The 121,451-nt window shown below is 61.8% G+C and overlaps 6 protein-coding genes across 11 annotated transcripts; 2 read left to right on the top strand and 4 right to left on the bottom strand.

Annotated features, from left to right (window-relative positions):
• Window positions 1–20,902: 20,902 nt before the first annotated feature.
• On the top strand, window positions 20,903–29,672 carry Cdt1 (chromatin licensing and DNA replication factor 1). Its single transcript, XM_090356981.1, has 12 exons — window positions 20,903–20,915; window positions 21,430–21,537; window positions 23,880–23,965; window positions 25,918–26,355; window positions 26,434–26,582; window positions 26,879–27,076; window positions 27,160–27,305; window positions 27,432–27,535; window positions 27,817–28,005; window positions 28,209–28,352; window positions 28,428–28,629; window positions 29,013–29,672. The coding sequence occupies exons 1-12, from the start codon at window positions 20,903–20,905 to the stop codon at window positions 29,174–29,176; spliced, it is 1,941 nt and encodes a 646-aa protein (XP_090213107.1). The 3' UTR covers window positions 29,177–29,672.
• Window positions 29,673–30,121: 449 nt separating this feature from the next.
• Aprt (adenine phosphoribosyltransferase) lies at window positions 30,122–32,254 on the bottom strand. The gene is made up of 5 exons (XM_090356991.1): window positions 32,116–32,254; window positions 31,921–32,027; window positions 30,895–31,028; window positions 30,647–30,725; window positions 30,122–30,485 (listed from the first exon to the last, which is right to left on the bottom strand). The coding sequence occupies exons 1-5, from the start codon at window positions 32,193–32,195 to the stop codon at window positions 30,343–30,345; spliced, it is 543 nt and encodes a 180-aa protein (XP_090213117.1). The 5' UTR covers window positions 32,196–32,254; the 3' UTR covers window positions 30,122–30,342.
• A 612-nt stretch (window positions 32,255–32,866) lies between these two features.
• Galns (galactosamine (N-acetyl)-6-sulfatase) lies at window positions 32,867–52,511 on the bottom strand. 3 transcript variants are annotated; one of them, XM_090357125.1, is made up of 15 exons: window positions 52,362–52,430; window positions 51,242–51,406; window positions 48,597–48,720; window positions 47,556–47,630; window positions 46,186–46,288; window positions 44,729–44,872; window positions 43,782–43,848; window positions 43,510–43,637; window positions 42,852–42,991; window positions 40,939–41,042; window positions 38,840–38,976; window positions 37,325–37,427; window positions 34,643–34,764; window positions 34,304–34,421; window positions 32,867–33,546 (listed from the first exon to the last, which is right to left on the bottom strand). In XM_090357125.1, the coding sequence occupies exons 3-15, from the start codon at window positions 48,718–48,720 to the stop codon at window positions 33,460–33,462; spliced, it is 1,452 nt and encodes a 483-aa protein (XP_090213251.1). In that variant the 5' UTR covers window positions 51,242–51,406; window positions 52,362–52,430; the 3' UTR covers window positions 32,867–33,459. The 3 variants fall into 3 exon arrangements, with proteins under 3 accessions (XP_090213251.1, XP_090213250.1, XP_090213252.1); XM_090357124.1 differs by lacking the exon at window positions 51,242–51,406 and having other exon boundaries at window positions 52,362–52,511; XM_090357126.1 differs by lacking the exons at window positions 32,867–33,546; window positions 34,304–34,421; window positions 34,643–34,764; window positions 51,242–51,406 and adding an exon at window positions 36,406–36,907 and having other exon boundaries at window positions 52,362–52,511.
• Window positions 52,512–53,079: 568 nt separating this feature from the next.
• On the top strand, window positions 53,080–56,132 carry Trappc2l (trafficking protein particle complex subunit 2L). Of its 3 annotated transcripts, none has more exons than XM_090357121.1 (5): window positions 53,087–53,226; window positions 54,084–54,256; window positions 54,980–55,067; window positions 55,211–55,290; window positions 55,967–56,132. In XM_090357121.1, exons 1-5 carry the CDS (start codon window positions 53,194–53,196, stop codon window positions 56,010–56,012), a joined length of 420 nt encoding a protein of 139 aa, XP_090213247.1. In that variant the 5' UTR covers window positions 53,087–53,193; the 3' UTR covers window positions 56,013–56,132. The 3 variants fall into 3 exon arrangements, with proteins under 3 accessions (XP_090213249.1, XP_090213247.1, XP_090213248.1); XM_090357122.1 differs by lacking the exon at window positions 53,087–53,226 and adding an exon at window positions 53,658–53,805; XM_090357123.1 differs by lacking the exon at window positions 54,980–55,067 and having other exon boundaries at window positions 53,080–53,226; window positions 54,084–54,254.
• A 30-nt stretch (window positions 56,133–56,162) lies between these two features.
• Window positions 56,163–62,008, bottom strand: Pabpn1l (PABPN1 like, cytoplasmic). Its single transcript, XM_090356980.1, has 9 exons — window positions 61,790–62,008; window positions 61,370–61,463; window positions 61,176–61,243; window positions 60,815–60,921; window positions 59,927–60,014; window positions 59,472–59,620; window positions 57,768–57,825; window positions 57,273–57,460; window positions 56,163–56,274 (listed from the first exon to the last, which is right to left on the bottom strand). Exons 1-9 carry the CDS (start codon window positions 62,006–62,008, stop codon window positions 56,163–56,165), a joined length of 1,083 nt encoding a protein of 360 aa, XP_090213106.1.
• Window positions 62,009–70,026: 8,018 nt separating this feature from the next.
• Window positions 70,027–109,094, bottom strand: Cbfa2t3 (CBFA2/RUNX1 partner transcriptional co-repressor 3). 2 transcript variants are annotated; one of them, XM_090357120.1, is made up of 12 exons: window positions 109,015–109,094; window positions 85,102–85,248; window positions 81,942–82,019; window positions 78,698–78,939; window positions 78,529–78,618; window positions 77,696–77,877; window positions 76,869–77,092; window positions 74,777–74,862; window positions 73,963–74,161; window positions 73,446–73,514; window positions 71,758–71,948; window positions 70,027–70,636 (listed from the first exon to the last, which is right to left on the bottom strand). In XM_090357120.1, exons 2-12 carry the CDS (start codon window positions 85,220–85,222, stop codon window positions 70,367–70,369), a joined length of 1,752 nt encoding a protein of 583 aa, XP_090213246.1. In that variant the 5' UTR covers window positions 85,223–85,248; window positions 109,015–109,094; the 3' UTR covers window positions 70,027–70,366. The 2 variants fall into 2 exon arrangements, with proteins under 2 accessions (XP_090213246.1, XP_090213245.1); XM_090357119.1 differs by lacking the exon at window positions 109,015–109,094 and adding an exon at window positions 93,790–93,862.
• Window positions 109,095–121,451: the final 12,357 nt, after the last annotated feature.

The raw sequence follows: 121,451 nt of genomic DNA, 5'->3' as shown, positions 1-121,451 counted from the left end.
CCCTTCCATTCCCTTCCCAGGGCGGAGGCCCTGGGATCCTGAGTGGCAGTGGCTCTGGGTATTGGAGCCCTTCAGCCTTGCCTGGGCACAGAGGCCCCTGCCCCTAGGGAAGCTGGAACAACTGCTATCCCTGGGAGTGGGGCACATTGACCCCAGCCTGACCTACACAGACCAGGGAGGAGTAGAGTGTCCCCGACACCTCAACCCAGCGGAGGCGAGGCCTGTGTCCCGAGGGCCCCACGCTGTGAGGGTTCCACTCTCCGGGAATGCTCAGGGACAGGAATGGGCTGCCCCAGGGCAGAGTGGCAGGGCTGGAGTGGGGAGGGGGCTCCCCAAACAAGTCCAGGACCAGAAAGAGACTGCAATGGCACCCACGCTGGCAGAAGACATGGTGCAGGGGGCCGGGAGTTTGGCCTAGTGGTTAAAGTGCTTGCCTAGCATGCATGAAGACCCGGGTTCGATTCCTCAGTACCACATACATCGAAAAAGAAGTGGTGCTGAGGCTCAAGAGGTAGAGCTCTAGCCTTGAGAAAGTCCAAGGACAGTGCTCAGGCCCTGAGCTCAAGCCCAGGACTGGCAAAAAAAAAAAAAAAAAGAAGACATGGTGCAGAAATGCCAGGCCATGGCTGGCACGCCTGGGGGAGGACCTGCATCCCATCCCAAGCTGCCCAGCAGAGGGCTCCACCCCGGAATCCCCTCCCTCAGGGCCCCCGGGCGCCTCGATCACAGGGGCTGCGGTGGGGCCTCCCAGGGCACCTCTGCCAGGGCGGCCACTTCCCTGGGCACGGTGGCCTCACCTCGGCCCGAGGGTCCCCCTGGAGTCAGGGTATCCTCTTTCCACTCCAATCATCTCGACTCCCTCAGATTTAGACTTTCCAATGGTTACCCGTTTTCATAAAGACCGGGACAGGCGCACACTTCCCAAGCTCCCATTTGTTTTCTAGAACTGCCCTTCCCCGCCGCTGGACTCTGCCCCTGCCAGCCCCAGCCCAGCCCTGGGCCAGCCACCCCGCCCTCCAACCAGGGAGCTCTCCAGCCAGAGAGCGCCTGCCCGTCTGCCCACCTACCCGGGGCCCCTCGGCTCTCTCCTGGAGGTGGGTGCGAGGCCTCGCCCCGATGAAGGACAGCACAGACGCTAGACAGACACACGGTGGGGGAGGGGCGTCCCACTCCAGCCACGGCCCACTGAGGCTGGGCAGGAGGCCGAGAGGGTGCAGGGAAGGAGTCCTGGGACTTAGTCATGGAAACTTAAAGTTCTAGAGACAGCGGAGACGACAGATGCTAAACAATATATGTTTAAGGCCGGCAAGCCGTGCGCTGAACACTGGGTTAGAACAGCAAATCTTACCATGTTCACTTCACCAAAATGCATAACCACTGCCTGGAAGCTGTGGAGGCTGGGGGGCTGGACCCCCCTGGTCACTGCCAACAGCAATGTGGAAGGTGGCGGGCCAGGCTGGGAGCTGGGGCTGAGACGGGGCCGGTCCACCCCCATGCACTCCAATTCCAGGCCAGCCAGCAGCTCCACCTGCCAGTGTAGACGAGGGAGGGGCTGCGCAGACCCTCCAGGAGCTGCCCTTGCACTAGGGTACCTCCCCTGCCCCCAGCCCCACGGGCCAGCCACAGGCACGCCGGGGCTCACAGCGATCCTCCCTCGTTCCTCCCTCCCTCCTCCCGCCTCCTCCCTCCCTCCTTCCCTTTTTTATTCCCTCCCTCTGTGTGGAGCTGCCCACGTGCAGAATTAGAGTTGGAAAACTCACATCTAGGGGTGGGCACTCTCCCCCAACACCGGTAGGAGAACGGAGGCTTAGAGGAACAGAGGACCCCGCCAAGGGCTGTAGCTTTCTAGGGTCTTGGACTCAGAACATAGGCCATACAGCCCCCCAGGGCATGCCTGCTCATGGGAGATGAGCTTTGAGACCGACATGCCCAGCTCAGCTGGCCTTACTGACTCTATCCTGGCAGTGATGCTTTCGTCCTTGAAGACTGGCTGCCAAGCTGCCCCCTGGAGGCACAGTGGGGACATGAAGGTGTTCTGAAGCCCACACTGATGAAACCCACTCACCACCCAGAGACCGGACGGTGAAGTCTGGACAACCAAGGCCCCAGGAAGGACGTAGTTCCTGCGTCCACCAGCCTGGCCCTGGCCTCAGGTGGAGCAAGGTTCTTGTTCTGAGCCTAAATCTCCTCTAGAAGGTGGGGTGAGCCAGGCAGGGCAGGCTGGATGGCCTGGCTCTTCTGCCTTCCACAGATGAGGACAGAGGGAGGGCCAGACGCCATCTACACTGTGGAATGTGCAATGGCTGCAGGCCTAGAACCCAAGCTCCAGACCCAAGGAGACAGCCTGCCACGCCTGCTGACCACCTGAAATGCCACGAGAAGAGCTGGTGGTTCCAGATCTGCCCAGGTAGCACTTGCCAGGGAGGACAGCTGCTGGGCTGGGGGCCTGGTCCCTGCCCAGCTGTCCTCAGCCCACTCCAACTCCCAGCTGCCTCTGCCTTATTTGGCTTGGGCCAGAAACCATAAACACTTCTGAGGAGCTTCTGCCAGAGGGTGGGGCCCGGCAGAGGAAGAGGAAGGGGCAGGGCATGGCACAGGGAGCTCTGGCAATGGCCGGCTCAGTCCAGCTCCTCAATGTCGCTGCCCTGCCAGGGTAGCCTAGGGCTCCATTCCCCAGCGCTCTCTGCCCCAGGAGCAGAGCACAGAGATCAAATCCTACTGTAGTTCAGGAGGACTGGAAGACTTGGCCAATCCACCTGTGAAGAAAAAGGCTGGGGCAGCGGGAGCATGGAGGCTGGCCACACGGCCTCCCAGCCTCTGCTCAGGGCCAGCCTGGGTCAGCCTGCGTGGCGTGGCCAGACGCCCACGGCTCCTGCACACGAGGGCTTCAGAGCAGTCAGATGGCGCTGGCAGGAAAGGGCCAGAAGTTCCTCTCTGGCCAGCCCTACCCAGACCCACATGTGCCCACCAGCTACTCACAGACCCACTCTGTTCCTTCCTGAAGAGCCAGCCCTTCGTCCACCTCTGAGGAGGCCGCTGTCTGCTCCTCACCCTAGGCTTCCTTCGTCTTCTGCCACCCCAGGTCCAACCTGGCCTCTGGGCCCTTGGTAAATCCCAAACTGACCACAGACGGTCATAGGCACAGATGGCGGCAAGACTCCACATGCCACTGCCTACCTGCACATGCCATAGACTGCCCGCACACGCCACTGCCTACCTGCACATGCCATAGACTGCCCGCACACGCCACTGCCTACCTGCACATGCTACAGCAGGGAGGCTCCGCTGCCAGCACCACCTTCCCAGCAAAGGAGCAGAGAAAGTCAAACCACTCAGCCCAAGAAAGAACGCTCACACGCGTGGAGGGATGGTTTCAGAACGCTCACACGCGTGGAGGGACGGTTTCAGAACGCTCACACGCGTGGAGGGACGGTTTCAGAACGCCACATGCGTGGAGGGATGGTTTCAGAACGCTCACACGCGTGGAGGGACGGTTTCAGAACGCTCACACGCGTGGAGGGACGGTTTCAGAACGCTCACACGCGTGGAGGGACGGTTTCAGAACGCTCACACGCGTGGAGGGACGGTTTCAGAACGCCACATGCGTGGAGGGATGGTTTCAGAACGCTCACACGCGTGGAGGGACGGTTTCAGAACGCTCACACGCGTGGAGGGACGGTTTCAGAACGCTCACACGCGTGGAGGGACGGTTTCAGAACGCCACATGCGTGGAGGGATGGTTTCAGAACGCTCACACGCGTGGAGGGACGGTTTCAGAACGCTCACACGCGTGGAGGGACGGTTTCAGAACGCCACATGCGTGGAGGGATGGTTTCAGAATGCCTCGTGGCTCATGGCGTACTGAGCCCCAGATATCACAGACTTCATCCCAGAGAAGGGAGACAAGACGCAGGGACTCGCGGGCCCCTGGGCCAGTGGGGGATCCTGGCAGATCTCCTGCCCCAGGGCCGGCCGGGGAGGGGCAGGGACTCTGTGCTGTCTGCCTGGAGCCAGGCCAGGCAGCCTGAGTGCCGAGCAGCTTCTGGAGCATTTAATTAGCACAATGTCAGAGTTTAATTAGTGCCGTGTCCGGGAAATGTGGTTTTATGGCTCATCTGACCTCCACGGGGCAGGTTGGTGGCTCAACAACCCGTACGATGGCTTTGCAAGGCTGTGGTGGCCTGACAGACACTCTGGAGGGGAGGGGACCTCCAAGAGGAACGGGAGCTGGGAGCCAGTACCGTCCTGCTCAATCCCACCACTCTGGCCCTCCTGGAACTCTGGGATCTGAGCCTCAGCAAGGGTCCAGCCAGGGGAGCCACCACTACGCTGCAATGGCAGACCACTGACAAAACAGCTCAGACCTAGGGACAGAGCCCCTGGGTCACAGCAGGGACCCAAGGCCTGGGACAGGCTCAGGGAGACAACCTGCTTACAGGTATGCACGCGCGCATGCACACGCACACACGCACACACCCCGAGAGCCTCCACAGACAGCCCTGTCTCCTGATCTCGCCTGGCCCATGAGGCACTACCCCCTCCCATTCCCAGCCGACCCCTGGTGGCAGAGGACCAAGCCAGCATAGGCAGGGGCTTGGTCCCTGCCGCCCATCTGCTCTAGCTGCCCAAGTGTGGCATCATGTGGTCAAAGGTCAAAACTGGGGTGAGCAGAGAGGTCCCCTGCTTCTCGGCTGTGACCCTCTGTCTCCTAGCTGGGCCCTTTCCATGGAGATGAGGAGCAAGGCAGGCCCAGTGTCAGGGCGGCGGGGGCAGAGGGGACAGGAGTTCAGAGCCCGTTCACTGGGGAGGTGCCAAGGCCCCATCCACTTCCTGGAAACTCCTGGAGGAATGTGGAGAGCAAGTTGTCCACCAAGACTCCTAACACATGGGGGGGGATACCTGGGTCCCAGCAGCCAGTGTCCCCCCCAGCTTTCTGGCTGACCCACAGAGTGGCCAGCACATTCCAGAGGGCTCTTGGCCCTCACTGACTCGCACAGAAGGGCTGGCGTACAGCTGTGGGTAAACAGCCTCACTCCTGACCTGGAGCCAGGCCACCGACGGGTGGAGGATTCCACAGCAGCAGCCCAGCCAGGGCACCCAGGCAGGGCAGCAAGGGGGGGTGAGGATCTGGAGGCAGCACCCAGGCCCTTCCGTGGGATAGACCTACATGCCCCAGGCCTGCTGAGCCAGGACCCAGCCTCTCGCCCGCCCAGGACTGACTGTCAGTTCCCCTGGCTGCTTGGGTCGGGGGTATGAAGGCTGCCACCCTCTCCCAGAGGGGGCGACGCTGCCCCTCCAGTCTGCCTCATGGATGACGACCACCTGGGACCCAGGCCACGAAGCTAGAGACACAACTGCCGGGCTCAGACCTCCATCCTCTGCCAGTCATGGGAGGAGCTCTTTCCACAGTGGGCAGAGCACCGAGCTATGGCAGAGAGGGGTCTAGATGGGCCGCACACCCCAAATAACAAGTCCACACCAGGTGTGGAGACAGATACACAATCCTCGCACCTGGGAGACAGAGGCGAGACCTTGAGTCCAGGGCTACCTAGGCAATAGACTGCCTGCCTCGAGGAATAACCACAGCCAGGTGCAGGGGACGCAGAGAAAGCGAGAATCATGGCTTGAGACCCACCGGGGCTTCAAAAAAAGGTTGGGGGATCCTCATCTCTACCAACAAAAGCGGAGAGTGGTGCTGCGTGCTTCGTGGTCCCGGCTACTTCGGAGGACACACGAAGAGCAGGACTGTGGTCTAGGCTGGTCTGGACAGAAATGGGACCCCCTGTCTGAAAAATAACTCAAGTGGCTAGAGATGCTGCTCACGGGGGAGAACATCAGCGCACAGCATGCGGAGTTCAAACTCCAGGGGCACGAAGAAAACCAACCCCCCCCCCGACACACACACACACACACACACACACGCACACACGCACGCACACACACACACACGCACACACACACACACGCGCGCACACACACACACACACACTGAAATTGCCCCTCGGCATCTGTAAGAGATTGGTCCTGGGGCCCCGCAGACACCACCATCCAGGAGGCTCTTCTGACACACAGCGTGGAGTTTGTGCAGAGCCCCACAGGCTGTGCGCCTGCCTGTCAGACGGGCAGTGGCTGTGTGCCAGCAGGGCACACGGTGGGCAAACACGACGCAGCAAGTGGCTTAGGGAACAACAACGAGCAGAGCAACAGAGTCGCAGCCGGCCGGGCCCAGCCAGCGTGCCAGCCAGGGAAGGGAGCGGCATGCGGGTGGGTGCCCAGGACACAGGGGGAGGGGGTCTGTGCGCGGGGCCGGGCAGGCCACACACAGCTCTCACTCACACAGCGTTTGGCTCACGGCTTTTTGAAAGCCTCCAGGGTTTCATGTAGATTCTTTCATCTTTTTTTCTTTCTTTTTGGCAGTACTCAGGTTTGATCTTAGGGACTCCAGCTTGCTAGGAGAGTGCTCTACAGCTTGAGCCCCACCTCCATCCCCGCTTTGTGCTAGTTATTTTGGAGACAGGGTCTAGCAAACTTTTCTGCCTGGGCTTGTCTCACCCTGAGATCCTCCAGCCTTCCAATTCCCTAGGATTACAAGTGTGAGCCACTGGCACTTGGCCACAACGCTTTTGACCTGTGGTTGATGCAGCCACAGATGCCGAAGCTGCACACACAGAGGGCTGGCCCGCCAGGTCAGAGGGCAACAGTGCCAGTGACACAGGGAAATCCAGGGCCCAGTTCCACCCTCAGGCGCCCAGGGTGGACAATGAGCCAGGATGCAAAGCCAACGAGCAGTGTCCGGTGACTGAGGTCCTCAAGGAGGCTGGGGTGAGGGGCAGGGAGAGACAGGCCCCGACACAAGGCAGGGAGAATTGGGCCTGGGGATTCGGCAGAGGGAGCCAGTGCAAAGGCCTTGGCACGGAAGGCTGAGCCCGTGCAACATGGGGTCTCAGTCGCAGGAGAGGGTGTCCCCTTGTGTCCAGATGAAGCACCTCTAAGCCGTAGAGCTGAGGGCTTGGGGTGGGAATGGTGGGTCCCACCCCAGCCTGGAGACCCCAGGTGCTTAGGGTCTCGGGCAGCCCAGGCCTGGGGCAGCTTGCAGGCAGGGTCCTGTGCCCCAGGCATCAGCGTCCAGGGATGGAGATACAGGTGGGAAGTTGCCATCACAATCTCCCTGCCGCACCCTGTGTGGGGAGCAGACGGCACAGCACTCCTGAATGGAGGCCTAGCAGCCTCTACGCAAGCCCTGTGCTGCCCCCAGGCCAGACGGCCCCAACGGCTCACCTCAGAGAGGTGACTGGCGCTGCGTCTGAGGGTCAGAACCTCCCGGCCAACGCCCCAGCGGGCAGAGCATCCGATCCAAAGCCTTGCTACCCAGGCAGCTCGTACCCCTTTCCTCATTCCTGCTGAAGGCAGCAGGCCATGCACTGACTCAGCCCCCCCGCCCGCCCCGTGACTCAGCCCTCTCAGCCGTCCAGTCTGGCTTGTGCAAGCTGACCAGAGCCTGGCCGCTCCAGGCCCTCCCCCGCACCTGGGAGGAATGCCGTCTGGTGACCTCCTACTAGTGCCAGGGGGAGCAGGCCGCTGGCTGGGGATGACGACAGGGTGGCACCCTTCAGTGCCTGCCCCAGCACCAAGGCAGGGCGACAGGGGCCAGGGGGCCTTGGTCACGTGTGTCCCCGTCATGTCTGTGTCATGTCTGGTTCTTGATCCCCCTGTGGTCAAACAGAGGGTTACTGTCCCGAAGGTGCCGGCACCAGCACCAGGCCAGGCCGGGGAGACTCGGACTGGCTGCCTGGCTGGGAAACCTTGTCCTCCTGCTATCTGTCTGTCGGGAACAAGGTGCTGGGGCTCTCGGTGGCTGAGGAGGGAGGCTGGAAACGAGCAGGCGCTGGTCTGGCGCTGGCCGTGGGCACCCTGGGCTGGCACAGGCCTCACTCCCCACGTCCACTGTGAAAGCCTGGGCTGTGGAGCCCAGAGGGTGACCAGGAACTGGGGGATTTTTAGGACACTGAAACAAGTTGGGTATGAGTAGGGCAGAGGAAGAGGGACCAGGCCTGAGTAGTGACTCAGTTTCTACTTGGGGCCACCATGCCAGTTTCAGACAGGCAGTCAGTCCCCGAAGGTCTAACACAACCATTTCTCTCAACAGAGGTAAGCAGGTATGAACAGGGAGGTAAAGATAGAGACCCAAATGGCTGTATGTAGATACCAAGCTAGGGCCAGGAATGTGGCCTAGCGGTAGAGTGCTTGCCTAGCATGCACAAAGACCCGGGTTCGATTCCTCAGTACCACATACAGATAAAAAAACCAGAAGTGGTGCTGTGGCTCAAGTGGTAGAGCTCTAGCCTTGAGAAAGTTCAAGGACAGTGCTCAGGCCCTGAGCTCAAGCCCACGGCTGGCCAAAAAAAAAAAAAAAAAAAGATATCAAGCTACAGGTAGATGGGTGTCAATACACAGACGCAGACAGAAGCAGGAACAGGTAAGAGGAATGCTGACAGAAACAGACAGGCGGACGGGACTGCTCTTCATGGCTGTGGGCAGGGAGGGCAGGGAGGACAAGGAGCCGAGGCCCCCCACACACTGTGGAATTTCAACAAGCTCATGAGGCAACCCAGCGCCAGCCCAACCCTAGCGCCACGTCCGTGGAGCACCCAGACCAGGCTCGGACCTCAGGCCTGGCATGAGCCCCAGGCTGGGAGCCCAGGCCGCAGTGGCTAGCCCTTCCTTCATGGAAAATCTGACCAGCTCCTGAGCCCTCACTCTCGTGTCGTCATCTTCCCAGCTCTAGGATGTGGAGCAGCGGAGCGGTGCCCGCTGCGCCCAGGGCCTGGCACACCTGCACGCTGCCTGCCTGCCCTTCATCAAACAGGCTCTCCACGGCCTCCCAGGCCTCCCCTTCCCCAGAAGACCCCTTCCAGGCTCAGTGTGGCTAAGCCCTGGCACGTCCCCCAGGTCTCATCACGGGCCTTCCAGGCCTGCTGGGAGCAGCTACAAAACACACAGACCTCCAGGGCCAGCCGAGTGTCCAGCCCAGCAGCCAGGCTGGGGACAGCGCCAGTCAGTCTCAGGGGAGGGAGTCGAGTTCCAGATGCTGCCCTGGCTCACTACCCTCCGTGTCCTGGGCAGCCCAGGCGTCCCCCGCCCCACCCTGGCCACTGCGATCTGTGGGGACACGGGGAGGCGGACACTGCTCCACTTCCTGGAAACCCTGCCCCGCAGGCGTCAGAATGCACAGCGGTGCCTCCAGTCCTCAACGGGCGCAGGCCCTGCCCTGGGAGGCAAGCCGGTCACTCAGCCCCCACTCTGCTGATGTCCCGGTCCCTGAACCACACGCCCAGGAGGGCAGCACCACAGAGAGGCCCAAGCCACCCAGTGGGCCCAGGCCTTCCCCCGCTCCACAGTCCCCCAGCGTTCAGAAGACCATGGCCCCCATCAGCTGTCCTTCACGGTCCCCAGTGCTGACAGGACAAGGCCCTCACACCCTCACACTCCTGCGCCCTCTGAGATCCATCCTGGTCCTTGGTATTGCCCCTCTCCTCGTGTGGCCAGGGATGCCCCCTGCCAGGTCCCCACCCACCTCTACTCTTGGCTCTGGGTCCCATCCTGCACTACTTGACCCCCAGAAGTGGAGGTAGAAGGAAGGACCAGGCACCCCTCCAGGCTTTGCTGGCAGGGGGGTGTCGTGGGAAGGGTTCCCCAGGCCCAGCGCCTGCCATCTGCTGGATATGGTGCGCAGCGCCTAGGCTGGTCAGCGCTGCCCAGAGGCTGAGAGCCCCCTCCCATTCCCCACCCATCCTGGGGCCTCCGTGGCTCCGCAGGCCGGAGAACTGGCGGATTAAGTAGCCACTTAAGAGCAGAGAGTGGGCAATGCTCCGCTCAGAGACACAGGGTGGGGCAGGGACAGTCCTGGGCAAAGGCTATATGTTTAATTCCTGGAAAAAGAGGAGTGAGAAAAATGACGGCCAGCAGGCCTTGCACCCACCACATCCTGTTTTTATGGAAAACTAATCTAATTCCTGATGGCGAGGCCAGCGCCAGCGTCCCAGGGGGTCCCCAGGGGCCGTGATGACAGCAGCCAGCCCACCCATCCTGTGTGGGGGCAGTGACCCTCCCGCCCCTCGATGGCAGAGCCCTCCCCCAAGCCACTTCCTTCTCCCGGAGGAAGGCCAACCGAGGGGCCCTTCCTGGTAACAGAGCTGGCTGAGTCTCATCCGCCACCCCAAATCTTGGCCAGAACCTGCCCGCTCAGCCTCAGCCACCCTGCAGGGGAGCGGCTGTTACCCCGGGGGCAGTGCCCGTGACAGGAGAGCAGCGAGCACCACCACCACGGGGGTCTGGACACAGCAGAAGCTGCCAAACACCAGCTCTGGGGCCAGAAAGGCCTCATCTGGAGGCCCTGCAGGACAGCTGGGCCTCGGTCTCCCCTCCGTCACCTCGCCACGAGGCGCAACTCTCTGACAGCTACTCACATGTTATCTGTTCTCCTCACAGCCTCAGCACTGCTTCTCTCACAGCAGGAAAATCAGACCTACAGGGCACCCACCAGGGCCCGACCCATGCCCTGGACAACGATAGTGACAACGCCAGGCCACTGAGCTCTGGGGCTGACCCCAACCCTGGCCTCCCTTTGGCCATGGCCACAGAGCTCCCCGCGAGCCGCCAGCAGTGACTCCTGAGGGTTGGGATGGAACGCGGCCTGGTGGCCTCCAGAGCTCTGGGACCAGCTGTCCCCCCACAGTGCGCTGGCACAGGTTCCGGGCTACCCAGGAACAGAATGCATGCTTCCGGAAGATGCCCACGTGGGAAAGAGTTGAGGACCAGGCCACCCAAGGAACAGGGGTGCTGGGACAGCCACAGCCAGGAGGAGGCTGGCTAGCCACGGGAGCTGATACGGGAGGAGGGTAGATAGAATATGGACTCATGGGGTTCCCGGGGCTCCCGCACCAGACAGCGGGGGCCTGTGAAGACTTGGGCTGTCCCATGGCCAGCTGCGCCCACTCCCCTAGCACCAGCCATGCCGCCCGAGGTCTGGCTCTGGCTTGCCGCTTCCCACTGTGGATGTGGGCACCGGCTCCACCTCTCGGGGGCTGTGCCTCTGGGGGGGCTGCGTCTGTGACTGTGACAAAGCTAAGCCAGTCGTCATGTGAGGCAGCTGCCAGGGTCCAGGGCAGCCCAGAGCAGTGCGCCATCTTGTGGGGTGAGTCCTCCTCTGGGAGGGTCTGCGGGGACCAGAGCTATGCACACACACGGGGCTGGCGGCCTCCCCTCCCAGGACGCAGCAGACCCCAGGGGCCCCGCGCGGAGGTGCCTGGCTCCATCATGCTCATTCCCTCATCCCGTGGCCCGGGCCCCGCTACCCACACCATACTGGCAAATCCTAGCCTCTGCCTCCCCTCGGGGCCACAACTGGGCCCAACACGGGGTGTTTTCCACTTGCAGCTGCTTTTGTCCCCACCACGTCCTCAGGATGACAGCGCGATCTACAGATGCAGATCCGCAGGTCGGCATCCACTTCCTCACACCTGGGTACCAGACGGCACACGTGCACACGCACACGCGCGCGCGCACACACAGAACATGGTGCTCTGAACATGCGCTTGCTCCTTGCCAGCCCCAGGACATGGTGACAGGAGCCTGGCAGGTGGAAGGAATCCCTGGCGGGGCACCAGGCCCACCCCAGTCAAGCTAGGTTTTGCACAGCACTTCTGCTCTTGTCCCCTGCTGTGTCTCCAGAAGCCACATTCCAGGAAGCCACAGGAGCTAAGCAGGGCAGCTGCTAACCTTACAACTGTCCCCCCCCCCCCCCCGCCAAAAAAAAGACGGGCAAGCAAGTCTCCATCAATGAAACAGGGCTGCCTTGCCAGGACCAACCCGGCGCTTGCACCCGGGGCCAGCCTTCCAGGCAGCAGGCTGCAGCGGCCCACACTTAAAGACGAAGGTAGGGCTCGGGACTCAGGAGGCCAGCGGCAGCGACGGGACGCAGAAGGGCAGAGCAGGACGGGGTGTGGTGAGGAGAGAGAACTGGGGCCTCCATCCCCTGCCCTGACGAGCAGCTGTGGAGCAGCCCATGACCTGGACGCACCCAGGCTGCCCCCAGGGTGGGCGGCTAACCTTTTGCGGCTTGGGACCGGCTCTGTAGGAAGCAACTCTCAGTCACAGTCTCTGGACAGCCAGCGTCCTGCGGGAGGGACACAGCCACGCTATGTCCACTCCACAAGGCCGGTGGACAGTCAGGTGGCTGGGGACATCCTGGGGTGGCACCTGTGTGAGTGAGTCTGCAGAGGACTGAAGGAGCCACAGCTCTGGCTCCAGCGTGCCTCGTGAGCTGCCGGCTTCCGGGGCACTGCCCTCCCCCACCGAGGGCTGCTGCATCTCCAATGCCTCCTCACCCGCACACAGGGCCCAGGCGCAGCTGCCAGCAACACCCACAGAACACAGATGAGACACGGGGCTCCCCCACCCCGCTGCCCCCCAGGGGGCCTGGAAGGGCCCATCCTCCTCTGGAATGTGACACAGCCTGTCAGCCCAGAAGCTCCAGAGCTCCCGGAGCTGGAAGCAGCCAACAGCCTTGCATTGCATGGCTCCTCCCCTGGCTCCAGGGCCAGGCGTCCCCTGCCACCTGGGTCTCCCCAGCCTTGTTAGTAACTCCTGGCTGGGTGCCTAGAGCTTGTTCACCAGGAGGAGCCGACCCTGCCTGTGAAGGGCTGCTGAGGGCCCCTGAGGGGGACCATGGGCGAGGGAGAGGTGGTCTGGCCCCCGGATGAGACCAGGACAAGCCAAAGAGGGAAAAACAGCAGAGTCTCCCTCAAAGGCGGGGCGGGGGCAAGGACCCTCAGGAAGCACCTTCTGCATGTGGGGTCCTGTGCAAGCCTGTGAAGCCTGGCCTGGTCTGGAGGGCTGGGAAGGCGGCAGCCCTGCCTGCGGGCCGCAGACACTGACGCCCCCTAGACTAGGGACCAAAGCCTAGGAGGGCTAGGCCACAGCAACTGCCGGCAGGACGGCGGGTGGGCGGGAAGGAGCGCCCCCCACCCCAGCATGGAAGGCAGGGTGATGGCCTGGAACACGCCAAGCCACCCCAGCTTTACCACTCAAGGAGTGGCCTGGACCCTGCTTGCCTACTGGCCGGGTTTGTTCTTGGGAAGAACTAAGATGAAGCTGGACCATTTGCACATTCGCCTGGAAGAGGAAACTGAGGCAGGAGGCTGTGTAAGGCAGAGCTGAGGCCTTCGTACCTGAGCGCCAGACCCACACCCCGCTGAGCTCCTTCGGTCACCACCGCCCATGACGGGGCCTCAGCCCCCTGCCCCAGATCACCAACAACTCCCTGCCGGTCCCCAGGTCCCACACTCCTGGCCCTCAAAGATTAGGGCCTGGACAGCCACCCTCACCCCTAACGGGGAATGTCTGCGCCCACTGATAAGGTTTGGATAGAAGCGGCCACCACGGCATGGCGCCATGGGTAAGCAGGGCAGGGCAGGCAGGACTCCCCACCCAGAGCGACGCCCACTGGAGGTCACCCAGCCAAGGACAAGGCCTGCGTTCACACACTACCACCACCAAAGAATAAAAATGAACCATCTAAGCGGGGCTCCAGTGGCTGCAATCACGGCTACTCAGAAGGCCGAGATCAGAGGATCGTGGTTCCACACCAGCTTAGGAAGGAAAGTCCATGAGACACTTAGCTCCAATTAACCAGCAAAACACCCAAAGTAGAGCTATGGCTCGAGGGGTAGAGTGCTACCCTTGAGCCAAAAAGCTAAAGGACAAGCCCGGCGAGCTCACCCCTATAATCCCAGCTACCCTGAGGATCAAGGTTCAAAAGCCAGCCTCAGCACAAAAGGACTTGAGACTCTTTATCTCCAATTAACCTCTAGAAAACTGTGGCTTGGCTCACAGGTACGGTGGTAGCCTTGAGCTGAAGACCTCAGGGCCAGTGCCCAGGCCCAGGGGTAGGGTGGTAGCTTAGAGCTGAAGAGCTCGGGCCGAGTTCAAGCCCCACAAACCCAAACAACAACAACAAAAAACCTTAAAGGACAATGCTCAGGCCTTCAATCCCCAGTACTAGCACACATGTGGAAACATACATGCATAGGCGTGCACACACAAGCACACGCTCCCATGCATGCTCTAAAGAACTGTCCGTGAAGAACCACCAAGCCCTGTGTCTCCGCTGGAATGCACTGGGGTCTTACAGTGCAGACGTTGTCAGAACTCCACACCCAAGGGCAGCCTGGCCCCGAGTGAGTTTTCCAGACTTATTTGTCCGATAAATGGCCATGTCAAGGATAGGGGTCCTGGTGTCGGGGAGGGAGAGGGGCCAGCAGAGATGGGGACAGGAATTCCCCAGGCCCTGGCAGGCGTGTGTGTGTGGCACTCAGGGACAAAGTGTCCAAGACACACTTAGGAGGGCACGGGGCCTAGGACGGGGGCTGGGAAGACACAAGGTCTGGGGCAGAGGTTAGAGGGACACGGGGTGGAGGCGGAGGTGGAAGGACCTGGGCTAGTGTCCAGGGAGATGAGAAACGCTGCAGCCACACAGGGGAGCAGGCAGGAAGGGCTCCGGACCCGCTCATCACCAGGCTGGGGGCTCAGACAGTGCTATTGGGCAGAACCCTGGCCCTGGGCAGGTCCTTCTCCAGGAAACAGGGCTGAACTGGCCAGAAGGAAGCCCCTCACTCAGGCCCTGCCCCTGCTGGCCTCTGGAGGGTGACCATGGGGCTAAGAAATTGGGGGCCCTGAACCCAACACAGCAGGGTCTTCACCGCTGGCCAGTCTGGTTAAGGGCTTTACTCAGAAGAAAGGGTGATGGGATGTGCTCAGAATGGCTGTGCAGCCGTGGGGCTGGTGGCAGGGAGAGAGCAGGCACTGGTCTCTGCCAGGCTGAGAGGTCCCGGGGAGGGGGTGAGGTCAAGCTAGAAGACACAGTGCAGGTCTGCATCCAAATGCCCGGCCACTGGATGGAGGCGCTGGGGACAGGAGGTCATAGCCCCTGAGCCAGGCAGTGTCCCACCCCTGGCTGTCCATGCTCAGTCCCCTGAGGCTGGAGCAGACCAGGCTGCCCTGCCTTGCCTTGTCCTGCCCTGCGGGGCCGCCTCAGACATGGCACTGCCAACCTTGCCCCTTCAGCCACCCAAGAGAACAGAGGCCCCGCGTCACAGCTCTACCAGGCACACAGCCACAAGCCATGGAGCCATGGGGTCACTTCTGCCTGGACAAGCTGAACAGGAAAAGGAAAACAAACGCCGCTGCTCCGCTCCACAGTTAGGAAGGGTGGAAGGGCTCTGCTGGGCTCCGCTGAGACTGGTGGGAGGGGGTGCATTTCCCTCTGGTGTTAGAATGACATGCTTTGTGAACCAGTGTTGAAACCATAAACAGATCTTGTAAGTGACGGGGAGACTGCAGGTGTGCCTGGCGCCACCCCAGACAGCTCAGCGGGAGCTGCGGACCAGGGGTCCAAGCAGCAGAGCCCAGGCCCGCAGGCCGCCAGGGTCTCCTCAGAAGACCCCTTGCCCGGGACCCGTGCTGGCCCTCCCTGCCGTGCCCTCTGCCAGCCCTGTGAACTTATCCCCACAGCACTGAGTTTTATTTACCCCCTGCAGATTCCTCAGAGAAGGCTGGGCAGGCAGCGTCCAGCCACAGGAAGGGAGGGGAGTGGGGGATGACCCCTGCCACCTCCTGCAGCACCCAGCAGACTGCCTATTCAATGGCAAAGAAACCACCGGAGACCAGGGCCGGCACCGTTCCTCGCAGCCTGAGCCAAGCCTGAGCCCCAGATATATATAGAGAGAAAAACAGTGTGCACCAGGAAATAGCATCCCAACCCCACCAGCCCGTTAGAAGGAACCAAAAATACTCCCTATAATTATGCTATTAAAACACACCAGAAAAATTGACCCACCCCACTTGGCAGAAGCCCCAAGACACGGCATAGAGTCAGGTGCTCACGGTGGAGGGAGGGTCCTGTGTCCTGAGAGGGGGGAGGCTGGCGGACAGCTGTCCAGAGCCCAGAGCCCGCCCTCCCCTCCCTGGACAACAGCTCCCCACGGGCCAAGTGAGAGGCCCCTAGGGCAAAGCCTAGGGCTGCACCCATGGGCCAGGGTGCCACCTTGGGATCTGCTGTCCCCATAGAGAAATGGCGGCTCCCCCCTCCAGTTCCCCGGCCTCGAGGTCTCCCCTATCCTCCTGAGCCACCGAGCTGTCAGAGCCCCGGCCACCCGCCCTGCTCTGAGGGTCAGCACTTGCTTTAGGGACCTCACACAGGACGGCATCACTGGGGAGCCTCGGGGGCACTGGGGAGCCCCTGCTTTGCTGGTCCTGCTAGCCGCAGCACAGTAGGAGGGCAGCAAGCACGCATGCCTCCCTCACCCGCCCCCACCCCGCCACTTCTGGCTTCAGATCCGAACTTAGCTCCTGGCTCCTCCCCAGGGCTGTGGCCACACAGTGCACTTGGAGGCCTGGGAAGGAGCCCGGTGGGTTCCTCGCGCTGGGGGGCACCTTGCTGGCCCCTCAGACCCTCCCTTCCTGAGCCCCTTCCACAAGGCTCCCCAGAGGTCTGACCTGGCTGCTGACCCCAACGCCTCAGCCCTCTGCACAGCACATCTGGGAAAGCGCTCTGGGGCTTCCAGGACTGCGGAGGCGTGTTGTGCTAAGCGCTGGCCTTTCCGAGGGAGGGCCGCGCTGCCCGCGCAGCCAGCCTGACGGGCCTGAGATGACAGACCTGGAGGCCCACGTGAAACTTTTACTGTCCCATTTACAGGGCAGGCGGCTGAGAGCAGAACGAAGGTGAGGACACGCCAGAGGCCGCTCTCGTCCCCCACAAACCCTCCCCAGCACCTCCGGTGTCCTCGCGGCGACCTTTCACCTGGGCCCACAGAAGAGATGGACTCACTTGCCCAGAGGAAAGCAGGACTTCACCCAGGTGTCCCTCCTCCGGCTGGTGAACTGACTTTCCACACCCCGGAGCCAGGCAGCGCAGCTGCAGTAAGGGCTCAGTGGTCAAGGGTGGAACAGAAGACAGAGGACAGAGTGGAGGGTGAGGGCCCCCCGCCCCCGTCACCCCACCTTCCGAGTCCAGGCTGCAGCCCAGGACAAGCAGGAGGTGGCCACTCCACAGGGACCCTGGCCAGGCCAGGCTCCCTGCTCACAACTGCTCACCTTAAGGAAAACACCAAAGGACCACACGGGCGGTTGTGCTGTCATAGTAACCGCTCAGATTAATACGCAGATGCCTCATTATGACTAAGTACAGAAGTACTTTAGGAACAAGAACAAGACATGTAAGGAAATGTGGATGTGTAATCCCGTACGTCTAAAATAGAGAACAAAGACCACTGCTGCTGGAATGGGAGAGGATGTGTGAGCCCACGAGGCTGCATCCCCCATCGCAGCTCACAGAGCAAATTCGTGCCGTGCCAGTCAGTACGGGGACCAGGGACCTGCGGCCTGCCGCCCTCTGAGGCTGGACGAAGACACTTCCTGCGGGGAGACCACTGTGACCCACCCTCAGTTCCAGGCGGTGCCTCCCTCACTAAGCTCATTCTTGTACACACACACAGTCCCCTGCCTTGCTAACTCTTCCACTCTCGAGCCTACCATGGAGGCTGTGGTCCCAGGGATCCCTGCCAGAGAAGAGGACCACCCACCCCCACTCCACAGCTGCCAAGGCTGGAGGTATGAGACCTAGCACAGCACCTGCCAAGACGAATTCCCTGGCCAGACCCCGGGCTGAGTGACTGCTAACGAGCACCGGCTGCTCTCAAAGCCAAGCCAAGCCGGAGCTGCCTTGCTGCCCGCCCACCCCACCCCATGGAGAGCAGAGAAAATGCCCTGAAGAGGAGAGTGGACACCACAAACCCAGGCGGGGGCATGCCCCAGGCCAGGCCATGGCAGAGCCCCATTGCCCCAACTCAGCGGCAACAGGCAGCAGGCGTGCAGGCGGGCGGCAGGTTCTCACCACCTGACATTCTGCGCCAATGTCTATGCCACTGGTTGGCCTTGGTGAGCCAAGGCCAGGGAGGTAGGTGCAGGGGAGGCCCGGACATGGCCACTGTGCCACGCAGGGCGGGGACAGAGCTGCCTGGCTCTTCAGGTCATGATGGTAGATGGGGCCAGCACCCGGGATGACTCAGGCTCTCCCACTGCACGAGGTGACTAACCCTCCACAGGATACTTCAAAGTACCAGAGCTCCACTGAGGAGGGCGCCTACATCAGGGCCCACCTCCCTGAGCCCTGAGCTCCCTCACCCCACAGCCCCACAGATGCCAGTCTCAGGTGTCACCAAACAGGGCTCTGGCCGGCTCTGCGTCCCCTCCCCCAGGGGCATAAGGAGGAACGAAGGCTAAGCCCCACACCCAGGCTCAGACTCAGTGGGGTGTGGCCTGGGCATCAGTATTTTCTTCATGAACAGATGTTATTCAGGGCAGTCTGGGCTTAGGGAAAGCACAGAGAGTTAGTCACTCTCCAGGTGACTAACATGGGGCCTGGGTGGAACCCTCAACTGGTGAAACCTCCACATCCTACCCCAGGTTTCCCCTCGCCACCCCACCCTCTCAGTACAGCGGGGCAAGGGTGGCTCAGAGCAGATGGGTCCTCAGGGGTCACAGACCGGCCACCCACTGGGTCTGGCTTCACCGCCTGTCTTGGTACTGCCCACTGCTAGGAATGTTTTTTGACATTTTTAATGGCTGGAAAAAATATCAAAAGAGCATTTGGCGATGTGAAAGTATTTACCATCTGTCAGGGCAGAGATGACTCTGCTGGCTTGGTTCAAGGCCAGTTACCCATCTAGGAAGAAATCCTCCCACGGAGGGAACACCGACAAGCTGTGCCTCCCAGCCTCCGGTCTGGAGCCTAAGGCCCTGAGGGTGCCGGGAGCAGGGGGTGCAGGGGAGCGGGCGTCTCTAAGTGTCTCATTTCTCTCCTGGCAATGGGAGGGGGGGTCTAAACCCCATCAGTACTGACCCACTGCCTGTTTTTGTCCTCTGTCTTTCCTCGGGCTGGTTGTGTGGCTCTCCGGACTCTCCTGAGTGGAGTCCAGACTTCTCCAGCCACACTGGCTGGCTACACACAGGACTGAGTCCCGAGGCCCTCCTCCTTCCTGAGCTCAATGGTTTTCATTGATTCCTGCCTTGAAAGAGTCCCCATGTCTCACCATCTTCCCATTTGTCTGGGGGCCACGGTGGGGTGGGGCCGATCCCTGTGTGTATGGGCAGCCGACCCCCACTTGCCCACCCTGAGGAGCTGTCAGGACGGGAAATTGGAACCCCACCTGGGGCCTCGGATTTCCTCACCAGACTGTCACAATGCAAGCTGCCAGCTGTTTCTCTGTGCCCGGCTGTGGATGGACACACACGCACACACTATACACACATGCACACATCACATACACTACACACATACCACACACTATACACACACACACACATACACCACGCTCACAGCACACACACTATACACACACACACCACACACAGCACACCCAGGGCCTCCTGTGGCGTCTGCCTTTAGACCCATTTGGACTGCGGCCAGGTAGGGATCAAAGGAAAAGGAACCCCAACCACTTTTCCAAAGCCAGGGAAGTGGGCCAGCCTCCCAGAGAGGACCCGGGAGGGGACTGGGAGGACTGGGAGGGGACCGGGAGAGGACGGGGAGGGGGATCGGGAGGGGACCGGGTGAGGACGGGGAGGGGGATCAGGAGGGGACCGGGAGGGGGATCGGGAGGGGGTCAGGAGAGGACCGGGCGAGGACCGGGCGCAGGGCAGGGTGAGGATCGGGAGGCGATCAGGAGAGGACGGAGAGGGGGATCAGGAGACGATCGGGAGGGGATCAGAAGAGGACCGGGAGGGGGTCAGGAGAGGACCGGGCGCGGGCTGGGAGGGGATCGGGAGGGGCCGGGCGCACGGGGAAGCAGCCCGGCAGGAAGCCGCCGCCCGCCGGCTCAGGAAGTCGAGGCCGAGTCTAAACTTTTTTTTTAAGAAGACAGAGAAAAGGAGATTCGCGCTCCGCACGCCGTCCAGCGTCCCCGCGCGGGCCTCGGCACAGCCCTGCCGGGGCGGGGGCCGGGACGGGGCCGGGACGGGGACGGGGACGGGGACGCGGGCGGCTCAGAACCCGCGCTGTGGGCGACCCGCCCCGCGCCCCGCCGCCCGCGCCCCGCTCTCCGCGCCCCGCCGCCCCGCGCCCCGCCGCCCGCGCCCCGCCGCCCCGCTCTCCGCGCCCCGCTCTCCGGCCTCCGGGCCGCGCGCCCCGGGAACCCCGCGCCCCGCCGCCGCGGCCCCACTCACCCGCCAGGAGCGCCGAGGGCAGCAGCAGCCAGTAGAGCCCCGCGCCGAGCACGTGCGGCTCCATCGCGGCCGCGCCCGCCGCCCGCCGCCGCGGCCCTACGGGGAGGCGCCGGGGCCCCCGGGCCGGGGCGCCATGGCGCACGAGGCGGCTCGGCGCACGAGCCGCGCGGCCTGGGCCCCGGGGGCCCGGCGGGGACGCGGGCGCCCGCCCTGCGCGGCCCACGACGACCGCAGCCCGCGCGCCCGCCGTCAGCGTCGCGGCGCCCGAGACTGAGCCGGCCGCACGGCGCCTCCGCGGCTCCGCCCGCCCGCCCGCCCGCGGGCCTTTATAAGCTCGGCCCCCGCCCTCCCGCCCCGACGGCCCTGCCTCCGCCCGCCCGCGGCCGCCCCGGGAGGCGCAGGGCTTCGTGCTGCCCGGGGGCGGGCGCCGGCTGCCCGGCGAGGACGGCGGGCCAGCGCCCCCGGCCGCCGCCCCCCTCCCGGGCCGTCCCCCCTCCCGAGCCGCCCCCCTCCCCGCCGCCCCCGGCCGCCCCCCTTCCCGGCCACCGCCCCCCTCCCGAGCCGTCCCCCCCCCCGGGCCGCCCCCCCCCGCTGCGCAGGGCCGCCAGCGCCCGCCGTGGCCATGGCGGGTCTAGGTGGGACCTGGAGAAGCCCGGTCTGGGATCAGCTGGGATCAGCGCATCCGTCCACACCGGGCAGGCTGGCAGCCTTCCTCTGCCCCAGACCCCTTGCAGCCCGCCACGAAGAGGGGGCGAGGGAGCCCCAGGGCCTGCCCAGCCCAGAAGACCCAGGCCACACCCGAAAAGAGTGGGGAGTGAAGAAGAGGGGGCGAGGGAGCCCCAGGGCCTGCCCAGCCCAGAAGACCCAGGCCACACCCGAAAAGAGTGGGGAGAAGAAGAGAGGCGAGGGAGCCCCAGGGCCTGCCCAGCCCAGAAGACCCAGGCCACACCCGAAAAGAGTGGGGAGTGAAGAAGAGGGGCGAGGGAGCCCCAGGGCCTGCCCAGCCCAGAAGACCCAGGCCCCCAAAAAGAGTGGGGAGAAGAAGAGGGGCGAGGGAGCCCCAGGGCCTGCCCCCACACCCTCCCCTCCCAGGGCTAGGGTCCCAGGCCTTCTCTCCCACCTGTGGCCCTGCTCCCTCCCTGCCTGCAGGCCCAGGGCATAGCTCTGCCCTGGCTCAGGGTGGACCAGGGTCAGTGGACAGGGGCTCAGCCTCTGCAGGTCTGAAAGCTGCCCTTGGCTTCACAGACGACCTGTCAGGTGAGGCGTTGGGCTCCCACTTTGAAATGTTATCAACAGGGCGTGTGATAAATGCTACCAGAAACTGGGAGGAAAAAAGATGGGGTAGAGAGGGCTCAATCCAGATGAGCCCAGCCTTAGAAGTTTGCCAGTGGTTTCACTCCCTTGTCTGTGCCCTCAGACTAGAGCTCACATAGATGCCATGACAAGGAGATAGGCCCCAAACCAACCAGAAGCAGACGGCACCCTTGAACAGCAGTGCCCACCTGAGCTGTAATGGCCCAGCCTGCAGTTGGCAGTGGTGGGTTGAGTACAGTGAGAGGGGCTGGGGGCTGGGCACAGAGGGCCAGGGCTGGCTGGCCTCTGCTCTGACCTCCTCCCTCCCCACACCCTGAGCCTCTCAGGAGCAGTCCTGGCTGATCTACCCTCCCTCAGAGGAGCCAGGTGGGCCCAGCCCTCGGTGCCTGTGATGGGTGAGAGGAGGAAGCCAAGCTACCCGCCCCACCCCTTGTCCTACTGTCCACTCTCCCCATCCCACCCCTGCCTGCCTGCCGCCTGCCTGGACTGCAGGGCAGGGCCTAGAGGACTCCGACTGAGCTGCCACGGCCCCCTTTTCCTGACCCCCTCTTTCTCTTTCCTCTTCTGCAGGGAGCCCAGCAGACTGCCAGGGGTGTCAGATGCCTGCTGCATACCCACCCTGAGCCCTCAGCTTTCTGGGTGCTGAGGGCACCCCGCTGTCTCCCAGCAATGACCCCTGGAGGCCCTGTACCCCTGAGGAGAGATCCCTGCCAGCTGCCAATTGACAGTGAGCAGGGCAGTCCCGGGGAAGCGTGCCCTGCCCTGCCCTGTGGGCTCAGGAGCAGAGCAGAGAGGGACGGGGGTAGGGGAGTCTGGAGACACCCCTGCATCCTCACAGACCCACAGGCCTCTGGTGCCTCTCCCTCAGCACCCCTCCCCCAGGGCTTTAGTCTGGTGGAATTTGTCTTGAATGATGGTGGACAGGTGTTAGCAGGGGAAACACCTGGCAATAAATAACACCCAGCAGACTGGCAGGGTGCCTCTTGCCACCTCCTCTCTGGGGCTCTAGGACCTCACCACAGGAGGGTGTAGCTCTCACCTGGAGAGTGTCCAGGTGAGCCGGAAGAACTGGCAGCACACAGGATCACCCTTCCCCAGGAGTGGGGAGGCTGGGCGCTCTGGCCGCCCTCTGGGAAGCTGCTCAGAGGAGGAGCGGGTTCAGTCTGGAGTCTCACCACCCCAGTGGGACTCATTCCACACCACTTCAGCCGGGACTGCAGAGGAGCCTCCCAGAGTCTCCGGCTGAGTTGGAAATGTTGCTCTCCTCACACTGCCCTTGGCCGGGCTGTGTTCCACCAGGGCCAAGCAGGAGGCCCGAGGGCCTTCCTCCTTTCCTGCCCGTGCCCCACTTCCTCAAGGAGGGTGGATGGGGATGAGGAGCAGTGGAGCTGCTCGCCCTGCAGCCCCGCATGCCAGCAGGGGCTTGCTCGTCCAGCCTCCTCTGGGCCTCCTGCTGCCCTGCCCGTCCCCCACACAATCCAGAGGCCCCCGTCCAGAGGGACCTGTGGTGACGGGCAGTTTCTCCCAGCAGCCTCCGGGGGAAGTTCAAAGCCCTTCATGGTTCTCAGAGTCGTTCCTGGTTTGGTGGCCACACTGTCAGGAGAGTCAGGGGGCCATCCCAGGATTCTGCCTCCCCCTCATCGCCTAGGACATGGGTCTAACCACACTTGGCTTCTAAACTCAAACCACCCTGGAAGGCCTCTTGTCTGTTCTTCCTTCTAGCTCAAAACCTCCGGGTTCTCACTGGTCACCAGGGCACATGACAGCTGGCACCCCTCCAGACCACTGCCAGCTCCTGCTTCTCCAGCACTGCCTGCCAGACAGGCACCCTGCAGGCCTGCCTGCAACCCTCACAACTCCCAGTGGATAAATACCGAGCAAGTGAGATCAGGCCACACATCCAGGGCCCTACACAACTGGGCATTTGACCTCATCTTTTGTGGGCTTGTTCTAGACGAGGTTTCTCCATGTAGTATAGGCTGGCCTAGAACTAGAGGTCCTCCTGCGTCAGCCCCTCGAGTGCTGGGATTACAGGTATACATGACAGAGCCTGGCTTGTCTGACCTCATCTTGAATATTGACCACTTTTGGTCCACAGGCCATGGGCTTTGTGCAGTAACTCTAGGAGCTGCTTTCTGTCTCTTGGATCCATTCAGGCTCTCCCCAGCTCTGGGGAGAGGACCACATTCTTCTGGAAAAGACTGCCTCCTGATGGCTGATTCCTGTGCATCCACAGGCCCAGCCCAGCTCCTCAGTCGACACTGCAGCCTGAGTTACTCTGCCAGTCTACCAGTGCCCGACATCAAGGCCACAGCAACTGAGGTCTGCACCTCCAGGTGCTGGCTCCCTCTGGTTTGGTTCAAGGAGCACGGTAAGAGCTATGTATCTGTGCCCATGGGACAGGAGACACCCATGCCTGGGATGGCATGGCTGAGACCTTGGCCTTCTTCCTAAACTCCACAATTTAGCCCGGAGCAGTGACTCATGCCTGTAATTCTAGCTACTCAGGAGGCTGAGATCTGAGGATTGAGATTCAAAGACAGCCCAGCACAAAAGATTATAAGACTTTATTTTTTTTGCCAGTCCTGGGCTTGAGGTCAGGGCCTGAGCACTGTCCTTGGGCTTTCTCAAGGCTAGAGCTCTACCACTTGAGCCTCAGCACCACTTCCGGCTTTTTTCTATGTATGTGGTGCCGAGGAATCGAACCCAGGTCTTTATGCATGCTAGGCAAGCACTTTAACCACTAGGCCAAGCTCCCGGCCCCGATTAGAAGACTCTTATCTCCAATTAATCACTAGAAAATGGGAAGTGGCGCTGTGGCTCAGGGGTAGAGTGGTAGCCTTGAGCTGAAGAGCTCAGGGGCAGCACCTAGGCCCAGAGTTCAAGCCCCATGATCCCCCCAAAAATAAAAATAATGCAAAGACCTCTTGGCAGGAAGAGGCTACATCTACGAAGCACTGGTGGGCAGTGGAGGGTGACAGGTACCAGATAAGAGATGGCCGGCACTTAGTTGGCCTCAAAACAGCACACACACCAAGAGCCCAAGGACCTGCCAGGGCAAGCACCTGCCAGGGGGGACCTTGGCCAGGGCATGACCCTTCTCCAGGGCATGACCTTTGCCATGCCATGGCATGACCCCTTGCCGGGCATGCCCCCTTGCCAGGGCATGACCTTTGCCATGGCCTGACCCCTTGCCGGGCATGACCCCTTGCCAGGACATGACCTTTGCCATGGCATGCCCCCTTGCCGGGCATGCCCCCTTGCCATGGCATGACCCCTTGCCAGGGCATGACCTTTGCCATGGCATGACCCCTTGCCGGGCATGACCCCTTGCCAGGGCATGACCCCTTGCCGGGCATGAACCCTTGCCAAGGCGGTCCAGCACTTCGAGGCAGCTCTGGGTGCTGCGGCCGGTCAGCCGGCTCCCTGCACAGGCAGTGGAGGCTCGGTGGCTCCCTGGGTGGCGCGGCGGGGCGAGGCGGCCCCCGGGCGGGGGTAGGAACAGGCCCGGGCAGCATGGGCGGCGCGAGCCCGGGGGTGGCCCTCCGCCCGCGCGGGGCCCGAGCGGCCTCTCCGGAGCCCCCGCAGGCCGACTTCGCCGACGCGCGGCGGACCCCGGTCCTCTCCGGGCCGACCCAGCCGGGGAGGGGCCCCGCACGCGGAAGCGGACGTCCCCGGCAGCCGCGCGGGGCAGGGGCGGCGGCCGCCCCGCCCGCCCCCACGCGCATGCGCCCCGGCCCCGCGGACAGCGGTTCAGCGCGCCTGCGCCGGCGGCCCGGCCCGCCCCGCCCCCGTGCGCGGTTCTCATTGGCGCGGCCCGGGCGGGAGGCGGAAGCCGCGCGAAAAGCGCGCCAAAGCCGCGCCGAAGCCGCGCGCTCTCCGCCATGGCTCAGCGGCGGCTCACCGACTTCTTCGCGCTCCGCCGTCCGGGGCCCCCCGCGCGGCGGGCCAAGGCGGCGTGCCGCACCCCGAGCCCGGCGGGGCCCGCGGCCCCCGCGCCCGCCCCGGGCGGCAGCCGCAAGCGCGCCCGGGCGCCCGCCGAGCCCGGGGACGACCGCCCCGCGCCGCCCGCGCGCCGGAGGCTGCGGCTGCTGCACGCGGTGAGGCGGGCGAGCGGGGCCGGGCTGACGGGCGGGCGGGCGAGCGGGGCCGGGGTCGGCGCGTCCGTGGAGCTCTGCCTCTGAACCGGCCCGCGCCGGGGCTGCCCGAGTGGGCTGGGCGGCCCGGCTTCCCTGCCGCCCCGGCCGGGCGGCTCAGAGGCAGCCACACCCATAGGCCTGGGCTCTGGGAGAAACTCACCAAGAGTGCTTTTCTCTTTGCCAGGATTCCTGTTCCGGCTCCCCTGCTACTCTCAGATCCTCCGATGTCCCCGGCCCCCCAGATGTCCCCTGCCCCACAGATGTCCCATGCACCTCCGATGTCCCCGGCCCCCCAGATGTCCCGTGCTCCTCCGATGTCCCCGGCCCCCCAGATGTCACGTGCTCCTCCGATGTCCCCTGCCCCCCAGATGTCCCGTGCTCCTCCGATGTCCCCGGCCCCCCAGATGTCCCGTGCTCCTCCGATGTCCCCGGCCCCCCAGATGTCCCGTGCTCCTCCGATGTCCCCGGCCCCCCAGATGTCCCGTGCTCCTCCGATGTCTCCAGCCCCCCAGATGTTCCACACTTCTCACATGTCCCCAGCTCCACCCACCTGTCCCTGGGCAAAAGGACCAGGAAAGCGGCAGCAGGCTCACAGCCTCACCCCAAGACCTGCCAGGCAGAGGTGAGGAGACTGGGCCTGGGCAGGTTGTGGGAGGTACCGTGGAGTGACTGCCTGTCCTAATGTCATCTGTGTCCCTAGGTCTCCTCTGAGGAGTCCATCTCTGAGCTCCGGTCCTGCCTGCAGCGTGCTCGTGCTGTGGGGGCTCGGGCCCAGGCTCTGAGGGTCAGAGCCCAGAAGAATGCCGAGGAGGCTCTTGGTTCAGAGGTGGAGCAGCCAGCAGAGCCATGGTGAGTCCAGTGGCTGTCATATGTCTGGGCTGCCCCTCTCAGGGAGACCCCAGATGCCTGCTGGCCAGCTGCACACACAGCCCCACACGAGGTGAGGGTAGACATTCCTGCTAGGCCCTGAGCACCTGAGTGTCAGCTGCTCTCAACCCGACCTGGGTCCGGCCACTAGGCAGGCAAGTGGGGACTGGTGTGGAGCAGGAATGGGGCTGATAGCCTCTTCCTTAGCACTAGCCTTGCAGGCGTTCGAGGGCTTTGTGCAGTCCTGGAACTCTCATGAGTCTGCCCCTCTCTGACAGTGGCGAGAAGGTCCCTGCCTACCAGCGCTTCCACGCCCTGGCCGAGCCTGGGCCTCCAGGCCTCGTGCTGCCCTACAAGTACCAGGTGCTGGCTCAGATGTTCCACAGCATGGACACCATCGTGGGCATGCTTTACAACCGCGCGGAGACGGTGACCTTTGCCAAAGTCAAGCAGGGTGTTCAGGACATGATGCGCAGGTGAGCAGCCCTGTGGCGGGTTCTGCCTGCCCTTGGTGTCCGACCCAGCCCACCAGTGCCCTCTGACCCAGTGTCTAACGCAGGCGCTTTGAGGAGCGCAACGTGGGCCAGATCAAAGCCGTGTACCCCGAGTCCTACTGCTTCCGTCAGGAGCGCAACATCCCCACCTTCAAGGATGGCGTCAAGAGGTCCGATTACCAGCTCACCATCGAGCCCCTGCTGGACCAGGGTGAGCACTGGGCCTGGCCGTGGCCCACGTGTTTAGAGGACGGCATGAGGTGGTGGCAGCTCGTGGGGTGCCTGGATCCTGGCTGTGGGCTGGGTGAGCCTGGGCTCACGTGGACTCTCTCCTCAGAGCCCAGTGGAGGAGCCGCCCCCCAGCTCACAGCCTCGCGCCTCCTGCGCCGGAGACGGATCTTCAGCCAGAACCTGGAGAAGCGGGTCAAGGAGCACCACAAGGTCAGTGTGCTGCTTGGCCGGGGAGGTGCCCTGTCAGCCGCTGCGGTGTTCCGGAAGGATCTCGGCCTCAGCAGGTGGAGAGGAGAAGGTTGTCATCTGCCGGTGGGAGCTGGAGCCCAGGCCGGGGGCCTCGGCTGTAACCGAAAGCTCTCGTGCGCTTAGTGCGTCCTGCGTGCAGGGCTGCAGACCCTCCTGCCTGGGCTCAGACAAGTGAAGTGGCTCCCCAGGGCCATGCCGCGGGAGGGAAGGAGCCCAGCAGCCTCCGGTCCACCCTCCTGCAGGTCTTCCTGGCCTCCTTGAGCCCTCCCGTGGTGGTGCCTGAGGACCAGCTGATGCGCTGGCACCCACGCTTCAATGTGGACCAAGCCCCTGACATTGAACCCGCGGAGCTGCCCCAGCCGCCCGCCACAGAGCAGCTCTGCACCGCCCAGGAGGTGCTGGCTCGTGCCCGCAGCTTCATGTCACCCAAGGTGAGGCTGGCCCGGCTCTGACCTGGCCTTCGTCCTGGGCGGGGGTGAGAGCTGGCAGCCCTGTCACCTACCCACATGGGGAAGAGTGGAGCGCAGACCACTGAGTGCTGGGGGCGTGGCAGGAATCCACGCAGCGCTGGGGTCTTCTCAGCCAGCCGAGACAACTGACTGCCTTGTGACTTGTGACCTTTACTCACCTGCAGATGGAGAAGGCCTTGAGTCAGCTGGCCCTGCGCTCGGCCGAGTCTGGCAGTCCTAGCTCTGCCCTGCCGGCCACCCCGCCAGCCACCCCCCCTGCTGCCTCCCCCAGCGCCCTGAAAGGCGTGTCCCTGGCCCTCTTGGAGCGGGTGCGTGCCGTGGTCAGTGGGGGGAGGGGCCGTGGTCACCCCCGGCTGCCGCTGATCGCTCCTCCTCCCCAGCAGATCCGGGCCAAGGAGGCCCAGAGGCAGCTAGCACAGATGACAAGGCCGCCAGAGCAGGAGCTGCGCTTGCAGCGGCTGGAGCGGCTGCCTGAGCTGGCCCGCGTGCTGCGCAGCGTCTTTGTGTCTGAGCGGAAGCCAGCACTCACCATGGAGGTGGCCTGTGCCAGGATGGTGGGCAGCTGCCGTGCCACCTTGAGCCCAGGTATGTGCTGGGGAGGCGGGCGGGCACACGTTCCTCCTGTTCCCCATCGCCCTGCTCCTGGACGTGTGCGATGTCCACTCCCCACGGGTGCCCCGGTGCCTGCTGTGAGTGCCCTCCTCGTGGTTGTCCCGTGGCCTCTTCCCTGCTCCTTCAGCTTCCCACGTGGCCAAGCTCCACACCCTGCTGCCCTCTGCCTCTGCACCATCCAGGACTCCGGACACCGCAGGGCACTAGCTGCCTCAGGCATTACATGTGCTCAGGCCTCAGCTGGAGTCTCAGGAAACCCAGACCTGGCTGCTGCTGGGTCCAGTTTATGTAGCAGCCATTCGACTGAAGGTCCTGGCTGGAGGGCTGCACGGAGGCTCAGACTCCTCTCTTTGTAGGTGAGATGGAGAAGCACCTGCTGCTTCTGTCTGAGCTGCTGCCGGACTGGCTTAGTCTGCACCGAATCCGCACTGACACCTACATCAAGCTGGACAAGGCTGCTGACCTGGCTGGCATCACTGCGAGACTGGCCCGCCAGGCCCGTGCAGAGGGGCTGAGCTGAAAGCTGCCACACGGGTTCTCCATGCTCACGCTTTGCTCTCTCCACCAGGGGGCGTCTCCGGGGCCTAGCTGGGCCTGGGCTCCATGTGTGCTACTGTGGCAGTGAGCAGGGAAGGGACAGGTACAGGTGCCCCTCGACCCGAGAGCCACTCCCAGAGCCTGAGCTGTTTAAGGTTCAGGTTTACTTGGATCTGCCTGAAGCGAAGGCGGAGGTCCAGGTGGAGCTGATAGCCAAGTTTCACCCAGAGCTGTGTCAGACGTGGAGAACCTGCAGACTTATGGCTGGGTTTGAGAGCCAGCTAACTAATGAGGGTCTACCACTGGCGAAGAAGTCTGCCCTCTGCATCTACAGGGACCCGCAGTTATCTGGCCTGAAGTTGCTTGTAGAAATTGAGCTCGCTCAGTTTTTTGTTTTGCTCTAAGTACTTTGGCAGGACCTGCAGTGTAGTGTGATCTGTTCATTTTGAAATAAACTTTCACATTTTCAATATCTAAAACCTCAGCAAGAAAATCTGATTTTTATATAAAAGCTTATCACCAGTAACCACTAAATTCCTTTAATTGCTGGTCACGCTGAAGCCGCAGCGCAGCTGTAAAGTGGTACAGAAGGGTGATGGAACACCATCTTGAAACCGATGTTGGCAGCTCATGCCCATAATTCAATCCTAGCTACTCAGGAAGCTGAGATCTGAGGAGTGCAGTTCAGAAAGTCCATGAAACTATTCAGAAACTTATGAAAAGCTGGAAGTGGTGCTGTGCCTCAGGTGGTAGAGTGCTAGCTTCGAGGCTTGGAGACTGACCGGGCCCTGTGACCGCCCCCCCCCCACAAAAAATAAAGGGCCCTCAAGGGTAGGTGATTGCCGTGGCCTCTGCCTGCTCACAGCGGGGTCTGGTCCACACCAGTCCCAGTTCTCCCAGCCCTGGAAGATAGGACATGACACACGGCTTGTGCAAAAGCTCTTTACTGTAATATTGCCCTTTTTGTGGACCTGGAGCAGAGACACCTGCTCCTCCAGGTACTCCTGGGGCCATCAGGAAGGCCCCTGGTGACCATGGCAACAGATAAATGTCACTGGCTGTCATCAGGGCCCCTAGAAGTCACTTAAGGCGAGGAGGCTGAGTCAGTCTTGTCTGGTGCTGGTGGAGATGAGTGCCGATGCCATCAGCTCACTCGTACTGCAGGAGGGAGAAGAAGGGCACAGGCCCCAGCTTCTCCCTGCCCTTGAGTGAGGTCAGCTCCACCAGGGTCACACACTCCAGCACCTTAGCACGCAGCTGATCCAGCAGCTCACAGGCTGCTCGCATGGTCCCTGTGGGTGCAGTGGGTCTCAGCTCTAACCTCCGGTGGCTATAGGAGAGGTGACAGCGTGGGCTGTAGCCAGGCTCCTAGCTGCCAGTAAGCTGCCAAATGCTGAACTGCCCTTGCGTGCACCCTGGTCTGGGGCCTGTGGCCTGCTCGGGGGAGTCTTACCACCAGTGGCCAGCAAATCGTCCACAACCACCACCTTCTGCCCAGGCTCCAGGGCATCTTTCTGGATCTCCAGCTCAGCCTGTGCACAGGAAAAGGAAAAGTAGCGCCTCAGAGCCCACAGGTGCCCAACCTGGCTTCCTGGCTATGTGAGCCTAGCCTGGTTTTATAGCCACAGGCTCCCAGGAGCTCAGGCCCAATGCTCCCAGGGGAACTGAGGGACACCGGGTGGTGACAGCCCCATGGCTCACCTTGCCGTACTCCAGCGCGTAAGAGACAGACACGGTGGGGCCTGGCAGCTTGCCACGCTTCCTGATGAGCACACAGCCCAGGCCCAGCTCCTGGGCCAGGGAGGGGCCAAACAGGAAGCCCCTGGAGTCTAGGCCTGTGGGTGGGTAGGGGTTGTGTAGCAGAGTGGCACCAGTGGGAAGAAGGGGAGCCAACCACAGGACCAGCCATTCAGGGCCATTCCTGGCCACTCCACCACTACAGCCACAGACCCACTTACTACTTATTGCTGGTTAGTTGCAGATAAAGACCAGGTAGAGTTGAGAACTGACTCCTTCTCATCCACCAGGCCAAGCAAAGCAGCCGTGCTCCCCTGCAGGCCATTCCCACTCTGGGCCTGACTGAGGACACTCTGGCCCCCAAGAGACCATAGCCAGCCCCTCGCACAACCTCCAGCCTCACAGGAAGATCTGTGCCACTTGCTGGCAATAAACTGTCCTTTTGCTTTCCATTTTCCTGACAGTCTCACTGACTTCTGAACTGTGATCTTCAGACTCCAGCCTCCCACTGGCCAGGCTGTCCCGTGGGGCTGCATCCCGGCCTTGGGACGCCACTTGTTTCTGTCATGCATTTGCACGCCATGTGGTGTCTCACTGGTCCCCAAAGAGGCAGGCGGGAGAGCCAGGCCATCTCGGGGTGGTCAGGGCCTCACTGCGGGAGAGGGGCAGCGGCACGGTGGCCTGCAGACAGGACCTGCCGGGATCCGTCAGGAGAGCCCTTGTCTTGGCCCCCTCTCCGGGGCAGGGGCGGGGAGCGGGCGCCCGGGGCGGCCCGGGGTGGAAGACCCGCGGGGCAGGGGCGGGGAGCGGGGGCCCGGGGCAGCCCGGGGCGGAGGACCCGCGGGGCAGGGACGGGGGGCGGGGGCCCGGGGCAGCCCGGGGCGGAGGACCCGCGGGGCAGGGGTGGGGGCCCGGGGCAGCCCGGGGCGGAGGACCCGCGGGGCAGGGGCAGGGGCGGGGGCCCGGGGCCCGGCCGCGCCCGCCACTCGCCTGCGATGTAGTCGATCTGGTCGCCGTGCGCGGCCCTCAGGTGAGTGGCCAGGAGCCGGATGGAGGCGCGGAAGGAGTCGGGGTCCTTCAGGAGCGGCGAGATGTCCCTGGCGGAGGACAGGCTGGTGAGCCGGGACCGAAGGACCCCCGCGCCGCCCGCGCGCCGCCCCCCGGCGCCACCGCGCGCGCCCGCACCTGAACAGCACGCCGGGGATGGGGAAGTCGGGGAAACTGCGGATGTGCCGGGCCACCAGCTGCAGATCGGCGTCCGCCATAGCCGCGCGAGCGAGCCGGGGAGGATGGGGGCCGGAGCGGGAGAGGGAAAAGGGGAAGGGGCGGGGCCTGTGCGGAAGGGGCGGGGCTGGAGTGAGGGCGTGGCGCAGCCGGGGGCGGGGCTCCGCGGCTGAGCGTGGCGTCGCCGGGGGGCGTGGAGCCGTCGGGGGCGGGGCCCCGTGGCTGGGCGCGGCGCCGTCGGGGGCGGGGCTCCACGGCTGGGCACGGCGTCGCCGGGGGCGGGCCTCCGCGGCTGAGCGTGGCGTCGCCGGGGGGCGTGGAGCCGTCGGGGGCGGGGCCCAGCGGCTGGGCGCGGCCCCGTCAGGGGCGGGGCTCCGCGGCTGGGCGCGGCACCGTCGGGGGCGGGGCTCCACGGCTGGGCGTGGCGTCGCCGGGGCGGGGCTCCGGACCCGGACTGGACCGAGGCACCCCCGCGGCAGGGGTCGGCGTCCCAGGCTGGGGGCCAGGACCCCGCCGTGGGCAGACCCCTCCCTCCACTCCGCAGAGCTGTGACCCTGGCCTCGAGGTCTCCCTGCCCCGCACAGGACCCAGCCTGGAGCAGCCAGCCGGGGGCACCGCCAAGCCCCCCCAACACCGAATGAAGACAACAGCCTGGAATGCCTCCGGGTCTTTTTTCCCCAGACTGGGTTAGAAGGACTCAGCGTGGCAGTTAGCCATTGTACACCTAGGACAAGCGCTCCTGGTAGCCCTCGGTGGCCGGCGCGCAGCACCGCCTCGGGGGAGGCGCCAGGGAGACCGAGGCGGCCGGGTGGGGGCCCTGGGCACTGTCCCCCTTGCATGCAGCAGTGGCATGCCATGCCCGGCCCGCCACGTCCGGGGCCATCTGCCTTCCCAGCCCGCGGGCGGTCGGGCCGGGTGGGGTCCTGTCGGCCCAGCGCTGAGGACTCAGTTTAGAATCAGCACCTCTGTCTTTGATGCCAAGGATGAAGCGGGCATGGAAAGAGTGAGGAAGTGCCCTCTGGCCTCCAGACCCTGGAGAGGGGCACGGATGGACCACCATGGTCAGAGCCCCTGTATGCCAGCCACCTGGCTAGGCCCAGGACTGGACAGCACCGGACTGGGGGCTCCAGGGACAGGTCTCCTTGGGCTTGGTGCAGTCTCAGGGCCTGCTGCTGGTGGCATGTGCCACCTAGTGGTGGGCAAGGCAGAGGGCAACTGGAACTCTTCCAACGTGGGAGTCCGGTGGCCAGAGCCTTCTTGCCCTCTGGCTGGAGATTCTGAGCCTGGCCTGGGTCCAAACAGATGCTAATGAGGCCAGAAGCACTTGGTGGGAGCCGACTCGGGAGGTATCAGGCACTTCCTCAGCTTTTCACAGCCCGGGGGTGCCCAGTTCTAGGAAAGAACATGCCGTTATTCTAGGCACCTCAGGTCCTAGCCTGTCCCTGAACTGGTCCTGCCCTCTCTGAACTGTGTCAATGGGCACTCAGGGACGTGAAGTCGTGTATCCCCTTGAAGCCTTGCTTTGCAGAGGAGTGGCTAGGCCGGTGGGGTGGGCCAGTGAGGTGGCCACTGGGCAGGAAGCCTCTCATAGTCAAATCCATGCAGCATTCGCAGTGGCAGGGGCTGGCAGAAGGGACAGACTAACGTGTGTCCTGTGTCTCAGCTGTGCTGGCTGGAGGACCCATCTCCACTTTCTGGAACCTAACAGTGGCCTGTGGGCTGAGACCGTTCCACTGGCATCCAGGAGAGGGCACTGTGACCAGCAGTGTGCTGCCCACGGCCCTCAAGTGGACAGTCACTGTGTGCAGCTGGAGGGACGCACAGGCCGCCGTGAGGCTGGAGCACTCACAACACGCCCTGCGGAGCTCCTTTGAAGAAAGGGCCCTGGCTGCCAGGGAGTCCTCTCCATGCTCTTCCTGGTCCCAGGCTCTCCAGCCCAGTGCCCGCTGACTCCTCAGCAGGGTACTACTCTTGGGCCCTGGACAAAGTCGTGCGTCTCTGCACTCATGGCTGCGAGTGTGCTCCTGTGTCCCTGGATGGAGGCCTTTCCCTGCCCTACGCTGCCCCGGTGCACGGCACAAAGCCCCCACGTGCTATGCAGCGTGGGAGTGGGAGCCGGGCCGCAGTGGGCCAGCACGCAGACACCTACCATGACAGCCTGGTCACATACATTGAGCTGCGGCTGGCCGGGGACCAAGGTCTCTCGATGCTGCTGGACAGCCCGGCTGGTTCTGTCCAGGGCATCCTGGTACTCGGGACTGGCAAAGCTGGAGGGAGAAGGACCTGGTCACAAGGCTGTGCTATGGAGACGGGTCAGACATTGCAGGCCGGGACCAGGCCTGCACACTAACGCCCCACACAGGCCGGGCTTCTGCCCGCCGGCCCAGGCAGCCTGCCCGTCCCCCGACTGGAGACCAGGGAGAGGGCCGAGGGCCACGCTCAAAGAGGCTGACCATGTCAGGAAGCACGGCTGGCGGTGCGGCCTCACCTGAGCGGGAACCTCTCCCCCGGGTCTCGGCCCAGGTGGATGATCAGTGGCAGCTTCGTGTGCTCCTCCTGGGTGTGGGTGGTGACTCCGGAGATGTTCTGCCCCGGGCAGAAGTCCACACCCTGTAGGGAGAGGCCGGGCGGTGAGGGGAGGGCGGGGCCTCGCGCGTGCCCTCCATGCCCTCTGCAGAGGCGAGTCTAGCTGATGTCCGTCCTGACTGCCCTGACATCATGTCCTGGAGAGGAGCCTCTCTTAACACCTTCAGAGTCGTCCCTGCCTCTCTGGGAGATGCTGAGAGTCAAGACAGAGCCGGGTGCGGACGGCTGATGCCTCTAATCCTAGCTGAGATCTAAGGATGTTCAAAGCCAGCCTGGGAAGACACATCAGGGACTCGAATCCCCAGTTAACCAGAAAAAAGCTGAACTGGAGGAGTGGCTCAACTGGTAGAGTACAAGACATGAACGAAAATCTAAACAAGAGTGCAAGGTCCTGAGTTCAAGTCCCACTACTTGCAAAAAACAAAACTAGGCAAGCAGGAGGGCCATGTGCCTGAAAGCCAGGAGAATGGACAAGACACGCGGGGCAGGGTGGGTAGGCAGGACTTCAGAATAACCCCAAGTAATGCTCAAGAGAAAGCGGACCTCCCGCGAAGATCCAGGGCTTCGCTCACAAATGCGGTCTCGGGGCCCTCTGTCCTCAGAGCACAGGGCACCTTCTCCTCCCCTGCTCCTCGGCAGCATCCCAGCCCGGGAGCAGGGACAGGAGGGCTGGACAGGAGGCATGGGAGCCAAGGGTGGACTTTGGCTCAAGCACAGTTCTCTCCAGATTGAACTCCAGTACTCTCTTCCCTTCCGCTCTCCCTCCCTTCCTTTCTCTTCCCCCCACCCTTTCTTTTCTTTTCTTTTCTTTCTTTCATTGGCCAGAGGGCTTGAACTTAGGGCCTAGGTGCTCTGAGCTCGGAGCTTTCCTCCCTCCCCCCAGTCCTGGGGCTTGAGCTCAGGGCCTGAGCACTGTCCTTGGGCTTTCTCAAGGCTAGTGCTCTACCACTTGAGCCACAGCACCACTTCCAGCTTTTTTGTGTGTATGTGGTACTAATGAATTGAGCCCAGGGCTTCATGCGTGCTAGGCAAGCACTCCACCACTAGGCCACACTCCCAGCCCCTCTGCCTGAGCTCCTATGCTCAAAGCAGGCCTGCTTGGCCGGCCGCAGGAGAAGCCGCAAGGCCCTGCCTGCCCCATAGCAGGAGGTGAGCCTGCACAGTACGCAGGTTTCTCCTGCGGCCTTGCCCTTTGTGCAACTATGTTCAAGTTAAGTCTCATGTGCAGGCCTCTGCCAGGCCCTTGGGGTGTAGAGTAGAACCTTCTAGATACTTGCAGGAGCTGACAGCACCTGCTCGGTGCCTCCCAGGTGCAGCTCCCATCCTCTCTGGACCCAAGGAACCAAGAGGACAGACCCTAGGCTCTTGAGCTGCAGGGCAGGGCTGAGGGCGAAGGCAGCATTCAGGACCAGAGGCTAAGATCGAAGGGCAGAGCAGGTGCCTGGCTAAGGCCACGAGGCAGGATGGGCAGCCTGCAAGGACCTTGGGCCCACCTGCCCCAGACATCCACTTGGTCCTGGATGTCAGTGCCTTGTCCTGTGTTGTCTGCTGGCCTTGCCACACACAGCCTGTTTCCCTGCACATCTGATGCCTGAGCCGCCAGAGTCTGTGATTTGTATCCAAGATGGTCTCATGTTCTAAAACCTGGCTTTTTCATTAACACACACTCTCTCCTTCCCTCTCTCTCTCTGCCATTACTGGGGCTTGAACTCAGGGCCTGGGCACTGTCCTTGGACACTTTGCTCAAGGTTAGCACTCTACCACTTGAGCCACAGTACCACTGCTGGCCTTTTCTGTGTATGTGATAAGGAGGAGTGGAACCCAGGACTTCATGCATGCCATGTAAGCCCTCTACCACTAGGCCACATTACTGGCCCTAGAATTCTTTTTTTTTTTTGTCAGTAGTGAGGCTTGAACTCTGGGCCTGGATGCTGTCCCTGAGCTCTTCAGCTCAAGGCTAGCTCCACTGATTTTATCTTGAGGCCAATTATTGGGGTTTCCATGTGTCTAAAGATCTTGACCAGCTGAAGGCTGGGAAGGGGAAAGGCAGCCGGCCCCAGGACCAGCCAGGCTGCAGCAGAGAAGGCAGTGGACGGTGTCAAGGCAGTGGAGAGCGAAGAGGAAGCCTGAAGCTTGTGTCCTGAGATGGAGACATTCACAGGCCAGCCTGGGAGGACAAAACGCACCAGGAGGGGTCTGTGGAGTGATGGGTGGGGCCTAGGAGGGGCCTCTGGGGTGGAGAATGGGCCCAAAAGGGGTCTGTTGGGTGGAGTGTGGGCGGGACCTGGGAGGGGTCTGTGGGGTGGAGGGTGGGTGGGACCTGGGAGGGGTCTGTGGGGTGAGAGTGGGCGGGGCCTGGGAGGGGTCTATGGGGTGAGAGTGGGCGGGGCCTGGGAGGGGTCTATGGGGTGAGAGTGGGCAGGGCCTGGGCGGGGCCTAGGTCCTGCTGAGTGCAGTGCCTCCTGCCTTTCCCCCTGAATGAACATGGTGATCCATGCTGAGGGCAGCCCACAGGGCAGCAGGGCTGTGAGCTTCCCGTTGTCTCACCCCGGGCTGCTCCAGGCCAGCCACCAGAGACCCATACCTGTTTGAATTCCTCCCAGGAGTTGGTCCACGTCCAGAAGTGGGCCTTGTACTGGCCTAGGGTGACGGCCATCAGTGTGTTTCCGCGGTAATAGAATATTGGCCTGTTGAGGAAGGATCAGGACCAAGTCTGGGCAGAGACGCTTGGCAGCGAAGCCAAGAGAGAGCTGGGGGTTCTCACACCTCCAAGTCAGAGTTCCCTGGATGTTACAGGGGTGGCTGTGCTGAGGTCAAACTGTGCAACCAAGTAAGAAGGGGGTGGCAGAAGTTAGTGGCAGAGTGCTTGTGCAGCATGCGTGAGGGCCGAGGCTCCCCCTTAGTCAGGGGCTCTACTCCGGCAGTGCCCCGCGGCTCATCCAGGGCCCCTGGCAAGACCAGGCTATGCCGTGGGGGTTGGGCAGCAGGACGGCTGTGAAGCTGGCAGAAGATAGGGACTCATTTTGGAGAAACCCACCGGTATTAGATCCTCTCCTTAGCAGCAGCACTCTTTGGCCAGGTTTCAAGAGGAAAAATTAATAGCATTAAAAATAAAAACAAAGAACCAGGAGTGTGGTTACCACCTACCATGCAGGAAGCCTTAGGTTTGATTCTTTGGTACCACATACATAGAAAAGGCCAGAAATGGTGCTGTGGCTCAAGTGGCAGAGCACTAGCCTTGAGTAAAAAGTGTCCAAAGACAATGCCCAGGCCCTGAGTTCAAGCCCCAGGAATGGAAAAAATAACTAAAGAAAAAGCTAAATGCCCTCCCCTACCTCCCCAGACCTGGGCCTGCAGTGGCTCCCAGCAGCCACCTTGCCCTCATCACAGCTGCCCAGTGCACACTCGACTTCTCAGGGTGCTAGGGAACGGTCCAGGGCACAGAGTGGGGCACAGAGCTGGGCGCAGGGTGAGTGTGGGGTGAGGGACCGAGCTCAGGGCAGCCACCCAGCCTGAAGCAGAGAGAGGAACGACTGGGACCACAAGACCACCAGAGCAGGTGACAATCAGAAGGCAGGTTGTGATGGAGATGGTAACAGTGACTGCCCACAGGCAGGGATAAGACCTCGTCCACCTGGCTTTTGGGCTACTTCCCCAAAGTCAGGGCCTCTCTGTGCCCTGAGGCTCCCAGGCTGTCCCGTGTACAGGTCCCCGCAGGCTGCCCTGTCCTGTGTACAGGTCCCCGCAGGCTGGCCTGTCCCATGGGCAGGTCCCCCCAGGCTGGCCTGTCCTGTGTACAGGTCCCCGCAGGCTGGCCTGTCCCATGGGCAGGTCCCCCCAGGCTGCCCTGTCCTGTGTACAGGTCCCCGCAGGCTGGCCTGTCCCATGGGCAGGTCCCCCCAGGCTGGCCTGTCCTGTGTACAGGTCCCCGCAGGCTGGCCTGTCCCATGGGCAGGTCCCAGGTCTCTCTGCAAGTTTCCCACTTCCCACACAGACTGGCAAATGGGTGAGAGCCTTCAGCCCGTTAGCAGTGCTGGATCTGGCCATAGGATGCCGTGGGTAGGCACTGAGGCCAAGGCCATGTCTGTCCCACACCCACCTGTCCATCAGCTGGCCCTGCAGGAGGGTAGGGAGGAGGTCCAGGCCGTCAATCACCCTGTCACTGGGCGGCTTCAGGCTGGCGAGGGACAGGCTCGTGGTGAAGAGGTCCATGACACTGCCCAGCTGGTGGCTCACCTGCAGTGACACAGCAGGTGCACTTGGCCAGGGGTCAGGGGCCAGGTCGCAGAGGACAAGCACCTGCTGCTCCATCAAGTCCACTAACTCCACCACAGGGCAGCGACAGGGACTGTGGGTGGCACATGCTCAGAGAGCCACACTTCCAGGAGAGGCAGGCACCTGTGTCGGCAGGGCCCTATGACAGCACGACGGCCCCTGCCCTTGCTCCGGCAGGTATCTGACCACAGTGACCGTGAATGCCGGTGCCTCTGCCTCCTTGGCTCTCTCACTGGCTCCCCAATTCATTTTTTTTGCCAGTTGTGGGGTTTGAACCCAGGGCCTGAGCACTGTCCTTGGACTTTCTCAAGGCTAGAGCTCCACCACTTGAGCCTCAGCACCACTTCTTGCCTCTTCTATGTAGGTGGCACTGAGGAATGGAACCGGGTCTTCCTGCATGCTGGGAAGCTCTCCACCACCAGGCCACACTGCCGGCCTGGCTCCCCAGTTCTTCCTGACTGCATGTACTGATGAGGGCAGGCCAGCGGGCAGCACAGTGGTCATAGGACAGAACAGGCAGTGGACCTGGGGCCCTGACACGGGGAGGAGGGGGCACCTCTCCTGGGAAAGCACATCCAGGGGTCCTGGTCCAGCTGAAGCTGGAGCTGTGGTTCCCGCCATGCCACCAGGACCTTGCCTATGTGAAGTGCCCACAATGAGCACCTGGCAGCGACTGTGGTCTGCAGTCTGCCCCATCAGGGCAGAGGAAACACCGAGGGCCCCATTTGTTTCAGAATAGGCCTTTGCAGGAAGGCCGGTGCCTCCAGCCATCCTGGCTGCCTCTGGGGGCTTTCCACCCTGCCCCCAGGGCTTTTTGTTGTTGGGAAGGGGGATTGCCCAAATACTCTCATTGTGGGAGAAATAAAGGCAAGGAATCATGGCAGGCTGGTGGCAGGGAGGGGTCTGGGCCTCTGGCGCAGGCAGCTGTGTGTGGAAAACACGTGGCTGTGGGCCATGGGAGAGCAGCTCATGCTGTAGACCCAAAGAACAGGCCACTAAGGCTGATGTGGGGCCTTGGGGATTTAACCCCATCAAAGGCTGAGCAGCAGGGGAAAGCTGGGATTGGGGGCTGAAGGGACAGAGGCCAGCCTTTTTTTTTTTTTGCCAGTCCTGGGCTTGAGCTCAGGGCTTGAGCACTGTCCTTGGACTTTCTCAAGGCTAGCACTCTACCACTTGAGCCTCAGCACCACTTCCGGCTTTTTGCTATGTATGTGGGGTACTGAGGAATCGAACCTGGGTCTTCATGCATGCTAGGCAAGCACTCTACTACTAGGCCAAACTCCTGGCCCCAAAGAGGCCAGCCTTTTAAAGGAACTATGCTGTAGTCACAGCACACTGCCTGACTCCCTGCCTAGTTCAGCTTGGTGTGTCCCCGGGGCAGCCAGGAGGGGACAGGCACACCTCTGGAGGACGCTGAATCCCCAGAGCCCATTGGATAAGCACCATGCACTGGGCCTCCTGCCCTCCCCAGCTGCCCCTGGGCCAGTCAGCTTCAGGCACCACTGGGATGAGACGAGGCCTCCCAGGAGAGCACTGAGGAAGAGGCCAATGGAGTAACAGCACAGCTCCTGGGCTCACAGATGGTGACTGCCTGCCCTCAAGAATGGACCCTCACTAAGGACCGGGTGTGAAGTAGACATGTGAAGTGTCTGCTGGGGTCCTCACCCTAAAGACGCCACAGGACACTGTGCAGTGAGCAAGCCCACAGAACTGTCCCGACAAGTCCAACGACCCTGGCCGGCCCGTGCCCAGGCCAGCGATCGCTACATCCCAGCACCGCATGGAGGAGCCTGTCCCCATGGCTGCCCCACGGACTGGGCTCTGGGGAGCCTGTCCCCCAGGGCTGCCCCACAGACTGGGCTTTGGGGAGCCTCCTCCCTGCTGGTGCCCACTCTTGAGGTTCTGCAGGAAATGTGAGCTTACCTGGCCTGCAGCGATGTGCCCTGGCCACCAAGCGATTGCTGGCTCCCTCATGCCACCTTCAAACGTGGTCTGCTTCCCACACAGGAAGGGGCCATTGCTGCCACCTGAGGACGAGAGTCAGCACCTGTCAGCCAAGTGAGCCCACAATGCCCCTGGCAGGCAGGCACCGGGAAGGCACCAGCCTATCCCAGCCAGTGTTGGGTCCCTGGGGCGGTCACAGAAACAAGAGTCAGGCCAAGGAGGCCAGAAAGCTCTTGAGATGGCCCCATCCAGGCTGTCTAAGATTTCCAGAGAATGGGACTATCCTGCCTCCCCCTGCACCCACCAGGAGCTGCCCCCACAGCCCTGGCCAGTGGATGGCTGGGCTCCAGAGGAAGCAGAACCCCAGACCACAGCTTCAGTAGTTGCACTGCAGTGGTGGGGATCGGTCCCGGTGGTCGCCGGGTGCAGCACAGACCTGCTGACTCAAGCTCCAGGGTTGGGATTGTAAGCCAGGGCTCCCAGGCTACTGGAGACAAAGCCTCAGGCTGGGAAATGGCAATGTATGCAGCTCTCAGGCATGAGGAGGAAAGGACACCAGGTCCTCAGGGACCCGTGGCACAGCCACAGTCCCCGCTGCCCTAGCCCACGCTGGAGGGAAGAGCACGGGAGCAGTGTTTCCCAGCAGTGGGAAGTGAACCACTGAACTCTCCTGGCCTGAGAGCGGCAGCCGCTCCGCTGCAGGACTCCAGGGCCCTGGTGCCACGCCCCATGCAGCAGCAGGCCAACTCCGGAACAGACCACCCTACTACCGAAGTACAAGCCTCAGAGCCAGGAGACACTGGCGGTGGACCTGGGCTGCATCTGCCCAGGAGGGGCTGGCAACCAGAAGCTGCTTCCATCCCTAAGGCGGGTGGAGGCCTGGGCTCCCGTGTGGATAGGCTTGTTCTTCAGTTATTTTCTCAGGTAGGATTTTGTGCTTTAGCTTGGGCTCACCCTTGGCGAGTGCCCCTCACCCAGGTCTCCTACACTGCTGGGATCAGAGATACAAGCCATGCTGAGCCTGTCAGATGAAGTCGGGGAGGGGGGCCTGCCCCATCCTCCCAGCCCTTTTCTCCCAGGCCCTTTTCTGGCCTACGTGTGCTGACATGCCCCCTGCTGGCTTCTGTTGTATGGACACTTTCATAATCACAGTTGAGGACTGCAGACATCCAAAGCCAGGGCCTCTGAGGCCCACGACTAGCCGTCAGACAGGGGCGCTCCCAGGGGTGGAGAAGTAGCCGTCTTCCTCTGGCCAGCACTCCCTTCTGGGAGGCAGCAATCAGCTCTCCCTGGGGTGCAGGGCAGCAGCCGGGCCCAGGCCCTTCATGGGGGAGGTAGGCCGGCTCTCTACCCTCCCTGGATCGCACTGTTGGACACAGGAAGCAAGCCCCCCATGGAGCTGGACTTGCAGGAGCCACACAGGCCAGCCTGTGAGTCGCCAACATGGTTCTTCAGGTTCGGCTAACTACTGGTTTGGTCACTTGAAACCAGGAAGCATACCCCCTCCCTGTGCTGCAGGACCCTGCACAGCCCAGAGGAGGTAGAGTCAGCCTGGACCGGTGGGTGAGGGCACGAGGAGGCACATGGGTACCCACGGGGCTGGGGGGTGAGTCTGGATGACTCACCCGGGCAGTTCCCGTGTCCCCATTGCCTCTCCCACTGCCCTGCAGCGGCCACACCTGCGCTTACAGGTGTACAGCCCCCTCTTGCAGGAAGCTGCTGTGCTCAGGGTGTGACCTCTTCCTGAGATGGGGCCTCGACCACCAGCTCCCTCCTCGCCTCTCAGGTCCGTCCCCTCCCCAGCCCTCCATCCAGGCTCCGTTCCTGCTCTGCACAAGGCTGCTCAAGGCCCCCGAGGACAAGCAGCTCCAGCCTCGCAGACAGGAACGTGCCTTGTTTGGGAGCAGAAATGAGGGCAGCGCCGTTATCGGATGTGAAGAAGACGAACGTGTCCTGCTCGATGCCCAGGTGCTTCAGAAGGCTCAGGATCTTCCCGACGCTGTCATCGATCTCCCGAACAGCATCGCCATACCTGTGGGGGACCCAAGGGCATCAGTGTGGCACAAAACACTCAGTAAAGCCGGCGCAGTGGCTCACACCCGTAATCCCAGCTACTCAGGAGGCTGAGATCTGAGGATTACGGTTCAAAGCCAGCCCAGGCACCAAAGTCCATGAGTTTCTTAACTCCAATCAACTACCAGAAAGCTGGAAGTGGTGCTGTGGTGCAGAGGTAGAATGCTAACCTTGAGCTGAAGAGCTCAGGGCCAGCACCCAGGCCCAGAGTTCAAGCCCTACAATCCACGAAAACAAAAACCAAAACAACTTGGTATCCCTGACTTGGGAGTTGGTCAGGGCAAGTCCAAGTTTGAGTCCTTACAGACAGGACCACTGTCAGGCTGTGGTCCCGCCTCCCAGGCCCAGGTTGGCAAGGCTGTGTAGAGACGAGAATGCTCTGGACTTCTTCTTAATGGTTCTGCGTGCTCACCCCCCACGGCAACCCAGGCTGCTGAAGCCCCCACTCGGAACCACTGTTCCCTCACTGGGACTCACCGCCCTCGCTCGCTCGTGCCCAAGAAAGGTCTTGATGCATAGACAGGGGCATGTGTGGCATCAATGGCCCAGTAGAGGAAGAATGGGTGTTGCTTTGCCTGCTGTGCTCGGATGAAGTCCAGGGCTTCCTGCAGGGAGATTCCTGTCCTTTGACCTGGGGTCAGTCTTCACCCCAACATCCGCCTGCCTGGCTCAGCGCCAACCTCCCCCACTTCCCAAGCACCAGCCCAGCTCTGTGCCACCCCACTCACCCCACCCTGCCCCACCCTTACCTGTAAGTAGATCTGAGTGAGATTGGCTTCCCCAGTCTTCAGATTAATTGGGAATTCTTCATAAAATCTGAAAATAAGTCAGACAGAATCCGGACTTCAGTCAGGAAGTAAAGGGACAGGCTGGGCAGGGCATGAGGCTTGTCATGCGCTCTGGACTGCACACTGCAAAGAAGATGTGATGCTGGCTACTGGAGTGGCTGAGGACAGGGACTCGAGGCCAGCTTGGGTAGACAAGTCTGTGAGACTCTTGTCTCCCAGACTTGAGCTGTAGCTCAAGTGGTAAAGTGCTAGCCTTGAGCAAAAAGAAGCTCAAGGACAGTGGCCAGGTCTTGTGCTCAAGCCCCAGGAATGGGAAGGGGGGCAGGGGAAGAATTCTGTCTACACAGGTTCTCCACACCCAGGACCCAGCCCATCTGGGAAACTTCCTTCTACTCAGACTCCCAAACAAGGTGTTTCTTCATCTGCCTCCCCCCTGTGCCGAGTGTTTAGGTGATAGCTGACAGCCGGCTCTGCACAGGCAGATGACAGCTCACCAACGGGTTGTGTGGGGTCCTGGGCCTTCAAGAGGGAGTGCAGGCTCTGTGAGTACATTCTCAGAAAGGCCTTTGACTTGTGATGGCCCCAAAGAAAGTGACCTGGGAAGGTCAGAAATGGCTCAGGCCTGAGTCTCACAGGCTCTGGGAAGAACTTTCCAGGCACCAACCCTCTGGTACACAGAACGCCAGCACTTGCCAACAAGTGGCTCAGGAACCACCTCTCCTACTAGAAGCATGGCTCCGGTGGTGGAATGCCTTCATAGCAAGCTCAACGGATCCCAAACAAGACCATCCATCCCGCTCCAGAGGCAGGACAGTGGCAGGGGCAGGAGTGCCAGGCACGGAGTCACCAGGGCATAGAAAGGGACCATCTCGGTACACAGGGCGAGGGGGGGCAGGAAGGGCTCTTACCTGCCGACCATCTCCCAGTCCCGGTACACAGGGATGTTGGGTTGGGCCTTGTTGTCATATGGCCCAAAGTGGCAGTTGGGGGAGCCAAACCACTCATCGAATCCATGCTTCAGGGGGTGGAACTGGGGCCTGTGACCCAAGTGCCTAGAAGGAGGAGCCAAGCAAAACACCTCAGGTAGCCGGCCAGGCTCTCCAGGCTCCAGCAGCATGCCCATCCTCTTCACTAACGCAAGCGTGCCTCCAGCACTCACTGTGTACTAAGGGAGCACCACGGCACCAAGAGCTCCCTGAGATGGGGCGCTGGGCCTAACCCAGGGTGCCGACGTGGTGGAGAGCCCCTGCCGTGGGTCCTGTAGGGTGCTGGGCAGAGCCTGGAGGATGGCACACAGTGGAAACTGGTCCTCCAGGCCCAGTGGCTTCGCCTGCCCTCCCTGTGCCACGCCTGTCCCCTCTGTCCTCCCTGTGCCACGGCTGTCTGCCCTGCCTTCCCTCTGCCACGGCTGTCTGCCCTGCCCTCTGTGACACTCTGTCCCCTCTGCCCTCCCTGTGCCACAGCTGTCCCCTCTACCCTCCCTGTGCCACAGCTGTCCCCTCTGCCCTCCCTGTGCCACAGCTGTCCCCTCTGCCCTCCCTGTGCCATGGCTGTCCCCTCTGTCCTCCCTGTGCCATGGCTGTCTGCCCTGCCCTCCCTGTGCCATGCTGTCCCCTCTGCCCTCCCTGTGCCACGCCTGTCTGCCCTGCCCTCCCTGTGCCATGGCTGTCCGCTCTGCCCTCGTGCCACGCTGTCCCCTCTGCTCTCCCTGTGCCACGGCTGTCCACTCTGCCTTCCCTCTGCCACGGCTGTCCCCTCTGCCCTCCCTGTGCCATGGCTGTCCGCTCTGCCCTCGTGCCACGCTGTCCCCTCTGCTCTCCCTGTGCCACGGCTGTCCACTCTGCCTTCCCTCTGCCATGGCTGTCTGCCCTGCCCTCCCACTCACCTTAGCTGGCATGGTGGCTTCCTCTTGCCTAAAGAGGAACCTGGTATTCGACAGGCAGCCTGTAGGCTACCTGGATTTTCTGAGAGCTATTTTCCTGGTCCTGGCAGATTCTGAACCCCTGTGACCGTCACAGGCAATGAGAAGCTTATAGAGAGCAGAGAGCAGGGGCAGCCTCCTGAGGTTGGAAGCGAAGCATTCTCTCACTAAGTGCCCCAGAATGCGGTGGGGTTGCAGAGACAGTGACAGCATGGTGTTCACTGTCTGATGCTTGAGGCCCCTTGTTTCCTGGCTGGTGTCCCAGCTTCCTGCTGGGCCTGATTCTGCCAGCAAGACCCAGGGAATGGCCCTGAAAAGTTCCCTGCAGAAATCTAAATGGTCCAGAATTCAGTTCTTGCTCCCCGAACAAGAAATCCCGACTTGGAAGAGACTGGGCATGGAGATGCAGAGCTGACCGCCCCAGAGGCGTGTTCTGGAACTCACCACTTGCCCACAATCTTGCTGGTGTAGCCAGCCTCCCTCAGGAGCTCAGGCAGCAGGCGCTCCGAGCGGGGGATGCCGCCCACTATCTCCTGGGGTGTGTACGCTGGAAGGAGAACAGGACCTGAGCACGCCGGCGGGACCTGCCAGTCCCACGGCGGCCGCCCAGAAGCCATCTCTACACTGGCATGCACAGATCTGCCACTGAGGGCAGGGCTTGGATGTGTCTCAGGATTTTCCCAGGTATTGTCAGCACCACTGCCAGCGGGATGGGTGTAAACAAAGTCCCTGGAAGCTGGGCTCCACTGGCTCACGCCTGTAACCCTAGCTACTCGAGGCTGAAATCTGAGGATCATGGTTCAAGGCCAGCTTGGGCAAAAGTCTGTGAGACTCTATCTCTAGTTTCTCTCCCTCTCCCTCTCCCCCCACCCCCCGCCTCCACACACACACACACACACACGTTGAATGCGGCAGTGTTAGGGTGCTAGTCATAATTGAAAAGGAACTCAGGGACAGTGCCTGAGTTCAAGCCCCTGACCACCACCACCAACAAGGCACCGTTTCCAGAACATTCCCTGATGTTCCCTTATACCACTGGGCCTTCCTGGAGGAGTACAAGCTCCTGAAGGGAGGGGCATGTTTTCTTTCCTTTCCTTTTTTGCCAGTTGTTTTTTGCCAGTCCTGGGCTTGAGCTCAGGGCATGAGCCCTGTCCTTGGGCTTTCTCAAGGGTAGAGCTCTACCACTTGAGCCTCAGCACCACTTCTGGCTTTTATTTATTTTTTTCTATGCATGTGGTACGAAGGAATCGAACCCGGGTCTTCATGCATGCTAGGCAAAGCACTCTACTAGGCCAAACTCCCGGCCCCCTTTCCTTTCTTACCTATTTATTTTTTTGGTGATACCATAGTTTGAACTCAGGGCCTTGTGCTTATTTGGCCTGCTACTTCAGCTGGCATCCTGCTACTTGGCCATGCTTCAATCCCACTTTTTGCTCGTGATTTTGGAGATGAAATCTCACAGACTTACCTGGTTTTGAACTTTATCCTCCAGCTATCACCCTCCTGAGTAGTTAGGATTGGATATGAGCCACTGGTGCCCCTGTGATGTGTTGGGCATGCTGCCAGCCCCTCCCCAGTGGCAGGGATGGGGGGTGCTGAGTGGAGTTCTGGGGTCCCCCAACCTCAGGCTCCTGTTGAGCCTGGGCTCTACCCTGGCGTCTCTACTCACCTAACTGTATTTTGGGGAAAGATCAGGAACCGGTTCAGAATACCAGAAGCCCCCAGCCCCACAGTCAGCACTGCTCCATCAGAGGAGCCCGCCCCATGCCCGCCCGCAGGCCCTGGCGAGGGCAGGACAGGGGTGGGGGACTCACCGTTCCTGGCGTGTGCATTGGTGGTGTAGAAGCCATTGCGGATGGGTAGCCGTCCTGTGAGCAGCGCCGCCCGGGCTGGGTAGAGATGAGAGAAGAGACACTGAGACCACGGCCAACAGGACCCGCAGCCAGCAGGACCCTCGGCCAGCTCCCTTGGGTCCCATGTGCACTGCTCCAGCAAAGTGTCTGCCACACACATTTCATGCTTTCGCTTTGGCCTCATCCGAGGTACAGGCCCACCATCCCGTGAGTGGATGGAGGCATGGACAGTGGGCCCTCAACTCAGCTTGTCCTGGAGGCCTGGCCTGGCTCTCTAGGCCCCTGGACTACCATCAGGCTAATGGCCACACGGCCTGTCCTCATGTGTGGAACGCTCCACTTGCCCACTGCTAACACTTCTTTTTTTTGGCCAGTCCTGGGCTAGAGCTTTACAATTGAGCCACAGCACCATTTCTGGCTTTTTCTATATATGTGATACCGAGGAATCGAACCCGGGTCTTTGTGCATGCTAGGCAAGCACTCAGTCACTAGGCCAAACTCCTGGCCCTTAGGCTAACACTTCTTTTTTTTTTTTTTTTGGCCAGTCCTGGGCTTGAGCTCAGGGCCTGAGCACTGTCCTTGGATTTTCTCAAGGCTGGAGCTCTACCACTTGAGCCTCAGCACCACTTCTGGCTTTTTCCTATGTATGTGGTACCGAGGAATCGAACCCGGGTCCTCATGCATGCTAGGCAAGCACCTTAACCACTAGGCCAAACTCCCGGCCCATAGGCTAACACTTCTACAGTGCCCTTTAAGCAGGGGTGAGTACCCATCGGAAGTGGGCATAAGCTCACTGCCCTCTACTATGCTAGGGGACCCGGAAGTGCCTCCCAGACAACTTCCTCAGTCTTGCCCCGGTAGCTGATGTGGCCACTTCCCGTCCGTCCTGGCCAGCAGTCCAGAAGCAGAAGACTGCACTACCTAGGCTGGGCTGCAGCGTGGGGGCTGTGCAGGACCTGGCTGGCTGGCCCCAGCCTGGGGCAGGGTCTAGCACTGACTTACATGGTGAACACAGAGGGTTGGCAGAATAGAAGTTGGTGAAAAGCATTCCTTCTGCAGCCATCCGGTCCAAATTTGGGGTCTCTCGGGAAGGCTCTCCATACACCCCAAGGTCACCCCACCCCATCTGCAGGGAAGAGTAGAGAGGAAGAGTGCCAATTCTGCAGCTGACACATCTGTGCTGGGGTGTGGTTTATATCCATCCCCTCATGCTCCAGTGAGCCACAAAGCTGACACCCAATCCCAGCAGAGCCTGCAGGTGCTCAGCAGAGCTGCTGCACCAACCAGCTGCTTCTAGAGCTTGCTCACTCTTCTTCTCCCAGGGCGGGGCTGGAGGGTGTCTGCATGTGGACCCTCCTCCCCAGCCCAATCTGGATCTGGAAACTGCACACTCATGCACCTATTTCAGCATAAGGAAGTGACACAAGTTTAACTTCCAAAGCAAGCAGCTAGGTTCCCTCCCCGAAGTTAAACGGGAGCCACCAGAGGACCTGCAAGTCCCTTGAGAATTGAAAATGCATACTGAGATCACCCACGATGCCCAGAGCAGCCCAATTCCCACTGCTGAGAACCCTCGCCTTTCCAGTGGCCACCTGATGATGAATGGACAAAATGGCCCACTGTAGTGGGGTGAAATGTCCCCCCGATTCACATCCACATAGGATTTCGGGATTAGGGCCAACCACAATCCTCTATGGCTGGTGTCATGAAGAAGGAGACAGACACCAGGCGAGGCTGCAGGGCAGGGCAGGAGCCAAGGCAACCAGGGCAGGGTCTCCCCTCTGGGCTTGTCCCACCTGGGCATACGCTGTCAGCCTCCAGGGGAGGGAGAGGGTGGAGACCACAGGCCTCAGCTTTGTGGTGACTCTTATTATGTCTCCTGGGACTGGTGTGCCCACCACAGCGTGGGACCCAGCCATAATAAGGAACCGTGTCACACTTTGCTGGACCCTGAAAACAAGGTGAACGAAGGAAGCCAGCTCCCTCATGTGAACGCTCTCCGCAGGCTGCCAGGGGCTGGCTGGCGGTCAGCGTGACTGTGGACGTGCAGATCTGGATGATGGAATGTTCTGGAGTACACAGGGATGCTAGTGCAGCAGGGTGGGTTCCGGTTACACCATACACCCGACGTCACAGGTGCACTCTATCACAATCACAGCCGTGAGGGTCAGCCACAAAGAGGCTGATGCAGTACAGCGGGGCCCTCCAATCACAATGCAAGTGTGACACCTATGTCCAACTTGCTCACATGGACTGTCCAGAAAAGGCAAAGGCACCAAGTTCCCTTGGAAATCATCGGAAGCAGCTGAAACAGCTTTTCCGTCTGATGACAATGACACCAGGGGCCAGCTTATGGGGAAGTAGGCAGAGACAGGAAGGCAGACAGCCCGGGAGGGAGGCGGTGGCTGAAGCAGCTGCCCGAGTAGGGACGTGAGCCACCTGTCACGTCTGGGGCTGAGCAAGTCTGTCTGCGTTGGGGTGGCACTGTCAGGATGTGTCTTACCCTCCCCACCCATGGCTGCTCCCCGGAGGCTGGCTCCAGGTTCCTTCCAGTTCTGTCTCCTGACACGCTGCTCTGTCCTCAAGACACAGCAGTGGCTGCACCTCTGAGGGTCCATATTCTAAATGGGAGGGGCAGAGAGGCAGGGCATGTGTGCAGGGCCAGATCTAGGTCTGCAGGAAGACTTTACAGGAGATTCTCATTGCTGGCCAGGAAGCAGTGTAGGAGGAGGCAGTGTAGGAGGGGGCAGTGTAGGAGGGGGCAGTGCAGGAGGGGGCAGTGCAGGAGGGGGCAGTGCAGGAGGGGGCAGTGCAGGAGGGGGCAGTGCAGGAGGGGGCAGTGCAGGAGGGGGCAGTGCAGGAGGGGGCAGTGCAGGAGGGGGCAGTGTAGGACCCCGAGTGTGTGCAACCAGCACCAGCTGTGCTCTCTAAAGTGAAAGACACAAGGCAAAGCCAGCCCCGAGGCCCTGCCCCAGGGCTGGAGGGTGTAGTCTGAGGGACCAGACAGCTCCTAGCGTGCTGTGCCATGGATCTACAGTGTGAAATGGTCCCTCAAAACTCCAGATAAACTCAATGGAGCCAGGCCTGTGACCGGGTCAGACAGACTCACATAACCACCAGTTTACAGGTGCAGACATGAGGAAGCTGGGAGAGGCAACAGTCTACAAGGCAGGGAGAATGTGCCACTGAAGGACGCCTGGGCTGTAGAGGAGAGGTGGCCTGGTGAGGCCTTCTGATACTCAGGCACCTCGAGGGCCTTTTGTGGTCTGAGGCTGAACCTTGTTAGCTCTCACTCTACCCCTGCCACATGGATGTACACCTCAGGGCTTCCCTGAGAGCTCGCCTTCTCATCTGCCAGCACACTGCCTTGTGTGCCCACAGACAAGCCCGGCTGGACAAGTCAGCAGGTTGTGCTCGGCTCAGGGGTGTGACCCCAGCCAGGCAGAGCCATGAGACCCATGGGCAAACTAGGTCTGCTGACTGCAAGAATTAGTGAGTCTGAGGTTTCCTGGGGCCACCACCAGACTGCCTGAGGCTGGGGCAGGCTAGACACCCTAGTTAGAAGCCAGGGAATTCCTGTTTTTGCTTAAAGTCTGTGAGTTCCTTTTCTGCTATTTGATTAATCTATGTTTTTGACTGGGACTGACGTTCTCTAGGTGTCAATCCTCAGGGCCTTCAGGACTGCTTGGCACAGCACAGTGCTCCACCTGGCTCTTCTGTCCCCTGGGCAGCCCCAGAATGCTCAGGAAGGTGGCTGGCGCTGGTTGTTCTCCACTCTAAAACAGTGCTGTCCTGTGGATGAGTTTTATTTTCTAGGAGGCAGTTAGAAAATGAGTAGGTGAAAGCCGACACCGTATTTACCTAACCTGAGATATCACAATTGATCCCTTCAAGGAGTCTGCAATTTAAAAGGTTTTAACACACTGCCAGGAGAAGTGTCTGCTTCCCACACTGGGGCATTTGGAAAGGAGAAATGGGATGGAAAGTGGAGAGACCTCTGCACTCTGCTGCTCCCAAACCAGTGGTGTGAATGGGCAGCAAGAGGGGTGTCAACACCCCCACGTGAGATCACCCCTTCATTCCTGAAACAAGGACGGCTCCATCCTGACGCCAGGCCAGTGCAGCCTGACCTAGAGGCAGGAGGAGGGGACTGGACATACTCCCCCTACTGCACTCAGTCCTCAGTGTCCCGTCCACTCCTCCCGGTGTCCACACACCCTCCGTGTCCTGTCCGCTCCTCCCCCTGTCCACACACCCTCCGTGTCCCGTCCGCTCCTCCCCTGTCCACACGCCCTCCGTGTCCCATCCTCTCCTCCCCTGTCCACACGCCCTCGGGTCCCGTCCGCTCCTCCCCTGTCCTCCCCTGTCCACATGCCCTCCGTGTCCTGTCCTCTCCTCCCCTGTCCTCCCCTGTCCACACGCCCTCCGTGTCCCGTCCTCTCCTCCCCTGTCCACACGCCCTCGGGTCCCTTCCTCTCCTCCCCTGTCCACGCGCCCTCCGTGTCCTGTCCTCTCCTCCCCTGTCCTCCCCTGTCCACACGCCCTCCGTGTCCCGTCCGCTCCTCCCCTGTCCTCCCCTGTCCACGCGCCCTCCGTGTCCTGTCCTCTCCTCCCCTGTCCTCCCCTGTCCACACGCCCTCCGTGTCCCGTCCTCTCCTCCCCTGTCCTCCCCTGTCCACACGCCCTCGGGTCCCTTCCTCTCCTCCCCTGTCCTCCCCTGTCCACACGCCCTCCGTGTCCCGTCCGCTCCGCCCGCCCCGCACTCACGTCGTCCATGAGCAGCAGCACGATGTTGGGGGGCCGCGGGGCCCCGGGACTCCCCAGCCCCGTGGTACTCAGCAGCAGCAGCGGCAGCAGCGGCAGCGTCCGGCCTCCCGGCGTGGCCGGCGGCGCCGCCATGGCGTCGGGGCGGCGGGGGGAGCGGGGTCGAGAGGAGCCGAGAGGCCGGGGGCGCGGGCGGAGCGGGGCCGAGAGGCCTGCGGTGCGGGCGGAGCGGAGCTGAGAGGCCGGGGGCGCGGGCGGAGCGGGGCCGAGAGGCCTGCGGTGCGGGGCGGTGCGGGGCGGAGCGGGGCCGAGAGGCCGGGGGCGCGGGGGGAGCGGAGCTGAGAGGCCGGCGGTGCGAGCGGAGCGGGGCCGAGAGGCCGGCGGTGCGGGGCGGAGCGGGGCCGAGAGGCCGGGGGCGCGGGGGGAGCGGAGCTGAGAGGCCGGGGGTGTGGGGGGAGCGGAGCTGAGAGGCCGGCGGGGCGGGGCGGAGCGGAGCTGAGAGGCCGGCGGTGCGGGCGGAGCGGAGCGGGGCTGAGAGGCCGGCGGCGCGGGGCGGGGAGGGGCGGGTTTGCCGCTGATTGACAGGCGGGGCAGGGCGGAGGAGCCGGAACCTCAGCCGGTGACTGACAGGCCGGGAGGGGTCGGGCCCGCAGGAAAAGGCGGGACTGGGCGGGGCTACAGCGGGAAGGGGCGGGGACCACTTCCGGATGGGCGGGGCCTCGGCGGCCGGCGCTCGGGAAGGTCCGGCGCGTCACGGAGGCGGCGCCCGCTCCGCTGCTCGACGGCCGCGCAGAGGCGGCGGCGGCTCACGTGACGCGACGCGCGGCCGGCCAAGATGGCGGTGTGCATCGCGGTGATCGCTAAGGAGGTGCGGGCGGGCGGGCGGCGGCCCCTCTGCCCTCGCGGCTCCCGGTCCTCCGGCTCCCGGCCGCCCGGCCTCGGCGCGGGGTCCGCCGCGGCCCGTCCTGGCCCGGCCCCGCGCTCCCCGCGGGCGGCCCCGCTGCCTTCCGCCGCCCCCCCGCCCGCCCGCCCTGGGGTGCGGAGGCCCCGGCCCTGCCGCCTGCGCCCGTGGGCGCCGGGGGCCCGGTGGACCGTTGTGACCCGGCGCGGGGTCCTCCCGCCGCCCCTCCTGCGCGCGTGCCGCCCCGACAGCGAGGCGAGGCCCCAGGCCCACCCCACGCCAGAACCGCGTTCGTCGGGGCCGTCCTGCGTGGACCCTCCCGGGTCTGGGGCCGTCTGCGGCGGGCCCGTTCTCCGGGCATCTCGCAGCTCCAGCAGGGGGAGATGGAGCCCCAGAGAAAAGCTGTGCCTTCCAGGGTTAGGGCCCTGAGAACTGGAGACGCCGGGGCTGGAGATGACCCTCTAGGGGCTCCCTGTCCTGGGTGGTGTGAAGTAGGAAGCAGTGTAATGGCGCCGTGGCAGAGGGGCCTCCACAGTGAGAGGCAGAGTAAGTGACCCACCAGGCGACAGGTTTGTTGTCAGGCTGTGCCCAAAGCCACTTTCCTCAGTTGTCTTCATGCCTCTGCAAGTATCACATTAGCCTGCTTGGGTCTGGAAGGCAGTTCTTACTGCAGCGTGGAAAATCAGGCTGTGGATTTTGGAGGGGCTGCATTCTCCAGTGGTGGTTGGCAGGCCACACACACCTCAGGAAGCACTTTTCGGAGCTGGCACCTGCAGGCAGGCTGATTCCCGTCCTTACAGCTGTCACCATTTTTTTTCTTGCAGAATTATCCTCTCTACATCCGCAGCACCCCCATGGAAAATGAGCTGAAGTTCCATTACATGGTGCATACGTCCCTGGATGTGATAGAGGAGAAGATCTCTGCCATGGGAAAGGCATTAGTGGATCAGAGGGAGCTCTACCTGGGCCTGCTGTACCCGACAGAGGACTACAAGGTGTATCCTTCCTGGAAGGAAAGTTGGGAGGGTGTTCAGATGGATGGGCAGTTGGGGTGGCCTAAGCGAATGAAGGCCTCTAACTTGTTAATTGGAAGACTGGTTTGGGGGGGGGGGGGAGCAGGAAAAAAGCAAAGCTTTGCTTCCTGAGTTTGTATCTGTAAGATGTCTCCTGTGCTTCCAGGCCATCTCCTTTGGACAATAGTGGTGGTTTCATTTATGCCATTATACATGATTTGTACTTTACTATCCATATGCATACACACAAAGAATGCATTTATTTATTCCCTTGTTAGGCCTAGTCACATATGGCACTCGGCAAATCCCTTGGGGAAAATTCAGGCCACAGAGTTCAAGGACATGGTTGTAGGGACTAATGTAGCTGTCCTTGCTGACATAGGCCCTGAAGCAACCCTCTGGAGGGGGTTCGTCTTGTTTGTGAAAACTGACTGTGTTAACCCGCGCCCAGTATTAATTTAGGAAGAGGCTGAGGTATCCCTGTGTGCAGTCAGTCAATTCACAGGGCCTCCTCTGCTCCAACAAACACTGATCAGTGCTCCAAGAAATGTCCTGTCCTGGGCCTTTCCCGAAAGTGGATATCATCAGGGTTCTCCAGAGTGCTTCACTGAGGCCCTCAGAGGCCCCTCGGCTCCTGGCAGGGATGCCGTGTCTTTGATTGTCACAGAGTCCTTGTGTCAAAGCAGGCTCCTTAACCAGCCATGCAGATATGGGTATGTGACCAACTCCAAGGTGAAGCTTGTCATGGTGGTGGATTCCTCCAACACAGCCCTTCGTGACAACGAGATCCGTAGTGTATGCCTGGGATGCGAGCCCACGCCTGGCTGGGTGGCTGGGCTTCATAGCCCTTTCTTTCTTGTGTTAGGATGCTGAGAAGCCAGAATTCTGGCACTGGTCTTTTGCAGGCTCATTTTAGCTGTTGTTGGGTCTTGTTTCAGATGTTCCGTAAGCTGCACAACTCCTACACAGATGTGATGTGCAACCCCTTCTACAACCCCGGAGACCGCATCCAGTCCAGGTGGGCCTGCTCTGACCTGCTTTGCTGCAGTGCTCGCACTTGGAAAGCAGGGGAGCGGGAGCACCTGTCGCCGAGCTCCCAGTTTAATATCAATTTCAAGTCCTTGCTGATGCAGATGCCCTCCTGCACAGCAGTCATGGAGTGCAGTGGAGGGGTAAGGTTTCTCAGGAATGTCCTGTGTGTACCTGAGGACCTACTGAGAATTCACAAGGATTCAGTCTATGAGCAGCAGCCTTTAGGCAGAGAGACCATTGTCTGTCTTCCCTTTTATGGTGAACAGATGCTTGACGACAGGTGTCTCACAGCCTCTAGATAGACTTGACGTTGGTCGCAGTCAAGCCTGTGACTCATGGGGAGTGTGGGTCTGAGTGTGTCCGGGAATTCCCAAGGGGCTCCTTCCTTATGTGCCTTGGGTCAGTCCTTCCTTCTATGTGAGAGCAGGCAGGTGTCCTTGAACTGTGGCCTTGGTCTGGGACACCCCCCAGGGAAGATGGTGGAACTGACACCACTGCAGAGGTGGTGTCTGTGTGCTCATGGTGGCGGGTTCTAGTCCAGTCTGTCTGTGGAGTTTACTTCCTTGCAGCCGTGGGGCTGGGGGTTGTGCCCAGTGCCTGGCTGCCCCTGGAGGGTGGAGGCGGGGAGCCTGTCCCCCTGAGCCAGTGGTTTCTCTTTGCAGAGCCTTTGATAACACGGTGACGTCGATGATGGTCCAGGTCTGCTGAAGACAGACGTGTGCACACTTGCCGAGAGACAGCCATTTCTTCCTTCCTCTAGCTAAGTGTGACGCGTGCACAGGGCAGTGGGCCTTGTGCTCAGTGCTCTCCACTAAAGGCCTTTGCTGAGATCTGCTGTGTCCCATGTTAGCAGAGGACTCATAATTTTCCAGGGACCAGAGACTGCAGAACCCCGTCCCCAGTGGAATGGCAGTGGGGTGGGGGTTGGGAGCAGACAGGTTGCCTGAAGCGGAGCAGCAGCTGGGACACACTGGAGAGGGAGGGCACCCAGGAGAGAATGTGGCCCCTGTTGCTGAGCAAGTCTGTGTGCTGCTTTCTCATTGGCTGAGCAGGTCTGTCGCAGTCAGGAGAGCTCAGAATCCTGTGGAGGTGATTCGGTGCACTTACCTTGCCGCGCTGCGTTCTGATTAGTGTGAAATCAAAAAAGCCTCATGGACACACGTGTAGCCAGGTGCAGCACTTTCCACACACCTGGTGAGGAGGGCAGGCCCTTTCCTGGCCTCCAGGGCCCAGGGAGGTTAGGAAGTGGCCTGCTGCCTTGGGGCCCTGGGCCCCCGTGGACAGGCCAGCTCTCCGGTCAGTCAGCACCCCAGTCCCGTGCAGCCGGCAGCCAGAGAATAGCTGGTGATGGTGACTGTGGGAGCAGCTGCTTCATGGCTTCTGTGGCTGGCTCCCCCGAGTCACCTGATGCTGTGGCCAGGCTCATTGTCACCCATGCTCCACGTTGCCTTCTGAGCCACCAGCTTGACTTGCCAGCCTTCCTGGCAGCTTCTCAGGGCAAGTGAGCAGCATTGCTGGCACAGAGGCTCTTGGCACGGGGCGGCAGCCTGCCAGCAAGGGGTTAGGGCAGGGTCTGGGTGGAGCTGTCCGGAGGGTCACCCTGCCCGTGAGCTGGTCCATATGGCTCCCAACCTCTGCTCGTGTTCTCTTCCCCAGCCTGCTGGGTGTGAGGCGGGAAGGCCCTGTGGACGGGCCTCGGCTGGGGGCGGGGGGGCCTTTACCTCTGCTTTCCCGCCTGCCACTCGACTGGGACCTGACGTGCACACAGCCTTCTTGAGAGCGGGATGCACACTGAGGATGGAGCAGAAAGCAGGAAGCCTGGACTGGTGATGCGAAGCCTCTCCTCTGCGGGAAAATAAAATACGCCCTGCCTTGACCCAGCCGCGCCATGTGGATTTTCTGCTAGCTGCAGCCCGTGCCTCCTGCTCAGAGTCCCCTGTGCTTCACGCTTCAGAAAGCAAGCCTTGCCGTCGGCTGGCCTTGGTTCCACCTGCATAGCGCCCGGTGGTCGTCATCAGTATGACCACCCTGCCGGAGGCCAGCGGGCCCTGGTCAGCCTCCTGGCTGGCCTCGCCCTGAAGCCTGACTCGTTGCTGCGTGCGGCAGCCCTGGCCAGCTGTGGCTCTTACTCCAGGAGACCTGTGATGTGCTTCTGCCTGATGTGGACCAGGGCAGGGTGCCTGCTGCCTCCTGCCCATCCACCCATGGCTTTCTGTGCCCATGGTGGAGCCACAGCGGGGGCCTTCCCACTTGGTGTGCTCACTTGAGCCTGAGTCAGGGAGAGCAGAGCTGCCAGGCCCCTCCCAAGAGCAACTCTGGGTCAGATGACCAAGGGCTGCCCAGCTGAGGACAGTGGCAGCTGTGCAGGACAAGCCAGGTGCTCGGGGGACGCCCTGCTGGAACACAGCTCGGACTGCAGTCAGCCCCACTGCAGCCCATCTGCTCTGCGTGGGCAGACCCCACCTGAGGCACCGCCTCAGAGGACAGCCAGACCACTCCAGTTCCCCAGGACAGACATTTCCTGGGAGGTCAGGAGACAGGCTGGGGACAGTCAGGCTGAGTTTTCTTGGAGTCCTCCCTGTACTGCCACAGTGCAGCTCAGAGCAGCAGTGCCCACAGCTTTAGGGCTGGGCAGCCAGCTCTGTAGGCTTTGCAGAAAGTCCCCCGCCACCTCCGCCAGCCATGTGCCCTCTCTGGGCTCCCAGCAAAGAGCTTTTATTCCAAATGGGGTCATCTTCAGATTCTGGAGAGGCAGCTAGGCTTTGAGGTGTATCATTCACCACACTAGAGGCAATGTCCCCAAAAGGTCAAGGGACAAGTGGCCCTGGGGTGTGGGATGGACTAGTTTGCATGGGGCCCTGGGGCAGGTGCCTGCCTCCAGGTCTCAGTGCTGGAGAGCAGCTCTGGTAAGTCAGGGCCTGAGAGCACACAGCAGCTCTGCCAGGCTTATGGAGTAGAGTGAGCGCAGGAGATGAGGACTGGCCTTCAGAGCTGTGAGCAGCTGTTGGTGATTTCGTGGACTTGAAATGTGACCTGAGGACCCGGGCCTGTCCTAGCCCCCATCTGCAGTCAGTGCAGGATGGCCCCATCCTGGGAAAAGCCAAGTGTCCCCACTTTCACTGGGGGCACGCACCGTGTGCCCACTGTTGAGTGGAAGAGCCTCCACTCTAATTCCTGAACTGATGCAGCCAGCTACCACCAAAGAGCACAGGGCTGCAGGCCCTGGGGCTCCAGCCTGCTGACAGTGGCTCATGGGGTGCAGCTGGTCCTCTGGGACCCGTCTCCTGTCTGTGGAGAACCCCAGAGAAAAGATGAAATGAATCGGGAGAAAGGTCTATCATCACATAGTCTTTAAAACACTCAACAGTTTATTACTAACACATTTCTGTTTTTCTTTAAAACCAGTTAGCTGAGGATCCCAGGATGCCAGTCTTGGCTGACCCTGCCTCCCCTCCCACCCCTTCCTACCCAGAGTTCTCAGGCCCCGGACAGGTGCCATGCTGTGTGGCCATGGGGGTGCAGGCTACCCCAAAGGGCCCTCATGGGCCACCTTGCATACATGCATCCTGAAATGAGTGTTCCCCGAGGAGCACAGCTGGTGACTCCAGACCTCTGAGTCTGACGGCCTTTCAGTGTGACCTGAACCACAAGGAGAATCTTCCTCGGGCCCTGCACAGGAGAGAGCAAAGGCAGGGGAGAGGCTTTCAGGAGGAAGGTGCCCTGGCGAGGAAGCTGATCAGACAGCTTTGGCGCGATGGGGTGGGGGGTTCGCCTTGGTTCCTGGTGCTCAGACGGGGAGGAGACTTGGGGCACGAGGGCATGCCGTCATGAGCTCAGCCACTGCGCTGGTCAGACGCGGTCGCCTGCCAGGCCTCAGGAGCCTGCTGCAAAGCCCTCTTGCGAAGGGATGCCCAGCCCTGCAAAGCCTCCGGGGGCCAGGAAGGAGCAGCCCGCTAGGCAGGAGTGCACAGGCGTGTCTGGGCTGGGAGCCCCTGGGGTACTGACTCAGACCCTGCCCCTGTGCCTGGTGGTGCTGTGGCTCTGGCTCCCGAGAGCTGACGGCTGCCCTCATCCGTGTGGGATGCGGCCCTGAAGGCCATCAGGGCCAGGCTTGCATTTCCTCCCGCCCTGTCCTCTGGGTCCCAGGCCCCTCACAGCCCCACTTACTGGCCCTGCCTGCACCCCCAGGGGGCTCTGGGTCGAGGCCTTCCCAGGGGGATCTGAGGGCAGGGCCTGGCCCTGGCGCCTGAGTATGCCTGCGGTCCCCCGCGGTCTGTGGAGCTGATCCCCGGGAAGTTGGTCCTTTTGGGCAGCACCTGGAAAAAGACCCTGCTGGTCCCCAAACCCCGTCCACGAGCCCCTCTGCTGCCTCTCTGGAGCCACCTGAAGCCTGGGGCAGAGGCTCACATTGTCCCTCACCATTGCCCACACCCTGCCCAGCTGTGCCATGCGAGGCCCAGCTCATGTGCCCAGGAACAGAGGCAGGGACCGGGCTGGGCAGCTGTGTGTCCTGAGGCAGGTGGCCGAGCCTCTCTGTGCCTGTGACTTTCAGTCACGGAAGGGGTCAGCTCCCTGGATGGCCCGCAAGTTCCCGTGAGCCTGAGGACACAGCCTCGACACACCTTGATGACACGGCCTCGGAAGCTCCTCTCGTGCAGCAACAGTGCACTCTGGGCAGAGCTCTGGGAAGCAAATTCTATGTAGGCATAGCTGGGGGCAGTAGGAACCAGGTTGAGAGCCCGGTCCACGCTGGGCCCTGGGCTCTGTCCACCCCGCCCCCTGGGCTCTGTCCACCCCACGTCCTGGGCTCTGTCCACGCTGGGCCCTGGACTCTGTCCACCCCGTCCCCTGGGCTCTGCCCACCCCCCCCTGGGCTCTGTCCACGCTGGGCCCTGGGCTCTGTCCACCCCATCCCCTGGGCTCTGCCCACCCCCCCCTGGGCTCTGTCCACGCTGGGCCCTGGGCTCTGCCCACCCCGCCCCCTGGGCTCTGTCCACGCTGGGCCCTGGGCTCTGCCCACCCCGCCCCCTGGGCTCTGTCCACGCTGGGCCCTGGGCTCTGCCCACCCCACCCCCTGGGCTCTGCCCACCCCATGTCCTGGGCTCTGTCCACGCTGGGCCCTGGGCTCTGCCCACCCCGCCCCCTGGGCTCTGTCCACGCTGGGCCCTGGGCTCTGCCCACCCCGCCCCCTGGGCTCTGTCCACGCTGGGCCCTGGGCTCTGCCCACCCCGCCCCCTGGGCTCTGCCCACCCCATGTCCTGGGCTCTGTCCACGCTGGGCCCTGGGCTCTGCCCACCCCGCCCCCTGGGCTCTGTCCACGCTGGGCCCTGGGCTCTGCCTACCCCACCCCCTGGGCTCTGCCCACCCCATGTCCTGGGCTCTGTCCTCGCTGGGCCCTGGGCTCTGTCCACCCCGTCCCCTGGGCTCTTCCCACCCCCCCCCCGGGCTCTGTCCACGCTGGGCCCTGGGCTCTGCCCACCCCGCCCCCTCTCCTGGAGGCTCAAGCTCACCCCTTCGGGTGCCCGGAGAACTTGTCGCACAGGATGGTGACGCGGTAAATCTCCCCGCAGTGGCTGAAGTAGTTCTCTAACTCCTTGGCTGTGCTCCCATAGTCCACCTGTTCACACCCCGGGGCTTTTCAGGAGCCTGTGTTCTTGTAGGAATGCCTTGGCATAGTGGGGAGGGAAGGAGGGAGGGAGGGAGGGAGGGAGGGAGGACCTAAGGATGAGACTCTGGCTGGGGACAGACTGGGGCATCTGCCTTCTTTCTGCACCGTGTGCCCAGGCAGAGGGCCTAGTGTCTCTGGCCTGCCGGGCCCTGGGCAGCTGGAGCCTGTGGAAGGATGGAATCGCCCCCCTCTCCACCACTCACGTTGCCCACAAAGATGGACCTGTGGTCCGCCTCCACCGTCTCCTCGGGGGGCTCCAGGAAGGGGCAGCCTGCAGGGCGGGAGGGCCTCCCTGTCAGGGCCCCCCAGGGAGGCTCGCTCCTCATCCCGCCACGGCTCTTCAGGGAGGCTGTGGGCCTCAGCTGCGAGGGGGGGAATGGAGGCGCCAGGCTCCCACCTGTGGTTTCGGGGTTTAACATCCACCTGGCTCTGAGGCCCTTTTCCGCTCTGGCCTCTGTCTGAGAGCTGAGTGGCGCTGGCTCCTCAGCCTGCTGTATGGATCACGGCGTTAGCTTGAGCACTTCCGCCCCCCCAACCCTGGTGTGCCCCGTCGTGAACCTGGCCCCCTCCAGGAGGAGGGCCGGCGTGCCTGGCCAGCCGCACAGGCCATCTCGGCCTCCAGGGCCCTATCTTTGCTCTGGACTGGGCACCGTTTCCTCCTGCAGACGCCCATCGCTCCCTCCCAGCAACCTCATCTGGCCCATGGCCTGCCTCAATGGCGCCACGGCTTCTCTCCCAGGCCACAGGAAGAGGCTGCCAGCAATCTTCACTGGGCCCTGGCCCCCACCCACCTCCACGCTCCACACCCCACAGCTACCCGGTCAGGCACAGAGAGGGTCTCCAGCTCCAGAAGGGGCAGGGAGAAGCCTTCGTCGTCGTCTTCCTCAGCTCTCTCACCCCCTTGCCTCGGGCCAGGAGGGGTCTTTCTAAGTTCACCCCAGGCCCCCCAGCCCTGCGCCTCGGGATCCGAGGACACAGTCTGAAGCCAGGCTTCCGTGGGAGGTGAGAAGAGAGAGGAGTTCAGGAAAGGCCACATGGGTGGACGGGATGGGGAGACCAGGCCAGGCTGCACACGTGCACGGCCCAGGCCCGCCTCCTGTTTTAAGCCCTCCCCCGGGCCAGGTGCCCCCACTGCAGCCCTCAGGGAGGCCCTCCCGGCCCCTCCCGGCCCCTCCCGGCTCGGCTGCTTCTGCCTAATCTGGCTCTCCCAGGCTGCTAACCCTCTTCCCCGGCAGGCAGCCCCAGGATACAGGCGGGGATGGTGGGAGGGCCTGGCCTCCCCACACCACCTGAACTTGCCCTACTTCCCACCTGACCCTCAGGCAGGCCCAACGCCCATGGCTGCGGGGGGTGGGGCACAAACCCAGGGCCCTGGGGGCTGAGAGATGGGTTGCTGACTGGCCTAGTGGGAGTCACTTAAATTGGGCCAGCGTTCTTGCCCTGGTGGCAGCATGGAAGGTTCTGTAAATGAGGCCATGGATACGGGGTGGGGGCCTCCAGACACTATAGGGGTTCCCTTAGGGTCCCTAGAGCCCAGCCATGCTTCCTTGTCTAGACCTGGGGGGACGTGGCATGGATATGGGGGCCTCCAGGCACTATAGGGGTTCCCTCAGGGTCTCTAGAGCCCAGCCATGCTTCCTTGTCTAGACCTGGGGGGACGTGGCAGGCCTGCATCCCTTACTCCCTGGCATGCATCCTCACGCCCCCCCTTCACAGTAACCCCCACCTGTCGTCCTCCATAGCCCCTCTCCCCCTCCGCAGCACCCTCCCCCTCCACAGTGCCCCTCCCCCTCCACAGTGGCCCACTTGGACATGGGTGCCTGGCTCTCCCCGATCTAACTCTGGCTGTACCACTGACTCCCCATCAGGTGCCAGGGTCCGAGGAGCACACTCCTCCCCTCCTCCACCGACCTCCCAGCATACCCGCTCCGTCCTGATCTGCGGGACTCTGGCCTCCCACTGCCCGGTGGGATCTAGGCTAGGATGGAGGAGCTGCGCTGTGTGGGCAGAGGGGAGAGGGACCTGTGCCTGCAGCCACCCGGGAAGCCCAGCCTGGCCCCAGCCTGGCTGCTGTGTTCTAGCTCTACGGAGGCCGGTGGTCCAGTGTGGAAGGGCTTCTGGGTGGTCCTGGGGTCTGACCAGAGCCTGCCCCAGCCCCATGCAGCTTCTCGCTCTCCTGTGTGAGGAGCCCGGGGCTCTGGGCTCTGGGCGCCAGCTTCCAGGGCGCCTCCACCGCTGACCCCCCACTGACTGGCCGTTGGGTCTGGGCCCCTCTGTCACTGGGGAGGGCCGTCCGTGCTGAGGATAGGCAGGCTGGACCCGGCTGCACCAGTGCTGCTGCTGCGAGGCTGGGGTGTGGGAGAGGATTTGTGGGGAGAGCCCCCTCCAGGGGGGCAGCACGTCAGGGACTGCGCGAGAGCCCAGCCCCTGGCCACCTCTCCGGAGCCCAGCATCTGCAGTGGAATCATCGCGTCACCCCATGCTCTCCCAGGGTGCTGAGACGGGCCCAGCCCAGGGCCTGCTCAGCCTGCTCAGCCTGGCTTTCTCAGCCCTCAGAACGACAGCCCCGCCGCAGCACCGGGGCCAGGCTCCTCACTCTGGATAGGCCTTCCCTCCCAGCCAGGACATGGATGGAGCTGGAGCCCATTTGCTGCATCCCTCTGGCCTTCGGGGGCCCCCGGGGCCCCCGTGTCCACCTCAGGTCCCCTCAGGTGGGATGCCTTGCAAGACAGAGCCACAGGACTGTGCTTCCCTAACCAGAGGAGGCTGGCCCTGGAGGTTTAGAACCCCCTGGATGGGTCTCTCAAGAGCCATGGTCCCTCCCTCCCATGTCCCAGCCCCGCCTCCTTCCCCTAGGACATCCACCCTTGCTCTGATGTGCACTGAGGAGCCCAAGGAGAGGCCGGGCTCTGTGGTAGCAAACGCTCCTTTATTACACAACGCGGTTGACCGAGTCTCACAGCGCCATGGCCACAGGTATGGGACAGTAGGGGCATGGGTGGGGGTGGCATGCTACAGCACCCACAGAGAACTGGGACTGCGGGGCGCAGCTTCTTATGAAGACAGCAACCCAACGCTCCCAGTCCAACTCCCTGGAAATGAGAAACGAGGGAGAGGAAGCGAGCCATGAGTCTGCTCCCAGCAGGCTGTGCCTGCTGCCCCCTGGGCCTGCCTGGCGCGGGCCACCGTGGATGTGGCTGGTGTGCCGGAGGCCGACGGGCCTCCATCCAGGCGGGAGCTGGAGCCTCCTTTGCAGTCATGCAGAGCCGGCGGCACTGCTGGTCTGGTGCTGAGGACCCTGTTTTCTAGGTCTCTGGGTCGCCGAGTTGGAACAGAAAACCCACGGGGGATCGTTTTCTGGAGACTGCTGACCCCAGCACCGGCTGCCCAGGCCTGCTCTGAGAGCTGTCTATAGGAGCAGACAGGTCCTTCAAGGCCAGCTGGCCCCAATTCCCTTCCCTGCCTTATCTTCCTCACTTGCCAGCAAAGACCCATGTGGTGCACAGGGCAGGGCCTGCAGGGCAGGGCAGGCCAGGCCTGGGGAGAGCTGGGCAGAGGAATACTCACCGTGGTCAGTAGGTCAGAACTGACTGAGCCATCGGGACCCCAGAAGAGACTGGAGAAGCACTCACCGCTTGGGCTCTTTGGAGTAGGCCCTGAGACTGCCAGGCGGAAGGGGGGCCATCCCCGGCTTTGCCCTCTTCTCTTGGAGCGGACACCTCCTCCACCCGTGGGTGTGCTCACCTCGCAGAGCCCCCGAGCAGTGTGCAGACAACCTCCCACCACACTCCGGCACCCTGCTCTTCCTGCCAGGCAGCTCCAGATAGGCCAGACATGCCCCACCTACAGGAGCTCCTGTCCTGCACATGCGCATGGGGGCCTCTGCCTCCTGCAAGGGTCCCTGAGGACAGCCCTGGTCAGCCCACGGGAGGACTTGAGGCCTCAGCTTTGGTATACTGAGGAAAGCGGTGATGCCACTCAGTGTGCAGTGGGTGGACAGGCGGCCTGGGGACCGATCCACGGGTGACCCTGCAGGCAGCCAGACACGAGTGGACAGGCGGCCTGGGGACCGATCCACGGGTGACCCTGCGGGCAGCCAGACACGAGTGGGCAGGCGGCCTGGGGACCGATCCAAGGGTGACCCTGCGGGCAGCCAGACACGAGGGGACAGGCGGCCTGGGGACCGATCCACGGGTGACCCTGCGGGCAGCCAGACACGAGGGGACAGGCGGCCTGGGGACCGATCCACGGGTGACCCTGCGGGCAGCCAGACACGAGTGGGCAGGTGGCCTGGGGACCGATCCAAGGGTGACCCTGCGGGCAGCCAGACACGAGTGGACAGGCGGCCTGGGGACCGATCCAAGGGTGACCCTGCGGGCAGCCAGACACGAGTGGACAGGCGGCCTGGGGACCGATCCACGGGTGACCCTGCGGGCAGCCAGACACAAGGGGACAGGCGGCCTGGGGACCGATCCACGGGTGACCCTGCGGGCAGCCAGACACGAGGGGACAGGCGGCCTGGGGACCGATCCACGGGTGACCCTGCGGGCAGCCAGACACGAGGGGACAGGCGGCCTGGGGACCGATCCACGGGTGACCCTGCGGGCAGCCAGACACGAGTGGGCAGGCGGCCTGGGGACCGATCCACGGGTGACCCTGCGGGCAGCCAGACACGAGTGGACAGGCGGCCTGGGGACCGATCCACGGGTGACCCTGCGGGCAGCCAGACACGAGGGGACAGGCGGCCTGGGGACCGATCCACGGGTGACCCTGCGGGCAGCCAGACACGAGTGGGCAGGCGGCCTGGGGACCGATCCAAGGGTGACCCTGCGGGCAGCCAGACACGAGTGGACAGGCGGCCTGGGGACCGATCCAAGGGTGACCCTGCGGGCAGCCAGACACGAGTGGACAGGCGGCCTGGGGACCGATCCACGGGTGACCCTGCGGGCAGCCAGACACGAGGGGACAGGCGGCCTGGGGACCGATCCACGGGTGACCCTGCGGGCAGCCAGACACGAGGGGACAGGCGGCCTGGGGACCGATCCACGGGTGACCCTGCGGGCAGCCAGACACGAGGGGACAGGCGGCCTGGGGACCGATCCACGGGTGACCCTGCGGGCAGCCAGACACGAGGGGACAGGCGGCCTGGGGACCGATCCACGGGTGACCCTGCGGGCAGCCAGACATGAGTGGGCAGGCGGCCTGGGGACCGATCCACGGGTGACCCTGCGGGCAGCCAGACACGAGTGGACAGGCGGCCTGGGGACCGATCCACGGGTGACCCTGTGGGCAGCCAGACACGAGTGGCGCGTGCTGAGGGATGAGGAGGGTCGGGTGGGAGTAATGAGGGGGTGGATGGAGAGTGGAGGGGCAGGGGTACAGATGGGACTGGGTGGAGAGATGGAGGCCCGGCAGATGCAAGGTGCATGGATGAAGGTGTGTAGTCAAGTGGAGAGGCTGACGGCAGACGGGTGAGCGGGCTGAACTCATGGAGTCGGTCCGCTGTTGAAGCTAGGGGTCAAGGTGAAGCTTTGGTGCAAGCTTGGTCTATTTGGAGCAGTTGGGGTCATGGCCCGATCCCTATCCATATAGCTTTGGAAAGAGCCCGTTTTCCCAGCCCCCCGGGCCTGCCCCATCCCCCCTGACCCCTCTCAGTCCCTGCTGGCTGGCTCTTGCCCAGGCTCCAGCAGGCAGTGGGGCTGGGGCAGGGGCTGCAGCCGGTGTAGCCTCGCCAGTGCCTGCTGTCACCTATGGAGCAGGCTCTGGTCTCTGCCTCGGTGTGGGTCAGAGGCCTGGCCTGGAAGGTGTCCTCCAGGTGGGTGGCCCCCAGGACACCTCCAGGGGATACGAGCCCCTCTTCTTCAGGGCCACCCAGGGAAGGGAGAGGCAGTGAGGTGAGAGGAAGGGTGCAGGTAGGTACTGGAGGGCAGGGCCTGGCGCCAGCATGTCAGCCATCTGCTCTGTATGTACTCTCTGGGCCGGGCCCTGGGGCCAGGACACTGTCTGCTGCCTGCCTGCTCTGCTGTGGCCTTCAGAGCCAGGGGTAAAGCTGCTGTATGGTTTGGGATTTAGGGGAGTGAGGCCCTGAGAGCTGCGTCTGTGTTGAGCAGAGCCTGGCACTTAATGCCTGAGCCAATGGTTTGGGGGTCGGTAGAGGTGGTGGGAGAGCTCTGGGCAGGAGGCAGGGACAGGCTGCCAGCTTCCCAGGGCTCTTTGTAGAAGAGCCGCGCTGCCCTCTCGAGGAAGCCAGGCGCCTCCACATCCACACTGCATGCTGGCACCTTAGGAGCAGGGCAGCCATGGCTGTCCATGGGACGGCTCTCACCCCCCCCCCAGCCCTGCTCCTCCCCAGCTAACCCAGACCATCCTCCTGCAGCAGCCTCCTCCACGCCTGCCTGCTCTTCTCTGGTGACCCAGCCCACACCTGCCCTCCGGTAGTCCCCTCCTGCATCGGCTGCCGCCCCAGCCCCAGTGTCCACTACCCACTGGCTGAGACGCCTCGTGTGCAGGTCTCAGGGGAGCCCCCTTCCCGGCAGCTGGGGTGGAGGGGCCTGCCCCACCTGCAGCTCCATGGCCTGGCTCCTCACCAAAGAGATGCCACGAGCAAAGGGACGAGAGCAGGCCGTGGAAGAAGGGCAGTTCGCTTTGCACACAGAGGCCTGGCTGCCCCGCCCAGGAGCATGCCCCTGCAGGGCTGGAATACGGGTCTCCAGGGGAGCTGTCTAGGGCTCCCCCTGGCCAGGGGTCACCAGAGAGCATGCGCACCAGCACACACAGCCTCTGAGGGCCTGGTTTTATTTTCCTCCACAGACACGGTGCTGTGCCACCCGGGGCCATTCTAGTCACAGCCATTTTCCTCGCCCATCCAGAAGGACCCAGCGGGCTGCAGCGGGGCGATGCGGCGGCGGCGGCGGGGCAGAGGCGTGCAGTCCAGGCTGGTGCGGGAGCAGGCCTTTTCTCTCCAGGGACAGGACCGTGGCGACTCCGGACCCTGGCAGGCTCTGTACTTTGGAAAGTCGGCCCACCGGAAGGAACGGGCTAGACGGGCTTCCACATCGAATCTCAAGCCCAAATCCCACACCAGTCTTGTCTGAAACTCACAAAAGTAAGCTTCTGCCGGCTGGCGCGGCCTTGGCTCTGGAGGGTGAGAGATGTAACTCGGCCTTCAGAAGAATGAGGCTGCGGCCATCAGGCTCAGGCTGGCACGGGCTTGGTGGCATCTGATGGGACCCTTTCTTACAGTATCCGAAGAATGGGTATCACAGCGGTGAAGAAATGCCAGCCGCCATGCAAGTGGGACCACAGGTCAGATTTCTCTGAAAATCTATTTCTTAAACTTCATATGCTCGTGTAGTTTCTCTTAGTTTTTTGTTTGGCAAACGTCTCTTCTGGATCATCACCACGGATACTGTCTTTTGGACCTCTGCAGGGACTATTTACATTCACATTATGACTCCTGGCTCTGGCGGGGCCGCTGGACCCAGGTCAGTAGCTGGCACCCTTATTGCACTGTTGTCATGGAGCCTTCTAGAGAACGCACACAAGGGCAGACCACAGGCTGGGTCTGGGCTTTGCTGCCCCATGTGGTACAGGCGTGACGCTCCTTCCTTCAGTTCTTTCTGGAAACCTGGAGGGAGTCAAGTGCCTGGCGGGCAAGGTGGACAAGAAATGCAGTGTGGGTGGGGAAAACGGCTAACCAAAAAATCTGACAGAAAATAGCGCCCATCGCCCTGAGCTGGGAGCAACAGCACAGAGGACTCGCACACAGCACAGGTGTTCAGGGAGCGGTCTGGGCCAGCGCGTCTGTGCGTTGTCTTCTGTGGTTGTGTTTCTGCAAAGCTTGGAAGGCAGGAGTAGCATCAGCGAGACAGTTGGGTGGTGACAAGGCCGACACAGAGGTAGGGTGGGGCGTGGTGAGCAGAGGTAGAGGAGGAGACACCGAGCAGTGGACTCGCAGGGGTGGTGGCTGTCTCCTCGTGCTTTGAAAACGGTCAAGATTCAACCCAAAAGATTGTCACAGTCTTGTTCAGAATCACGCTCTCTGGGGAGAGCACGTTAGCACTTTTTGTTTTCCCACAAGTGGAAACGTGAATTACAAAAAGTCACAGAGGGCCTTGGGACGGACGGACGGACGGATGGAGTTAAGTCCCCACAGAGCCCCGGTGCACAGGGCAGCTGGGCCCATGGCGACTTGAGGGAGAGCTCAGGACTCAGGCAGCCACCTGACGACCCAGCTCGCACTGCCGGGATGCTGAACAAAACCAAAGGCCCTGACTCCTCGAGCCATGCCCTCCAAGCCCCAATTATCCCAACATCCCCAAACAAAATCGAAGCCCAAGTCAGAAAGACCAACATCCAAACAAACCAAGATGGAGTAAAATAGCGAAAAAAATACTTTGGCAGTGAGAAAAACCTTTTGGATTTTGATTTCTTGTGTTGCTTTTTGGATTCCCTTTGGAGAGGAGGTGAGTTGGCCTCCTTGGTGGGGCTAGCTAGCAAGGTAGTTTACAGGTAGGTTTCCTTTGCTTTTTTTTTTTTTTTTTTTTAACTTTTTGGATTTTTACTTAAAGCCAAAGAGTCTGACATTAAAGGAAAAAAAATTGAAACAAAAAATGTTTCTCAAGTCTGCAACTGAAGTCCTCACCCAGCTCTGCTGCATCTGCAGAGCCCGTGGGTGGCCGCGGAGAGCAGGGCAGGGCTGGCCATGAAATCACAGCTTCTCTCCCCTTTTAGCAGGAAGGGGAGAACTCTTCAGTCTTCTTTGAGCATTTCAAAGTTGCGCTTAAGCCAATAAAACAAGACCCACCCCCCAAAGTTCTTTGTTGAAAATGTAAGCCAGCATTTAGATTTTTTTCATTATAGAGAAAGCATGTAGGAGTCAAAAGATAGAAAAAATGAGAAAGAGTGGCAGAGAAAGAAACAGAGAGACAGAGAACAAGAGAGAGAGAGACAGAGAGAGAGAGAGAGAGAGAGAGAGACAGACAGACAGAGAGAGAGAGAGAGAGAGAGAGAGAGAGAGAGAGAGAGAGAGAGAGAGAGACAGACAGACAGAGAGAGAGACAGAGAGAGAGACAGAGAGAGACAGAGAGCGGTGGGAGGAAGGCAGAGGAAGACAGAGGGAAGGTAGAGACAGAGGACACGGGCAGAGCTGGCCACACTGCCATCGGAAGCTGGCGGCCACCCCGAGGCAGTCTCGAGGATGCGAGGAACGAGGTCATGGAGTGTGACGTGAACCGTCCGTTAGCTGAGGCGGCTGCATGGATGCAGTTCTGTTGGTTCCGTTTTCTTTTGGAGAGAAGCAGTAGCAGCAACGTCAGCCATGGCTCCTCGGGGCCAGGCGGGCAGCGGGGCTGAGGCTCGTGGGCCAGCAGGACACGGCCTCCACGGCTGGGGGTCAGCGGGGCACAGCTGTGTCCAGGGGGCCAGGCAGGCCAGGGGAACAGGGGCGGGAGAGCCCCGCAGACCCGGCCTCGCTGGGGCTGGCGGTGGCGTCGGGCTGTGAGGGCAGGGGGTCAGCCACTGCCGCCGCAGGGCCCTGCAGGCTCTGGCCACACACGTGGTGGTGCTTCTCCCAGTCCTTGTGCTGGCAGAAGGACCCGCAGTACCGAGCCGCATTGCAGCCGCTGCACGTCTCGCTGGCCTTCCGCCCGCAGTTCCAGCAGCTCTGGATGTGGAAGGGGCAGAGGGACAGTCAGGGGGGGCAGACCCCAAATGCCCAGATGCCCGGCCGGCTGTGAAACCGGAGGTGTGACTCCACCTCCAGACACTGCGGCAGCCACGGAGAGGTCCCGCTCCACTGTCCCGAGGCAGCCGAGGGCCTTGTCTTGGGCACCTACGTCTTGGGGACAGGTGGTCGGCAGAGTAGGATGCCCTCCCCTACCTGTGAGCTTCTTCTTGGGGCTGTGGGACAGAGAGGCCAAACTTGTCCGGAGAGTTCAAGCCCTGCCTCCACTTGGCCTCCAAAGCCTCTGGCCGACTGCAGCCGGCGTCCCTGCCTCACGCTGACCTGCCTGGCCCTCTGGCAGCCGCATGGCCCCAGCCCCCTCCTCAGGTCCGCTCAGCAGCCACCTGCCAGGGAGATCTACCCCGACCCCTCCGCCTCCCCCGGGCCAGCGCTGCCCTTCCTTCTGGGAAGGCCGCCGTTCTCGTGCTTCCTTGCCTCTCCCGCTAGCTCTAGCCTCTTCTCCACAGCTGTGTCCACTCTGCAGCAGAGTGGAAGGAGCAGACGGGCTCGCTCTCCTGACCCAGAGCCTGGGGCCAGCCCAGGCGAGGCCATGCAGGGGCTTGGAGTCCTGCCCTGCCCTGAAGATGGCCAGGGACTGCCCCAGGAAGGCCTCTCCTTCCTCCTGGACAGGACGGATGAGCAATCTTCCCACACCTGCCCCGCTGGCCGAGTCTAGCCCCCGGATGCCTCCTGCCCTGGACTTCAGCTCTTACCCACGTGCACAGTGAGAAAGATATGGAAGACAAGACCCTGGGTCCCCAGAGCTCCTCAAACCCTCTGCTTTCACCAGGGAAGGAGCCCCAGCAGCCTGTGCCCAGGGCAGGCGTCAGACTCGCTGCCTGCGCTCTGGAGCCTCGGGGTCCCACGTGTACAGCCCTGGAGGCCTACAGGATCCTTGCCAGATCGCGGGGTCTGCCCTGATACGCAGTGCAGCAGAGGTGGTGTGAGGGGCATGTCCTGTGGCACAGGGTGCCCACAGGTGGGGACAGCTTGGGCCCCAAGGTCACACAGATGCTGGGCTCTGGCCATGGTGGGCCTGGAGGCGTGGCAAGCAGTCCTACCTCGCTGGAGTCCTCCTGCTGGTTGATGACGGTCAGGGCGTCCTCTGAGGCCTGCCGCTTGGCCTCTGCCAGTGCGCGCTCCATCTTGGCGCGCTCGGTGGTGATGAGCTCGTGGGCTTTGCGCTCTGCATCAGACACGGCTTTCTGCAGCTCCGACATGGCCTGCCGCTTCACCTCGTTCACAGCCTCTTCTGCAAAGCACGTGGCGCGTTGGTGGTCAAGCAGGCCCCCACCTTGGGGCTCAGGCTCCCCATGTCCCCGGCCAGAGCAGGAGCCCCCACGCACGGCTGGCCACCACGGACACGGGCACGTGGTGTGTCCTGAGCATGTGCTGAGGGCTCACAGGAATGTCAGCAAGTGCCCCAAAGCTCGCTCGTGCCCATCACTGAGCTGGTTCTCACTGTGTCCACTCCGTGGGCACCCGCCCTGGAACCTGTCCCAGCCGCCCGGGAGTCTGCACTCCATCAGGCTCAGGCAGCCCACAGCAGTGTGGAAGCTGCTCTGAGAAGCACTGCTGTAGCTCCGGCTTCATCTCAGCCATGCAGGGGCAGCCAGGGGCAGTTCTTGTCAGAACTGCCCTCTTTCTCCCCCACCCCCAGTCCTGGGCTTGAGCTCAGGGCCTGAGCACTGTCCTTGGACTTTCTCAAGGCTAGAGCTCCACCACGTGAGCCTCAGCACCACTTCCAGCTTTTTTTCTACGTATGTGGTACCAAGGAATCGAGCCCGGGTCTTCGTGCATGCTAGGCAAGCACTCTACTGCTAGGCTAAACTCTGGGCCCCAAGCTGCCTTCTTTTTACCTCACCTCTGTGTCAATGATTTTGATTCTAGCTCCTGGCCAAGGCAGAGCCAGGACAGGACAGCCCAGCCCAGCCTAGCCAAGCCCACAGTTGCACCACAACTACTGCCCAGAGAAGCCAAATGCTACCTCAGCTGAGGGCTCTGCTCTCCACCACTGGCCCTGCCTGGAGACTGGAGGGTCAGGCCAAGGCCTAGGTCTGAAAGCATCCAAACAGACCGGCCTGGGCCTTGCTGAACTGCTCCCACGGCCTCTCTATCAGGCAGCGTGGAGAGTGGCTATTGAGGACTGGCCACAGTGGGTGTCTGAGGCACCCCGAGAGAATCTGCCCACCGGGGGTGTTGGAGCAGCTAGCAGGGCCCAGTGGGCCCCAGCCTGACGGACAGCAGCACAGTCACCGGGCAGCTCCATGCCAGGGCCAGCAAAGGCCCCCGAGGCCCCTCCCAGGCTAAATAAGGGGAGGGACACAGGTGTGTGTGCACAGCTCGTTCTCCCACGAAGTCCAAGCCTGGCTTCTGCCCCTCAGCCCCCCACTGTCTGCAGCCCTCACCCCGACATCAGACTCCCTCTCCTCACGCTTCACACTGAATCCTCTGGAGTTCAGAATCCACTTTCCTTAGCTCCTCTGTGTGCAGCCCCAGGCTCAGGCTGGTGTGATCTTCCCCTCACCCTCAGGGCTGTGACCTCACAGCCCTCCTCCCATCAGCACTGTGCCCAGCCTGGCCCGTGCCCGTGTGCTGTCTGTGCCCTTGCACAGCGGCTTCCTGTGTGTACAGATGCGCTTTGCTCTATGAGAAGCCAAGGGCAGTGCCAGGTACACATGGGTGCTTCTCATTCCCAGCTAGAGGGGCCCTGCCCTCTGTCCCCCGGCCCACCTCCTGCCCCACTCACCAGCCTTCCTCCATATCTCCTCAGGCACATAGCCTGAAAGGGTCCTGGGCACAAACTCCCGGTGGATGTCTGAAACAGGGAAGGTGGGCGTCACATACAGGCAGGGGGCATCTCTACCTTCTCCCAGTGCGGTTCCTGCCCATCCAGGCCAGACTCTGATGGCAGGGAGTGTTTTCCTGGGGACCAAGTGCCAAGAAGCCTATGGCGGGGGTGGGGAGGAGGTCCCTCCAACAGGGGCAGAGAGGGTCAGCTGCTAGACGTAGATACCCACTGTGGCGGGTGAACAGGGACCCCTGGAGGCCTCTCCTGAGCTCCGGCCTCTGCCCACCAGGCCCTGGAGTTCTGAGCTTCCTAGAAGACTGGGTGTATCTTGGTGCTAAGTGGGGAGGGCACCTCCTTTTAAGGGCAGCCCTCTCGGTGTGGGTTTTATTATAGTGCCCGTGCCACGGCCAGCTCTTCTGGGCATTCATGGCACACCCTGTGACCCCTGTCACCCTCCCCCTTCCTCAGAGCACACCTAGCTGAGAGCCCTCTGAGCCACTGGCGCCGCCGAGGGGCCGGGCCGGGGTGGGTGCGGGGCCCTTCTTTCCATCCTCAGCGTCGCTGTAGCGCCGCATCCAGTGGTTGAGCTCCTCTCGGTCAGCTTCCTGGCACCGGCGCAGCACTGCGAGCGAGCGCTTTGTCTTCTCCACCATGTCCATGATGCAGTTCAGGAGCTGAGTGGACAGGCCCTTCAGTGCTTCAGAAGGCCCAGCCCGGCCAGGGAGGATGGGGAGCCCAGCGAGCGGGCCTCCAGAGGGTGGGCCCGGGCTCAGCCAAGGCTGCAGGTGTGTGGATGCCGGGGTGGGGGGGCTCTTCAGCCCTGAGACAACCTGCCCCGGGGACACTTCCTTCCCAAGAAGAAAGGAGGTGCAGAGGTGGACCCAAGGGGCCCTCTTGGGTGCAGACAGCTGCCAAGAGGCCCATGAGGGCGCCAAAAAGACACCACGGACAGGATATTTGCTTTCCCCAGATGTCCTGCGGGGAGTGCCATCGAGCAGGAAGCCAGGAGGAAGGCTGGCCGGCCTGCGGGGCCTGGGGCCTTTTCCTTCTTCAGTGCCCAGACAGGCCCCTGGTGGACAGTGGGACTCACAGATTTTCAGGTGGCCGCAAGGGCCCTGGGCGGGCTCAGACATGGAGTAGTGAGCGGGGGGGGGGGGGGAGCCCACACCCCACGTTGCTGCCCTGGCAGTCTTGGGAGCCAGGATTGGCGGGGACCTCGGGGGAGGCCGGGAGCCATGGTCAGCGGAGACCCGGGGAGGGACAGGACCACGGATGTGGCCGTAACTCACATTGTTGAGGTGCTTCCATTCCTCTGCCCACTCTCGCTCGGTCAGCTTGTGGTCAATCACTTCCTCCTGCCGTGACCCAGGTACCACTGCAGGAGGGGTTCAAAACCCACCCAACTCTCAGACCCCGTGCCCCCGGCACAGTGCTCTCAAAGCCACACCTCCACCCCAGCCCTCCCACCCCCTGCCCTCAGCCCAGCTCAGCCCTTGCATCCAGACACCAACTTGGGCTGTGTGCATGTTGGGGAGACGGCGTGGGGTGAGGGACCACGCACATGGACCCTCTGCACGGTGCCTGGGCCCCGTCCCTGGGCGGATGTGGCCACCCCTTTCCAGCAAGCCTCTCCTCTTCTTGCTGCTTCCGTCCCCGTCTCCTGCCCACAGCTGCCTGGCTCCCGGGAGTGCTTCTGACTTCCAGTCAGCCAGCTGCAGTCCATGCAGCCTCCCAGACCCTGGTGCCTCGCGGCCTTTTAAGCGCAAGTGCTTCCTCAGCTATCCAGGTCCTCCCAGGGGTGGGTGCTGGCTCCCCAGGGCAGGACGCCAGGTCTCCGGGCTGGACGGCCACACACAGCATCAGGCCAGCTCTGCAGACCTTCAGCAGGGCCAGAGTCAGGATGCTCATTTCTCATGGAACCTGGGCTGCCGCCTCCCTCTAAGGGTCTCCGTTTGCCTTCCCTGCCTCCTGGGGGTAGGAGGAGTGGGAGGGTCCCATTGCAACCCAAGGAAGCAAACCAGGAGGAGGTGCAGGAGTGAGTTCACCCCCCGCCACCCCCCCAGAGGGCAGCAGGAGCCGAGTTTGCCCAGTTATCACACAGGGAGGGGCCTGCAGCCAGCCACACTGGCACTCTGCCTCACTAGCCGTGAGATCCAGGGATGGAAAGGAGGGGCTCTGGGATGGGTGCTGAGACCTGAGAGACCATGTCTGGCCTTGCATAGAGGTCTTCCTGAAATGCAGGGCTCCCGGTTCCTGCTCCCCCTCACCCCGTGACCCAGCATTCACGGTGCTTTTTTGGGCAAAGGCTTTAATTCTAAGCTGTCCTTGGTCCCTAGAGATCGCCAAGACCCGGAGTCTGCCCTCAAGGTGTGGCAGTGTGGGGCGGTGGTGGCTGCAGCAGCTGTCCTCATCTCCCCGGACGGCCGCAGGGCAGCCCGCACCAACGCCCCAACCAAAATAGCGCAGCGCTGTGCCCGACAGCTGCCGTTTATTTTTGCATTAGCAGAAGCGGGTGGGAATTAGCACCTGCCTGACCCGGCGTGGGAGCCAGATGCCCACACCTGCTGCAGAGCCCAGGCTGGCTCTGGAAGCCGCTGCAGCGCAGGGGCGGGGAGGTGGCCCTGCCCAGGCCAGGCGGCCTCTGATGACTCTGGGAGAGCCAGCGTGGGACCCCAGCTTCCTGGCCCCCTTCCCAATGCACCCTCCCTGCATGCTGGTGGCGGATCTTAGAGGGCAGTTGTGCTGGCCATCTGCTCCAGCACAGAGGAGGGTCTGGGCAGGTGGGCCATGCAGTGTCCCTTGTCTCCTCCTCTGTGTGTGGGTAAGGATGAAGGAGAGGACGCCACCTCTGGGCCTGCTCCACAACAGCAGCTGCACCTCGGGCCTAACTCCCAGCAGGGCCTTGTGTGAACACCCCAGGCCTCGCAAGGCTCTGGCCTCATCCCCTGGCAGAGGAGGGAAGGGGACCCACCATGCGGCTAAGAGCACACTGAGGACTGCTGTGCAGGATGAAGAGTGGACGGCCTTGCTCAGGGGTGGCCCAGCCCAGGGGACAACTGTGGGCCCTGGGCCCAGACAGGCTGCCCCCGAGGGAGGAAAATCTGCTGCCCCTGAGGGCTCAAGGCAGGGGGTGGGGTCTGAGGAAGTTAGTGCCTGCAGGGGCAGCCCGCAGCCCGCAGCCCTCTGCCCTCCACGGTTTTCCTGGTGCACAGAGGAGGTCTAGGGGAGCAGCAGCGTTCAGGCGCCTTCCGCTACCAGAGCCACCTGGCAGGAGCACATGCAGGCTGCACACTGGCAGCCTGGCCGGCCGGTGGAGCCCACGCAGGCGCACTTGCTCTGGGTAGCACACGCATCCACCACCCGCCCTGGCCCACCGCGTACCGAGCTGCCGATGGCGCTCCCGCAGCTCCCGGGGGTCGGGGTGGCGGTAGGGGTCTCGGAAGTGGTGGGCGGTGGCCATGTCCTCCAGGCGGTAGTGTGGGGGTGGGGTGGGGTGGGGCAGCCCATTGCTGGGGCTGCAGCGCTGGGCAGGGCTCAGGGTGCAGGCCCGCTTGCTGAGGTGGTCAGGGTGCAGCGGGTCTCCTTCTGACCCGTTCTCTTTGGTCCTGGCAGAGAGAACAGGCCGGAGACGGTGGCCAAAGACCATCAACCACGGGAAGAGGCTCGGGCAGTGGGGTGGGGCTAGGGAAGCGGGAATGGAACTGGACCAGCCCTAATGGGGCATGACCCAGAAACTGCTCCCCCTCAGAGTGTCCACCGCCCACTCTGTCCCTGGTGGTGGTGATGGCGTGATACTTCCGGGGACCCCAAGTCCAGAGGCTTGGCCATCCGGGCAGGAGGGGAGGGAGACTGCATCAGGTGGGGCTCCCCTCACTCCCCACAGGGGCCTTGGATTCGGGGGTCACTTGAGACCTGTGGTCCAGCTTAGGAGAACCACTAGTAAGTGTTTTCCTGAGAGTGGACCCCCCCCTGGGTCTTCTGTCCCGGGGCTCCTGGGGCCATCTGAGCCTGCAGCCTGACAAGGCAGCTAACCCTGGGGCCTTGGGGGAGAAGCTGAGGCCATCAGTCCACTAGTCCACAGGCTTGCTCCTTGCAGTGCTAAGCCAGCTTTGCTACAGATGGGCCAGGCTGCCCTGTGGAGCTGTGGCAGGCCACTGAGTGTGAGGGGCGCCACCCCTGCCCAGGCGTGGGCAGGCCCTGGGGGGTACCTGTCAGGCGACCTCCTCTTGCCGTTTTCATTAACTTCCAGCAGAAGCTCAGAGGAGTCCACGGGGGAGGCGGCGCTGGCGTCCAGAAGGAGCTGCTCGTGCTGGGCCAGGTACTGGGCGGGCGTCTGCTTGGCCAGGCGAGCGCAGTGCAGGAGCTCCCGCTGCAGCAGGGGCAGGTTGGCCTGGGGTGAGAAGGGGCGGGCACAGGTCTATCCAACCTCCTCTGGCCATCAGAGGTCTGTCGCTTCTCACTGTGCTATGGGTGGGAAGAGAGCAGGCCAGGCCAGTCCAGTCCTCCTGCCCCCAACTCCCCACCTCCCTCCACCCTGTCCAGTGTGGTGAACTGCTGGCCTGACACCACATGGACCATGAGTGTGGGTCCAATGGCTCTGGATGGGGCAGCCATGCTCTGCCAAGGGGTCCGACGCATCTACTTTTTATCTTTCTGTCATACAGCTTGTCATCGCTTGGCTGTCCAGCCAGGCATGTCCGTCCGTCCATCCATCCATCCATCTATTCACAGCCTGCCTGCTCTTTCCACGTCTTGCTTGTTATTCTTCCTTTTTCCCAAGGCCTCTGCACAGGTTGTTGCTGCTCCCTCCCCATCCCGGGCCTCTCCCTCAGCTTCCTCTCCTCCTCAGGAGGCCCCCTCTCCTGACTGGGCCCTCGACCAGGGTTCTGCCTGCCAGCCTTCCTGGCCTCTGAGCCTCCCACGGCACCTGTCCACAGGCCCGAGCTCAGGAGGACGTGGAGAAGTGGACACTGTCGCACGCTGAGAAAGAGGCACGGCGGGGATGGTTTGGATGGTGCTGGCACCCGGCAGCTGGGGTTACCTTGAGGAAGGGGATTACAAACGGCCGCAGCGGGAAGTTGGTGGCCTCTTGGAGCTTGGAATGAAACTCTTCGATGGTCAGAGTCGAGTTCTGAGGGGAGAAACCACAGGTGAGCCCTGCGCGGCGGGTGGCCTGACGGCTGGGCATCAAGAAGGAGCCGGGGACTCACCACCAGCCCCAGCACCAGCGTGTGCACACGCTCTCCAATCTCGGGGGAGATGTCGCTGCCAAACTGCTGCAGGGTGGTGAGGAAGCGCTTGAGCTTGCTCAGCTGCCGCGCCCCGCAGGCTGGGGGCAGGTGCTGTGTGGACAGCGAGGCCGTGGACGAGGTGGCCGGCCCATTGCTGAAGCCGTTGGGCGTGGAGGGGGCGCCGTGGATGGCCGTGGGGGAGTGGCTGCTGCCGTTCATCACTGCGGAGAGGAGGCGAGGCTGGGCACGGCAAGGACAGCAGGCGGAGGCCGGCGCGATGGCAGGGGGGGCTGCGGACACGGCCTCGGGAGCCACGGGTCCCGCAGCGAGCCCGGCACTCAGGCGGAAGTGGCTCCAGAGGGACGGCCATCTGAGTGTGGTCTGCGTGGCCCTCGGGCCTCAGTGTGGGCAGAGGTCAGTCCAGGCAGGGCTTCTGAGTCCCCACAGCCCACAGACGCCTAACCCCTAGCCCAGCTCCGGTTCCCACTGCACGTGGGAGCAAGGCGTGTGGCAGTGCGTTCACGTCCAGGCTCTCCTCTGCTAGCGTCTCCATCCTTACCTCGCAGGGCCACCCTTCTGGGACAGAAGGACTGGGGAAAGGGGACGCCACTCATCACCCCAGGAAAGCCTAGTCGCTGCACCTCTGCCCAAGCCCCAAGCCGCACCCCCTTTTGGGCACCTTCCCGCCCCACCAGGAACCCCCGAAGCACCAGCAGCACTTTACCCACATGGTGCCCACCCAGTGCCTGAGGTCTGGCCGAGAGCCTAGGGCGCCCGGGATGTGTGGGGGGGAACCCGCCTGGTGTTTCTGTCCACGGCGGAAGCGTGCACACGAGCCCTGGGCTGGTGTGTGTTGAGGACAAGCAGGTGACTGAGGCGACAGCTGAGAATGTGGCAAGGCCAGCACTGTGGGTCACTGAGATGTGATTGCCTGGCTGGCCCCAACACCAGGTCAGTGTCCCGCGGCCCTAGCCAAGGCCCAGAAGGGGGTAAGTCCTCACCCCTCAGCCTGGGTCGGGAGAGGCCAAGGTAGCCCCGTGCCTGCACCTGTGCTGCAGGCCACACAGGCTCAGCCGTGGCCCCTGGGGTCTGCAGACAGGTCCGAGGTCACAGTATGACCCCCATGTCTGCACACAGTCTGTGCCCTGCTCTCCTTCGGCTGTACCTCCTGAGATCTGTGCCCTGCCTGCCCCTATACCCACTCTGCTCCTGCCTCTGCGGCTTCCTGCGTGGAGGTTTGTCCTGGTGCATGTGAGGATTGGGGTCTGGGAGTGGGGTAGCTGGGGACACCCTCCCCTGAGGCCCCCTGTAGGGAGGGCTGTGCTTTCTGAGAGGGGCTGGGGGCGGGGGAGAACTTCTCCAGGATGAGGTTCTGCTGGCTGTGGATGATAGAGGCCACAGTGTCCCCCCTAAACTGCACTGGTCCTGCCCACCCAACTGAGGCCTGGGATATGATCTCTGTTGGCCATCTTGGCCTGGCCAGCCTAGCAGAGGGTGTGTGTGTGTGAGAGAGAGAGAAGAGGAGGAGAGGAGAGGGGGACAGACGGAGGTGGGTTTGCATCCCAGCTCCTTCCTGGATCTCATCTACCCTACATCTGTGGCTCCAGTGGGTCTGGGAACCTCTCTGCCTGGGCCTACCTGCTCAGGCAGCTCCCAGCACGTCCCATCCCTGGCTCACGGGGCCTGCGTGGCCTCCCTGCTAATGGAGAAGCACTGGGTGTCACGTGAAGCTGCCTCTTGGGCAGCAGAAGCTTGAGGAGATGGTGTGCTGAAGCGAGGGGCTCAGGACAGGAGTTGAGAGGTCGCATGCCGCAGCGAGGGACCCTGGCGCAGGGCTGGGGGCCTTCACAGCCCCCCCCTTAGCCGGGGAGGCGTGTGACTGCAAAGCCCTCCTGGACTGACCTCAGGGGCTCCCTCAAGGCGGAGCCACGGCCCTGCTGTGGCCCAGCTGCCACGCCATCATCCAGTGGCGCTGGGATGGTCAGAAAGTGACCCCACGCACGCCGGCAGCCCTGCTCCTCTTCTCTAGACACTACCCAGGGGGCCCCGCTGACACGCAGGGACAGGGCCCCATCCAGACTGCTGACAGCCACTCTGGTCACCTCAGCCAGCCCGGGGGGTGACCACAGGGGACCGCCTGTAACTGGGAGCTAGCATCTTGAGGCACAGCCTCCTGCCTGGAGAGCGCTGCACCTTCCAGCAGCTTCTACGACACACCAGTGCCATGTTGCCTGCGCCCCATCCCCAGGCCTGGCCAGCCCAGACCTGCCCTCCCCAGGCCCGCTTACCAGCTCTGCCCCAGGCGCCCAGGTCCCCAGCGGCCCGCTTGCCTCTGCCTGTCCGGCCTCCCTCCCTCGGCTGCCGGGCGGTCTCAACAGCTTGCTAAAGAGATGCCTAAAATAGCGCCCAGCACAAGTGCTTGCACTCCACAACAGGTGTGTTACTAAGTTAGACCGCACACGTGTCCCCGGCTGAGGTCTGGGGCACATGCCTGCCCCCCGGCTCACAGCTTCAGGCTGGGGAGGGAACCCAACAGGCAGCCCTTCGGTCGAACCTCTCCCTGCTAAGTGGCTCTGGACAGCTCCCAGGGGCTGGACCACCACTGCCACTGCAGCGAGCCACCATTCAGAATAATGGCAGCAAAGGGGACAACACACATGACACCATTATCATGCTATCGGGCTGCGGCGTCTCCTCACTCCTAGAGCCCCGGGGTCTTGAGAGCCGCACCTGGGCTGTGCAGCCACCTGGCTCTGTTCAGAAACCAGAACGTGGTGGCATTTGTTCAAGGGAGCCTTGGTCTCTGTCACATGGGGTGACGGCCACCTCGGGGCTATCACTGGGGTGGTATTACCCACTAGTGGCTGAGGCCCGTGAGACCCTGCACCACGTGTCGCAGCCATGGCCCTCTCAGCCCATCTGACCCAGCATCCTTAGCATTGATACAGTGACCTCGTCCCTTGTAGGCAGGGAAACGGAGGCCCCGGCAGCTGTGCCTATCCAGTGCCACGCGGGCAGGGTTAGGAGCTGGGGCCTGCCCTTCGATGGGCCCCTCTGTCCTCACAGCTCTGGGACGGCCCCTGGGGGAGACGGTCCACCCGTGGGCAGCCAGTGTCGGGCAGCTCAGGCCCTCTCGTTTCTAAGAGGGCCGGGAGCCCAGGGATAGAGCTGAGGCAGTGAACTGCGGCCATGGCCTCCCTGCGGTGTTTGTTATTTTACTTACAGAGACAGACCATGGACCACTTTAAGCAGCCATGAACACGGCCATGGGGCAGAGAGGTCGCCGGCCCGTCCTCACCATCTGTAAGCAAAATAAGAAGAACACGCCGTCAGGAAGGCACGGTGCTGCGCACCCAGGCCGAGACTCAGACAACATGTGGCTAGTCCACTTCTATGCCAGCCCGGGGCTGCCTTGCTCTCAAAAGGCCTCACCTCTGAGGGACCAGGGGCCCAAGCTCCAGTGGAGCCTGGCCACCTGAGGGCTCCCCCTGGGTAACGGAGCACGGGTAGGGTCCCGACTGCTCGCAGTGTTCCAGGTCTCGGCCTGCAGCCTCCTGACCGGCTCTCCAGTCAGTGGCGGTTTCAACTCCAAGCCTGATTTGTGGCCTAGGGCGGCCATGGGGCAGGAAAACCACAGTCCTGGAGTTGAGGGTCAAGGTCAGTGTCTCGGCTTGGCTGATGGCTCTGGCAGGAATCTGCAGTCGGCAGCAGAGGCCTGGGCCAGGCCGCTGCCAGGCCTAGGGCGCCGAGAGCCAGCAGCTCTCAGGATCCTGGGTCAGGGTCAGCTCTGAGGACATCTCGGGGAAGGCAGAGCTCGCGGGATGCGTCCCCAGCCCTGTGTAATGGCAAGAGGAGGTTCACTGCTGGCTCTGGGCTTCCTGCTCTGAAAGTGGGGCTGGAACTCCTCGTGGAAATGTGGCCCTCAGGTCCTGGGGGGGTGAAGGACTGGGCCCCTGAGCTGCAACTACACCAGCACCCTCCCATGTCCGTGGCCTTGAGAGTGCAAAGCCTGGAGGGTCCCTGCAGACCCCAGCACACCCACCAGGGGCAGCCATTCTCCAGACCAGGGCTTCCAGCATGTGGGTGCTGGCTAAGGGAACAGCAGGCTGGAGGAGGTGGGCCTCCAGCCGTCCTTCTCAGAGTTCATGACCAGCCCGGCAGCTGCTCTGACGTCCGCTTGGAGCTTTGAACATCTGATTCCATGGTTTCAGGCAGTGCCCCAAAACAACCTGCCTGCCCTCCTCTGGCACCCCAGATGGGCAGCTACTGCCTCCTCTGGCCCGGGTTGTGGGATTTACTGCTATCAGCATAGGTCAGTGGAGTGCCCCTCTCATCAGCCAGAGGACCAGGCGGTGGCTGTCCGCTGCTCATGCCCAGGTGAGGACCATCCTGGCAGAGGGAAGGGTGATCCTGGCCACCCAGTTACCGTTGAGGATAAAGAGGGGGAGAAGGCACGGTCACCACCAGCCTAGAAGGACTGGCCATGCCCAGACCGGGGACCCATGTTGGAAGACCTCTGCCCTCATGTACTCACAGGCCACTAAGGACAGAGTTGTGCTTGTTGGAGGTGTGGCCAGGGGTTCACATTTCAGCTTTGGTCATGCACCTGACTCATGCGAATCTCATAGGAACATGCAACTTCTGTCATACACCTGCCATGCCCCAGAATCCCCTGCCACACACCTGCCATGCCCCAGAGTCCCCTGCCACACACCTGCCATGCCCCAGAGTCCCCTGCCACACACCTGCCATGCCCCAGAGTCCCCTGCCACACACCTGCCATGCCCCAGAGTCCCCTGCCACACACCTGCCATGCCCCAGAGTCCCCTGCCACACACCTGCCATGCCCCAGAGTCCCCTGCCACACACCTGCCATGCCCCAGAGTCCCCTGCCACACACCTGCCATGCCCCAGAGTCCCCTGCCACACACCTGCCATGCCCCAGAGTCCCCTGCCACACACCTGCCATGCCCCAGAGTCCCCTGCCACACACCTGCCATGCCCCAGAGTCCCCTGCCACACACCTGCCATGCCCCAGCAGCCCCTGCCACACACCTGCCATGCCCCAGAGTCCCCTGCCACACACCTGCCATGCCCCAGCAGCCCCTGCCACACACCTGCCATGCCCCAGAGTCCCCTGCCACACACCTGCCATGCCCCAGCGTCTCCTTCCATGCCCCAGCGTCCCCTTCCATGCCCCAGCAGCCCCTGCCATATACCAGGTCTGCCCCAGTGGCCCTTCCACACACTAGGTGTGCCTCCTGCCAGGCCAAGTGGCCCCTGTCATTCACTAGCCATGGCCCCTGCTAAGAAGTGGGTATGCTCCAGCAGCCTGGCTCCAGGTGCCTGGAGTACCTGGCACAGGTGGTGTCACTTCTATCAAGGATTGGGACAGTGGCCTACAGATGGCACCCTGCAGACAGCAATGCGGTGTTTCTGGGCCTGATCTGCTCCCTGCCCCACAGCCAGGCCTGACTCCAGCAAGGGATACCCCACCCCCAGGAGGCCACGGCCAGCCTGGGCAGGGGCAGAAGCCCCTTCCACACCCAGGAAAAAGGGACTGAGGAAGCACCGAGTCCTGTGAGACAGAGACCGCAAGACTCTTCTGGGAGCGGCCCTTGATTTAGGTTAGATGATGGGGAAGGTCCTCAGACATGCAGTTCTGAATGCTGGCTCAGGTTCCCCCATGTGTCTGGGGGAATGCAGCACACTCAGTCCACACCAGCCCAATCCTGGCGTCTCTTCCTAGCCACTTGGGATCCCAGAGTTCCAAAGAAAAGGAGCCCTGAGGGTGCTGCTGCCCTGCTCAGTCCCCCCAGAATCCCAAGCACTGTGCATGCCCACCTCTGCCTAGGGCTGAGGGGGTAGTGGGGGCACCTACACGCGAGCCTCCTCCTGCCAAGCCTGCCTGGACACACTGGCGGCAGCTGCTTCGTGTTCGGTTCTGCACCGACCCTCACGGCTCCCCACCCACCCTCACTGTCCCCCCATCAGCACAGCTCCCCAGCAACCTTCACAGTCCGCCGAGGCCTGGCTGTGGGGTCCTAGGCTGAACCTTCCCAGTCTGAGTTGCCACTGGGCTGCTCTGCTCTGACCTTGGGGACCTCTGTCCCTCTCAGCTCATGCTCCTTCTGCACTAGTTCTGTCCTGGGCACGAGGAGGCCATCCCTGTACCTCCAAAGGGTGGCAAGTGTCACAGTGTCATGGCGTGACTCCCTGGGTGCTGAGGTTAGAGCATCTGTTCCCTTCCAATGACTGTGCGGCAGGAACCATGACCAGCTCCCCTTCCCAGGAGGACCCCAGGCCACAGAGGGGAAGGAGCGCCCCACAACCGCAGCTCGAGCAGGTCCCCTGCCTTGGCTGCCGGGGCCAGAGCCACTCACGTGTGTGGGGTGTGAAGGAGGGTGGGCGGGTGGCTCCCTGGGCCGTGGCAGGCGGCGGGGGTGGCATGTTGGGGGGTGTGGATCGGGGCTGCGTCTTCACCTCAGCTGGGGAGTCGGGCATCGCGGCAGCTTTCTCCTTCCTGTCCTCTGTGAAGAGAGTCAGAGAGGCAGCTGGAGGCAGAGCGGGCCAGGTCACACCTGGTTCCCGTCAGCCCACTGCAGGTTTGGGGCCAAGGCTTCTGAGGTCCAAGTGGGCTCTGGCCCCAGCACCTCCCTGTCCCGTGGAAGCCCCAGGCCCCGCGCCAGGAGCTGATTTCCACGGCAGGTGGTGCCGGTCAGAGCTGAGCTGTCAGGTGGGATCAGGTGGCCCTGGCCCAGCTGGCTTTCTGTAGAACCAGGAGCAGCTGGGCACCCTTGAGGCCCTCGGGCCCAGGACAGGAGAAGCTGCATCTCCACGGTCAGTGCTGGGCACTGTCAGGGCAGGAGGGGGTCCTGGGCAGTGGGTCCTCCATGTTGGGCAACACTGGGGTTTAAGCTCCAGGCCCTGAGTTTTCTAGGCAGGCAGTCTGCCACCTGGGCCACAACCCAGAGAACCTGTCTTCTGACCACTTGGATTAGAACCTGCCCAACTCCAGGGCGGGGTGGGGATTTTAGGGGTCCTGGGCCTGGCCCCTAAAGTGTGGCCACAGTGACAGTTAAGCCAGGCCCTCAAGTCTGAGAAGCTCTGCTCCAGGTTAGGTAAGTGGACAGACGGCAAGGAGATGACCACAGCCAGGTAGAGCAAGGACTGGGTGAACCAGAGCTTGCCCAGGGCCGTTCCAGGGCCGCAGGCCTGTTCCAGAGCTTGCCCAGGGCCGTTCCAGGGCCGCAGGCCTGCTCCAGAGCTTGCCCAGGACATTCCTTGCAGGGGAGGTGCTGTGAGCCCCGGGGCGCCCCCTTTTGTCCTGCGTTAGGGTCAGGCTCAGGCAGCACGGAGCTGGGCGCGTCCCATGGCCCAGCTCTTAGGTGTTAACCACAGGGCTCAGCGTGGCATGGCCCACGTCCTCCCGCTGGTGGGGGAACAAAGGAGATGGACTCAAAGTTTCTGCCTGGGGGCCATTGCCGTGTAACTGTGGGTTACACGGTAACTTCCCATTCTCCCTATCCCTCTCCACTCCTGGAGCACACCGTCAACACAACGCAGACACCACCTGACCCCACTCACTGGTTCCAGAGAGAGGGAAGCTCAGAGACATGGAGGGTGCGTCCAGTGTCTCACCCCAGTGCAGAGCCAGTCCCTGCCCTATTGTGCCCACTGGAAGGGGCTGAGTTGGGAGCAGCCAGTGTCCAGAAGCCACCCAGGCTGTGGCACCTGCTGTCCCCAGCAGAAGCTCCCCCCACCCTCCACCCCCCAGTCTGCCACACCCGGGCTCTCCCCTCCCTCGCCTGTCCTAAAGCTGATGGCCAAGCACACGTGTGGCTGCAGCTGTGAGGACCTGTCAGCGCCAGGCCTGTCTGCAGGGATGGCGGCCAGTCACTGGGGACAACCAAAGAAGGCAAGCGTGGCTGTCTGCCCCTGTGGGGAGCAGGCGGGCCTTGGCAGCCCTTCACTTGTCCAGGCTGCCCTTGGGCCAGGGGCAGGAGGGACAGGCCTGGGAAGGTGTGGGCATCTTAAAGGCTAGGCAGGCCGAGGTTACAGGCCCGGGGCACGGGGCACTCTACTCTGGAACCCTTCCACGGCAGGCTTATCTTGGCCCTGAGAACTGAACAAAACAAGCAAATGAAGACACATCCCAGAGTGGGCGTGAGGTGAGAGACACATGGCTAGGCCAGCGGCCGGCACTGGCCACCGTCAGGCTGGTTCAATGGCCAGGCCACTGGCAGGCTAACCAATGCTGTAACTGGTGTACCACCCCCCCAGGCAATGCTTCTGGGGTGTCACGCCACGTGCACCTCACTCCAGTCCAGACACAGACGCGAGGGAGCTACTCTCCGCTGTGCTGCGTGAGTGGTGGGCGCTGCCTACTGCACCATGTTTATCTTGAGGGCACACACACACACAACCAGGGCTTGAACATCGGGCCCGGGCTCTGTCCCTGAGCTTTTTACACCGAGGGCTGGTGTTCTACCATTTGAGCCACAGTTCCACTCTGCCTTTTTTTTCTGATTAATTTGGACATAGGAGTTTCATGGATCTTCTTGCCTGGGCTGGCTTCAAATCACAGGCCTCAGCTCTCAGCCTCCTGAGCAGGTAGGATGAGCCCGAGCCCCTGGTGCCAGGACACATGAGGTGCAGCTCATTCAGCCCTCGTGGACGGCTGTGACGCTGACGGCACGGTCAATGCATTGCAGGGATGGTCAGGCATGGAGGGTGGCACAGGGGCAGGTGGGCGGCGACGGGGTGAAGTCCTTACCCACGCAGGGCACTGGACCCACCGAGGAAGCGGAGCAGGGCTTGGGCCCCCTCAGAGGGCAGGGTGTGGGCTGGGCTGGGCTGGGGGATGCACTTCTGGTTTGGGAGGCCGCGGGGGGCTGGGAGACGTGTTGGGGGGCACGGGGGTGGGCTCCATGAGTAGACAGCTAGAGCCACCGAGGGCTCTGCCCAGCTGCCCAGCCACACTTGGCAGCCCAGCTCTGCCCCCACTCCCAGCTGCCCCAGCCAGCCAGGGCTCAGGACTTGCAAGGTGGCTCGCAGCCCTCCCCAGCTTGGAGTGACATTATGGTCCCTGCCTGGACACTTCGGGGGTGCCGGCCACCCCCAGGCTTGTGAGGTCAGGAAGCCCTTATTAATGTGGGAAAGAGCATTGTCCTGGCAGGCCCAGGCCACCGCCCCCAGCCCCCTGAGGCAGAGATGGCCTTGCCTCTTGTCCATCTCGTAGCCAGGCCGCGTCCCCCACTGGCCCCTGGGACCTCCTGCAGCTGGCCTGCCTGGGAGTCTGAGGGGTGGGTGCTGCCCCTAGTTCTGTCCCCTCGTGAGGTGTCTGGCAAGCATCCACCTGGCTGTTCCCTCACTGTGCTGTCCCTCAGGGCTGACAGTAGGCCCTGCCTACCCTGCCTCAGGACCAGACCCACGCTCTCCTACCCTTGACCTCAGGAGCCGTGTGCGGTGCTGGAGTGGGATCCCTGAAGTTGCCCCCCCCCCCACATGCTGGTGAGCATCTCAGGGACCAAGGCGCAGCTCCAGGTCTGCCACTGTCGTCCTGGCCCCTTCCCAGGACTCAGGGCCCTTCCCAGACCCTGGGGACCCACACTCTCCAGACACGGTCCAGCTCCCAGCCAAGGGCCAGGCCAGCCACAGGGGTCGCTGCTCTCCAAGGCCGGAGGAGCTGGTGGGAAAGGACACAGACTCTGGGACAGGCCACACCATCCATGCCTGTCCCTGTCCTCTGTGGCCCCAGGCCCTCTCCAGCTGGGAACTGGCCACAGGTCAGCGGCCAAGAGTGAGCCCTGGGTGTACCCTAACCCTGCGGCAGTGCCAGGCCCACAGCAGGCGCTCAGCAAGTAGTGGGCGGGAGCACGAGAACCCAGAGACGCTTCCCCACAGAGGACCGCCCCGACCTGTGCCCTGCCCGAGCTACCACTTTCTTTAAGGACTGGGGAGGGGCAGGACCCGCCTGGTGTCCTGCGACCTCGCTCAGTACCCTCGCCCTCAGCCACCAACCCAGTAGACCATTCAGCACGTGCTATGGTGGCCAGAAAGGACACAGGGCATTCTCCAAGGCTGCCCTGTGGGGCATCCCCGTCCCTCAGCTGCTACGATCTCACTGCCTCCCCCACCATCTGCTGAGGAAGATCTCTCCTACTTTACAGATGAAGAAACTGAGGCCCAGACAGGCATCACTACCCAAGTGCTGTGTTGGCCCCTCTTCTTCCCTCCGCCTCAAGGTCCAAGTCCACCATGTCCCCTCTTTCTTTTGCAATCATTCCAATCCCCCCCTTGTGGCACTCTGGGCTTGGCATACCTGCCAAGCCGTCAGCATAGCCTGTTAGCATGTACCCACCAGTGCAACCCCTACCTCCTCCAGCCCACCAACCATCAGCTCCAGCATGGCCCCACACCTACCCACCAGTGCAACCCCTACCTCCTCCAGCCCACCAACCATCAGCTCCAGCATGGCCCCACACCTACCCACCAGTGCAACCCCTACCTCCTCCAGCCCACCAACCATAGCTCCAGCATGGCCCCACACCTACCCACCAGTGTAACCCCTTCCTCCTCCAGCCCACCAACCATCAGCTCCAGCATGGCCCCACACCTACCCACCACTGCAACCCCTACCTCCTCCAGCCCATCAACCATCAGCTCCAGCATGGCCCCACACCTACCCACCAGTACAACCCCTACCTCCTCCAGCCCACCAACCATCAGCTCCAGCATGGCCCCACACCTACCCACCACTGCAACCCCTACCTCCTCCAGCCCATCAACCATCAGCTTCAGCATGGCCCCACACCTACCCACCAGTGCAACCCCTTCCTCCTCTAGCCCACCAACCATCAGCTCCAGCATGGCCCCACACCTACCCACCACTGCAACCCCTACCTCCTCCAGCCCACCAACCATCAGCTCCAGCATGGCCCCACACCTACCCACCAGTGCAACCCCTTCCTCCTCCAGCCACCAACCATCAGCTCCAGCATGGCCCCACACCTACCCACCAGTGCAACCCCTTCCTCCTCCAGCCCATCAACCATCAGCTCCAGCATGGCCCCACACCTACCCACCAGTGTAACCCCTTCCTCCTCCAGCCCATCAACCATCAGCTCCAGCATGGCCCCACACCTACCCACCAGTGTAACCCCTACCTCCTCCAGCCCACCAACCATCAGCTCCAGCATGGCCCCACACCTACCCACCACTGCAACCCCTACCTACTCCAGCCCATCAAACATCAGCTCCAGCATGGCCCCACACCTACCCACCAGTACAACCCCTACCTCCTCCAGCCCACCAACCATCAGCTCCAGCATGGCCCCACACCTACCCACCAGTGCAACCCCTACCTCCTCCAGCCCACCAACCATCAGCTCCAGCATGGCCCCACACCTACCCACCAGTGTAACCCCTTCTTCCTCCAGCCCATCAACCATCAGCTTCAGCATGGCCCCACACCTACCCACCAGTGCAACCCCTACCTACTCCAGCCCATCAAACATCAGCTCCAGCATGGCCCCACACCTACCCACCAGTGCAACCCCTACCTCCTCCAGCCCACCAACCATCAGCTCCAGCATGGCCCCACACCTACCCACCAGTGCAACCCCTACCTACTCCAGCCCATCAAACATCAGCTCCAGCATGGCCCCACACCTACCCACCAGTGCAACCCCTACCTCCTCCAGCCCACCAACCATCAGCTCCAGCATGGCCCCACACCTACCCACCAGTGTAACCCCTTCCTCCTCCAGCCCATCAACCATCAGCTTCAGCATGGCCCCACACCTACCCACCAGTGCAACCCCTACCTCCTCCAGCCCACCAACCATCAGCTCCAGCATGGCCCCACACCTACCCACCACTGCAACCCCTACCTCCTCCAGCCCACCAACCATCAGCTCCAGCATGGCCCCACACCTACCCACCACTGCAACCCCTACCTACTCCAGCCCATCAAACATCAGCTCCAGCATGGCCCCACACCTACCCACCAGTGCAACCCCTACCTCCTCCAGCCCACCAACCATCAGCTCCAGCATGGCCCCACACCTACCCACCAGTGTAACCCCTTCCTCCTCCAGCCCATCAACCATCAGCTTCAGCATGGCCCCACACCTACCCACCAGTGCAACCCCTACCTCCTCCAGCCCACCAACCATCAGCTCCAGCATGGCCCCACACCTACCCACCACTGCAACCCCTACCTCCTCCAGCCCACCAACCATCAGCTCCAGCATGGCCCCACACCTACCCACCAGTGCAACCCCTACCTACTCCAGCCACCAACCATCAGCTCCAGCATGGCCCCACACCTACCCACCAGTGCAACCCCTACCTCCTCCAGCCCACCAACCATCAGCTCCAGCATGGCCCCACACCTACCCACCAGTGCAACCCCTACCTCCTCCAGCCCACCAACCATCAGCTCCAGCATGGCCCCACACCTACCCACCACTGCAACCCCTACCTCCTCCAGCCCACCAACCATAGCTCCAGCATGGCCCCACACCTACCCACCAGTGCAACCCCTACCTCCTCCAGCCCACCAACCATCAGCTCCAGCATGGCCCCACACCTACCCACCAGTGCAACCCCTTCCTCCTCTAGCCCACCAACCATCAGCTCTAGCCTGGCCCTGTGGCTGTGCTTCGCCCCAGCACTGCAGGAAAGGAGAGGCACAGAAACCGAAGAGAACATAGCTCCCCAGGACTGCTTGGCATCAGTGTTCTGACGCTCCGTAGCCACCAAGGTATCCCTGCTATTATTTATGAACTCATTCATCCATCCATCCATCCATCCATCCATCCATCCATCCATCCATCTATGCAGCCCTCATGCACCCAAATACCCATCCTATCAATCCATCCATCCATTTACGTCATCTACATACTCACCCACTTGTCCTCGAACCCTACCAGACCCAAAGTCTAACCCCTAACCCCCTCACAAGCTGCAGGCCAAATGCAAACAAATGTTCCCTTCCACAACGTAAGCAAAGCACAACTTGGGTGAGCATAGGTGAAAAAGGTGTCACACAAAGCAGTGCAAGCAAAGTCACATAGGCTTCAGGGAGTCCTGCAGGACTCTCTGGACACGATGGGGACATTGTCCTCTGGATAGCCACTGCTTCCTGACCGGTGGGGACCCCTCCTTCAACACGGGACCCGCAAGCCTTGCAGGGGACACACAGCCTGGATGCCGGGACCTTGTTGGGCTTTCTGGCTTTCTAGCCCTAAGATGAGACCTTGATGCTGCAAGATGGGCGCTGGCTGCTGTGCGGCACAGGGAAGTGCTCTGGGGATGGGTGTGGCCAGCCCCATGGCGGACACATGCACAGGGCTTGCAGAGCTTCCTGCATGGGTCCTCCCTGCCAAACAGCTGTGGGGCCTGTCCCAGGGCTTGGCTCTGGGGAGATTCCTCTTCTGGACTCCATGGTCCAGCCACAATTTCTGGAGTCCTGGGGGTGGGGATGGTTTGTGGAGTCTGGACCCATTTTTTCCAAGCCAGACAGACTTCAGGGCACCATATCCGTGGAGCCCTCCTTCTGTGCAGGAGGCCTAAATCAGAGGGAACAGGCCAGGACCTCCAGCCAGGAGTCACTTCTCAGAAGACTTAGGCTGGGGTCCTCTCTGGGGTCCCGGCCACATGAGGAGCCCCAAGGCTCCCTCTGGTGGCCTGGTCTGATGGGGCCGTGCCCCTCTCACTCTGCCCCAGGGAGGCCGGGACTGGGTGCAGCCCTAACAAGCCCCAGGTGCCTGCAGCAGTGGCTTCCACATCTGGTTTCCATCTGGCCTCCACCGAGATGAACAAGGAATGATACAAAACTAACGGAGCAGTATTTCCTCCACACTGGTCAGGCGGCGTCCCTGCCTGCCTCCCGTGGACTCGGAGCCGAGGCCAGATTCCGCCCGCCCAGCCCGTCCCTGTCCTCGGAGGCCTGGCCTAGAGCAGGCCACTCCCGTGCCCGTTAACTCGAAATCTACCCCTGCCCCTGGCGCAGGACCACCTGGGAGGGTTCAGAATCCCGGGGCCTGTGGACAGGGACGATGACAAGCACTTGTTTCCATGGCAACAGCGCACGCCTTTCCCACAGTGTGACTGTGGATGATTCTGGACACTCTGAGGTGTTAGGAGTTGAGCCAGTGACCACAAAGGGCTTAGTATTCTCAGCACCGCTGCGAGAGGCCAGGGCTGTCCTCACTCTCCGGTGTGGGCCCGGCATGAAGGCCCCTCACACAGACCCAACCTCTCCTCCTCATCCAGACCAGAGGAAATGCATCTGACCGCTCCACCCTAGAGCAAAGCCAAGCTCATCCAAGAAAGAACCAGGGGACAACAGCATTTGAGGGTGGACCTGAGGCTTCCCTCCATGCCTTCTGGCTCTGGCTAGGCCAGCCACACCGGCTGCCGTTCAGTTCTCCTCAGCGTTGTCCTGACTTCCCCGGGGCCTCTGTGCCTGCAGGGACACTCACACCTATCTCTGCGTGGCGTCTCCTCATCATTCAGGGCTCCTCCCCAGTCCTCCCCAGAGACATCTCCAGCCCTCCACTTCTTTCCATACTGCACTCTCATCTTCTTCAGGGACCTCTCAGCAGCCAAGTCGCCATCCTCGCTGGTCACCCTGTCAATGGCCTCTCCTCTAAGGCACAGCCCTGACCCTCAGAGAAGGCTCACCAACCAGCCCAGCCGGCGGTTTCGTCTGAGTGCAGTAGGGGACAGAAGGCTCCTCGCTCTTGTCCTGTGGCAAGGGCTCCGTGCACGCTGGGCTTGGCTACGTCCTATGGAAGCCTAGCATCACCTTTGCGGATCTACACACCCAAGGCCTCTGGCACCACTGTCGAGGGAGAGGCAGAGCTGGGAGATGTACCCGGCATGGCTGGAGAAGAGAGCCATGGTGCACACAGATGCTCGCCAGAAAGGATGCTCAGCACAGCACTGCTTACGAGAGGGTCAGGGGAGACCTCCCCAGGGTCTGGGCCTTAACCTGACACTGTGCGTAGAGTCCCACTGGAAGCCCACCCTGGTTGGCACGGGCTGGCCTGGACACTCACCCAGAGCAGTGACGTTCTCCACAGAGAACTTCTGTGGCTCTGTTCCTCCAGATCAGACAATGAGAATATCCACGAGACACTAGCCTAGAAACTACCGGGACAGCCAGGCGCGGTGGCTCACGCCTGTCATCCTAGCTTCTCAGGAGGCTGAGATCTGAGGATCGCAGTTCAGAGCCGGCCCAGGCACTGAAGTCTGTGAGACTCTTATCTCCAATTAATCACCAGAAAATCAGAAGACTGCTGGGGCTCAAGGGGTGGGGCAGGAGCCCTGAGCTGAAGAGCTCAGGGACAGAGTCCAGGTCCACAGTTCAAGTCCCACGACTGACAAAAAGTAAAACTACCGGGATCTACCGGGAGGCCCAAAGGGCTGGAAGAACAGGTGAAGTATGGCATATCCACACAGGGAATCTTACAGCAGTGACAACAACCAGGAACAGCATGGGACCTCTTCACACTCACGCCCCAGAGTCTGCTTGCTGTGACACACATGCTCTCATGGAGGGTGGTCTTGGGGGGCCTGGGGTCCAGCCAGGTGGTGTCTGTTGAGCTGCTTCCTTTGGGAGCTGTGTGGCTTGCACTGCAGTTGTCCCTTTACTCAGGAATACATCACAGAGTACCGTGTGCCAGTAGGGAAAGGGAGCCAGAGCAGAAGTCCCGTGGGCACCGAGTGTGTGGCTTCCTGAGGACGTGACGTGGTGGGAAGGGGCACCCGGCAACTGCCGCGTGCCCCCAGCCAGGCGGCAGTCACCACTGCTCCTCTCCTGCCTGCCTTTCCGAGTAAGATTCATGCTTTGGCTTGGCTGCAGAGCTCGAAGCGACAACTCCAGATGTTCTGGCCTCAGGCCCGGGAGGGCAGAGCTCCCAGGACCCGGGGCTGGCCAGAGTGAAAATGCAAGGGCGGGCAGGAAGCTCGGAGTGGCTCGAATGAAAACCTTCCACGCTCTGCAAATGGAATCCAGATGTCCAGGGTCTGTTCCCCTGTCGCTGGCGCTCAAAGGAAGCACATGCCTCCCAGCTGCTGGGGCTGTGCAGCCCAAAACCCCCCTGAGAGCCAAGGGGGAAGGGCCGAGAGGAGGATCCAGCAGACACTGGGCCCAGCCCTCTAGAAGCTGTGGGGCATCACACAGGACCCCGGGAAGCCACTGCCTGCAGACTGGCACAAGTTGCTGAGCATGAACAGCGGAGATGACAAAGGGCTAGGAATACCCGGGTAGGGGGACAGCGGGTATGGGCTGGTGAGGAGGCAGGGAAGGGGCAGGGTGATGGATGGGAGGTGGAGGGATGGAGGATGGGGGTAGATGGAGGTGGAGGGATGGAGGATGGGGGGTAGATGGGAGGTGGAGGGGTGGAGGATGGGGGGTAGATGGGAGGTGGAGGGATGGAGGATGGGAGGTGGAGGGGTGGAGGATGGGGGGTAGATGGGAGGTGGAGGGATGGAGGATGGGAGGTGGAGGGGTGGAGGATGGGGGGTAGATGGGAGGTGGAGGGATGGAGGATGGAGGTAGATGGAGGTGGAGGGGTGGAGGATGGGGGGTAGATGGGAGGTGGAGGGTGGAGGATGGGGGGTAGATGGGGTCGTGTGCGCTGACCCCCGTGCTCTGTGTGGATGTACTGAGGACAGGCGTGTGTAGAGGAGTGCACGTGTGTGTGTACAGGTGATGCACTCATCACCGTGAATGTTCGTGTGTGTGACTGCATGTGTTCATGCTCCCGTGTACTGCACGTGCACACACACACGTGTGAGTCCACATGTATACGCGTTCACACATGAACCTTAATGTGTGCTTGCACTCATCATGTCCACACATGTCCACACGTGAGGTATGCACACATGTGCAGGAGTGCACCATGTTGATTGTGGAGTGCATGCAGGCATGATTTAACATGGGCATGGTGTGTGCTGTCCTTATGTGTCTCCTCTAGCTGCGTGCGTGTGTGGCCCTGGCCCTGGGGGGTATGTGTGGACAGCTTCAGGGGACCACAAGACACAGGGTTTCCTGGCTGCTGTGGAGAAGCTAACTCAGAGAGGCTCCTGGTGGGCCCAGGGCGCCTTCCCTCTGCCCCCTCTCCTGGTGGGCCCAGGGGCGCCTTCCCTCTGCCCCCTCTCCTGGTGGGCCCAGGGCGCCTTCCCTCTGCCCCCTCTCCTGGTGGGCCCAGGGGCGCCTTCCCTCTGCCCCCTCTCCTGGTGGGCCCAGGGGCGCCTTCCCTCTGCCCCCTCTCCTGGTGGGCCCAGGGCGCCTTCCCTCTGCCCCCTCTCCTGGTGGGCCCAGGGCGCCTTCCCTCAGAGCTTGCCCTGCTCAGGCAGTAGGCAGATGTCCAGACAGTTAACAAATGGTCCCATGCTCAGTAAACAGAATCATTATTGCTATTTTTTTTTAAAGAGAGTGGGAACAGCTGGAAGGAACCCCGGGCACTGCTGCTCCACTGCCACTGTCCTGAGAAAGGCCTGGATATGAATCCTTGGTGCCATATGAGCAGAGGACAAGCCTGGCATGAGGCGGATACAGCCCTTTACGGCTCCAGCGGGCCTGGCAGCAGGACTGTCCTCTGCCGGCAGCGAGGCACGGCCGACGGCTCCACCAAGCTCCGTGCTTTTAATTGTTTACAAAGCGCACATTGCTGCACATCACCTTGAGGCCCCCGGGGGACGATGCCAAAAATTAAAACAACACAACATGGCGCCACCTCCATGGATGCTAAGTAAGAGCCAGGGACTCCATCAACACTGAGAGTGCTTGAGAGAATTCCTGCCATGTCAGCAACACAGAGAACACACACATGGCACACGAGTGCACCCGTCCTTGGAGGCTGGGGGGCTGGCCATGTGCCCTGGGAGCTCCCTGTCCTCCAGGGGTCGCTCAGCTTGCGCTGACTTGTCCTCCAAGTCTCGCAGGCACTTCCCCGGCTGGAAGGTCCCTCCCTACCTTCCAAGCCTGTGGCTGTCGTTGACCTTCAACGTTAGCCCTGGATTCTGGAGAGGCCTGAAGGAGGGAGGCTTCGCCCGCCCGTGAAGGGAGGGCCGCACTCTCCACTCTGGAGTCCCAGCCTCGGGGCTGGGGTGGAGATGCCATCCTGAGCTAGGGTCGTCCAGGATGGGTTCCGGACCATTCCATCCTCTCCTCAGGGAACTGCCCCATTTGTAGGCCAAGGCCAGGCTCTCCCAGGCAGACTTGACAAAAGCCCCGGGGTCCCCAGGTCCCCAGCAGTGGGGCAAAGACCATTTCAAACATGTCACTCGCAGAGCCCTTTACTGACCCGCTCTGCAGGCGCGGTAGCTGAGGTGGGGGAGCCAGGCAGCCTGGCCCTGGGCCCGGTCCCCGCCGGGCAAGCCTTAAACACTCCAAAGGGAAAGGCACAGGGCACAGTGGCCCAACCCGTGCGGGCTAGGTGCTTCTGTGTGGATAAAATCCCGTTCACCTCTACTCTTCTGACAAAAACGCAGAAGCGCCTGGGTGTCACGCTGCCGCACGGCGCTGTCTGTCCATCCAGGACAGGGATGGAGGGATTTCCCAGCAGACCTGGCGCTCAGTAGAGCACTGCAGGCCCAGGCTGGGCGTGAGGGTGAGCAGGGGCTGCGTGTGGGAGACCTGCACCGTAAGTTGCACTTCACTTTGATTTCGGCCTCCACACGGGGTCTGTGGGTGGCCCCGAGACTCCCGGAAGCCTCCACACGGCGGTGGGAGGGAAGGGAGGCCTGCCTGCTGGCCTGGATCGCGGCTTGGCCCAGGCTGGGTGCTGCCCCTCCCTCTGGCTGCTCCCAGCCTGGCCCCTGGCCTCGCAGCCTCTGTCCCTGGGAAAGGGGTCATGTGGGGAGGTGTCATCCTAAGCAGGGGCCTGGGAACCAACACACCCTTTCTCTGATTTAAGGAAGCCCTGAAATAGATGCTTCCTCCTGGCGCGCCGGCGGGCGCCCTGCTCCCCTACTGCTTCAGCTCCTCTGGAAGAGGCCAGGGCCATGCAGGGGAGACCAGGCCATTTCCACTCTTCTTTTTAGGCAAGGGGAGGAAAAAAAATATATATATATATATTTTAAATGTGTTTTACAAGGCTGCCTTTGCCATTGTTTATGTAAACAGGTAAATTGTTTCCTGCCTCAATTAAAAACATCTGCCACATAAATGAATACCAATTAACTCATCCTGTTTTTAATTACTCTGTTAATTACACACAGGCAGCAGCAAGGATGGTGTGGAGCTGGGGCTCTGAGCACCCCGCCCCTCCCCCGTCTGGCAAGGATCCGAAATGTGTGTGGCTGTGATGGATCAGGGTGGCAGGGAGGTGGTGGCAGCCTGCCAGCCGGGATTTCCTGATCCGGCTGCCAAGTGGGCGTCTCTTCCCAGCATCTCCCTGGGTGGGGGTCCCAGCCGAGGGCCCGCGTGCCTTCCCATCCTGCTGGGTCCACAGCACGCGGCCCAAGTGCATCTCCCTCACCCCTCACTGGGGAGGCCACAGCCCAAGGGCTGGAGGTCCTGCGCTGTCCTGCCATGGCTGTCACCAGGGGCGGTGGCATCAGGGGTGGCCCAACAGGGCCTCTGGGTGCTCTAGACACCAGAACCTCGTACTAAGCACGGACTGAGTTCTAAGCACATACACGCACAGCAGATGCAGTACCGAGCATAGGCACAGCCATACAGGGCACGATGGCCCCAGGGCCAGAGTCAGGACCAGCCGACCCAGGCTGGACCCGGCAGCAGTGGCGAACTGGGTGGACCACACTGGGGTCCTGTCTTCCACACAGTCACCGTTCTGCCTGCAAGTGCTGGCAGTCCCAGGCAAAGACCACCCCAGAACCGTGCTCTGAGAACCGTGCTCCCCACCTGCACGACGGAGACGGCCATGAGAGCCCGCGCCGTCATGGTGTGTGGGCAGCCGGGGCCATGGCAGGGGCCTGAGCAGGACAGCCACCTTGGCCAAGCATGGATTCCACAAGGCACAGCCCAAGCTGAGGAGCGGGTGGAGATGAGGTTTGGGGGCCAGGGGTCAGGATGATCTTAGGAAGGGGTCCCCCGGGGTCAGGGCCAGGCCGGGTCAGCAGGGACAGAGGTGAGCTGAAGCCAGCTTGGGCAATGCAGGCCAGGCCTTGGGCTCAGCGCTCAGCCTGGCCTGGGTGATCTGCGGGGACACTGGAGCAGTGATGGCCCCTCCTGTGGAGGCCCAGCTGAGGGAGGCTCGGGGCCCTTTGCTCCGGTCACCCCCACAGGTGCACAGGAGCCACCTGCGGGCAGGATGGATGAGGTGGCCAAAGTGGGTGCTCGTCTTGCCTCCGGGCCAGGCCCTGCTGCCCGCTCCAGGACCCCAGACCCTACACGTGCAGGTGAGGCGATGGGGTGGGAATAGACAGTTAAAGCAGGGGCAGTCCTGGAAGGAACGAGGCTCACGGCTGCCCACGCAGTCTGCTCCGTGCCAGTGGAGACGGCCTCACCCCCGGAGGGAGTCTGCCTGGCGACCTGTCCCTCAGCGCGGCCACGACCTCTGGGTTCCCGAGTGAGGTGGACTGGACCCATGCAAGGCGGGGGGGGGCGTGCATTTCCTGCCCATCCGTGCGGTCCTCTCCACGTCCCCGTCTTGGGAAGGAGCCAGGCGGGCAGATGGGCTGGGCGCCGGCACTGGCGCTGCCACAGCTGGGGTGGCAGCTGCTCTGGGGGAGATGCAGAGCCAGCTCTGCCTCCCAAGCAGGAACCTTCTGGGTGTTTTGACTCATTCCACCAAATGGCCCCCTGGAGCCCCACGAGGGGTGAGGTGAGGCTTGCTCAGTCACAACAACCCGGGGAGGGGAGATCCTCTTTTCAGGAAGGGGACCTCTGGGCCATGGAAGAACTTCCCAGTCACAACTGGAGACACTGAGGCCAGGAAGGTCACAGAGCTACGGGAGCCACTGCGGGGCCTCAGGGAACCCACACGTACCAGGGAATCCCCTCCCCACATGGCATCGCTGTATCCCAGAGCCCAGAGCGGCGGCTACGCCAGCTGCTGCCCCCCCCCAGGGATTCTCAGGTTGGGGAGGGCAGAAGACCACAGTGTCTGCGGGTGAGACTGTGACAACGCCTTTGGGAGAGGCTGCAGGAGCTGGGAGGGACGGGCATTATGGACCTTCTTTTCTAGCGTTGTTTCTGGAAGGGAATGATTCCAGGTTGGAGATGGATGGCTCAGGGCAACCCAAGCTGTCTCCTGGGCCCGAATACCTCGCTGCCCCCCAAGTGAGACCCGGGGTCACAGAAGGCTGGGTGCAGATGTGGGGGCGGCAGACCGTGTGGAAGCAGACAGGGTAGCAGCTTGCAGGCTGGTCTAATGACCTCCGCAGGCAGCACAGGTCATCCCAGAGCCAGGGGTGACCACTCCGGCCAGATGCAGGCCTGAGGGTAAGTGGATGGACCCGCCTCTGCAGAGACAGGCACTAACCGAGAAGGGTCTACCCAGTGCCAGGGGAGAAGGACTGTGCAGCGCAGGCCAGGAGGGTGGGTGAACAGGGGTCACCAAGATGTGGCCTCTGAACAAGATCCACAGAAGAGGGCGGCAGGAGCCGTGCACACACACACACACTGGGAGAGAGCAGTCTAGGTGGCAGAATCAGCCGTGCCAAGGTCCCAAATGAGTGGTGGGCAGGACAGGCAGCACAGGGCCCACAGCAGCTTGAGGGGCTCCAGGAGCTCTGCCCAGCTCTCCTCTCGGAGGAGAGAAACCAGCCTTGAAGGGGCCCCTCTGGCTGTCCAGTAAAAATGACCTGTTGAGGGCAGGGGCAAGAGGGCCACACAGAGAGCCCAGCTCAAGCCAGGAGGGCTAGCAGGCAGGATGGGAGATCAGTGACGCCTGCGGATCAAATACAGTGACAGCTTGCAGGCTGACAAGGCCGCTGTCCAAACAACCTCCTGGGCCCTGGCAGTTGGCCCTCAGCCAGGGGAGCCCTGGGCCACACTCGCCACCTGGCCAGGCATTGAAGCTGTGGAAAGGGTCCCGGGGCTGTCCAAGCCTGGGACAAGCCAGTGACCACGAGACCCAGAACGTCCTCTTCTGGGTCCTGCCCTGGATCAGTGAAGACATACGCATGCAAGGTACAAGTGTCTGCAACCCGATTCACAGTGGTCAGAGGGGAAACCCTGGTGTCCACCAGCAGACGATGGGCACACAGAGGGCTGCCTGCCAGTCCACACACACCCCCCAAGAACACGCGGTGAGGTATTTACTTCCTGTGCTCCACACACATGCACGTGTGCATACAGTGGACGCAGACCTGCTGGGATGCTCCCAGGCCATGCTGCCTTTCCCACTTCAGCCAAGCCCACAGACACAGCAGCCACCGGGAGGTAGGAGCCCTGGAGAGGCGCCACCTCTGGCTTGAACTTGTACTGACAGTGCGGCTGTCCTGGCTAGCTGTGGGGTCTCGGGAGAGCGAGGGCTGCAGAGTGAGAGGTGTCTCCTCCGCTAGACCTCCACCATGCAGAGGTACACACACAGCCACAGACCTCCCCTTTGTGCTGGGTCTGGACACTGCATGGCCTCCCCCACATCTCACAGAGATCTTCTGGGCTACAGGCCCTCCTCACGGTGGCTGAGGGCCCTGCCTTCCTCAGGACTCAGTGTGGAGCCCAGAGCCTTCCTGGTCCTTGAACTCAGAGCCTGGCTCTGCTTCTAAGCTTCTCCACTCAAGGCTGGTGCTCTACCACTTGAGCCATAGCACCACTTCTGGCTTTTTGGTAGTTAATTGGAGATAAGAGTCTTACGAACTTTTCGGACAGAGCTGGCTCTGAATCGTGACCCCCAGCTATCGGCTTCCTGCGTAGTTAGAATGGTAGGCGTGGGCCCACCAGCACCTGCTAACTAAACACGATCACTTCTGTATACATACTGAATCAAGTAAAATACACTGTAAAATGGCTACTGCTGGCCTCCCTTTCCCTTGCTGGGTGTGGGTGTGGTGAGGGTGTAGTCTGGGATGCCGGCAGCCAGGCTGCCCCTCTGTGCAGAGGCACAGGGAGGCAAGTGGTGGATGGAGAAGATGAGATCACCCACGGGGCTGGAGCAGGGGCCCTGGGGCAGGCGGGGGAGGGGGGCTGTGCCCTGGGCTCTGCACCAGCCTCTCCATCTGCACTGGGCTATCTCACCTCCCAGCACGAAGGCCCTTAGCTCAGAGACCAGGCAGAGGACAAGACTCAGGGGCTTTGCTCACAAAAGGCAAGTCCCCCAGGCAACATCCACTCTGCGCCTGATAGAGGCGCAAAGATAGAGGGCTGGGGCGGAGAGGAGCCGGGGAGATGATAGGAAGGGTTTGGCTGAGGCCCAGTACTGGTTGGTGGACACAGAAATACCAGTGTATGGGTGGTTAGAGCAGGCAGGGACCTCTCGCCTCTCCTCTGCCTGCTGTCCAGCACAAAACCTTTCGAAAGAACCAGAGCAGCTCTGCCAGGGCCATGTGCTGCAACAAACACCAGCCAAAAAGAGCCCAGCCCCCGGGCGCCTCCATCCATTCTGGCAGAGCCACAGCTCTCCCTGCTCAGGGGAGGATGTAGGCTGCTGAATGAGTGCCTGTGCCCACGGCAGGGGGCCCTAGGTGGCTTTAAAGCCAGCCCTTCCCCCTGGAGGGTTCTGCTTCAGCTCCGCTCTGGGGTAGGGTACCGAGCCCTGGGCCTGACTCCCGCTGGCCATCCTGAGGGTGGGAGAGGGGACACGGGCTCCAAATCCAGGTGGAGCTCAGATGTCTCCCTCCCAACTTTCTGAGGAAAGGAAAGGGGCTCCATATTTGGGGGCTATGCCTCTCTGACACCCCTACTCCCCACCCACGACAGGGGACGCTCCTAGACAGAGCAATTTCCTCTGCCAGATGGCTTCACCCTAATTCTCTCGGATGCCCCTGGAGTCAGAACTGAGATGAGGCCTCCTTCTGAGTACCACCTGTCACCCAACACCACTGGGGAAGTCGGGGGGGGGGAGCTCCTATTCCAGGCATGTCTAGGCCTATCTCCCATCTGGGCCTCCTCCACCCCCTCCAAGGACTCCTGTGTGGCCATTTCTTGCCTGAGTAAATACCCTGCCAGGTTCTGGCTGCAGCCTAGGGCTGTCCGGGAGGCTCTGAGCACCCCAGGCTCCCCTAAAGACAACCCAGCCCTGTGGGGCCAAGAGCAAGCATTGAGAGCGGGGGCAAAGCAAGGGGGGAGCTGGAGCCTGTGGGAAAGCCACAGGCAGTGCCACTGGCACTGTGGCCTGCAGAGGAAGCTTCCTGCTAACAGCTGAATTCATCTTTGGTTCCCTTCCCTGTGACACCAGGCCTACTGCGAGGTCCCACAGGTGACAGAAAACACAAGGCCGAACTTCTGTACTCCTGCCTTGAGAAACATGTTTCCTGCACAGCCAGGCCACACGGACGCTGCCCCAGCAGGTCCCTGCCAGCCTCCAGCTGGGAACTCCCTGTGAGGTCTGTCTGCAACATTAGAAGGGGCCAGCAGGAGCCCAGTGTCTACCCCCCCTCTGCACCCCACCCCACACGCCTCTCCCCAGAAGCCTGCACCACCTCCACTGCAGGGCTCCCCTGGGCCGGCCTGAGGCCCTACCAGCTCACATCTGTGCTCTTGGTGCAGGGCAGGCTGTCTGGAACACAGTTCTGCCCTTTGCCTGCTGCCACATGGAGTCTGCATCCGGGGTCCATGCCCAGGAACTGTGGGCGCATGAGGTTGCCAGGAGACTTGTGGGGGTCCATCCGGCATAGCCCAGCTGGCAAATACTCTTGTAGAAAGGAGCCCTGGTCCTTCTGGACCCTCTGATGGCCTCTATCATAACCCTGTCCTCAGATGGGCACTCGGGGGGGAGGTCCTCGGCATGGGTGGAATTTGCACTGCTCGAGCCAGACTTTAGTGGAAAAGTTCAACGACTGCCCAGCCTCTAGTGCACACAGGCTGCAGGGCAGGGTTGCTGGCCACACTGGAAAGCCGTGGATCTGAGCGCGGCAAGTGGGGCCACAGGGCAAGTCTGCACAGCCACCACAAGACTGAGATAAACAGGCAGGCGCTGACCCTGTGGAGGCCGGGCCTCTGCGAGTCTGACTGTCCTGGGCTGGTAGCATGTGACCCTCTGCACAGCATGGAGAAGCTGTTCAGACAACATTTGCTCAGGGACGGAAGGAGGGGCGGCAAGCACTCCCCGGGGCCAGGACACGTTTCCAGAGTTCAGGGCCTCGGAGGTGACATCACCCACCACAGACCCGCAGGTCTACTGAGAACAGGGACTGTCAGCTCAAAGAGCCAAGACAGGGTGTGTGAGTGACTGAGGATTGAACTCGGCCTTCTGCTGGCTAGGCAGATGCTGTCTTCCACTGAGCCCCAACTCCAGCCTCTTTTGCACCAGCTATTTCTGAGATAGGGTCTCACTGCCTGCCTGGTATACACCAGAATGTCCATTTATTAATTTTCTTTCTTTCCTTCTCCTTTTTTTTCTCTGTCTCTGTCTGTTTCTTGTGCCAGTCCTGGGCCTTGAACTCAGAGCCTGAGCACTGTCCTTGGGCTTTCTCAGGGCTAGTGCTCTACCACTTGAGCCACAGCACCACTTATGGCTTTTTCTGTGTGGTTCCAAGGAATGGAACCCAGGGCTTCTTGCGTGCTAGGCAGACACTTGACCACGAGGCCATGCTCCTGGCCCATGCGCCATCACTTTTTTTTTTTTTTTTGTGGGTCATGGGGCTTGAACTCCACCTGGGTGCTGTCCATGAGCTCTTCAGCTCAAGGCTACCACCCTACCCTTGAGCCAAGCCCCACTTCCTGTTTTCTAGACTTTAACTGGAGATAAGAGTCTCAGGTCTTTTTGTGCCCAGGCTGGCTTTGAACCTTGATCCTCAGATCTCAGCCTCCAGGGTAACTAGGATGACAGGCGAGAGCCACCGTGCCCAGCATGCTCTACCACTTTAAGTCACTGCTTCTGGCTTTTCAGTAGTTAAGAGGAGACAACAGCCTCACAGACTCTCCTGCCCAGGCCGGCTTTGCTCATGATCCTCAGATCTCGGCTTCCCAAGTAGCTAGGACCCAGCTGCTCTTCCTATTTTCTGCTTGCCAGTGTAGATGAGATGACAGGCCCGGGCCACATTTCCAGCTTCTTCCACGGAAGTGGAGTCCTGCAGGCTTTTCTGCCCGGGAGGCCGGAAAGGATCCGCAGAAGGTAAATGTGCACACTGGGTCCAGATAGTGGCTGAGAGAGGGTCTTGTGAACTCTTCTGCCAGACTGGCCTTGAACCCTGACCCTCCCAGTCTCAGCCTTCTACATAACTAGGATTACAGAGGGGCTAGGCACTGGCACCCAGCTTTCTAAAGGGTATGAACCACTCCCTCCCCAGCACGAGGAGGCGGCCTAGAGCCTGCATGCAGACAGGAAAAGGATCAGGTCTCCCAACTGCCCCTGCCAGGAAGGCTCCATGGCTGGTGACAGCTGTGCTTCACCTGCCTGTGGCAACTGAGGGGAGGGCCCCCATCTGTAACACTGACCTCTGCTCACCGGCAGCTGGCTCAGCTGCACTCAGGGGCTCTAAAGATGCTGAGTTGCAGGCCGGGAGTGTGGCCTGGTGGTAGAGTGCTTGCCTAGCGTGCACGAAGACCCAGGTTGGATTCTCAGTACCACACACATAGTAAAAAAAGCTGGAAGTGGTCTGTGGCTCAAGTGGTAGAGCTCTAGCCTTGAGAAAGCTCAAGGACAGTGCTTAGGCCCTGGGTTCATGCCCTAGGACTGGCAAAAAAAAAAGATGCTGAGTTGCTACCAGCCATGAAGACAAAAACACCAGGCACAAACAGTGGAGGCCGCATCTCAGGCTAGTGGTCATTCACCCCTGAGGTTCTCTTGGCATTGGACATAGGCAAAATTCCAGCTCCTTCACAGGTAACCCTGGGGACCTGGACAGGGCAGTGAGCAAGGGAGCCACTGTTTAAGAAGATCACGAGTGGGACAGGCAGACTCAGAGACCCCACCAGGACGCGACCAACTCTGTGCCTACTACATATCCACTCCTTTCCATGCTCAGGACTGCACACGTGTGTGTGTGTGTGTGTGTGTGTGTGTGTGTGTGTGTGTGTGCATGCACCTCCACACACACCAAAAGTGGTTCTCGCCTCCTGTCTGGGGAGGACGTTTAGATCAACTGAATTCACCCATCATCCTGCTACCCTGGAGCGTAGGAGACTGAGGATGAATCAGAACCCTCCCCCCAACTCATCCTGCTCACGGTGCAGTGGGGAGAGGGGAGGGGAGAGACCAGCTGGAGGCCCCAAGATGATTCCAGAAGGTGGTGGGAAATGCCTCGCCCTTGGCAGCCTCCCAGAGGGGCCTGGACCTCTTGGGTCACGCAGAGCAATGACCTGGCTTGCCAGTGTCTCCAGATCCTTTCATAGGAAGGAAAATCAATTTCTTCTACTCATGCAGAAACGAAAATAGGTGGAGCCAAATCAAAGACATTTCCTGGAGGTGGGAACTCAGTTATGTGGATAGCCAAGTGACAGAGGAAGAGCTCAGGACCTAAAGGTGGGTGGCCCTAAGTGGCCCCAGAGGGCCCTGGGGCAGGCCTGCAGGACTTGAGCTGGCCGGCCTCACATGTGGGAATAGCACAGCTCCAGCACTAGGCACCGTTCACGTGACCCTCCTCTCCCCCGTGAGAGGAGGGCTCCGACAGAACACTAGTCTCCATGTGCTCCCCTCCCTCCTGGGTCTGTCTGGCTCTGGGGGAGCCCTGAGTGCCACATCTGTTCCTTCTGCTCTCAGCTTTTCCTCTTTCTGCTTCCCTCTCAAGGCACAAGAGAGGCTGCACAGCCCGGCAAACAGTCCCAAAGAGCACGGCTTGGTGGGTGGCGCGGGGCTCAGAGCAGAGCCAGCCTAGCCAGCAGCTCTTTTTCCAGCCACAGCCACACAGGGCTCCTGCTGCTACCTCAGACGCTGGGTGTGGCTGGTGTGGCCCTCCAGCCTTCCAGGTGCAGCAGGAGACCCCTCCTCTCCCGCCCCCTCCCCTGCCCCCTCCCCACCCTGCAACCCGGGCAGGTGACACTGTGGCTCCCTCCGGGAGTCTGGGGTTGACAGGAGTCTCAGCAGCTTGTAGGCAATGCCAGGGGAAGCACTGGCCCCTCTGGATCCAGCCAGTCGGGCCTGGGAACCTCCCGTCTCAGAGTCCCCAGAGGAAGCGCACACCCAGACATGATGAAGCGGCATCCTGGCTGCAGTTACTCGATCAACTCCACAAACAAGAGTGAGCATTTATCAGGTTTCAAAGGAACCGTTTTCCTCTCTGGGCTCTGGGCAGCCAGTCCGCCTCACCCCAGATGGGGAGGGGATGCGGGGCTCCACACTCTGGTCTGCCTCATCTGAGATGGGGGGTGGAGGTGGTGTCCCCACACTCTCAGATCTGCCTCAGCTGAGATGGGGGCAGGGGCGTGTGTGGGCAATGTCCCCACACTCTGGTCTGCCTCATCTTTAGATGGGGCAGGGGGGGTGGGGGTGTCTCCACTCTGGTCTGCCTCATCTTTAGATGGGGGCAGGGGCGGGGTGGGGGATGTCTCCACACTCTGGTCTGCCCACCAGAGCCCAGCACACACCAAGTTCAGGGCTACTGTTTGCCCAGCAGCTCAGGGAGCTGCATCACCAGCCTGGCTGCCTTCTGCTTCACCTTAGTCAGCCTGACTGGGGCTGAATTTCCAGCCATCTGTCCCTCCACTCAGCTCACACCTCCCTCCCGGCTGTTCCACAGCCTGGCTCGGCCACAGATGGACAGTTCCCAAAGGCCGAGGGCAGATCGAAGCCCAGCTGTGCCCAAAGCACCTGGCTGTCAGGCCCCAGGGCAGGGTGGTCAAGGACCCTGCCCATCAGGGAGGACTAGCCCAGCAGGGGGGGACCAGCCAGTCAGGGGAGGACCGGCCAGTCAGGGGAGGACCTGGCCAACCAGGGGAGGAGCAGCCAGTCAGGGGAGGACCTGGCCAGTCAGGGGAGGACTGTACAGTCAGGGGAAGACCAGCCAGTCAGGGGAAGACCAGCCAGTCAGGGGAGGACCATCCAGTCAGGGGAGGACCTGGCCAGTCAGGGGAGGACCTGGCCAGTCAGGGGGAGACCATCCAGTCGGGGGAGGACCAGCCAGTCGGGGGAGGACCATCCAGTCAGGGGAGGACCTGGCCAGTCAGGGGAGGACCAGCCAGTCAAGGGAGGACTGTCCAGTCAGAGGAGGACCTGGCCAGTCAGGGAGGACCGTCCAGTCAGGGGAGGACCGTCCAGTCAGGGGAAGACCGGCCAGTCAGGGGAGGACTGTCCAGTCAGGGGAGGACCGGCTGGTCGGGGAGGACCTGGCCAGTCAGGGGAGGACCAGCCATTCAGGGGAGGACCATCCAGTCAGGAGAGGACCTGTCCAGTCAGGGGAGGACCTGTCCAGTCAGGGGAGGACTGTCCAGTCAGGGGAGGACCTAGCCAATCAGGGGAGGACTGTCCAGTCAGGGGAGGACCTGGCCAATCAGGGGAGGACTGTCCAGTCAGGGGAGGACTGTCCAGTCAGGGGAGGACTGTCCAGTCAGAGGAGGACCAGCCGGTCGGGGAGGACCTGGCCAGTCAGGGGAGGACCATCCAGTCAGAGGAGGACCTGGCCAATCAGGGGAGGACTGTCCAGTCAGGGGAGGACCTGGCCAGTCAGAGGAGGACCTGGCCAGTCAGAGGAGGGCCGGTCAGTCAGGGGAGGACCATCCAGTCAGAGAAGGACCTGGCCAATCAGGAGAGGACTGTCTAGTCAGGGGAGGACCTGGCCAGTCAGGGAAGGACTGTCCAGTCAGAGGAGGACCTGGCCAGTCAGGGGAGGACCTGGCCAGTCAGGGGAGGACTGTCCAGTCAGAGGAGGACCTGGCCAGTCAGGGGAGGACCTGGCCAGTCAGGGGAGGACCGGCCGGTCGGGGAGGACCCTCGGGAGATGCGCAGCCGCTGACCGCTGGCCTGGACGGCAGCTCCGAGGACCACGGGAGCCGGCGGGGAGCCGCGCGAGGCTGGGCACCGGCGGCTGCGCCCTTTGTCCGGAAGCCGGCGGGCGGCCGGGCCGGGCGGGGGGACCTCAGGTTCAGCCCCACCGCGGCGGCCGAGCCCGCTGCCCGCTGCCCGCTGCCCGCTCCCCGCTCCCCGGGCCGGGAGGGCGGCTGCTCCGCTCCTGCTCAACTTTGCAAAGTGGGGAGGGGCGGCGAGGGCGGCGAGGGCGGCGGGACGGGGCCCAGCCGCGGGGGGCGGCCGGGCGGACGCGCCACTTACGGTCCGGAGGTCCGGGCGTCCGGGGCCGGGGTCCGGCGGCTCCGTGGCGGCGCCGCTCGCCGGTGGCTTCCTCCCCGCTCCGGCGCTCGCGGGCGGCGGCGGCGGGGCCGGGGCGCGGGAACAAAGCGCGCTCGCCGCCCGGGCGGTCTCGGCCTCCGCGGCCGCGCCGGGTCCGCCGCGCGCCCGGGCTGGGCTGCCGCGCTCGCCGCGCGCCTCACGGGGCCCCGCGGCCCCCGCCCCGCCGCGCGCCCCGGCCCCGCCTCCCGCGCCCCGCCGCCGCCGCCGCCCTCGCCGCCGCTGCGGCTGCGCCACCTGCCTCCCGCCCGGCGCCCATCGCGCGCTCCGCCCCGGGGCGCCGGCCGCCCGGGAGCGGGGGAGGAGCGGGAGGCGAGGCGAGGGCGGCGGGGCGCGGGGGCCCGGGCTGGGGCGCGCGGCGCGGGGCGCGGACGGAGGCCGGGCGCGGGCGGACCCCGGCTGCGCCGCCTCCTGCGCGCTCACCGACGGCGCCCCGGGCGGGAGGCCGGGCGGGCGGGCGAGGGAGCGGGCGGGGGCCGAGCCGGCGTGGACCGCGTCCCGGCCTGGCAGCTCCGGGAGGCGGGAGCCCCTCCGCGGCCGCCCGGCCCGCCCGCCCGCCCCCTCGCTCGCTCCGTCGCCCGCTCCCTGGCCCGCTCCCTCGCCCGCTCCGTCGCCCGCTCCCTGGCCCGCTCCGTGGCCCCCTCGCCCGCCCCCTCGCCCGCTCCGTCGCCCGCTCGCCCGCGGGTCGGCGCGGGCCGGGCGCCTCGGGCCGGCCGGCAGGGGTCGCGCTCTCCACGCCGCGCGCTCGGCCTCGGCGCCCAGCGACCCGGGACCTGCGGGCCCCCGCGCCCCGCCGCCCACTCCCGAGGCTTTGCCGTCGCTCGCCACCGCGGCCCGGCCCCGGGCGCGACGCCTTCCTCCCGGTGGCACCGCGGCGGGGAGCTGGGGCGCTCCTCCCCAGGACGGGACCCAGCCCGCGGCCGGACCCGCACCTCACTGGGCGTCTGTGCGCCGAGTCCACCGACAAGTACGACGCCCGGTCATGTGCCCAAAGCGCGCCCCGCCGCCCCTCTCCAGCCCCCATCCTCCCGGGCTCGGGCAGCCCCGGGCCTCCGGACCTGGGTCACGGGCCCGCAGCCGTCCACCAGCCCCGGGTCACGGGCCCGCAGCCGGACGCCAGCCCCGGGTCACGGGCCCGCAGCCGTTCACCAGCCCCGGGTCACGGGCCCGCAGCCGTTCACCAGCCCCGGTGTCACGGGACTGCAGCTGGACTCCAGCCTTGGGTTCCGGGCCTGCAGCAGCTTGGTCTTGCTGGTCTTCAGATCTCGCTTCATTCCCCAGGCACCGCCTAGGCGGGCCTTGTGTCCAACTCAGCTCCTGTGCATCCCCAGAGGTGCTGGGCTGGGTGCCAAGAGTGGAGGGTGACATCCCTGAGACTCATCTTTCCAGCGGACCACAGAAAGCCAAAAGCGGAGCTGAGGCTCAAGTGGAAGAGCGCCAGCCCCGGGGTATCCAGGGGTAGCACCCAGGCCCAGAGCGCAAGTCCCAAGACCGGAAAATCAACCAGTCAACAAGGCACCAATTTGAGAGAACATGAGGGAGGGGTGACACTGTCCCAAAAGAAATGTACTCATTACCCAACTTATGTGCATCACCTATATAATATTTTTTTTCAAAAATCATGCTGTAAGAAAAGAAAGGTTTGATAAAGTAGATGCAGCCAAAGTTTAAATCTACTTTTCAAGTGACACAAAAGAGAAAGAGAAGGCCAGCCATAGACTGGGGAGAAATATTTGTGAAACACATCTGAAAAAGGGCTATTCCCTAGAATATTATTTTTAAACCTGAAACCAATAAGAAATGAAATCCCCCTTTAAAGCTGGGCAAGGTGACTCATTACAGGCTGACACCTCAAGTCCTGGCTTCTCAGGAGGTGAGGTCCAGAAGATCACAGTTCAAGACCAGCCTTGGAAAAAGGTTTGTGAGACCTCAACTCAACCATCAGAAAGCTGGGAAGGGGGGAGCAAACCTGTCACCCCAGCTACAAGGGACGCATCAATCAGAGGATTGCGGTCTAGACCAGCCCCAGCATAAAAGTGAGACTGAAAAATAACTACACAAAAAAGGTGGGAGGGCTGGGGATGTGGCTCCAGTCATGCAGCACCTCCCTGAGTGCAAAGCCCTGAGTTCAAACTCCAAATGAGTGAGAGATCTGAACGGACACCTCTGGAAGAAGAGCTCAGCCCCAGGAAGGATGGCCCACCCCGCCCCTTCCCAGCGCAAACAGGCACAAAGACAGGCCACCACCCCACTTAGAGGACAGCATCCAGGGATTGCCGATGGGTGGGGGAGGGTAGGGAGCAGCAGGAGCTCAACTGTGCTGCTAGTGGGAATGCAGAACGGGGGTTTGCAAGGTTTTTTTGCATACTAACTACACACAAAATCCAGTTTTCTTGCTCCTTGGTGCTACCTAAGTAAGTTAGAAGCTTGTACCTTCACAGAACCTGCCAGAGACTGTAAATAGCAGCTCGATTCTAAATTGCCCAAAGCCAGAAGCCACAGAGCCACCTCCGTAAGTGGAGAGTGACCTGAGCTACGTCAGATGCTGGATATTAGTCTGTTATTCACCCATAAAGAGAAATGAGCAGTCAAGCCCTGAGAAAGACCCCCATGAGCCTAAGCGCAGGTGAAGTCCTGTGAGGCCGCTCGTCTGCCAGGCTGCAGGCCCTAAGTCCCCTGCGAAAGGCGGTAGGAGCTGGCGGTGGAGCAGGGGCGCTGCAGGGCTCTAGGCAGAGGTTACTCTGTGGGATACTGAGGGGTGAAAACAATGTGTCCAAACCTACAGAACATTCACTGCAGAGGCCAAAGCCCCATGTAACCTCTGGGCTGTGGTTAGTAACAATAGGTCAGTAACATGATACTTTGCATCCGCTCATCATTTGTAATAAATGTCCCATACCAGCCAAGAGGCAAGGACCAGGCCTCCCGGAACTCTGTTTGCTGCCCCTCCCTCCCTCCCCCTCCCCCTCCCCCTTGTCCCCTCTCTTTCCTTCCGCAGTAACCCTAGTGCTAGGATTATATATGTGCACACTCAGGTCCAGCCTCTGCTCAGATTTTCTGCAGACCCAATATTGTTCTAAAAGTATTAAAATAGAAGATAAAAATAGATATCAATGGCATTTTAAACACCATACGCAGATAATAAAGGGTATAAACAGGTGAAGAAACGTATGTGAATAGACTTTTACCTTACAACTAAATTTTTGCATGACTCTTCTTTCTCCCTTAATGCATAACTCTACTCCATCCAACAGAATTTTATCTTAACTGCACATCGAATCCCAGCTCACATAGCAAGCTGAGGCAGGAAAATGGGGATTTCGAGCCTAGTCGGAGCCAAATAGCAAGACCCAGTGTAAAGGAAGAGGAGGATCGCAGTCCTCGTGCATGGGGGTTTTGAAAGAGTTCCTCCATCTTACACATCTGTAAACAGTGTCAAGTTGTAAACACTTCCCTGTGTTAATATTTTTCTTTTGGATAGGACCACTACCTTAATTATAACTGCTATACAACTGATAAACCATTGTGACTACTTGGGAGGCAGAGATTGGGAGACTGTGGTTTAAGACCAGCCTAGGGTAAAACAAATAACAACAACAAAAGAAAGAAACAATCACAAACAAAAAGCTTGTGAGCTCTGGCTTGGACCAACAGCTGGGTGAGGGATAGCATGGCTGCTGTCTCAATGACAGGGAAACACAAACAGGAGGACTAGAGTCCAGCCCGGCCTGGACTTAAACCAAAGATCTTGTCTTGAAAATAGCCAACATAAAAGGGAGGCTAGTAGAGTGGCTCCAGTGGTCGAGTGACTGCTGAGCCAGTGCAAGGCCCCGAGTTTAAATCCCAGTACTGTCCGAACAAATCAGTGTAGATTTGCAACGTATTTTGAGTCTTTGTTGAAAACATCCTTTCTGCAATCTGTGTTCATGTACAGAAAAAGAGAGTGTGAGGTTAATTCCATTCCTACTGTGTGTTTTGTTTTGTTTTAATGTGGAAGCCAGACTCCACATCAGATAATAGATAGCCCAGATGGCACGTGGAGCCAGTGAAGTCACCGTGGCCACTTGCTGGCAGTCAGCTCCCAAACCTCATGGGCACTGGTCATAAAAAGTGTTTTAAGGGGCCAGGAGCGTGGCCTCATGGTAGAGTGCCTGCCTAGCATGCACGAAGACCCGGGTTCGATTCCTCAGTACCACATACATAGAAAAAAGCCAGAAGTGGTGCTGAGGCTCAAGTGGTAGAGCTCTAGCCTTGAGAAAGTCCACAGACAGTGCTCAGGCCCTGAGCTCAAGCCCAGGTGCCTCCCCACCTCCCCTCCACCCAAAGGGGCCAAAAGGACCAGAAGCAGCGTTGGCCCTGAGCACCCTGCTGCAGGGCGCTGGCTGGGGCGGGAGGGAGGCGGCTGGTACTTGGACAAGGCCATAGCCTATATTTCTGCCCCACGTCCTCAGTGCCTGCACAGAAGTTGGACCTGGGTCAGCACGGAGGACTGATGCCAGGGGCTGGTGTGTGAGCTGGTGCCTGTGAGTGTGTGGTGAGCAAGTGGGCCTGAGTGAGTGCATGTGAGGGAGAACAGGGGAGCTGGCCCCAGCCCCCAGCATGGCCTTGCACTGTCCAGGGGGTCCTGAGGGACAGGTGGGGGGAGCTGGGCTGGCTGGGGGCCGGCTATCTCGATGACCGTCAGATGGTGACGTGCCTTTCACTGCTATTCAGGGCCCAGGACCATAATTTCTGTCTATTGAAGTCATAATTTACCCCTGGGAAAATAAACATTTGGGTTTGTTTTGCTGACTACATTCCATGAATCTTAATCACAGTCTCAGGGTTTCCCCAGGGCCTGGCTTCCCCGCTTGGCCGGGCTCAGCCTGGCCTGGACCACCTGCCTCAGGTTCTGCTTCCTCGTGGATGAGGAAAGGGGGCCTGACCAGACCGACTCCAGAAGGACACGGAAGGCAAGGGATAGCCTCTCCTGAAAACCGCCGGCTCTGCTGCAGGGTAGACCACAGTTGGGCCACTGTGGATCCACCACACAGGGCCCTGGAGAGGCGCTAAGTTCAGGGACCTGGGACCTGGGTGGCTCCTTCTCCCCCGTGTGTGTGGCTGCTGGTTTGCAGTAAAGGTTGAGAGAGAGACCACAGCCCCCAGCCCACGCCCTCCCTCCCCCTCCCCCCCCACCCTGCTGGTCTTTGTGTCCACCCTCAGCCAGGTGCCCGCTCCCTACTGCAGGACCCCCAGCGGTCCAGGATGGTGGCCACGCCCTGAGCTGAGGTCTGGCGGCTCAGGACTGTGTGTGTCACACATCAAGGACCTGTCTGTGGGTGGTCCCCACCCAGGCACTCTGGTCCCTCCCTGAAGCCCCCACACCAGCCACCAATTTGAATGCTGTTTTGTCATGACACGACTGCCCCCAGCGTCCCCCAGGACCGTGTGCACACAGGCCCCACCTCCCCCTCAGAGACACTGCTTCCTGACCTGATCACGAGTGTCCGTCCCCTGGGTTTGTGAGAGGGACCCTGAGGCCTCTCTCCCCGGAGGCCCTTGGAGGGCGGCTGCTTCACCCACAGACTGCACAGGCTTATTTTGTCCTCTGGAGGCCAGATAGGATTTCCTGACGAGAACTCTGGGACCTGGGCTGTCCTGGTGTCATGTGTGGTGGAGGGTAGAGTCCCCAGTAACACCCTGCTTAACCATGGCGGGGGAGGGGGGATCTGCCTCCTACTGGCCCGAGGGACCACCCAGCACCCAGGGCGGTGTCCCAGACCTACCCAGGGTGGCCACAATACGCCATTTTGCTGAGTCCTATTCAGTCCCGAGGGGCACAGCAGCCGGACACTGAGCTGTGCCAGGCCACGGTGCACGGCCCGGGGAGGACAAAGGCGAAGGGGAAGACAGATGTCACTGCCTCCAGGAGGCGTACACATACACATGTGTGCCCTCACTGGACCCTGGAGCCCGCCCTGGTGGCTGTTCTCACTGTCTCCAGAAAGCGGAGGCGCAGAAAGGGAGACACAGCTTGTGGGAATATGTAGGCACCAGACACACCCCACCACGGATGCACACGAAAACGCCACACTGAGGGGCAGAGCAAGACACAAAGACCCCTAATATCCTGTGATTCCATTGAGGAGAAACACTCAGAACAGGCAGATCCAGAGAGACGGGGCGGGGTGACTCTGACGGCCAGGGGTGGGGTGGGTATCAGAAAGTGACTGCTCGGGGATGTTTTTTGTTCCTGTTTGGGTTTCTCGGTTTTGTTTTGTTTTGCTGCCAAGGCAGGCACCTGTGTGGCTGGCTCTCCTGGCCCACAGGTCAAGGGCACAGCCGCCCAGAGCAGGCGGCCAGCCCCCCCCCGGCCACACCTCGGGAGAGGAAGGACCTAAAATAACCGAGGAGCTGAAACTCCAGGGGAGAAGCTGAGGGCTGTGTGGCCGCCCATGAGGGGAACTGCCTGGGGAGAGAAGAAGTTCTGCTGAGGACCGGAGGGCTTGAGATGGAGGGGACCCCAGCAGAAGGGGAGGGGACCCCAGCAGAAGGGGAGGGAGAATGGAGTTTCCTACACAAAACTCTTGGTACCCTCTGGCATTGTATCTGTGGTGGAGATGCCAAAGGTGGAGGGTATCATTCCAGCATCTCTGACTGGAGACGGAGCCAGGCTTGTGGTGTGTGTGGCTAAAGGTGGGTCCACCAGTAGCTTCTACCACCTGCTGTGGCTGTGGGGGGGAAAGGAGCTCATTCCCTAGGTAGCTCTGCCTAGGGGCTCTGCCTCCTCCTCCCCCCTCCTCCCCCTCCTCCTCCCCCTCCTCCCCCTTCTCCTCCTCCTTCTCCTCCTCCTCCTCCTCTGCTTGGGCCCTGGGTCCTGGGATTAGCTCCCTGGGAAAGGCAGGACAGGCCCAGGGTGGCTCAGATGGCCACTGGGCCACACACATTCCCTTCAGCTCCATCTGAATGAACCTCACTCCTGTCGTCCCTCCTCCCTCGGTGGCTCTGGACTCTCCTCTCCTGACATGTCATAAGACGGGAGCATGTGATGTGCCCTTTGTGTTGGTCCTTCCCTTGTAAGGTAATGTTCTCAGAACTCATCCACAATGCAGCTTAAAAGTAAGGCTTTTCGTGGGGCATAGCAGTGTGCCCCTGTAATCCTAGCACTCGGGAGGCTGAGGAAAGAGGATTGTGGGTTTAAGGCCAGCCTGCGTAACCTAGACCCCTAAAATAAGCAAACAACATTGAACACCCCTGAACCAGCCAACAGAAACATGTCAAGCTTTTTAAAGGCAGCTTTTGCCCTTGCAGCCAGTCCTCTACAGTCTTCCTTGCCCACCAGTGATTCAGATCACTAGGTACAGGACAAGAGAAGCCTCTCAGCTGACATTTCCTAAGCACCGGCTTCGCGCTGGCAGCGGAGAAGCCAGGCAGGCTTCAGGATGCACAGGAATGACTTCTGTGTGGAAGCCCTGGGGCCAAGACCCAGAACAGTGGAGAGCTTGACCTCACTACTGTGTGCACCTAATCGCTCTGACCCTCTACCCCTCACTGGGACATGAGGACCCTGCTGTGCTATACAGACCACGCTGACTTCAGACAGAAGAAAGGCTCCGTCCAGCCATCCATTCGTCCATCCACCATCCATCTATCCATTCATCCACCGTCCACCCATCCATCCACTGTCCATCCATCTACCATCCATCCATCCCTCTTTCTATCCATCTATTCATCTACCACCCATTCATTCATCATCCATCCATCCATCTATCCATTTATTATCAATCTATCTACCGTCCGTCCATCCATCCATCCATCCACAATCCATCTATTCATCCATCCATCTATCCATCCATCCACAATCCATCCATCATTTATCATCCATCCACAATCCATCTATTCATCCATCCACCCATCTACAATCCATCCATCCATTTATCATCCATCCACAATCCATCTATCCATCCATCTATCTATCTATCCATCCACAATCCATCTATTCATCTATCCATCCATCCACAATCCATCCATCCATCCATCCATCCACAATCCATCCATCCATTTATCATCCATCCACAATCCATCTATTCATCCATCCATCCATCCACAATCCATCCATCCATCCATCTATTCATCCATCCATCCATCCATCCATCCACAATCCATCTATTCATCCATCCATCTATCCATCCATCCACAATCCATCCATCCATTTATCATCCATCCACAATCCGTCTATCCATCCATCTATCCATCCACAATCCATCTATTCATCCATCCATCCATCCACAATCCATCCATTCATCCATCCATCCATCCATCCATCCATCATCCATCCACAATCCATCCATCAATCCATCCATCCATCTGCCACCCATCCATCCATCCACAATCCATCTATTCATCCATCCATCCATCCACAATCCATCCATCCATCCATCTGCCACCCATCCATCCATCCATCCATCCACAATCCATCTATTCATCCATCCATCCACATCCACAATCCATCCATCCATCCATCCATCCATCTGCCACCCATCCATCCATCCATCCATCCACAATCCATCTATTCATCCATCCATCCATCCATCCACAATCCATCCATCCATCCATCCATCTATCATCCATCCACAATCCATCCATCCATCCATCCATCCATCCATCTGCCGCCCATCTGTCTGTCCTGCATTGGACAGCTCCTAGCTCAGACAGATGTTTGCTCTATTGCGCTCATCAGTATGTCCTGAATGTGTCCTCCTTAGCACTGTCACATCTAAGGGCACATGCCACCTACCAATGCATACCCATATGTGGGGTGCAGTGGTGGGGATGTGGGGTACAGAAAACTCTAGTGGACACTGAGTTACTCCATCCAACCAAAGAGAAGTCACCCGTGTCCAAGCTGGACGTAGCAATTCATGAACTTTCACAGTAAGTGGGGCAGAGCCACCAGCTTCTCACATGAGCTCTGACGGGGTGTTTGAGGGAGGCCCGGGCCAGCAGCAGGACGGGAGCCGAGTGGGCAGATCAGAAGTCCCTCGGGCTGCACACCAGAGGGAGAGCAGTGAGCCTCTTCCTCCTGCCTTCAAGATGCGCTGGGCCACCTCCAGCGCCACCCAGCGGAGCGGGCTTCCCCGGGGCCTGGGAGTCCCGCGTCTCCAGCCTGCTCGATTCTAGGACTTTCCACCACCTTCATCTCCCTGAGACGTATCACAGCCGGGTCACCCGTGGCCTAGGGACAGGCCCCAGCGGGCAGCTGCTATGGAACCATAGAGCTGCCCACCCTGTCTGTGCCGGGGGGTTGAAGACAGCTGTGGGCACCAGCAACTGTGGAACCGGGGAGAAGAACATGTGTCCGCAGGCCTCCTGGCCCTGTGCCATGAGCCCAGCACAACGGAGCAGCCACCCATGCCCATCCTGTACCCGCACGTCCATCTTCAGTGAGGACCGGGCCTGAGGCCTGGGGGGTCTGTGGTGAAACAGCAAAAGCACCCAGCGCCAGGTCCCCACCACCCAGCGCCAGGCCCCCACCCAGAGCCCGGCCTTCTCCACTACTGGACACTCAGACTTTGTCTTTCCTTCATGTGAGCCAAGAGGAGGACCTGAGCCCCCCAGACCCCACACCACACAGACAAAAGTGATATCCTGTGTTCTCTGAAGGCCAGGATATGGGCCTAGTGTTTGTGCCTATGCCCCTTGAAGAGACCCACATAGGGACAAAGAACAAAGGGAAGGGCCTGGACGAAGCCTGGCAGGGGGACGGGAGCTCCCCACGGGGTGTCTGGAGTGCTTCAAACTTCAAAGACTAGCCTCAGAGACCAAGCTCGCCAAGGTGCAGCCACGAGAAGCATTCTCCCAGTCCAAGAGCCCCTGGGTCTGGGAACCATGCCTGGACCTCAGCTGTCTGTCTGAGAAGAGCTGAACCCGAATTTTGGGGAGCCAGGAGCATGGCCTAGTGGTCGACTGCCTGCAGGCACGAAGCCTGGGTTCAATTCCTCGGTACCACATGCACAGAAAAGGCCGGAAGTAGTGCTGTGGCTCCAGTGGCAGAGTGCAAGCCTTGAGGACCTGAGGACAGTGCCCAGGCCCTAAGTTCGGGCCCCAGGACTGGCAAAAACATTATTTTGGGTGATTCTGGAGTTTGGCTTCAGGGGATCCCCACCCCGCCCGGCCTGGCAGGTGGTCTATCCATGAGGCGAGCCCCCAGTGTAATCTAAAAACCAGTGAAGGGATTTGTGCATTTCACAATGCCCACAGGAGACCACCGCCTCTAAGAGTTCCCAGCCCTCAAGGCCACAAAGCCATCAGAGACCCACTGGCTGCCCTGCTGGGGTGGGGGTGAGGCAGGGTGGACTGCAGGTGTCTGTGGGGCCTGTGGGAGCTCACCTGGTCGTTTCAGTTTCCGGCAGGAAGCCACCCTCCCCTCCACACCCCCTGTGAGCGCTTGGTCTGGGGAGCCCCCAGGCAGGGACAGCCCCTGCATGAGGACAGGAAACCTCCTGGGGCCCAGGGTGAGCCTCCTGGTAGAGGGGCTGAGCCGAAGGGGACATACAGCCTCCCGTGGAGGCCTCCACCAGGGTCTGCATGGCTGCAGGCCACACCACTGCTCTGGGGACAGGGCAGCTTGGGGTCTGCGGGGCTGGACGCTCCAAGCTCCCAGGACGCTCTGGCCCCGTATGTGTAGGAGGCCTGCTCGGAGACGTCTGAGGTGTCTTCCCTGTGGTGCCAAGAGCTCCACTGTGGACACAGGTGTGGGCCCTGCCCCCTCCCAGGACACAGGTGCAGGACCTCCACTCTATTCCTTCCCAGGCCTGAGGGCTGGGGCTTTCCAGATACCCAGAAATGCACCCAGAACTGGAGGGAGGAGGAAGCCCTGCAGCCCACAGGGTGGGGTGAAGTCCCAGTTCCTTCTGCTCCTCGCCAGCCCCTCAGGACTTCTGTCAACGGGAGCAATGCAGGGTGACACTTGCTAGGCCCCTAGGGAAGCACTGGAACAATGAATTCTTAGAACCAGTTGGGCTTCAGGGCACACCGGATCCAGGCCCAGCCACGGAGTGTCAGGAAGCACGCAAAGCAGACTGGACACTGTGTGGTCCTAGCAGGTCCGCCAGCGCTGGGCCACTAAGCTGGAGGTGCCACATAAGGGAGCACGGGGGCCACCTGGAGAGGAGCACCGGGGTCCACCCAGCTTCAGCGCCTCCCTCAGAGGCCGGCGGCACCGGGCTGCCTGAGTGCCTCTGGACCTTCCATGACTTGCTGTGCAGCCGGTCAGGCTCTCTGTCTTCCTGGCCATCTTCTCACCTGGCAGCAGCCTCTGGGACAGACTACCCAGGTGGTCCCTCCAGTGCCCTGACGTTGCAGCCTTGAGAAAATCCTGGCACCAGGTCAGCTTGTCCTGCCTGCCCCTCTCCATAGATAATCAGGCGCCGTGGTGGCCTTCTACCCCGGGCCCCAGCCCAAGACCCAGACCTCAGACGGCCTCCCAGGGCCAGGGACCCCAGGTCAGTCTTGGGCAAGGTGCCACTGGACCAGCCAGTCATTACCTCGTTCAGGAGGCTTGGATACCCAGCACCCAAACCATCTAGCCTGCCGCTCCCATATGGAGCTCTGGTCCTCAGGCTCAGAGCTCTCCCCCTGGGGCCTGGGGCTGGCATGAGGCTGTCCAAGGCCACCGGGATCCCAGAGCCAGCAGCCACTGGCCCAGGGTCCAGTCCTAGGCTTCCCTGTTTGCAAGGTGTACAAGAAAGTGCCTCCTCAGTTTGGGCTCTGGCTCCTGTTCCAACTCAAGCTGAGACACTAGTCTCCATTGTGAAGGGCCCCAGCTTCTGCAGCCACAGCAGCAACTGCGGGGGTCCACAAAGGATGCCCAAGGCCAGCTTGCTGAGGTAGACTCCTAGGAGGGCACCGGACCTTTGTCCACCCCCCCCCCACTATTCCTCCTGCCTCCCTGGGGCAACTGCACTTGTGGAACTGAGAGTGTCTGAGGGCTGGGGGTGGAGACAGGGAACACCATGTTTTCTTCTCTGTCCTGGCTGAGAACTGAAAGTCACCTTTGCCTGGAAAGTGGCCTCTGTGCTCTGCTCCACAGGACCACTTCCTCTAGGAGGCAGGCCCAGACCCGCCCTGTCCCCAGCTCCATCTTCTGAAGTTTGGTGTGTGAGGGGGTTGTTGGAGCTCAGGGTAGAGACCCCCTCAGCGGGTTCTGGAGGCTGCCCAGGGTGAGGGGATGCATGGACCATCCAGGAAGATGGCAGGAGGGAGAAGGAGGCCTCCACTGCCCTGCCTCCTCATGGTCTCCATCTCACCCCTCCTGCTCCCACTCTAGCCTGGGCTCTGCCTCCCCCACCTCTCGCTGACTTGTCTGTTGTCCACATCCCATT

This window comes from Megascapheus bottae, chromosome 24, assembly GCF_031878675.1.
Source record: "Megascapheus bottae isolate mThoBot1 chromosome 24, mThoBot2.hap1, whole genome shotgun sequence".
Classification (NCBI taxonomy): domain Eukaryota; kingdom Metazoa; phylum Chordata; class Mammalia; order Rodentia; family Geomyidae; genus Megascapheus; species Megascapheus bottae.
Note: the sequence above shows the minus strand (reverse complement) of the source record. Positions and strands in the feature narration are given on the sequence as shown.

What these genes read in the sequence shown, in the direction of transcription:
- Pabpn1l (XM_090356980.1), bottom strand. Translation starts at nt 62,008, where the DNA reads ATGTGGCCTTTCCTGAACTCCTCTCTCTTCTCACCTCCCACGGAAGCC. An exon ending in GTTAAACCCCGAAACCACAG is followed by an intron (nt 61,244 to 61,369) that starts GTGGGAGCCTGG and finishes CCCGCCCTGCAG; the next exon opens with GCTGCCCCTTCCTGGAGCCC. An exon ending in GGTCCATCTTTGTGGGCAAC is followed by an intron (nt 60,922 to 61,175) that starts GTGAGTGGTGGA and finishes GGGTGTGAACAG; the next exon opens with GTGGACTATGGGAGCACAGC.
- Aprt (XM_090356991.1), bottom strand. Translation starts at nt 32,195, where the DNA reads ATGGCGGACGCCGATCTGCAGCTGGTGGCCCGGCACATCCGCAGTTTC. An exon ending in ATCCCCGGCGTGCTGTTCAG is followed by an intron (nt 32,028 to 32,115) that starts GTGCGGGCGCGC and finishes GTCCTCCGCCAG; the next exon opens with GGACATCTCGCCGCTCCTGA. An exon ending in CCAGATCGACTACATCGCAG is followed by an intron (nt 31,029 to 31,920) that starts GCGAGTGGCGGG and finishes ACCCACCCACAG; the next exon opens with GCCTAGACTCCAGGGGCTTC.
- Galns (XM_090357124.1), bottom strand. Translation starts at nt 52,493, where the DNA reads ATGGCGGCGCCGCCGGCCACGCCGGGAGGCCGGACGCTGCCGCTGCTG. An exon ending in GGCACATCGCTGCAGGCCAG is followed by an intron (nt 38,977 to 40,938) that starts GTAAGCTCACAT and finishes GTGTCACTGCAG; the next exon opens with GTGAGCCACCAGCTGGGCAG. An exon ending in TATGTGACCAGGCTGTCATG is followed by an intron (nt 33,547 to 34,303) that starts GTAGGTGTCTGC and finishes GTTCTTTCCTAG; the next exon opens with AACTGGGCACCCCCGGGCTG.
- Cdt1 (XM_090356981.1), top strand. An exon ending in GAGCAGCCAGCAGAGCCATG is followed by an intron (nt 26,583 to 26,878) that starts GTGAGTCCAGTG and finishes CCTCTCTGACAG; the next exon opens with TGGCGAGAAGGTCCCTGCCT. An exon ending in CCGTGCCACCTTGAGCCCAG is followed by an intron (nt 28,630 to 29,012) that starts GTATGTGCTGGG and finishes CTCTCTTTGTAG; the next exon opens with GTGAGATGGAGAAGCACCTG.
- Trappc2l (XM_090357121.1), top strand. Translation starts at nt 53,194, where the DNA reads ATGGCGGTGTGCATCGCGGTGATCGCTAAGGAG. An exon ending in CCGACAGAGGACTACAAGGT is followed by an intron (nt 54,257 to 54,979) that starts GTATCCTTCCTG and finishes CCAGCCATGCAG; the next exon opens with ATATGGGTATGTGACCAACT. An exon ending in GTGACAACGAGATCCGTAGT is followed by an intron (nt 55,068 to 55,210) that starts GTATGCCTGGGA and finishes GTCTTGTTTCAG; the next exon opens with ATGTTCCGTAAGCTGCACAA.
- Cbfa2t3 (XM_090357120.1), bottom strand. Translation starts at nt 85,222, where the DNA reads ATGCCCGACTCCCCAGCTGAGGTGAAGACGCAGCCCCGATCCACACCC. An exon ending in GTGGTCCATGGTCTGTCTCT is followed by an intron (nt 78,940 to 81,941) that starts GTAAGTAAAATA and finishes TCCTCTCCGCAG; the next exon opens with TGATGAACGGCAGCAGCCAC. An exon ending in AGCAGGAGGACTCCAGCGAG is followed by an intron (nt 70,637 to 71,757) that starts GTAGGACTGCTT and finishes TTCCACATCCAG; the next exon opens with AGCTGCTGGAACTGCGGGCG.